The sequence below is a fragment of the Paramormyrops kingsleyae genome, unplaced genomic scaffold (genome assembly GCF_048594095.1).
Source record: "Paramormyrops kingsleyae isolate MSU_618 unplaced genomic scaffold, PKINGS_0.4 ups26, whole genome shotgun sequence".
NCBI classification, from domain to species: domain Eukaryota; kingdom Metazoa; phylum Chordata; class Actinopteri; order Osteoglossiformes; family Mormyridae; genus Paramormyrops; species Paramormyrops kingsleyae.
In genome coordinates, this window is record NW_027325964.1 from 3,013,568 (window position 1) to 3,157,746 (window position 144,179).

Genomic DNA, 144,179 nt, shown 5'->3' on the forward strand with positions numbered 1-144,179 from the left:
CATGTAGCAATCCAGCAAAATGTCAGAGCAGGTCAAAGAGGCCAAGCTGCCAGATCAAAGAGATTCTCAGACACCGTGGCTCCGAGGTGACATGAGTGATTGGCAATCTAGCAAAAGGTCAGAGCAGGTCAAAGAGGCCAAGCTGCCAGGTGTCAGATCAAAGGGACTTTATCAGACACTGGGGCTCCGAGGTGACATGAGTGATTGACAATCTAGCAAAAGGTCAGAGCAGGTCAAAGAGGCCAAGCTGCCAGGTGTCAGATCAAAGGGACTTTATCAGACACTGTGGCTCCGAGGCGACATGAGTGATTGACCTGCTCTGACCTTTTGCTAGATTGCCAAAGTGGCCAAGCAGCCTCACGTCAGATCAAACAGACACCGGGGCTCAGAGATGTTCGCATCCCAATGCATAACAGATAGAGAAATGCTTACCTGTACGGTGCGCAGGGTCCAGCTGCCCCAAGATGTCCTGTGACCAGCCTGCCACCTTCTTACACAGACGGCATTCGAGGTACTCAGTGGCCATGAAGTACCAGCCGTCTATGTCCAGCACCCTCCTAACTTGTCTTGTACAGGCCGCAGGACGTCAGGCGCTGCCCGACCCGGTAGCAGTCGGGCTGCCTGCACACGAGCTTAAACGCCCAAATGCGGTAGGGCATCCACAGGAAGAAGGGGCGGGTGAAGAAAGGGGCGGGTGAAGCTGGCGGCTGACTGAAGACGGGGCGTGGTGCGGGCGGGTGCCACCACAACTGCAAGGAGTCAATAAGGACAGGCCTCCCATCCTTATTCCTCCTGAACAGGGCGCGGCTGATCCACTTGTGCTGCTCCTTTGGCAGCTGGGGCTTCCAGGCTTCTGGAAGAGGGACGTCCTACAAAAAAAACAACAATAATAATGTCAATATCTGATTTGGAACTCGTTCTACTCCTCACTCTTAGTATAAAATAAATGAAGCAGGATGCAGTTTTGGCTACATCTCACCTCAGAAGCAGCACGAGAGACGTCTGCCTTTGCGGAGGCTTTCCGGGGAGAGGAGCGTGAAGCGACCGCTTTGGGGGTGGGGGGCAGGGGCACAGACAGACTGACAGTTACATGGCCAGTGTTGTTGGAAACATGACATACAGCATTTTTTTTAGTTTACTGCAAGCAGTGTTACAAAGCAACTAGCAGAAGCCATACTGTTATTTGATTTCTACTAAATGATTAAAAAATTAATAGAGAATAAATGACAGGATGAGCAAGACAATGAATGAATTAATTAATTAATTAATGAAAGGCAAGCTTAAGCACATAGTCATAGGCATGTAAAGAAAAGTTGTGGTTAAGTATTAAGTTCTCTATGTAATTATCCTACTATGGCAGACAAGCAGACAGGACATGCAGGCCAGTGCAGCGTAGACCACCAGCACCAAGGACAGTGAGGCTAACATTCAGCTTAGCTGCTTACCTTATCCCACTTCAGCATTTACGGCTAACAAAGATGAATAATAACAACAACAACAACAGTAAATATACAGTTCATATGTTTGTATAATTTAGCAAATTTTGTATGTACAACGCATCATTTTATTTATTCAAAAATATATTTAGTGTAAATGGCCCAATTTCTATTTTTTGTTGGACAAGGGAATATTGTATTATTTAATATGCCTAAGGTATTATTTTTATATAATTTTGTGAATTTATATTGCCTAGGTTTTACTTTGTTTTGTGGGACTTTTATTTTGAAATCACGTGCTTAGCCCTGGTAAGCACTCACGTAAAGGGAAATAGGGGGAGGACATACTGATTTGCGCCCTCCGAAGCGGCACAAGCCCTTACGTTGGTACATTAGTGTATTGTTTAATTAATGCAAGGTTCGCAATAAAAAGGTAAAACCATCAGTTAAGGCTGGACCATTTTTCGGAGGAGACGCTACAGTAAGGGCTTCACCTGCACCGGCTTCACTGAGCTGCCTTTGCAATTCTTGGACGGCACGGCGCAAATAGCAGCGAGTGGTGGCAAGTGTAATGGTCAACGGAGACGGTAAGGGCACAATTACATGCAAAATGGATGGTGTTAAGGAACAAATAGAGAAGCTACAAACGGAAATAAAAGAAAGTAGAGACTTACTTCAACAAGGGCAAGGCGAAGAAGTATCTAGGCAGAAATTAAAGGAGTTAATCGAAAGTAAGGAAAAACGACTAGCCGAACTTAGAGGCGAAATAGAAGGTGAAGAGGACGAGCTAGTTTTACCGCGGCACACAGAACGGCTTCCGAAGTACACTGAGAGAATGCAGGAATATCAAACGGGGGAATTAACTAAAAAGGAAAAACATTTGCTCAGTTTATATGAACAATGGAAAATTAAAATTAGGGCTTCCAGGGAAAATTTGAAGAAAGATATAGCAGAGTCCGAACTAGCCAATATGGCGGATGATGTTGAAAAGGGAGCGAATGAAATAATGAAACTTTATGATGAAATAAGAAGACGAATTACGCCACCTACTGAACTTAGAAGGAGAGTTGATGCATGTGAGGCTGTGACGAAGGACATGAAAATAGTTTTTGAGCGTTTATCAGCAGTAAGTGGGGATTTCAATGAAGAGAATGAAAGGCGTAATCTCCATCAGCTGCTAACCCATGAATATGCTTACTCTATATATGGAACTGCCTCACAGTCACGATCTAGTCGCGATTCTGAATCCATGAGCGTAGCTGCAAAAAGAGCAGAGGCAGCCGCTGAGCTTGCTGCAAAGGAAGCTCAATTCAAAGTGATAAAGGAAAAAATAAGGTTGAGGGAAGAGCAGCATAAAAGGGAATTGGAGATACAGCAAGCTCACTTAGAATGCCTACAAGCAGAAAGGGACATTGACGCAGCTCGTGCTAGACTTGAGATCTATGATCAGGAAATGAAACAGGGAAGTTTGTGTCAATCTACACAATCGGACAACAGACAGCTTACTTTCCATGCACGCATAGATCCTCAGTGTCCTTATACTGATAAACCTACAACACCTACTGATGTGGCCTGTCTGGCCCAAGCAATTCAAGAGAGCATAGCCACAAATAGACTCCCAATTACAACACCTACAGTGTTTAATGGTGACCCAATCCAGTACATTGAATGGAGAGCCTCGTTCCAGTCTCTCATAGACAAAAAGAATGTTTCCTCTGCTGATAAACTTTTTTACTTGAAGAAATTTGTCAATGGCACAGCACAAAAATGCCTTGAAGGCACCTTTTATAGAAATGACATAGAGGCGTATAGAGACGCATGGAATAAGCTTAACCAACGATACGGGCAGCCGTTTGTAATACAACGAGCCTTTAGAGACAAGCTGTCAAAATGGCCAAAAATACAGAGTAAAGATGCAGAGGGGCTAAGAACATTCTCTGATTTTCTGAACGCCTGCTCACAAGCAATGCCACATGTAAGAGGCTTAGAAGTATTAAACGATTGTGAAGAGAATCGTAAGCTGATGCTTAAAATGCCTGACTGGCTAGCAACCCGTTGGAGCCGCCAGGTCACAATTGCCCTCAGAGACGGTAGAGAGTTTCCTACCTTCAAGGATTTCGCTGACTTTGTGTCTCTAGAGGCAGAGATAGTATGCAACCCTGTCACCTCACTTCATGCTCTTTACTAATTTAATGCATCCCATGAAAGGAAGGGTGGTAAAGAAAACAAAGCTAATGTCTTCAGCGCCCAAACAGCTACATATGATAATACATCCTCAAGCAAAGGAAAATTTAAACACCCTTGCACATGGTGCAGAAATGACAAACATCAACTACTCAAATGCCCAGACTTTGTAGGACAGTGTTTGAAAGAGAAACGGAGACATGTGATGGAAAATAGGTTATGTTTCGGGTGTCTCAAGCCAGGTCATAACGCCAGAGAATGCCGTTATCGCCTCACCTGTGATGGGTGCAAAGGAAGACACCCCACCTGTCTCCATGATGAGAACTACAAGCCGCGTGAAGGGCAAGTAGTCCAAGCAAGGATGGTGAACACCGTTCCAGACTCTCAAGATGAAATAACAGAAGCCAAGGCTCTCAGTGTCACCGGAGGGGGTCAATCATGCAACACCTCCATGATTGTTCCTGTCTGGGTGTCCTTGGTCTCGGATCCATCTAAAGAACAGCTTGTTTACGCTTTATTGGACACTCAAAGTGACAGTACATTCATCGACAATGAGATAAGCGATGAGCTGCAGGCAAGTACACAACCTGTCAGGCTGAAACTTACCACAATGCTAGGAGAGAACATGATCGTGAAGTGTGAAAGAGTTACTGGACTAAGAGTGAGAGCTTACAACGCAGACGAACACATTAATCTTCCTCCCGCATATACCAAGGACTGCATTCCAGGGAACCGCAATCACATACCCACCCAAGACACTGCAAGAAGATGGCCTCACTTGAGATCTATCGCTGATAAGGTGCCCCCTCTCCTTGACTGTGATGTTGGGCTTTTGATTGGGTATAACTGCCCCAGAGCTTTAACACCTAGACAGGTATTAACTGGAAAAGGCAACGAGCCCTATGCCATTCGCACTGATTTAGGGTGGAGCGTTGTAGGCAACTCAAAGCCAAGCTTAAATGAAATGGACAGCAGCCTATGTCACAAAGTCTCTGTAAAGGAACTTCCTCCACTTACCCCCCTGGATGTGATTGGTGCCCTAGAGTCAGACTTTAAAGATATTAAAGAAGGTGACAAGACAGTATCACAAGAGGATCTAATTTTCCTGGACAAACTAAAAAGGGGTATAAGACAAAATGAGCAGGGTCATTATGAGACGCCGTTACCCTTTAGACAACGACCACACTTACCTGACAACAGGAGACTTGCTGAAATCAGACTAAGTCATCTACAAAAGAAGTTTTACCGAGACGAGAAGTATAAGAAAGACTACACAACGTACATGAAGGAAATCATAGAGAGAGGTGATGTGGAGGAGGTGCGAGAAGATGGAATCCCAGGTAAGCGATGGTACCTTCCCCATCATGGCATATATCACCCCAAAAAACCTGATAAGCTGCGCATCGTATTCGACTGTTCCGCGAAGTGCGGTGGCACCAGCCTCAATGACCACCTCCTTCCCGGGCCGGATATGATAAACAACCTTACCGGTGTCCTCCTAAGGTTCAGACTGCACTCAATAGCGCTCATGTGCGATATTGAGAAAATGTTTCATCAGTTTCATGTGCCTGAACAGGATCGTAACTATTTACGTTTCCTGTGGTGGAAAGACGGGGACGCTAATACACAACCTCGGGATTATAGAATGAAGGTCCATCTTTTCGGTGCTGTGTCGTCCCCTGGCTGTGCTAATTATGGGTTGAAATACCTCGCCTATGAAAACAAACTCCTGCATCCGGTAGGATCACAGTTTGTAGCAAGGGACTTTTATGTGGATGACGGCGTTACAAGCACAGACACTGTGGAAAAGGCCATTCGATTGGCACAGGAGGCTAGAGAAATATGCGGCAAAGGGGGCCTCCGTCTCCACAAATTCATCTCAAACAATATAGCTGTTCTGCAGAGCATACCCTCATCAGAACGAGCTATGGACGCAAAGACAAAGGACTTGGCTTTCTCAGTCACCCAGTTGGAGCGAGCTCTGGGAATACACTGGAGCTTAGAAGGGGATAGTTTCAGATTCAGCAACACTGTAGCAGATCAACCTGCAACACGTAGAGGCATATTGGCTACAGTTGCCTCCATATATGACCCTCTTGGTTTCCTAGCACCCTATGTCCTTACTGGAAAGAAGATCTTGCAAGAGATGTGCCGGCAGGGTGTGGGCTGGGACAACCCCCTTCCTGAAATGCTGAAGCCACGGTGGGAGAGCTGGCGACGTGATTTTGCGAGCCTAGTAAAGGTAAATATAGCTCGATGCTATGTACCTGTCAATTTTGGAGAGATCACTGAAAGAGAATTGCACCACTTCTCGGATGCGAGCACCAGTGGATATGGGCAATGCTCTTACCTGAGAGTCAAGAATCACAGAGGAGAGATTCACTGCGCTCTAGTAATAGGAAAAGCCAGAGTCTCTCCGACAAAGTTAACGACAATACCAAGACTCGAATTGACAGCTGCAGTAGTCTCAGTGGCTGTCAGCAACATGCTTCGAGAAGAGCTTGGCTGTGCTAATACAAATGAATACTTCTGGACAGATTACAAAATAGTGTTATGTTATATTAACAATGATTCAAAGCGCTTTCATACATTTGTGGCAAACAGGGTAAAGAAGATCCGCAGTAGCACAACCCCGCAGCAATGGCATTATGTGCCAACAGATAGGAATCCAGCGGATGGAGCATCCCGGGGAAGAACAGTGGATGTGCTGCTCAGGTCTGACTGGTTCTGTGGTCCCACCTTCCTGTGGGAAAGTGAACTACCCATACCAGAGAATGTCATACCAGACCTGGAGATAGGAGATCCAGAGATCAGAAAGGCTCAAACACTGCCTTCCGTTTGTAATGCAACATCTGCATTTCTGACATCAAAACCAAGCAGTATCGCAGACTGTCTGTCTAAATTCTCTTCATGGTCTCGAGCCGTCAAAGCAGTGGCTTCAAATCAAATCAAATCCAATGCGCCCTGCACAGTGAGCGAACAGAAGGGCTCAGAATGTGTCATAATCAGAGATCTGCAAAGACAAGCATATGAGAAAGAAATTGAACAGTTAAAGAAAGGAAATCAATAAACAAAAGGCAACAAACTCTATCAACTTGATATTTTCATCGATACAGATGGTCTTGTGAAGGTGGGAGGAAGACTTAGCCGCTCGTCTTTCTCTGATTCATTCAAACATCCTATTGTCATTCCTAAAGACCATCATATCACTAAATTGATAATAGAACACAGCCATGATAGGGTCAAGCATCAAGGCAAGGGCTTTACTGCAAATGACATCAGATCCAGTGGGTATTGGATACCAGGTATGAGCAGAGCAGTGTCTTCATTCATTCGCCAGTGTGTCATCTGTCGCAGACTTAGGAGACCACCAGAGGGCCAGCGAATGAGTGATTTACCGGAAGAGCGCATGGAGCCTTCCTCTCCATTCACTTATTGTGGAATGGACTGTTTTGGTCCCTTCATCACGACAGAAGGCAGAAAACAACACAAATGGTATGGCCTGTTCTTTACCTGCTTTTGTTCACGGGCTATCCACTTGGAAATGCTGGAAGACATGTCCACTGATGCCTTCATTAACAGCTTGCGATGTTTCATCGCCATCAGAGGTGCTGTCCGTCAAATCCAGTGCAATCAGGGCACCAATTTTGTTGGAGCCAAGAATGAACTCAAGGCAGCCTTACAAGAGCTCAACACCAGCAGATTAAGTGCATTTCTGTCACAAAGGCAGTGCGACTTTGTGATGAACGCGCCCCACTCTAGCCATGCTGGTGGAGTATGGGAGCGCCAAATCAGAACAGTCAGAAGTGTCCTCAACTCTACGTTAACACTTTCTCACTGTAGACTGAATGACTCTGCGCTACGAACACTGCTGTATGAAGTTATGGCCATAGTCAATAGTAGACCCCTCACTGTGGACACCTTGCTTAGTCCAGACAGCCTAGAGCCTTTGACCCCCAATCACCTTGTCCAAATGAAGACCAGCCCAGCACTGCCTCCACCAGGCACATTTCCAAGAGAGGACTTGTATGGAGCAAAGAGATGGCGACGGGTGCAACATCTGGCAGAGCAGTTCTGGAGCCGCTGAAAGCAAGAATATCTGCACAGCATTATGGCGAGACAGAAATGGCATGTATCGAAAAGAAACCTACGTGTAGGTGATGTTGTGATGGACATTGATGAACTGTCACCCAGAGGTGAGTGGAAACTTGCAAGGGTTATAGAGACTGTCAAAAGTAAAGATGGACTTGTGCGAAGAGTGAAAATCTCAGCAAGCGATAGAAGACTGAACAAAATGGGTGAGCGCTTGAGTAAGCCCTCCATTCTGGAGCGCCCAGCTCAGAAGTTGGTACTGTTATTAGAGGCTATCTAAACCTATGTCATGTTTAAGCTAAAAATAAGTTAAAGTTCTTATCAAAAGAAGATCACTTCAAATGTGAAAATTATTTGCTGTTCATTTTGTGTAATGACATGCACATAATTTTGGTGGGAGTGTAAATGGCCCAATTTCTATTTTTTGTTGGACAAGGTAATATTGTATTATTTTATATGCCTAAGGTATTATTTTTATATAATTTTGTGAATTTATATTGCCTAGGTTTTACTTTGTTTTGTGGGACTTTTATTTTGAAATCACGTGCTTAGCCCTGGTAAGCGCTCACGTAAAGGGAAATAGGGGGAGGACATACTGATTTGCGCCCTCCGAAGCGGCACAAGCCCTTACGTTGGTACATTAGTGTATTGTTTAATTAATGCAAGGTTCGCAATAAAAAGGTAAAACCATCAGTTAAGGCTGGACCATTTTTCGGAGGAGACGCTACATTTAGACTCACCTGACGTCTCAAGCTCCACTGCACAGGCCAGGAGGTCTGCATCTGAGGGCTCTGACAAACACGAATGGAAAATATCTTAGTATATAAGTCTGAACAAAAGAACACTGCAGTTGTTAGTTCTGCATAAACTGTATTTAAAGCTTACCAGGAGCTGTGCTGGTCATCGCCTTAGAGGAGCCCGGAACGGCAAGGGGGACCTCGAAGGGCACAGAGCTGGGCGGTGCCCGCTGTGCATCCCTCATCTGGATGTACTTCTTCAGTGCATCCATTTTGGTCCCTGGCTTGCTGGGCTGCTCCCTAACCCACTGGACATAGCTGGATGACGGGCAGGGTACCGGGGGGCGGGGGGGGACATAAATCATCAGTCATTATTACAAAAATTACAATCATTACTATTACAAGCACATTTAGCAGGCTACTACTAAGAGTGAGTGCTCACGTCCTATGCATGAACTTTAAATAACTTTGCAAAAACTACAATATGTAAAGCAAAAACAGAGACTTTACCTCCTCCTCTCCCTGCCCTTGCACTCATACAGCTCCTTGTAGGTGCAATGCCGGTGTGCACCAAATCCCACAAGTGACTTGTGTGATGGAGCCTCCACCCGCCGCCGCTGCCTGATGGCCTCACTCATCTTGGGGAAGGAGCTGGCATACCTATGTGCAGAAATGGAATGAGGGATTGGTTAACACTGGACTTTTCTATCAATGTTGTTGGGATGTAGTGATTTTGTGCCTTGTGGTTTAATGGCTTACCTGAAGAACACATCCTTATTTCTCATAACACTGCTCGCTGCTGTAGTGTCGCTCAGGTTGCCGGACTCCTTCTCCGCCTGATGCCCAGCCAGGACCATGGCAGCATAGCCAGCGTCATTGGACAGAAGCCACTTGAAGGTTTTCCCCCGGTACTGGCCAAACTGGATAGCACACTCGCTTGCTACCAGCCGGTGGTCCCGGGCGTCTCCAGTCTGGCCCACATGGGCTCTCTGGGTGGCCAGTGCCTTGGGTGAGGGGCACAGAGTGAGCTCCGCACTGGGCTCAAAGCGGAAAACTGGTGCAGAATCCATTCTGATAGGAAAGAAATATTGAACAGCTCAATAAATGCAAACATAACCAAGACATACTGAAATGAAAATATATATTGATATATTATCTCCGTGGAGAATTTTTAGATCTTTAAGTAAACAGAGCTGTGTCCATGTTATACTTGCATTCTCAGCAAAAAATACTGAACAGCTCAATAAATGTAAACATCTCTTGGACATAATGCAAGACATAATGAAATGAAAATATATATATTGATTTAATGTTCCCTGGAGAATTTTTCATCTTTTTAAGTAAACAGGGCTGTGGAATTTATTGATATATTAATATAATGTTTCCTAGAGAATTTTGCAAATTTATTGATGTATTGATTTAATGTTCCCTGGATAATTTTGCATCTTTTTAAGTAAACAGGGCTGTGAAATTTATTGATATATTGATTTAATATTCCCAGGATAATTTTGCATCTTTTGAAGTAAACAGGGCTGTGAAATTTATTGATATATTAATATAATGTTTCCTGGAGAATTTGGCAAATTTATTGATGTATTGATTTAATGTTTCCTGGAGAATTTTTGCATCTTTTTAACTCTTTCATTGTCGCCGCCTAGTGGTTCGGACGCATACGTCAGAATTTTCAATAACAGAAAAAAATGACGTTCAATAAAAGAAACAAATGTATCAAATCAACCAAAAACGGCTTGTTACACTACAAAAAACCTTTCAGATAATATCTGTAGAAAGTTGCACAATTTTTGTGCCATGGTTTTTTGTAACAAGTAAAAATAAAATGACCATGGTAGCCATCTTTAAACTGGTCTACTGTCAGGAAGTAAAATATAAGTGTTAATAAAATGAAAACTAAGCACTTCAAACTATTTCTTTCATGGCCAATAATTCATAAACCGTCACAGTATTAAGACAAAACACGCATTTTTCCATAAATATGACTGTAATGCTCTCAAATAGCTTGCTCACTCATCGCGGAAAAATGTCAGTCGGCATTCTGTACATTCGTGTACAGAATTCGTGTTCGTAGTTTTAGAAGAAAACCAGTGAATAAAATGACAAAGTTACCCTCGTTTGAAAGCTTGATCTCTTATGTACATAAATCAATCACTGTAATCCTTCATTGTCAAGTATTTTTTCAGATATATGCTCTGCTTCCCTGCTAGCACATTATTTTTTACGCACTGAACCTTTGCCCATGGTTATGTTTCACCATAATAAACTTTTTACATGAACATCAAATTACATTGTCATTTGCTTCATCCAATAGAGGTGTGTCTAAGGTTTGCAAAATGGTATGGGATGTGCTGATAGGGCATTGTTTTTCACGCTGGGGACATGAATGCGCAAATTATTCTCTGCAGGTGCAGTATTTGTGGGAGTGTCTCGAGTACGCATTGCGCACGTAGTCTCCATGAGTTTACCCAGTTATTTTCGGACAACAACTTTTTTGACTGAAGAAAAATGGCTCGGATGACTTTCACTGTTGAGAAAGCACAGAAGATGATTTTGAAGAGTGGTTCGGGGGAAGAAAGTGTCGCTTTTATCCATTGATTCGATGGAGGACGCTTTTTTGCGCGGAGAGGGTGCAACGCTCGACATAAGTACATTTATTTACAGTTTACATTTTACTCTTTTATTCTATAGATTTTTATAATTACGTGATTCAGCAAATTACAATTAACATTTGCTTTGGTAACACTTGTATTGTGGTACATTGGGAAAAGTTCCGCATCGCCTTTGTCAAGCTTTGAAGTGTGCAAAGTAATGCAGCGCTTTTGGCATTCACTTTGGCAAAGTTACGCGGGGCTTTGTTTGGGCAAAGTTATGCGGGGCACTTGTCGGCCTTGTTTGAGCAAAGTTATGTACAGTACTTGTCGGCTTTGTTTGGGCAACATTATGTACGGTACTTGTCGGCTTTGTTTGGGAAAAGTTATGCAGGGCACTTGTCGGCTTTGTTTGGGCAAAGTTATGCGGGGCACTTGTCGGGCTTTGTTTGGGCACAATTATGCGGGGCACTTGTCGGGCTTTGTTTGGGCACAGTTATGCGGGGCACTTGTCGGGCTTTGTTTGGGCACAGTTATGCAGGGTTATGGTTAGAAACAAAATGTTTCTTATGACCAATAAGTGGTAATGCATTTAGAAAGAAAGACTCTATCCCAAAACACTGCTAGTTACACTGCGGCCATTTTGGATAGGTTTGGCACAAGTCGTGTGAATAAAATATAGATTTTCCTACAAATGTGTGGTGATTTTGTGTGACAAAATGTTACTTATGACCCATAAGTGGTAATGCATTTAGAAAGAAAGTTGCTACCCCAAAAAACACTGCTAGTTACACTGTGGCCAGTTTGGATAGGTTTTGGATGTTTGGCACAAGTCATGTGAATAAAACATAGATTTTCCTACAAATGTGTGGTGATGATGTGTGACAAATTGTTACTTATGACCTATAAGTGGTAATGCATTTAGAAAGAAAGTTGCTACCGCAAAAAACACTGCTAGTTACACTATTGCCATTTTGGATAAGTTTCAGATTAGTTTAGGTTAGGTTTTGGATAGGAAAGGCTCCCAGTTGCACCATTTGCTCTTTCCTCCGTAAAACCTGTTGGGCTGCATCAAATGATATGAAATTGGGCACACATGTAGAAAACAAGTTTGGGAACCAGATTTTTAAATTTGGACCTATTCCATTAGGTAGTTTTTAAATATTTACAAGAATCTAAGACACAAAGACAGGTTTTTGTATTTTTCCAGCTGTTTTTGTTATATTCGCATGTCCATAAATTATACACAGGTTATTCATTTCGTTATTGAACTTCCTACAATCAATTGTAAAGTGGTCAACTTTGCTTTTAGGTATCAGGCATGTGTCTGTGACTTTTATATCTGAAGTTATAAGGTAATTATTGCAAAGAGGGAAGAAATGCCCCCCCCATGCAAGGGGCCCCTGGTTCACTGCATAAGGTTAAGTAAACAGGGCTATGTTTATGTTAAATTACTGGCAAGAAGTATTATTAATGACAAAGACTACATAACTTTTCTATACAAAATATTTTTAAAATTACATTGTGAGCATCGGCATTATTATGCAATATGACATATCGGATCGACATCATCAAACTAACGATCTGCAAAACAAGAAATCAATCGGTTAAAGGACCGAAAAAAAAGAATAAGCAGCATCTCGGGCTTACTTGTTAGAGCTGTGTAGGGCGCCGGAGACGAAGCAAAAGGAGTGACAGATGCGACGATAATGTCCCCGCAACCGTGGTCTTCATTTATATAAGCGCGCGGGCGGGCGGAGCTAGTCTTGCGGCTCGGCCAATCGCGCAGGGTCATTTCGGCGAAACAGTTCTTTCAGCGGGGGAGGCGGGCTGAAACAATTCTTTCCCCGGGTGGGCAGTTCTGCATTTTTCAAATAGGCACGCCCACTTCCACGTTGACCTTGTTTCATCGTTCAGTAGACTAAAATAATCTGAGGCAGATGATTTTGGACACCTACAAAGCTACAGGAAGTGTGTATTTTAGTCCTTCAATCAAAAGCCTTTGGTTCAGTAAAGAGTATGTGGGACACGTATAATTCAGTCTCCAAGAGAATATGCTTGAAATTTAATCTATACTATTTTTTAAAATGGCTACGCCCACTTCCACTTTGACATTTTATCGTTAAGTAGACTAAAGTAATCTGAGGCAGATCATTTTTGACACCTACAAGCTACAGGAAGTGTGAAATTTAGTCTTTTAATCAACAGCCTTTAGTTTCGAAAAGAGTACCTGCGATAATTATAACTTAGTCTCCAAGAAAATGCTTGAAATTTAATCTAATCTGCATTTTTAAATAGGCACGCCCACTTGCACTTTCACCTCGTTTGATCGTTAAGTTGACAAAAATATTATGAGGCAGATTTTTGACATCTACATGCAAAGGGAAGTGTGAAAGAAACATTTCCCAATACTTTAGCTTCTTTATACTCATGTTCTGGCAAAATATAGGGCCAGGGCATAGCCATTGCTGTGCCACCGACATGAGGAATGCTCATACCACTTCCTCACCTATATAATCTTTCATCAGGCACCAACTATGTGCTTGCTATGGCAGCACATATACTAAAATTGGAACGATACAGAGAAGATTAGCATGGCCCCTGCGCAAGGATGACACGCAAATTCGTGAAGCGTTCCATATTTTGCTTGGCTTTCCTGGTCCTCAACTTAATCAAACTGCATGCTGTGAAAAAGACATGTTCCTAAATGAAACTATTGTAATATTTCTCTTGCAATGGACCTTAACAGGAAACCTGCTCATAATAGATGATTGTAATAATCAGAGAAATATAAACCAGCGAGAAAATCTTTCATTGGCAAAGATTTAGCCCAGTCCAAAGCATATCATGCTTATGCGTGAAAATGAGAGAAGTGTCAGATGACTATGCTGACTGGAATGTGATTGACTTTTGTCTGAAAATAACCCAGCTGCAATTCTTGGGGAACGTTTTTGATGCCATTAAAAAGCAAGTTTGATGTCAATAATGAGTGCAATAACAAAAATTGTGATTTGGTAGAAGTGTGTCTCAGAAAGCAATACAAACCAATTGACTGAAGGTTTCAGGAAGAGATGGAAGCCAGATTTTACCACACTTTTAAATTTTGGTCTTTTAATCAAAAGCATCTTATACAGAAAAGAGGACCTGGGACCTGTAGAATTCGGACTGCAATGAAAATACTTGCACTTTCACCTTGATTCATTGTTGAAACATGCTAAAACACATAATTTAGTCTATAAGAGAATATGCTTGAAATTTAATCTAATCTGCATTTTAAAATAGGCATGCCCACTAGCACTTTGACCTTGTTTGATCATTAAGTTGATTAATACGTTTTGAGGCAGATTATTTTTGAGAACTACATGTTAAGGTCAGCGTAAAATTTAGTCTTTTAATCAAAAGGCTTTGGTTCAGAAAAGATGACCGCGGACCTTTAAAATTTACTTTCCAGGACATAATGCTTAAATTTTAACCTAATCTGCATTTTTCAAATGAGCACGCCCACTTCCCCCACTTCCACTTTGACCTTGTTTCATGGTTCAGTAGACTAAAATAATCTGAGGCAGATGTTATTTGACATCTACAAGCTACAGGAAGTGTGTATTTTAGTCCTTCAATCAAAATCCATTGGTTCAGAAAAGATGACCTATAAAATTTACTCTTCAGGAAAAAATGCTTGAAATTGAACCTAATCTGCATTTTTCAAATGGCCACGCCCACTTCCACTTTGACCTTGTTTCATCGTTCAGTAGACTAAAATTATCTGAGGCAGATGATTTTGGACACCTACAAAGCTACAGGAAGTGTGTATTTTAGTCCTTCAATCAAAAGCCTTTGGTTCAGTAAAGAGTATGTGGGACACGTATAATTCAGTCTCCAAGAGAATATGCTTGAAATTTAATCTATAATATTTTTTAAAATGGCTACGCCCACTTCCACTTTGACATTTTATCGTTAAGTAGACTAAAGTAATCTGAGGCAGATCATTTTTGACACCTACAAGCTACAGGAAGTGTGAAATTTAGTCTTTTAATCAACAGCCTTTAGTTTCGAAAAGAGTACCTGCGATAATTATAACTTAGTCTCCAAGAAAATGCTTGAAATTTAATCTAATCTGCATTTTTAAATAGGCACGCCCACTTGCACTTTCACCTCGTTTGATCGTTAAGTTGACAAAAATATTATGAGGCAGATTTTTGACATCTACATGCAAAGGGAAGTGTGAAAGAAACATTTCCCAATACTTTAGCTTCTTTATACTCATGTTCTGGCAAAATATAGGGCCAGGGCATAGCCATTGCTGTGCCACCGACATGAGGAATGCTCATACCACTTCCTCACCTATATAATCTTTCATCAGGCACCAACTATGTGCTTGCTATGGCAGCACATATACTAAAATTGGAACGATACAGAGAAGATTAGCATGGCCCCTGCGCAAGGATGACACGCAAATTCGTGAAGCGTTCCATATTTTGCTTGGCTTTCCTGGTCCTCAACTTAATCAAACTGCATGCTGTGAAAAAGACATGTTCCTAAATGAAACTATTGTAATATTTCTCTTGCAATGGACCTTAACAGGAAACCTGCTCATAATAGATGATTGTAATAATCAGAGAAATATAAACCAGCGAGAAAATCTTTCATTGGCAAAGATTTAGCCCAGTCCAAAGCATATCATGCTTATGCGTGAAAATGAGAGAAGTGTCAGATGACTATGCTGACTGGAATGTGATTGACTTTTGTCTGAAAATAACCCAGCTGCAATTCTTGGGGAACGTTTTTGATGCCATTAAAAAGCAAGTTTGATGTCAATAATGAGTGCAATAACAAAAATTGTGATTTGGTAGAAGTGTGTCTCAGAAAGCAATACAAACCAATTGACTGAAGGTTTCAGGAAGAGATGGAAGCCAGATTTTACCACACTTTTAAATTTTGGTCTTTTAATCAAAAGCATCTTATACAGAAAAGAGGACCTGGGACCTGTAGAATTCGGACTGCAATGAAAATACTTGCACTTTCACCTTGATTCATTGTTGAAACATGCTAAAACACATAATTTAGTCTATAAGAGAATATGCTTGAAATTTAATCTAATCTGCATTTTAAAATAGGCATGCCCACTAGCACTTTGACCTTGTTTGATCATTAAGTTGATTAATACGTTTTGAGGCAGATTATTTTTGAGAACTACATGTTAAGGTCAGCGTAAAATTTAGTCTTTTAATCAAAAGGCTTTGGTTCAGAAAAGATGACCGCGGACCTTTAAAATTTACTTTCCAGGACATAATGCTTAAATTTTAACCTAATCTGCATTTTTCAAATGAGCACGCCCACTTCCCCCACTTCCACTTTGACCTTGTTTCATGGTTCAGTAGACTAAAATAATCTGAGGCAGATGTTATTTGACATCTACAAGCTACAGGAAGTGTGTATTTCAGTCCTTCAATCAAAATCCATTGGTTCAGAAAAGATGACCTATAAAATTTACTCTTCAGGAAAAAATGCTTGAAATTGAACCTAATCTGCATTTTTCAAATGGCCACGCCCACTTCCACTTTGACCTTGTTTCATCGTTCAGTAGACTAAAATTATCTGAGGCAGATGATTTTTGACACCTACAAGCTACAGCAAGTGTGAAATTTAGTCCTTGAATGAAAAGCCATTGGTTCAGAAAAGAGAACTGCGGACTTACTCGTCGGGAGAGAATTTACTCGTCGGGAGAAAATGCTTGAAATTTAATCAGTTCTGCATTTTTCAAATAGGCACGCCCACTTCCACGTTGACCTTGTTTCATCGTTCAGTAGACTAAAATAATCTGAGGCAGATGATTTTGGACACCTACAAAGCTACAGGAAGTGTGTATTTTAGTCCTTCAATCAAAAGCCTTTGGTTCAGTAAAGAGTATGTGGGACACGTATAATTCAGTCTCCAAGAGAATATGCTTGAAATTTAATCTATACTATTTTTTAAAATGGCTACGCCCACTTCCACTTTGACATTTTATCGTTAAGTAGACTAAAGTAATCTGAGGCAGATCATTTTTGACACCTACAAGCTACAGGAAGTGTGAAATTTAGTCTTTTAATCAACAGCCTTTAGTTTCAAAAAGAGTACCTGCGATAATTATAACTTAGTCTCCAAGAAAATGCTTGAAATTTAATCTAATCTGCATTTTTAAATAGGCACGCCCACTTGCACTTTCACCTCGTTTGATCGTTAAGTTGACAAAAATATTATGAGGCAGATTTTTGACATCTACATGCAAAGGGAAGTGTGAAAGAAACATTTCCCAATACTTTAGCTTCTTTATACTCATGTTCTGGCAAAATATAGGGCCAGGGCATAGCCATTGCTGTGCCACCGACATGAGGAATGCTCATACCACTTCCTCACCTATATAATCTTTCATCAGGCACCAACTATGTGCTTGCTATGGCAGCACATATACTAAAATTGGAACGATACAGAGAAGATTAGCATGGCCCCTGCGCAAGGATGACACGCAAATTCGTGAAGCGTTCCATATTTTGCTTGGCTTTCCTGGTCCTCAACTTAATCAAACTGCATGCTGTGAAAAAGACATGTTCCTAAATGAAACTATTGTAATATTTCTCTTGCAATGGACCTTAACAGGAAACCTGCTCATAATAGATGATTGTAATAATCAGAGAAATATAAACCAGCGAGAAAATCTTTCATTGGCAAAGATTTAGCCCAGTCCAAAGCATATCATGCTTATGCGTGAAAATGAGAGAAGTGTCAGATGACTATGCTGACTGGAATGTGATTGACTTTTGTCTGAAAATAACCCAGCTGCAATTCTTGGGGAACGTTTTTGATGCCATTAAAAAGCAAGTTTGATGTCAATAATGAGTGCAATAACAAAAATTGTGATTTGGTAGAAGTGTGTCTCAGAAAGCAATACAAACCAATTGACTGAAGGTTTCAGGAAGAGATGGAAGCCAGATTTTACCACACTTTTAAATTTTGGTCTTTTAATCAAAAGCATCTTATACAGAAAAGAGGACCTGGGACCTGTAGAATTCGGACTGCAATGAAAATACTTGCACTTTCACCTTGATTCATTGTTGAAACATGCTAAAACACATAATTTAGTCTATAAGAGAATATGCTTAAAATTTAATCTAATCTGCATTTTAAAATAGGCATGCCCACTAGCACTTTGACCTTGTTTGATCATTAAGTTGATTAATACGTTTTGAGGCAGATTATTTTTGAGAACTACATGTTAAGGTCAGCGTAAAATTTAGTCTTTTAATCAAAAGGCTTTGGTTCAGAAAAGATGACCGCGGACCTTTAAAATTTACTTTCCAGGACATAATGCTTAAATTTTAACCTAATCTGCATTTTTCAAATGAGCACGCCCACTTCCCCCACTTCCACTTTGACCTTGTTTCATGGTTCAGTAGACTAAAATAATCTGAGGCAGATGTTATTTGACATCTACAAGCTACAGGAAGTGTGTATTTTAGTCCTTCAATCAAAATCCATTGGTTCAGAAAAGATGATCTATAAAATTTACTCTTCAGGAAAAAATGCTTGAAATTGAACCTAATCTGCATTTTTCAAATGGCCACGCCCACTTCCACTTTGACCTTGTTTCATCGTTCAGTAGACTAAAATTATCTGAGGCAGATGATTTTGGACACCTACAAAGCTACAGGAAGTGTGTATTTTAGTCCTTCAATCAAAAGCCTTTGGTTCAGTAAAGATTATGTGGGACACGTATAATTCAGTCTCCAAGAGAATATGCTTGAAATTTAATCTATAATATTTTTTAAAATGGCTACGCCCACTTCCACTTTGACATTTTATCGTTAAGTAGACTAAAGTAATCTGAGGCAGATCATTTTTGACACCTACAAGCTACAGGAAGTGTGAAATTTAGTCTTTTAATCAACAGCCTTTAGTTTCGAAAAGAGTACCTGCGATAATTATAACTTAGTCTCCAAGAAAATGCTTGAAATTTAATCTAATCTGCATTTTTAAATAGGCACGCCCACTTGCACTTTCACCTCGTTTGATCGTTAAGTTGACAAAAATATTATGAGGCAGATTTTTGACATCTACATGCAAAGGGAAGTGTGAAAGAAACATTTCCCAATACTTTAGCTTCTTTATACTCATGTTCTGGCAAAATATAGGGCCAGGGCATAGCCATTGCTGTGCCACCGACATGAGGAATGCTCATACCACTTCCTCACCTATATAATCTTTCATCAGGCACCAACTATGTGCTTGCTATGGCAGCACATATACTAAAATTGGAACGATACAGAGAAGATTAGCATGGCCCCTGCGCAAGGATGACACGCAAATTCGTGAAGCGTTCCATATTTTGCTTGGCTTTCCTGGTCCTCAACTTAATCAAACTGCATGCTGTGAAAAAGACATGTTCCTAAATGAAACTATTGTAATATTTCTCTTGCAATGGACCTTAACAGGAAACCTGCTCATAATAGATGATTGTAATAATCAGAGAAATATAAACCAGCGAGAAAATCTTTCATTGGCAAAGATTTAGCCCAGTCCAAAGCATATCATGCTTATGCGTGAAAATGAGAGAAGTGTCAGATGACTATGCTGACTGGAATGTGATTGACTTTTGTCTGAAAATAACCCAGCTGCAATTCTTGGGGAACGTTTTTGATGCCATTAAAAAGCAAGTTTGATGTCAATAATGAGTGCAATAACAAAAATTGTGATTTGGTAGAAGTGTGTCTCAGAAAGCAATACAAACCAATTGACTGAAGGTTTCAGGAAGAGATGGAAGCCAGATTTTACCACACTTTTAAATTTTGGTCTTTTAATCAAAAGCATCTTATACAGAAAAGAGGACCTGGGACCTGTAGAATTCGGACTGCAATGAAAATACTTGCACTTTCACCTTGATTCATTGTTGAAACATGCTAAAACACATAATTTAGTCTATAAGAGAATATGCTTGAAATTTAATCTAATCTGCATTTTAAAATAGGCATGCCCACTAGCACTTTGACCTTGTTTGATCATTAAGTTGATTAATACGTTTTGAGGCAGATTATTTTTGAGAACTACATGTTAAGGTCAGCGTAAAATTTAGTCTTTTAATCAAAAGGCTTTGGTTCAGAAAAGATGACCGCGGACCTTTAAAATTTACTTTCCAGGACATAATGCTTAAATTTTAACCTAATCTGCATTTTTCAAATGAGCACGCCCACTTCCCCCACTTCCACTTTGACCTTGTTTCATGGTTCAGTAGACTAAAATAATCTGAGGCAGATGTTATTTGACATCTACAAGCTACAGGAAGTGTGTATTTTAGTCCTTCAATCAAAATCCATTGGTTCAGAAAAGATGACCTATAAAATTTACTCTTCAGGAAAAAATGCTTGAAATTGAACCTAATCTGCATTTTTCAAATGGCCACGCCCACTTCCACTTTGACCTTGTTTCATGGTTCAGTAGACTAAAATTATCTGAGGCAGATGATTTTGGACACCTACAAAGCTACAGGAAGTGTGTATTTTAGTCCTTCAATCAAAAGCCTTTGGTTCAGTAAAGAGTATGTGGGACACGTATAATTCAGTCTCCAAGAGAATATGCTTGAAATTTAATCTATACTATTTTTTAAAATGGCTACGCCCACTTCCACTTTGACATTTTATCGTTAAGTAGACTAAAGTAATCTGAGGCAGATCATTTTTGACACCTACAAGCTACAGGAAGTGTGAAATTTAGTCTTTTAATCAACAGCCTTTAGTTTCGAAAAGAGTACCTGCGATAATTATAACTTAGTCTCCAAGAAAATGCTTGAAATTTAATCTAATCTGCATTTTTAAATAGGCACGCCCACTTGCACTTTCACCTCGTTTGATCGTTAAGTTGACAAAAATATTATGAGGCAGATTTTTGACATCTACATGCAAAGGGAAGTGTGAAAGAAACATTTCCCAATACTTTAGCTTCTTTATACTCATGTTCTGGCAAAATATAGGGCCAGGGCATAGCCATTGCTGTGCCACCGACATGAGGAATGCTCATACCACTTCCTCACCTATATAATCTTTCATCAGGCACCAACTATGTGCTTGCTATGGCAGCACATATACTAAAATTGGAACGATACAGAGAAGATTAGCATGGCCCCTGCGCAAGGATGACACGCAAATTCGTGAAGCGTTCCATATTTTGCTTGGCTTTCCTGGTCCTCAACTTAATCAAACTGCATGCTGTGAAAAAGACATGTTCCTAAATGAAACTATTGTAATATTTCTCTTGCAATGGACCTTAACAGGAAACCTGCTCATAATAGATGATTGTAATAATCAGAGAAATATAAACCAGCGAGAAAATCTTTCATTGGCAAAGATTTAGCCCAGTCCAAAGCATATCATGCTTATGCGTGAAAATGAGAGAAGTGTCAGATGACTATGCTGACTGGAATGTGATTGACTTTTGTCTGAAAATAACCCAGCTGCAATTCTTGGGGAACGTTTTTGATGCCATTAAAAAGCAAGTTTGATGTCAATAATGAGTGCAATAACAAAAATTGTGATTTGGTAGAAGTGTGTCTCAGAAAGCAATACAAACCAATTGACTGAAGGTTTCAGGAAGAGATGGAAGCCAGATTTTACCACACTTTTAAATTTTGGTCTTTTAATCAAAAGCATCTTATACAGAAAAGAGGACCTGGGACCTGTAGAATTCGGACTGCAATGAAAATACTTGCACTTTCACCTTGATTCATTGTTGAAACATGCTAAAACACATAATTTAGTCTATAAGAGAATATGCTTGAAATTTAATCTAATCTGCATTTTAAAATAGGCATGCCCACTAGCACTTTGACCTTGTTTGATCATTAAGTTGATTAATACGTTTTGAGGCAGATTATTTTTGAGAACTACATGTTAAGGTCAGCGTAAAATTTAGTCTTTTAATCAAAAGGCTTTGGTTCAGAAAAGATGACCGCGGACCTTTAAAATTTACTTTCCAGGACATAATGCTTAAATTTTAACCTAATCTGCATTTTTCAAATGAGCACGCCCACTTCCCCCACTTCCACTTTGACCTTGTTTCATGGTTCAGTAGACTAAAATAATCTGAGGCAGATGTTATTTGACATCTACAAGCTACAGGAAGTGTGTATTTTAGTCCTTCAATCAAAATCCATTGGTTCAGAAAAGATGACCTATAAAATTTACTCTTCAGGAAAAAATGCTTGAAATTGAACCTAATCTGCATTTTTCAAATGGCCACGCCCACTTCCACTTTGACCTTGTTTCATCGTTCAGTAGACTAAAATTATCTGAGGCAGATGATTTTTGACACCTACAAGCTACAGCAAGTGTGAAATTTAGTCCTTGAATGAAAAGCCATTGGTTCAGAAAAGAGAACTGCGGACTTACTCGTCGGGAGAGAATTTACTCGTCGGGAGAAAATGCTTGAAATTTAATCAGTTCTGCATTTTTCAAATAGGCATGCCCACTTCCACGTTGACCTTGTTTCATCGTTCAGTAGACTAAAATAATCTGAGGCAGATGATTTTGGACACCTACATAGCTACAGGAAGTGTGTATTTTAGTCCTTCAATCAAAAGCCTTTGGTTCAGTAAAGAGTATGTGGGACACGTATAATTCAGTCTCCAAGAGAATATGCTTGAAATTTAATCTATACTATTTTTTAAAATGGCTACGCCCACTTCCACTTTGACATTTTATCGTTAAGTAGACTAAAGTAATCTGAGGCAGATCATTTTTGACACCTACAAGCTACAGGAAGTGTGAAATTTAGTCTTTTAATCAACAGCCTTTAGTTTCGAAAAGAGTACCTGCGATAATTATAACTTAGTCTCCAAGAAAATGCTTGAAATTTAATCTAATCTGCATTTTTAAATAGGCACGCCCACTTGCACTTTCACCTCGTTTGATCGTTAAGTTGACAAAAATATTATGAGGCAGATTTTTGACATCTACATGCAAAGGGAAGTGTGAAAGAAACATTTCCCAATACTTTAGCTTCTTTATACTCATGTTCTGGCAAAATATAGGGCCAGGGCATAGCCATTGCTGTGCCACCGACATGAGGAATGCTCATACCACTTCCTCACCTATATAATCTTTCATCAGGCACCAACTATGTGCTTGCTATGGCAGCACATATACTAAAATTGGAACGATACAGAGAAGATTAGCATGGCCCCTGCGCAAGGATGACACGCAAATTCGTGAAGCGTTCCATATTTTGCTTGGCTTTCCTGGTCCTCAACTTAATCAAACTGCATGCTGTGAAAAAGACATGTTCCTAAATGAAACTATTGTAATATTTCTCTTGCAATGGACCTTAACAGGAAACCTGCTCATAATAGATGATTGTAATAATCAGAGAAATATAAACCAGCGAGAAAATCTTTCATTGGCAAAGATTTAGCCCAGTCCAAAGCATATCATGCTTATGCGTGAAAATGAGAGAAGTGTCAGATGACTATGCTGACTGGAATGTGATTGACTTTTGTCTGAAAATAACCCAGCTGCAATTCTTGGGGAACGTTTTTGATGCCATTAAAAAGCAAGTTTGATGTCAATAATGAGTGCAATAACAAAAATTGTGATTTGGTAGAAGTGTGTCTCAGAAAGCAATACAAACCAATTGACTGAAGGTTTCAGGAAGAGATGGAAGCCAGATTTTACCACACTTTTAAATTTTGGTCTTTTAATCAAAAGCATCTTATACAGAAAAGAGGACCTGGGACCTGTAGAATTCGGACTGCAATGAAAATACTTGCACTTTCACCTTGATTCATTGTTGAAACATGCTAAAACACATAATTTAGTCTATAAGAGAATATGCTTGAAATTTAATCTAATCTGCATTTTAAAATAGGCATGCCCACTAGCACTTTGACCTTGTTTGATCATTAAGTTGATTAATACGTTTTGAGGCAGATTATTTTTGAGAACTACATGTTAAGGTCAGCGTAAAATTTAGTCTTTTAATCAAAAGGCTTTGGTTCAGAAAAGATGACCGCGGACCTTTAAAATTTACTTTCCAGGACATAATGCTTAAATTTTAACCTAATCTGCATTTTTCAAATGAGCACGCCCACTTCCCCCACTTCCACTTTGACCTTGTTTCATGGTTCAGTAGACTAAAATAATCTGAGGCAGATGTTATTTGACATCTACAAGCTACAGGAAGTGTGTATTTTAGTCCTTCAATCAAAATCCATTGGTTCAGAAAAGATGACCTATAAAATTTACTCTTCAGGAAAAAATGCTTGAAATTGAACCTAATCTGCATTTTTCAAATGGCCACGCCCACTTCCACTTTGACCTTGTTTCATCATTCAGTAGACTAAAATTATCTGAGGCAGATGATTTTGGACACCTACAAAGCTACAGGAAGTGTGTATTTTAGTCCTTCAATCAAAAGCCTTTGGTTCAGTAAAGAGTATGTGGGACACGTATAATTCAGTCTCCAAGAGAATATGCTTGAAATTTAATCTATAATATTTTTTAAAATGGCTACGCCCACTTCCACTTTGACATTTTATCGTTAAGTAGACTAAAGTAATCTGAGGCAGATCATTTTTGACACCTACAAGCTACAGGAAGTGTGAAATTTAGTCTTTTAATCAACAGCCTTTAGTTTCGAAAAGAGTACCTGCGATAATTATAACTTAGTCTCCAAGAAAATGCTTGAAATTTAATCTAATCTGCATTTTTAAATAGGCACGCCCACTTGCACTTTCACCTCGTTTGATCGTTAAGTTGACAAAAATATTATGAGGCAGATTTTTGACATCTACATGCAAAGGGAAGTGTGAAAGAAACATTTCCCAATACTTTAGCTTCTTTATACTCATGTTCTGGCAAAATATAGGGCCAGGGCATAGCCATTGCTGTGCCACCGACATGAGGAATGCTCATACCACTTCCTCACCTATATAATCTTTCATCAGGCACCAACTATGTGCTTGCTATGGCAGCACATATACTAAAATTGGAACGATACAGAGAAGATTAGCATGGCCCCTGCGCAAGGATGACACGCAAATTCGTGAAGCGTTCCATATTTTGCTTGGCTTTCCTGGTCCTCAACTTAATCAAACTGCATGCTGTGAAAAAGACATGTTCCTAAATGAAACTATTGTAATATTTCTCTTGCAATGGACCTTAACAGGAAACCTGCTCATAATAGATGATTGTAATAATCAGAGAAATATAAACCAGCGAGAAAATCTTTCATTGGCAAAGATTTAGCCCAGTCCAAAGCATATCATGCTTATGCGTGAAAATGAGAGAAGTGTCAGATGACTATGCTGACTGGAATGTGATTGACTTTTGTCTGAAAATAACCCAGCTGCAATTCTTGGGGAACGTTTTTGATGCCATTAAAAAGCAAGTTTGATGTCAATAATGAGTGCAATAACAAAAATTGTGATTTGGTAGAAGTGTGTCTCAGAAAGCAATACAAACCAATTGACTGAAGGTTTCAGGAAGAGATGGAAGCCAGATTTTACCACACTTTTAAATTTTGGTCTTTTAATCAAAAGCATCTTATACAGAAAAGAGGACCTGGGACCTGTAGAATTCGGACTGCAATGAAAATACTTGCACTTTCACCTTGATTCATTGTTGAAACATGCTAAAACACATAATTTAGTCTATAAGAGAATATGCTTAAAATTTAATCTAATCTGCATTTTAAAATAGGCATGCCCACTAGCACTTTGACCTTGTTTGATCATTAAGTTGATTAATACGTTTTGAGGCAGATTATTTTTGAGAACTACATGTTAAGGTCAGCGTAAAATTTAGTCTTTTAATCAAAAGGCTTTGGTTCAGAAAAGATGACCGCGGACCTTTAAAATTTACTTTCCAGGACATAATGCTTAAATTTTAACCTAATCTGCATTTTTCAAATGAGCACGCCCACTTCCCCCACTTCCACTTTGACCTTGTTTCATGGTTCAGTAGACTAAAATAATCTGAGGCAGATGTTATTTGACATCTACAAGCTACAGGAAGTGTGTATTTCAGTCCTTCAATCAAAATCCATTGGTTCAGAAAAGACCTATAAAATTTACTCTTCAGGAAAAAATGCTTGAAATTGAACCTAATCTGCATTTTTCAAATGGCCACGCCCACTTCCACTTTGACCTTGTTTCATCGTTCAGTAGACTAAAATTATCTGAGGCAGATGATTTTTGACACCTACAAGCTACAGCAAGTGTGAAATTTAGTCCTTGAATGAAAAGCCATTGGTTCAGAAAAGAGAACTGCGGACTTACTCGTCGGGAGAGAATTTACTCGTCGGGAGAAAATGCTTGAAATTTAATCAGTTCTGCATTTTTCAAATAGGCACGCCCACTTCCACGTTGACCTTGTTTCATCGTTCAGTAGACTAAAATAATCTGAGGCAGATGATTTTGGACACCTACAAAGCTACAGGAAGTGTGTATTTTAGTCCTTCAATCAAAGCCTTTGGTTCAGTAAAGAGTATGTGGGACACGTATAATTCAGTCTCCAAGAGAATATGCTTGAAATTTAATCTATACTATTTTTTAAAATGGCTACGCCCACTTCCACTTTGACATTTTATCGTTAAGTAGACTAAAGTAATCTGAGGCAGATCATTTTTGACACCTACAAGCTACAGGAAGTGTGAAATTTAGTCTTTTAATCAACAGCCTTTAGTTTCAAAAAGAGTACCTGCGATAATTATAACTTAGTCTCCAAGAAAATGCTTGAAATTTAATCTAATCTGCATTTTTAAATAGGCACGCCCACTTGCACTTTCACCTCGTTTGATCGTTAAGTTGACAAAAATATTATGAGGCAGATTTTTGACATCTACATGCAAAGGGAAGTGTGAAAGAAACATTTCCCAATACTTTAGCTTCTTTATACTCATGTTCTGGCAAAATATAGGGCCAGGGCATAGCCATTGCTGTGCCACCGACATGAGGAATGCTCATACCACTTCCTCACCTATATAATCTTTCATCAGGCACCAACTATGTGCTTGCTATGGCAGCACATATACTAAAATTGGAACGATACAGAGAAGATTAGCATGGCCCCTGCGCAAGGATGACACGCAAATTCGTGAAGCGTTCCATATTTTGCTTGGCTTTCCTGGTCCTCAACTTAATCAAACTGCATGCTGTGAAAAAGACATGTTCCTAAATGAAACTATTGTAATATTTCTCTTGCAATGGACCTTAACAGGAAACCTGCTCATAATAGATGATTGTAATAATCAGAGAAATATAAACCAGCGAGAAAATCTTTCATTGGCAAAGATTTAGCCCAGTCCAAAGCATATCATGCTTATGCGTGAAAATGAGAGAAGTGTCAGATGACTATGCTGACTGGAATGTGATTGACTTTTGTCTGAAAATAACCCAGCTGCAATTCTTGGGGAACGTTTTTGATGCCATTAAAAAGCAAGTTTGATGTCAATAATGAGTGCAATAACAAAAATTGTGATTTGGTAGAAGTGTGTCTCAGAAAGCAATACAAACCAATTGACTGAAGGTTTCAGGAAGAGATGGAAGCCAGATTTTACCACACTTTTAAATTTTGGTCTTTTAATCAAAAGCATCTTATACAGAAAAGAGGACCTGGGACCTGTAGAATTCGGACTGCAATGAAAATACTTGCACTTTCACCTTGATTCATTGTTGAAACATGCTAAAACACATAATTTAGTCTATAAGAGAATATGCTTGAAATTTAATCTAATCTGCATTTTAAAATAGGCATGCCCACTAGCACTTTGACCTTGTTTGATCATTAAGTTGATTAATACGTTTTGAGGCAGATTATTTTTGAGAACTACATGTTAAGGTCAGCGTAAAATTTAGTCTTTTAATCAAAAGGCTTTGGTTCAGAAAAGATGACCGCGGACCTTTAAAATTTACTTTCCAGGACATAATGCTTAAATTTTAACCTAATCTGCATTTTTCAAATGAGCACGCCCACTTCCCCCACTTCCACTTTGACCTTGTTTCATGGTTCAGTAGACTAAAATAATCTGAGGCAGATGTTATTTGACATCTACAAGCTACAGGAAGTGTGTATTTTAGTCCTTCAATCAAAATCCATTGGTTCAGAAAAGATGACCTATAAAATTTACTCTTCAGGAAAAAATGCTTGAAATTGAACCTAATCTGCATTTTTCAAATGGCCACGCCCACTTCCACTTTGACCTTGTTTCATCGTTCAGTAGACTAAAATTATCTGAGGCAGATGATTTTGGACACCTACAAAGCTACAGGAAGTGTGTATTTTAGTCCTTCAATCAAAAGCCTTTGGTTCAGTAAAGAGTATGTGGGACACGTATAATTCAGTCTCCAAGAGAATATGCTTGAAATTTAATCTATAATATTTTTTAAAATGGCTACGCCCACTTCCACTTTGACATTTTATCGTTAAGTAGACTAAAGTAATCTGAGGCAGATCATTTTTGACACCTACAAGCTACAGGAAGTGTGAAATTTAGTCTTTTAATCAACAGCCTTTAGTTTCGAAAAGAGTACCTGCGATAATTATAACTTAGTCTCCAAGAAAATGCTTGAAATTTAATCTAATCTGCATTTTTAAATAGGCACGCCCACTTGCACTTTCACCTCGTTTGATCGTTAAGTTGACAAAAATATTATGAGGCAGATTTTTGACATCTACATGCAAAGGGAAGTGTGAAAGAAACATTTCCCAATACTTTAGCTTCTTTATACTCATGTTCTGGCAAAATATAGGGCCAGGGCATAGCCATTGCTGTGCCACCGACATGAGGAATGCTCATACCACTTCCTCACCTATATAATCTTTCATCAGGCACCAACTATGTGCTTGCTATGGCAGCACATGTACTAAAATTGGAACGATACAGAGAAGATTAGCATGGCCCCTGCGCAAGGATGACACGCAAATTCGTGAAGCGTTCCATATTTTGCTTGGCTTTCCTGGTCCTCAACTTAATCAAACTGCATGCTGTGAAAAAGACATGTTCCTAAATGAAACTATTGTAATATTTCTCTTGCAATGGACCTTAACAGGAAACCTGCTCATAATAGATGATTGTAATAATCAGAGAAATATAAACCAGCGAGAAAATCTTTCATTGGCAAAGATTTAGCCCAGTCCAAAGCATATCATGCTTATGCGTGAAAATGAGAGAAGTGTCAGATGACTATGCTGACTGGAATGTGATTGACTTTTGTCTGAAAATAACCCAGCTGCAATTCTTGGGGAACGTTTTTGATGCCATTAAAAAGCAAGTTTGATGTCAATAATGAGTGCAATAACAAAAATTGTGATTTGGTAGAAGTGTGTCTCAGAAAGCAATACAAACCAATTGACTGAAGGTTTCAGGAAGAGATGGAAGCCAGATTTTACCACACTTTTAAATTTTGGTCTTTTAATCAAAAGCATCTTATACAGAAAAGAGGACCTGGGACCTGTAGAATTCGGACTGCAATGAAAATACTTGCACTTTCACCTTGATTCATTGTTGAAACATGCTAAAACACATAATTTAGTCTATAAGAGAATATGCTTGAAATTTAATCTAATCTGCATTTTAAAATAGGCATGCCCACTAGCACTTTGACCTTGTTTGATCATTAAGTTGATTAATACGTTTTGAGGCAGATTATTTTTGAGAACTACATGTTAAGGTCAGCGTAAAATTTAGTCTTTTAATCAAAAGGCTTTGGTTCAGAAAAGATGACCGCGGACCTTTAAAATTTACTTTCCAGGACATAATGCTTAAATTTTAACCTAATCTGCATTTTTCAAATGAGCACGCCCACTTCCCCCACTTCCACTTTGACCTTGTTTCATGGTTCAGTAGACTAAAATAATCTGAGGCAGATGTTATTTGACATCTACAAGCTACCGGAAGTGTGTATTTTAGTCCTTCAATCAAAAGCCTTTGGTTCAGTAAAGAGTATGTGGGACACGTATAATTCAGTCTCCAAGAGAATATGCTTGAAATTTAATCTATACTATTTTTTAAAATGGCTACGCCCACTTCCACTTTGACATTTTATCGTTAAGTAGACTAAAGTAATCTGAGGCAGATCATTTTTGACACCTACAAGCTACAGGAAGTGTGAAATTTAGTCTTTTAATCAACAGCCTTTAGTTTCGAAAAGAGTACCTGCGATAATTATAACTTAGTCTCCAAGAAAATGCTTGAAATTTAATCTAATCTGCATTTTTAAATAGGCACGCCCACTTGCACTTTCACCTCGTTTGATCGTTAAGTTGACAAAAATATTATGAGGCAGATTTTTGACATCTACATGCAAAGGGAAGTGTGAAAGAAACATTTCCCAATACTTTAGCTTCTTTATACTCATGTTCTGGCAAAATATAGGGCCAGGGCATAGCCATTGCTGTGCCACCGACATGAGGAATGCTCATACCACTTCCTCACCTATATAATCTTTCATCAGGCACCAACTATGTGCTTGCTATGGCAGCACATATACTAAAATTGGAACGATACAGAGAAGATTAGCATGGCCCCTGCGCAAGGATGACACGCAAATTCGTGAAGCGTTCCATATTTTGCTTGGCTTTCCTGGTCCTCAACTTAATCAAACTGCATGCTGTGAAAAAGACATGTTCCTAAATGAAACTATTGTAATATTTCTCTTGCAATGGACCTTAACAGGAAACCTGCTCATAATAGATGATTGTAATAATCAGAGAAATATAAACCAGCGAGAAAATCTTTCATTGGCAAAGATTTAGCCCAGTCCAAAGCATATCATGCTTATGCGTGAAAATGAGAGAAGTGTCAGATGACTATGCTGACTGGAATGTGATTGACTTTTGTCTGAAAATAACCCAGCTGCAATTCTTGGGGAACGTTTTTGATGCCATTAAAAAGCAAGTTTGATGTCAATAATGAGTGCAATAACAAAAATTGTGATTTGGTAGAAGTGTGTCTCAGAAAGCAATACAAACCAATTGACTGAAGGTTTCAGGAAGAGATGGAAGCCAGATTTTACCACACTTTTAAATTTTGGTCTTTTAATCAAAAGCATCTTATACAGAAAAGAGGACCTGGGACCTGTAGAATTCGGACTGCAATGAAAATACTTGCACTTTCACCTTGATTCATTGTTGAAACATGCTAAAACACATAATTTAGTCTATAAGAGAATATGCTTGAAATTTAATCTAATCTGCATTTTAAAATAGGCATGCCCACTAGCACTTTGACCTTGTTTGATCATTAAGTTGATTAATACGTTTTGAGGCAGATTATTTTTGAGAACTACATGTTAAGGTCAGCGTAAAATTTAGTCTTTTAATCAAAAGGCTTTGGTTCAGAAAAGATGACCGCGGACCTTTAAAATTTACTTTCCAGGACATAATGCTTAAATTTTAACCTAATCTGCATTTTTCAAATGAGCACGCCCACTTCCCCCACTTCCACTTTGACCTTGTTTCATGGTTCAGTAGACTAAAATAATCTGAGGCAGATGTTATTTGACATCTACAAGCTACAGGAAGTGTGTATTTTAGTCCTTCAATCAAAATCCATTGGTTCAGAAAAGATGACCTATAAAATTTACTCTTCAGGAAAAAATGCTTGAAATTGAACCTAATCTGCATTTTTCAAATGGCCACGCCCACTTCCACTTTGACCTTGTTTCATGGTTCAGTAGACTAAAATTATCTGAGGCAGATGATTTTGGACACCTACAAAGCTACAGGAAGTGTGTATTTTAGTCCTTCAATCAAAAGCCTTTGGTTCAGTAAAGAGTATGTGGGACACGTATAATTCAGTCTCCAAGAGAATATGCTTGAAATTTAATCTATACTATTTTTTAAAATGGCTACGCCCACTTCCACTTTGACATTTTATCGTTAAGTAGACTAAAGTAATCTGAGGCAGATCATTTTTGACACCTACAAGCTACAGGAAGTGTGAAATTTAGTCTTTTAATCAACAGCCTTTAGTTTCGAAAAGAGTACCTGCGATAATTATAACTTAGTCTCCAAGAAAATGCTTGAAATTTAATCTAATCTGCATTTTTAAATAGGCACGCCCACTTGCACTTTCACCTCGTTTGATCGTTAAGTTGACAAAAATATTATGAGGCAGATTTTTGACATCTACATGCAAAGGGAAGTGTGAAAGAAACATTTCCCAATACTTTAGCTTCTTTATACTCATGTTCTGGCAAAATATAGGGCCAGGGCATAGCCATTGCTGTGCCACCGACATGAGGAATGCTCATACCACTTCCTCACCTATATAATCTTTCATCAGGCACCAACTATGTGCTTGCTATGGCAGCACATATACTAAAATTGGAACGATACAGAGAAGATTAGCATGGCCCCTGCGCAAGGATGACACGCAAATTCGTGAAGCGTTCCATATTTTGCTTGGCTTTCCTGGTCCTCAACTTAATCAAACTGCATGCTGTGAAAAAGACATGTTCCTAAATGAAACTATTGTAATATTTCTCTTGCAATGGACCTTAACAGGAAACCTGCTCATAATAGATGATTGTAATAATCAGAGAAATATAAACCAGCGAGAAAATCTTTCATTGGCAAAGATTTAGCCCAGTCCAAAGCATATCATGCTTATGCGTGAAAATGAGAGAAGTGTCAGATGACTATGCTGACTGGAATGTGATTGACTTTTGTCTGAAAATAACCCAGCTGCAATTCTTGGGGAACGTTTTTGATGCCATTAAAAAGCAAGTTTGATGTCAATAATGAGTGCAATAACAAAAATTGTGATTTGGTAGAAGTGTGTCTCAGAAAGCAATACAAACCAATTGACTGAAGGTTTCAGGAAGAGATGGAAGCCAGATTTTACCACACTTTTAAATTTTGGTCTTTTAATCAAAAGCATCTTATACAGAAAAGAGGACCTGGGACCTGTAGAATTCGGACTGCAATGAAAATACTTGCACTTTCACCTTGATTCATTGTTGAAACATGCTAAAACACATAATTTAGTCTATAAGAGAATATGCTTGAAATTTAATCTAATCTGCATTTTAAAATAGGCATGCCCACTAGCACTTTGACCTTGTTTGATCATTAAGTTGATTAATACGTTTTGAGGCAGATTATTTTTGAGAACTACATGTTAAGGTCAGCGTAAAATTTAGTCTTTTAATCAAAAGGCTTTGGTTCAGAAAAGATGACCGCGGACCTTTAAAATTTACTTTCCAGGACATAATGCTTAAATTTTAACCTAATCTGCATTTTTCAAATGAGCACGCCCACTTCCCCCACTTCCACTTTGACCTTGTTTCATGGTTCAGTAGACTAAAATAATCTGAGGCAGATGTTATTTGACATCTACAAGCTACAGGAAGTGTGTATTTTAGTCCTTCAATCAAAATCCATTGGTTCAGAAAAGATGACCTATAAAATTTACTCTTCAGGAAAAAATGCTTGAAATTGAACCTAATCTGCATTTTTCAAATGGCCACGCCCACTTCCACTTTGACCTTGTTTCATCGTTCAGTAGACTAAAATTATCTGAGGCAGATGATTTTTGACACCTACAAGCTACAGCAAGTGTGAAATTTAGTCCTTGAATGAAAAGCCATTGGTTCAGAAAAGAGAACTGCGGACTTACTCGTCGGGAGAGAATTTACTCGTCGGGAGAAAATGCTTGAAATTTAATCAGTTCTGCATTTTTCAAATAGGCATGCCCACTTCCACGTTGACCTTGTTTCATCGTTCAGTAGACTAAAATAATCTGAGGCAGATGATTTTGGACACCTACATAGCTACAGGAAGTGTGTATTTTAGTCCTTCAATCAAAAGCCTTTGGTTCAGTAAAGAGTATGTGGGACACGTATAATTCAGTCTCCAAGAGAATATGCTTGAAATTTAATCTATACTATTTTTTAAAATGGCTACGCCCACTTCCACTTTGACATTTTATCGTTAAGTAGACTAAAGTAATCTGAGGCAGATCATTTTTGACACCTACAAGCTACAGGAAGTGTGAAATTTAGTCTTTTAATCAACAGCCTTTAGTTTCGAAAAGAGTACCTGCGATAATTATAACTTAGTCTCCAAGAAAATGCTTGAAATTTAATCTAATCTGCATTTTTAAATAGGCACGCCCACTTGCACTTTCACCTCGTTTGATCGTTAAGTTGACAAAAATATTATGAGGCAGATTTTTGACATCTACATGCAAAGGGAAGTGTGAAAGAAACATTTCCCAATACTTTAGCTTCTTTATACTCATGTTCTGGCAAAATATAGGGCCAGGGCATAGCCATTGCTGTGCCACCGACATGAGGAATGCTCATACCACTTCCTCACCTATATAATCTTTCATCAGGCACCAACTATGTGCTTGCTATGGCAGCACATATACTAAAATTGGAACGATACAGAGAAGATTAGCATGGCCCCTGCGCAAGGATGACACGCAAATTCGTGAAGCGTTCCATATTTTGCTTGGCTTTCCTGGTCCTCAACTTAATCAAACTGCATGCTGTGAAAAAGACATGTTCCTAAATGAAACTATTGTAATATTTCTCTTGCAATGGACCTTAACAGGAAACCTGCTCATAATAGATGATTGTAATAATCAGAGAAATATAAACCAGCGAGAAAATCTTTCATTGGCAAAGATTTAGCCCAGTCCAAAGCATATCATGCTTATGCGTGAAAATGAGAGAAGTGTCAGATGACTATGCTGACTGGAATGTGATTGACTTTTGTCTGAAAATAACCCAGCTGCAATTCTTGGGGAACGTTTTTGATGCCATTAAAAAGCAAGTTTGATGTCAATAATGAGTGCAATAACAAAAATTGTGATTTGGTAGAAGTGTGTCTCAGAAAGCAATACAAACCAATTGACTGAAGGTTTCAGGAAGAGATGGAAGCCAGATTTTACCACACTTTTAAATTTTGGTCTTTTAATCAAAAGCATCTTATACAGAAAAGAGGACCTGGGACCTGTAGAATTCGGACTGCAATGAAAATACTTGCACTTTCACCTTGATTCATTGTTGAAACATGCTAAAACACATAATTTAGTCTATAAGAGAATATGCTTGAAATTTAATCTAATCTGCATTTTAAAATAGGCATGCCCACTAGCACTTTGACCTTGTTTGATCATTAAGTTGATTAATACGTTTTGAGGCAGATTATTTTTGAGAACTACATGTTAAGGTCAGCGTAAAATTTAGTCTTTTAATCAAAAGGCTTTGGTTCAGAAAAGATGACCGCGGACCTTTAAAATTTACTTTCCAGGACATAATGCTTAAATTTTAACCTAATCTGCATTTTTCAAATGAGCACGCCCACTTCCCCCACTTCCACTTTGACCTTGTTTCATGGTTCAGTAGACTAAAATAATCTGAGGCAGATGTTATTTGACATCTACAAGCTACAGGAAGTGTGTATTTTAGTCCTTCAATCAAAATCCATTGGTTCAGAAAAGATGACCTATAAAATTTACTCTTCAGGAAAAAATGCTTGAAATTGAACCTAATCTGCATTTTTCAAATGGCCACGCCCACTTCCACTTTGACCTTGTTTCATCATTCAGTAGACTAAAATTATCTGAGGCAGATGATTTTGGACACCTACAAAGCTACAGGAAGTGTGTATTTTAGTCCTTCAATCAAAAGCCTTTGGTTCAGTAAAGAGTATGTGGGACACGTATAATTCAGTCTCCAAGAGAATATGCTTGAAATTTAATCTATAATATTTTTTAAAATGGCTACGCCCACTTCCACTTTGACATTTTATCGTTAAGTAGACTAAAGTAATCTGAGGCAGATCATTTTTGACACCTACAAGCTACAGGAAGTGTGAAATTTAGTCTTTTAATCAACAGCCTTTAGTTTCGAAAAGAGTACCTGCGATAATTATAACTTAGTCTCCAAGAAAATGCTTGAAATTTAATCTAATCTGCATTTTTAAATAGGCACGCCCACTTGCACTTTCACCTCGTTTGATCGTTAAGTTGACAAAAATATTATGAGGCAGATTTTTGACATCTACATGCAAAGGGAAGTGTGAAAGAAACATTTCCCAATACTTTAGCTTCTTTATACTCATGTTCTGGCAAAATATAGGGCCAGGGCATAGCCATTGCTGTGCCACCGACATGAGGAATGCTCATACCACTTCCTCACCTATATAATCTTTCATCAGGCACCAACTATGTGCTTGCTATGGCAGCACATATACTAAAATTGGAACGATACAGAGAAGATTAGCATGGCCCCTGCGCAAGGATGACACGCAAATTCGTGAAGCGTTCCATATTTTGCTTGGCTTTCCTGGTCCTCAACTTAATCAAACTGCATGCTGTGAAAAAGACATGTTCCTAAATGAAACTATTGTAATATTTCTCTTGCAATGGACCTTAACAGGAAACCTGCTCATAATAGATGATTGTAATAATCAGAGAAATATAAACCAGCGAGAAAATCTTTCATTGGCAAAGATTTAGCCCAGTCCAAAGCATATCATGCTTATGCGTGAAAATGAGAGAAGTGTCAGATGACTATGCTGACTGGAATGTGATTGACTTTTGTCTGAAAATAACCCAGCTGCAATTCTTGGGGAACGTTTTTGATGCCATTAAAAAGCAAGTTTGATGTCAATAATGAGTGCAATAACAAAAATTGTGATTTGGTAGAAGTGTGTCTCAGAAAGCAATACAAACCAATTGACTGAAGGTTTCAGGAAGAGATGGAAGCCAGATTTTACCACACTTTTAAATTTTGGTCTTTTAATCAAAAGCATCTTATACAGAAAAGAGGACCTGGGACCTGTAGAATTCGGACTGCAATGAAAATACTTGCACTTTCACCTTGATTCATTGTTGAAACATGCTAAAACACATAATTTAGTCTATAAGAGAATATGCTTAAAATTTAATCTAATCTGCATTTTAAAATAGGCATGCCCACTAGCACTTTGACCTTGTTTGATCATTAAGTTGATTAATACGTTTTGAGGCAGATTATTTTTGAGAACTACATGTTAAGGTCAGCGTAAAATTTAGTCTTTTAATCAAAAGGCTTTGGTTCAGAAAAGATGACCGCGGACCTTTAAAATTTACTTTCCAGGACATAATGCTTAAATTTTAACCTAATCTGCATTTTTCAAATGAGCACGCCCACTTCCCCCACTTCCACTTTGACCTTGTTTCATGGTTCAGTAGACTAAAATAATCTGAGGCAGATGTTATTTGACATCTACAAGCTACAGGAAGTGTGTATTTCAGTCCTTCAATCAAAATCCATTGGTTCAGAAAAGACCTATAAAATTTACTCTTCAGGAAAAAATGCTTGAAATTGAACCTAATCTGCATTTTTCAAATGGCCACGCCCACTTCCACTTTGACCTTGTTTCATCGTTCAGTAGACTAAAATTATCTGAGGCAGATGATTTTTGACACCTACAAGCTACAGCAAGTGTGAAATTTAGTCCTTGAATGAAAAGCCATTGGTTCAGAAAAGAGAACTGCGGACTTACTCGTCGGGAGAGAATTTACTCGTCGGGAGAAAATGCTTGAAATTTAATCAGTTCTGCATTTTTCAAATAGGCACGCCCACTTCCACGTTGACCTTGTTTCATCGTTCAGTAGACTAAAATAATCTGAGGCAGATGATTTTGGACACCTACAAAGCTACAGGAAGTGTGTATTTTAGTCCTTCAATCAAAGCCTTTGGTTCAGTAAAGAGTATGTGGGACACGTATAATTCAGTCTCCAAGAGAATATGCTTGAAATTTAATCTATACTATTTTTTAAAATGGCTACGCCCACTTCCACTTTGACATTTTATCGTTAAGTAGACTAAAGTAATCTGAGGCAGATCATTTTTGACACCTACAAGCTACAGGAAGTGTGAAATTTAGTCTTTTAATCAACAGCCTTTAGTTTCAAAAAGAGTACCTGCGATAATTATAACTTAGTCTCCAAGAAAATGCTTGAAATTTAATCTAATCTGCATTTTTAAATAGGCACGCCCACTTGCACTTTCACCTCGTTTGATCGTTAAGTTGACAAAAATATTATGAGGCAGATTTTTGACATCTACATGCAAAGGGAAGTGTGAAAGAAACATTTCCCAATACTTTAGCTTCTTTATACTCATGTTCTGGCAAAATATAGGGCCAGGGCATAGCCATTGCTGTGCCACCGACATGAGGAATGCTCATACCACTTCCTCACCTATATAATCTTTCATCAGGCACCAACTATGTGCTTGCTATGGCAGCACATATACTAAAATTGGAACGATACAGAGAAGATTAGCATGGCCCCTGCGCAAGGATGACACGCAAATTCGTGAAGCGTTCCATATTTTGCTTGGCTTTCCTGGTCCTCAACTTAATCAAACTGCATGCTGTGAAAAAGACATGTTCCTAAATGAAACTATTGTAATATTTCTCTTGCAATGGACCTTAACAGGAAACCTGCTCATAATAGATGATTGTAATAATCAGAGAAATATAAACCAGCGAGAAAATCTTTCATTGGCAAAGATTTAGCCCAGTCCAAAGCATATCATGCTTATGCGTGAAAATGAGAGAAGTGTCAGATGACTATGCTGACTGGAATGTGATTGACTTTTGTCTGAAAATAACCCAGCTGCAATTCTTGGGGAACGTTTTTGATGCCATTAAAAAGCAAGTTTGATGTCAATAATGAGTGCAATAACAAAAATTGTGATTTGGTAGAAGTGTGTCTCAGAAAGCAATACAAACCAATTGACTGAAGGTTTCAGGAAGAGATGGAAGCCAGATTTTACCACACTTTTAAATTTTGGTCTTTTAATCAAAAGCATCTTATACAGAAAAGAGGACCTGGGACCTGTAGAATTCGGACTGCAATGAAAATACTTGCACTTTCACCTTGATTCATTGTTGAAACATGCTAAAACACATAATTTAGTCTATAAGAGAATATGCTTGAAATTTAATCTAATCTGCATTTTAAAATAGGCATGCCCACTAGCACTTTGACCTTGTTTGATCATTAAGTTGATTAATACGTTTTGAGGCAGATTATTTTTGAGAACTACATGTTAAGGTCAGCGTAAAATTTAGTCTTTTAATCAAAAGGCTTTGGTTCAGAAAAGATGACCGCGGACCTTTAAAATTTACTTTCCAGGACATAATGCTTAAATTTTAACCTAATCTGCATTTTTCAAATGAGCACGCCCACTTCCCCCACTTCCACTTTGACCTTGTTTCATGGTTCAGTAGACTAAAATAATCTGAGGCAGATGTTATTTGACATCTACAAGCTACAGGAAGTGTGTATTTTAGTCCTTCAATCAAAATCCATTGGTTCAGAAAAGATGACCTATAAAATTTACTCTTCAGGAAAAAATGCTTGAAATTGAACCTAATCTGCATTTTTCAAATGGCCACGCCCACTTCCACTTTGACCTTGTTTCATCGTTCAGTAGACTAAAATTATCTGAGGCAGATGATTTTGGACACCTACAAAGCTACAGGAAGTGTGTATTTTAGTCCTTCAATCAAAAGCCTTTGGTTCAGTAAAGAGTATGTGGGACACGTATAATTCAGTCTCCAAGAGAATATGCTTGAAATTTAATCTATAATATTTTTTAAAATGGCTACGCCCACTTCCACTTTGACATTTTATCGTTAAGTAGACTAAAGTAATCTGAGGCAGATCATTTTTGACACCTACAAGCTACAGGAAGTGTGAAATTTAGTCTTTTAATCAACAGCCTTTAGTTTCGAAAAGAGTACCTGCGATAATTATAACTTAGTCTCCAAGAAAATGCTTGAAATTTAATCTAATCTGCATTTTTAAATAGGCACGCCCACTTGCACTTTCACCTCGTTTGATCGTTAAGTTGACAAAAATATTATGAGGCAGATTTTTGACATCTACATGCAAAGGGAAGTGTGAAAGAAACATTTCCCAATACTTTAGCTTCTTTATACTCATGTTCTGGCAAAATATAGGGCCAGGGCATAGCCATTGCTGTGCCACCGACATGAGGAATGCTCATACCACTTCCTCACCTATATAATCTTTCATCAGGCACCAACTATGTGCTTGCTATGGCAGCACATATACTAAAATTGGAACGATACAGAGAAGATTAGCATGGCCCCTGCGCAAGGATGACACGCAAATTCGTGAAGCGTTCCATATTTTGCTTGGCTTTCCTGGTCCTCAACTTAATCAAACTGCATGCTGTGAAAAAGACATGTTCCTAAATGAAACTATTGTAATATTTCTCTTGCAATGGACCTTAACAGGAAACCTGCTCATAATAGATGATTGTAATAATCAGAGAAATATAAACCAGCGAGAAAATCTTTCATTGGCAAAGATTTAGCCCAGTCCAAAGCATATCATGCTTATGCGTGAAAATGAGAGAAGTGTCAGATGACTATGCTGACTGGAATGTGATTGACTTTTGTCTGAAAATAACCCAGCTGCAATTCTTGGGGAACGTTTTTGATGCCATTAAAAAGCAAGTTTGATGTCAATAATGAGTGCAATAACAAAAATTGTGATTTGGTAGAAGTGTGTCTCAGAAAGCAATACAAACCAATTGACTGAAGGTTTCAGGAAGAGATGGAAGCCAGATTTTACCACACTTTTAAATTTTGGTCTTTTAATCAAAAGCATCTTATACAGAAAAGAGGACCTGGGACCTGTAGAATTCGGACTGCAATGAAAATACTTGCACTTTCACCTTGATTCATTGTTGAAACATGCTAAAACACATAATTTAGTCTATAAGAGAATATGCTTGAAATTTAATCTAATCTGCATTTTAAAATAGGCATGCCCACTAGCACTTTGACCTTGTTTGATCATTAAGTTGATTAATACGTTTTGAGGCAGATTATTTTTGAGAACTACATGTTAAGGTCAGCGTAAAATTTAGTCTTTTAATCAAAAGGCTTTGGTTCAGAAAAGATGACCGCGGACCTTTAAAATTTACTTTCCAGGACATAATGCTTAAATTTTAACCTAATCTGCATTTTTCAAATGAGCACGCCCACTTCCCCCACTTCCACTTTGACCTTGTTTCATGGTTCAGTAGACTAAAATAATCTGAGGCAGATGTTATTTGACATCTACAAGCTACCGGAAGTGTGTATTTTAGTCCTTCAATCAAAAGCCTTTGGTTCAGTAAAGAGTATGTGGGACACGTATAATTCAGTCTCCAAGAGAATATGCTTGAAATTTAATCTATACTATTTTTTAAAATGGCTACGCCCACTTCCACTTTGACATTTTATCGTTAAGTAGACTAAAGTAATCTGAGGCAGATCATTTTTGACACCTACAAGCTACAGGAAGTGTGAAATTTAGTCTTTTAATCAACAGCCTTTAGTTTCGAAAAGAGTACCTGCGATAATTATAACTTAGTCTCCAAGAAAATGCTTGAAATTTAATCTAATCTGCATTTTTAAATAGGCACGCCCACTTGCACTTTCACCTCGTTTGATCGTTAAGTTGACAAAAATATTATGAGGCAGATTTTTGACATCTACATGCAAAGGGAAGTGTGAAAGAAACATTTCCCAATACTTTAGCTTCTTTATACTCATGTTCTGGCAAAATATAGGGCCAGGGCATAGCCATTGCTGTGCCACCGACATGAGGAATGCTCATACCACTTCCTCACCTATATAATCTTTCATCAGGCACCAACTATGTGCTTGCTATGGCAGCACATATACTAAAATTGGAACGATACAGAGAAGATTAGCATGGCCCCTGCGCAAGGATGACACGCAAATTCGTGAAGCGTTCCATATTTTGCTTGGCTTTCCTGGTCCTCAACTTAATCAAACTGCATGCTGTGAAAAAGACATGTTCCTAAATGAAACTATTGTAATATTTCTCTTGCAATGGACCTTAACAGGAAACCTGCTCATAATAGATGATTGTAATAATCAGAGAAATATAAACCAGCGAGAAAATCTTTCATTGGCAAAGATTTAGCCCAGTCCAAAGCATATCATGCTTATGCGTGAAAATGAGAGAAGTGTCAGATGACTATGCTGACTGGAATGTGATTGACTTTTGTCTGAAAATAACCCAGCTGCAATTCTTGGGGAACGTTTTTGATGCCATTAAAAAGCAAGTTTGATGTCAATAATGAGTGCAATAACAAAAATTGTGATTTGGTAGAAGTGTGTCTCAGAAAGCAATACAAACCAATTGACTGAAGGTTTCAGGAAGAGATGGAAGCCAGATTTTACCACACTTTTAAATTTTGGTCTTTTAATCAAAAGCATCTTATACAGAAAAGAGGACCTGGGACCTGTAGAATTCGGACTGCAATGAAAATACTTGCACTTTCACCTTGATTCATTGTTGAAACATGCTAAAACACATAATTTAGTCTATAAGAGAATATGCTTGAAATTTAATCTAATCTGCATTTTAAAATAGGCATGCCCACTAGCACTTTGACCTTGTTTGATCATTAAGTTGATTAATACGTTTTGAGGCAGATTATTTTTGAGAACTACATGTTAAGGTCAGCGTAAAATTTAGTCTTTTAATCAAAAGGCTTTGGTTCAGAAAAGATGACCGCGGACCTTTAAAATTTACTTTCCAGGACATAATGCTTAAATTTTAACCTAATCTGCATTTTTCAAATGAGCACGCCCACTTCCCCCACTTCCACTTTGACCTTGTTTCATGGTTCAGTAGACTAAAATAATCTGAGGCAGATGTTATTTGACATCTACAAGCTACAGGAAGTGTGTATTTTAGTCCTTCAATCAAAATCCATTGGTTCAGAAAAGATGACCTATAAAATTTACTCTTCAGGAAAAAATGCTTGAAATTGAACCTAATCTGCATTTTTCAAATGGCCACGCCCACTTCCACTTTGACCTTGTTTCATGGTTCAGTAGACTAAAATTATCTGAGGCAGATGATTTTGGACACCTACAAAGCTACAGGAAGTGTGTATTTTAGTCCTTCAATCAAAAGCCTTTGGTTCAGTAAAGAGTATGTGGGACACGTATAATTCAGTCTCCAAGAGAATATGCTTGAAATTTAATCTATACTATTTTTTAAAATGGCTACGCCCACTTCCACTTTGACATTTTATCGTTAAGTAGACTAAAGTAATCTGAGGCAGATCATTTTTGACACCTACAAGCTACAGGAAGTGTGAAATTTAGTCTTTTAATCAACAGCCTTTAGTTTCGAAAAGAGTACCTGCGATAATTATAACTTAGTCTCCAAGAAAATGCTTGAAATTTAATCTAATCTGCATTTTTAAATAGGCACGCCCACTTGCACTTTCACCTCGTTTGATCGTTAAGTTGACAAAAATATTATGAGGCAGATTTTTGACATCTACATGCAAAGGGAAGTGTGAAAGAAACATTTCCCAATACTTTAGCTTCTTTATACTCATGTTCTGGCAAAATATAGGGCCAGGGCATAGCCATTGCTGTGCCACCGACATGAGGAATGCTCATACCACTTCCTCACCTATATAATCTTTCATCAGGCACCAACTATGTGCTTGCTATGGCAGCACATATACTAAAATTGGAACGATACAGAGAAGATTAGCATGGCCCCTGCGCAAGGATGACACGCAAATTCGTGAAGCGTTCCATATTTTGCTTGGCTTTCCTGGTCCTCAACTTAATCAAACTGCATGCTGTGAAAAAGACATGTTCCTAAATGAAACTATTGTAATATTTCTCTTGCAATGGACCTTAACAGGAAACCTGCTCATAATAGATGATTGTAATAATCAGAGAAATATAAACCAGCGAGAAAATCTTTCATTGGCAAAGATTTAGCCCAGTCCAAAGCATATCATGCTTATGCGTGAAAATGAGAGAAGTGTCAGATGACTATGCTGACTGGAATGTGATTGACTTTTGTCTGAAAATAACCCAGCTGCAATTCTTGGGGAACGTTTTTGATGCCATTAAAAAGCAAGTTTGATGTCAATAATGAGTGCAATAACAAAAATTGTGATTTGGTAGAAGTGTGTCTCAGAAAGCAATACAAACCAATTGACTGAAGGTTTCAGGAAGAGATGGAAGCCAGATTTTACCACACTTTTAAATTTTGGTCTTTTAATCAAAAGCATCTTATACAGAAAAGAGGACCTGGGACCTGTAGAATTCGGACTGCAATGAAAATACTTGCACTTTCACCTTGATTCATTGTTGAAACATGCTAAAACACATAATTTAGTCTATAAGAGAATATGCTTGAAATTTAATCTAATCTGCATTTTAAAATAGGCATGCCCACTAGCACTTTGACCTTGTTTGATCATTAAGTTGATTAATACGTTTTGAGGCAGATTATTTTTGAGAACTACATGTTAAGGTCAGCGTAAAATTTAGTCTTTTAATCAAAAGGCTTTGGTTCAGAAAAGATGACCGCGGACCTTTAAAATTTACTTTCCAGGACATAATGCTTAAATTTTAACCTAATCTGCATTTTTCAAATGAGCACGCCCACTTCCCCCACTTCCACTTTGACCTTGTTTCATGGTTCAGTAGACTAAAATAATCTGAGGCAGATGTTATTTGACATCTACAAGCTACAGGAAGTGTGTATTTTAGTCCTTCAATCAAAATCCATTGGTTCAGAAAAGATGACCTATAAAATTTACTCTTCAGGAAAAAATGCTTGAAATTGAACCTAATCTGCATTTTTCAAATGGCCACGCCCACTTCCACTTTGACCTTGTTTCATCGTTCAGTAGACTAAAATTATCTGAGGCAGATGATTTTTGACACCTACAAGCTACAGCAAGTGTGAAATTTAGTCCTTGAATGAAAAGCCATTGGTTCAGAAAAGAGAACTGCGGACTTACTCGTCGGGAGAGAATTTACTCGTCGGGAGAAAATGCTTGAAATTTAATCAGTTCTGCATTTTTCAAATAGGCATGCCCACTTCCACGTTGACCTTGTTTCATCGTTCAGTAGACTAAAATAATCTGAGGCAGATGATTTTGGACACCTACATAGCTACAGGAAGTGTGTATTTTAGTCCTTCAATCAAAAGCCTTTGGTTCAGTAAAGAGTATGTGGGACACGTATAATTCAGTCTCCAAGAGAATATGCTTGAAATTTAATCTATACTATTTTTTAAAATGGCTACGCCCACTTCCACTTTGACATTTTATCGTTAAGTAGACTAAAGTAATCTGAGGCAGATCATTTTTGACACCTACAAGCTACAGGAAGTGTGAAATTTAGTCTTTTAATCAACAGCCTTTAGTTTCGAAAAGAGTACCTGCGATAATTATAACTTAGTCTCCAAGAAAATGCTTGAAATTTAATCTAATCTGCATTTTTAAATAGGCACGCCCACTTGCACTTTCACCTCGTTTGATCGTTAAGTTGACAAAAATATTATGAGGCAGATTTTTGACATCTACATGCAAAGGGAAGTGTGAAAGAAACATTTCCCAATACTTTAGCTTCTTTATACTCATGTTCTGGCAAAATATAGGGCCAGGGCATAGCCATTGCTGTGCCACCGACATGAGGAATGCTCATACCACTTCCTCACCTATATAATCTTTCATCAGGCACCAACTATGTGCTTGCTATGGCAGCACATATACTAAAATTGGAACGATACAGAGAAGATTAGCATGGCCCCTGCGCAAGGATGACACGCAAATTCGTGAAGCGTTCCATATTTTGCTTGGCTTTCCTGGTCCTCAACTTAATCAAACTGCATGCTGTGAAAAAGACATGTTCCTAAATGAAACTATTGTAATATTTCTCTTGCAATGGACCTTAACAGGAAACCTGCTCATAATAGATGATTGTAATAATCAGAGAAATATAAACCAGCGAGAAAATCTTTCATTGGCAAAGATTTAGCCCAGTCCAAAGCATATCATGCTTATGCGTGAAAATGAGAGAAGTGTCAGATGACTATGCTGACTGGAATGTGATTGACTTTTGTCTGAAAATAACCCAGCTGCAATTCTTGGGGAACGTTTTTGATGCCATTAAAAAGCAAGTTTGATGTCAATAATGAGTGCAATAACAAAAATTGTGATTTGGTAGAAGTGTGTCTCAGAAAGCAATACAAACCAATTGACTGAAGGTTTCAGGAAGAGATGGAAGCCAGATTTTACCACACTTTTAAATTTTGGTCTTTTAATCAAAAGCATCTTATACAGAAAAGAGGACCTGGGACCTGTAGAATTCGGACTGCAATGAAAATACTTGCACTTTCACCTTGATTCATTGTTGAAACATGCTAAAACACATAATTTAGTCTATAAGAGAATATGCTTGAAATTTAATCTAATCTGCATTTTAAAATAGGCATGCCCACTAGCACTTTGACCTTGTTTGATCATTAAGTTGATTAATACGTTTTGAGGCAGATTATTTTTGAGAACTACATGTTAAGGTCAGCGTAAAATTTAGTCTTTTAATCAAAAGGCTTTGGTTCAGAAAAGATGACCGCGGACCTTTAAAATTTACTTTCCAGGACATAATGCTTAAATTTTAACCTAATCTGCATTTTTCAAATGAGCACGCCCACTTCCCCCACTTCCACTTTGACCTTGTTTCATGGTTCAGTAGACTAAAATAATCTGAGGCAGATGTTATTTGACATCTACAAGCTACAGGAAGTGTGTATTTTAGTCCTTCAATCAAAATCCATTGGTTCAGAAAAGATGACCTATAAAATTTACTCTTCAGGAAAAAATGCTTGAAATTGAACCTAATCTGCATTTTTCAAATGGCCACGCCCACTTCCACTTTGACCTTGTTTCATCATTCAGTAGACTAAAATTATCTGAGGCAGATGATTTTGGACACCTACAAAGCTACAGGAAGTGTGTATTTTAGTCCTTCAATCAAAAGCCTTTGGTTCAGTAAAGAGTATGTGGGACACGTATAATTCAGTCTCCAAGAGAATATGCTTGAAATTTAATCTATAATATTTTTTAAAATGGCTACGCCCACTTCCACTTTGACATTTTATCGTTAAGTAGACTAAAGTAATCTGAGGCAGATCATTTTTGACACCTACAAGCTACAGGAAGTGTGAAATTTAGTCTTTTAATCAACAGCCTTTAGTTTCGAAAAGAGTACCTGCGATAATTATAACTTAGTCTCCAAGAAAATGCTTGAAATTTAATCTAATCTGCATTTTTAAATAGGCACGCCCACTTGCACTTTCACCTCGTTTGATCGTTAAGTTGACAAAAATATTATGAGGCAGATTTTTGACATCTACATGCAAAGGGAAGTGTGAAAGAAACATTTCCCAATACTTTAGCTTCTTTATACTCATGTTCTGGCAAAATATAGGGCCAGGGCATAGCCATTGCTGTGCCACCGACATGAGGAATGCTCATACCACTTCCTCACCTATATAATCTTTCATCAGGCACCAACTATGTGCTTGCTATGGCAGCACATATACTAAAATTGGAACGATACAGAGAAGATTAGCATGGCCCCTGCGCAAGGATGACACGCAAATTCGTGAAGCGTTCCATATTTTGCTTGGCTTTCCTGGTCCTCAACTTAATCAAACTGCATGCTGTGAAAAAGACATGTTCCTAAATGAAACTATTGTAATATTTCTCTTGCAATGGACCTTAACAGGAAACCTGCTCATAATAGATGATTGTAATAATCAGAGAAATATAAACCAGCGAGAAAATCTTTCATTGGCAAAGATTTAGCCCAGTCCAAAGCATATCATGCTTATGCGTGAAAATGAGAGAAGTGTCAGATGACTATGCTGACTGGAATGTGATTGACTTTTGTCTGAAAATAACCCAGCTGCAATTCTTGGGGAACGTTTTTGATGCCATTAAAAAGCAAGTTTGATGTCAATAATGAGTGCAATAACAAAAATTGTGATTTGGTAGAAGTGTGTCTCAGAAAGCAATACAAACCAATTGACTGAAGGTTTCAGGAAGAGATGGAAGCCAGATTTTACCACACTTTTAAATTTTGGTCTTTTAATCAAAAGCATCTTATACAGAAAAGAGGACCTGGGACCTGTAGAATTCGGACTGCAATGAAAATACTTGCACTTTCACCTTGATTCATTGTTGAAACATGCTAAAACACATAATTTAGTCTATAAGAGAATATGCTTGAAATTTAATCTAATCTGCATTTTAAAATAGGCATGCCCACTAGCACTTTGACCTTGTTTGATCATTAAGTTGATTAATACGTTTTGAGGCAGATTATTTTTGAGAACTACATGTTAAGGTCAGCGTAAAATTTAGTCTTTTAATCAAAAGGCTTTGGTTCAGAAAAGATGACCGCGGACCTTTAAAATTTACTTTCCAGGACATAATGCTTAAATTTTAACCTAATCTGCATTTTTCAAATGAGCACGCCCACTTCCCCCACTTCCACTTTGACCTTGTTTCATGGTTCAGTAGACTAAAATAATCTGAGGCAGATGTTATTTGACATCTACAAGCTACAGGAAGTGTGTATTTTAGTCCTTCAATCAAAATCCATTGGTTCAGAAAAGATGACCTATAAAATTTACTCTTCAGGAAAAAATGCTTGAAATTGAACCTAATCTGCATTTTTCAAATGGCCACGCCCACTTCCACTTTGACCTTGTTTCATGGTTCAGTAGACTAAAATTATCTGAGGCAGATGATTTTGGACACCTACAAAGCTACAGGAAGTGTGTATTTTAGTCCTTCAATCAAAAGCCTTTGGTTCAGTAAAGAGTATGTGGGACACGTATAATTCAGTCTCCAAGAGAATATGCTTGAAATTTAATCTATACTATTTTTTAAAATGGCTACGCCCACTTCCACTTTGACATTTTATCGTTAAGTAGACTAAAGTAATCTGAGGCAGATCATTTTTGACACCTACAAGCTACAGGAAGTGTGAAATTTAGTCTTTTAATCAACAGCCTTTAGTTTCGAAAAGAGTACCTGCGATAATTATAACTTAGTCTCCAAGAAAATGCTTGAAATTTAATCTAATCTGCATTTTTAAATAGGCACGCCCACTTGCACTTTCACCTCGTTTGATCGTTAAGTTGACAAAAATATTATGAGGCAGATTTTTGACATCTACATGCAAAGGGAAGTGTGAAAGAAACATTTCCCAATACTTTAGCTTCTTTATACTCATGTTCTGGCAAAATATAGGGCCAGGGCATAGCCATTGCTGTGCCACCGACATGAGGAATGCTCATACCACTTCCTCACCTATATAATCTTTCATCAGGCACCAACTATGTGCTTGCTATGGCAGCACATATACTAAAATTGGAACGATACAGAGAAGATTAGCATGGCCCCTGCGCAAGGATGACACGCAAATTCGTGAAGCGTTCCATATTTTGCTTGGCTTTCCTGGTCCTCAACTTAATCAAACTGCATGCTGTGAAAAAGACATGTTCCTAAATGAAACTATTGTAATATTTCTCTTGCAATGGACCTTAACAGGAAACCTGCTCATAATAGATGATTGTAATAATCAGAGAAATATAAACCAGCGAGAAAATCTTTCATTGGCAAAGATTTAGCCCAGTCCAAAGCATATCATGCTTATGCGTGAAAATGAGAGAAGTGTCAGATGACTATGCTGACTGGAATGTGATTGACTTTTGTCTGAAAATAACCCAGCTGCAATTCTTGGGGAACGTTTTTGATGCCATTAAAAAGCAAGTTTGATGTCAATAATGAGTGCAATAACAAAAATTGTGATTTGGTAGAAGTGTGTCTCAGAAAGCAATACAAACCAATTGACTGAAGGTTTCAGGAAGAGATGGAAGCCAGATTTTACCACACTTTTAAATTTTGGTCTTTTAATCAAAAGCATCTTATACAGAAAAGAGGACCTGGGACCTGTAGAATTCGGACTGCAATGAAAATACTTGCACTTTCACCTTGATTCATTGTTGAAACATGCTAAAACACATAATTTAGTCTATAAGAGAATATGCTTGAAATTTAATCTAATCTGCATTTTAAAATAGGCATGCCCACTAGCACTTTGACCTTGTTTGATCATTAAGTTGATTAATACGTTTTGAGGCAGATTATTTTTGAGAACTACATGTTAAGGTCAGCGTAAAATTTAGTCTTTTAATCAAAAGGCTTTGGTTCAGAAAAGATGACCGCGGACCTTTAAAATTTACTTTCCAGGACATAATGCTTAAATTTTAACCTAATCTGCATTTTTCAAATGAGCACGCCCACTTCCCCCACTTCCACTTTGACCTTGTTTCATGGTTCAGTAGACTAAAATAATCTGAGGCAGATGTTATTTGACATCTACAAGCTACAGGAAGTGTGTATTTTAGTCCTTCAATCAAAATCCATTGGTTCAGAAAAGATGACCTATAAAATTTACTCTTCAGGAAAAAATGCTTGAAATTGAACCTAATCTGCATTTTTCAAATGGCCACGCCCACTTCCACTTTGACCTTGTTTCATCGTTCAGTAGACTAAAATTATCTGAGGCAGATGATTTTGGACACCTACAAAGCTACAGGAAGTGTGTATTTTAGTCCTTCAATCAAAAGCCTTTGGTTCAGTAAAGATTATGTGGGACACGTATAATTCAGTCTCCAAGAGAATATGCTTGAAATTTAATCTATAATATTTTTTAAAATGGCTACGCCCACTTCCACTTTGACATTTTATCGTTAAGTAGACTAAAGTAATCTGAGGCAGATCATTTTTGACACCTACAAGCTACAGGAAGTGTGAAATTTAGTCTTTTAATCAACAGCCTTTAGTTTCGAAAAGAGTACCTGCGATAATTATAACTTAGTCTCCAAGAAAATGCTTGAAATTTAATCTAATCTGCATTTTTAAATAGGCACGCCCACTTGCACTTTCACCTCGTTTGATCGTTAAGTTGACAAAAATATTATGAGGCAGATTTTTGACATCTACATGCAAAGGGAAGTGTGAAAGAAACATTTCCCAATACTTTAGCTTCTTTATACTCATGTTCTGGCAAAATATAGGGCCAGGGCATAGCCATTGCTGTGCCACCGACATGAGGAATGCTCATACCACTTCCTCACCTATATAATCTTTCATCAGGCACCAACTATGTGCTTGCTATGGCAGCACATATACTAAAATTGGAACGATACAGAGAAGATTAGCATGGCCCCTGCGCAAGGATGACACGCAAATTCGTGAAGCGTTCCATATTTTGCTTGGCTTTCCTGGTCCTCAACTTAATCAAACTGCATGCTGTGAAAAAGACATGTTCCTAAATGAAACTATTGTAATATTTCTCTTGCAATGGACCTTAACAGGAAACCTGCTCATAATAGATGATTGTAATAATCAGAGAAATATAAACCAGCGAGAAAATCTTTCATTGGCAAAGATTTAGCCCAGTCCAAAGCATATCATGCTTATGCGTGAAAATGAGAGAAGTGTCAGATGACTATGCTGACTGGAATGTGATTGACTTTTGTCTGAAAATAACCCAGCTGCAATTCTTGGGGAACGTTTTTGATGCCATTAAAAAGCAAGTTTGATGTCAATAATGAGTGCAATAACAAAAATTGTGATTTGGTAGAAGTGTGTCTCAGAAAGCAATACAAACCAATTGACTGAAGGTTTCAGGAAGAGATGGAAGCCAGATTTTACCACACTTTTAAATTTTGGTCTTTTAATCAAAAGCATCTTATACAGAAAAGAGGACCTGGGACCTGTAGAATTCGGACTGCAATGAAAATACTTGCACTTTCACCTTGATTCATTGTTGAAACATGCTAAAACACATAATTTAGTCTATAAGAGAATATGCTTGAAATTTAATCTAATCTGCATTTTAAAATAGGCATGCCCACTAGCACTTTGACCTTGTTTGATCATTAAGTTGATTAATACGTTTTGAGGCAGATTATTTTTGAGAACTACATGTTAAGGTCAGCGTAAAATTTAGTCTTTTAATCAAAAGGCTTTGGTTCAGAAAAGATGACCGCGGACCTTTAAAATTTACTTTCCAGGACATAATGCTTAAATTTTAACCTAATCTGCATTTTTCAAATGAGCACGCCCACTTCCCCCACTTCCACTTTGACCTTGTTTCATGGTTCAGTAGACTAAAATAATCTGAGGCAGATGTTATTTGACATCTACAAGCTACAGGAAGTGTGTATTTTAGTCCTTCAATCAAAATCCATTGGTTCAGAAAAGATGACCTATAAAATTTACTCTTCAGGAAAAAATGCTTGAAATTGAACCTAATCTGCATTTTTCAAATGGCCACGCCCACTTCCACTTTGACCTTGTTTCATCGTTCAGTAGACTAAAATTATCTGAGGCAGATGATTTTGGACACCTACAAAGCTACAGGAAGTGTGTATTTTAGTCCTTCAATCAAAAGCCTTTGGTTCAGTAAAGAGTATGTGGGACACGTATAATTCAGTCTCCAAGAGAATATGCTTGAAATTTAATCTATAATATTTTTTAAAATGGCTACGCCCACTTCCACTTTGACATTTTATCGTTAAGTAGACTAAAGTAATCTGAGGCAGATCATTTTTGACACCTACAAGCTACAGGAAGTGTGAAATTTAGTCTTTTAATCAACAGCCTTTAGTTTCGAAAAGAGTACCTGCGATAATTATAACTTAGTCTCCAAGAAAATGCTTGAAATTTAATCTAATCTGCATTTTTAAATAGGCACGCCCACTTGCACTTTCACCTCGTTTGATCGTTAAGTTGACAAAAATATTATGAGGCAGATTTTTGACATCTACATGCAAAGGGAAGTGTGAAAGAAACATTTCCCAATACTTTAGCTTCTTTATACTCATGTTCTGGCAAAATATAGGGCCAGGGCATAGCCATTGCTGTGCCACCGACATGAGGAATGCTCATACCACTTCCTCACCTATATAATCTTTCATCAGGCACCAACTATGTGCTTGCTATGGCAGCACATATACTAAAATTGGAACGATACAGAGAAGATTAGCATGGCCCCTGCGCAAGGATGACACGCAAATTCGTGAAGCGTTCCATATTTTGCTTGGCTTTCCTGGTCCTCAACTTAATCAAACTGCATGCTGTGAAAAAGACATGTTCCTAAATGAAACTATTGTAATATTTCTCTTGCAATGGACCTTAACAGGAAACCTGCTCATAATAGATGATTGTAATAATCAGAGAAATATAAACCAGCGAGAAAATCTTTCATTGGCAAAGATTTAGCCCAGTCCAAAGCATATCATGCTTATGCGTGAAAATGAGAGAAGTGTCAGATGACTATGCTGACTGGAATGTGATTGACTTTTGTCTGAAAATAACCCAGCTGCAATTCTTGGGGAACGTTTTTGATGCCATTAAAAAGCAAGTTTGATGTCAATAATGAGTGCAATAACAAAAATTGTGATTTGGTAGAAGTGTGTCTCAGAAAGCAATACAAACCAATTGACTGAAGGTTTCAGGAAGAGATGGAAGCCAGATTTTACCACACTTTTAAATTTTGGTCTTTTAATCAAAAGCATCTTATACAGAAAAGAGGACCTGGGACCTGTAGAATTCGGACTGCAATGAAAATACTTGCACTTTCACCTTGATTCATTGTTGAAACATGCTAAAACACATAATTTAGTCTATAAGAGAATATGCTTAAAATTTAATCTAATCTGCATTTTAAAATAGGCATGCCCACTAGCACTTTGACCTTGTTTGATCATTAAGTTGATTAATACGTTTTGAGGCAGATTATTTTTGAGAACTACATGTTAAGGTCAGCGTAAAATTTAGTCTTTTAATCAAAAGGCTTTGGTTCAGAAAAGATGACCGCGGACCTTTAAAATTTACTTTCCAGGACATAATGCTTAAATTTTAACCTAATCTGCATTTTTCAAATGAGCACGCCCACTTCCCCCACTTCCACTTTGACCTTGTTTCATGGTTCAGTAGACTAAAATAATCTGAGGCAGATGTTATTTGACATCTACAAGCTACAGGAAGTGTGTATTTCAGTCCTTCAATCAAAATCCATTGGTTCAGAAAAGACCTATAAAATTTACTCTTCAGGAAAAAATGCTTGAAATTGAACCTAATCTGCATTTTTCAAATGGCCACGCCCACTTCCACTTTGACCTTGTTTCATCGTTCAGTAGACTAAAATTATCTGAGGCAGATGATTTTTGACACCTACAAGCTACAGCAAGTGTGAAATTTAGTCCTTGAATGAAAAGCCATTGGTTCAGAAAAGAGAACTGCGGACTTACTCGTCGGGAGAGAATTTACTCGTCGGGAGAAAATGCTTGAAATTTAATCAGTTCTGCATTTTTCAAATAGGCACGCCCACTTCCACGTTGACCTTGTTTCATCGTTCAGTAGACTAAAATAATCTGAGGCAGATGATTTTGGACACCTACAAAGCTACAGGAAGTGTGTATTTTAGTCCTTCAATCAAAAGCCTTTGGTTCAGTAAAGAGTATGTGGGACACGTATAATTCAGTCTCCAAGAGAATATGCTTGAAATTTAATCTATACTATTTTTTAAAATGGCTACGCCCACTTCCACTTTGACATTTTATCGTTAAGTAGACTAAAGTAATCTGAGGCAGATCATTTTTGACACCTACAAGCTACAGGAAGTGTGAAATTTAGTCTTTTAATCAACAGCCTTTAGTTTCGAAAAGAGTACCTGCGATAATTATAACTTAGTCTCCAAGAAAATGCTTGAAATTTAATCTAATCTGCATTTTTAAATAGGCACGCCCACTTGCACTTTCACCTCGTTTGATCGTTAAGTTGACAAAAATATTATGAGGCAGATTTTTGACATCTACATGCAAAGGGAAGTGTGAAAGAAACATTTCCCAATACTTTAGCTTCTTTATACTCATGTTCTGGCAAAATATAGGGCCAGGGCATAGCCATTGCTGTGCCACCGACATGAGGAATGCTCATACCACTTCCTCACCTATATAATCTTTCATCAGGCACCAACTATGTGCTTGCTATGGCAGCACATATACTAAAATTGGAACGATACAGAGAAGATTAGCATGGCCCCTGCGCAAGGATGACACGCAAATTCGTGAAGCGTTCCATATTTTGCTTGGCTTTCCTGGTCCTCAACTTAATCAAACTGCATGCTGTGAAAAAGACATGTTCCTAAATGAAACTATTGTAATATTTCTCTTGCAATGGACCTTAACAGGAAACCTGCTCATAATAGATGATTGTAATAATCAGAGAAATATAAACCAGCGAGAAAATCTTTCATTGGCAAAGATTTAGCCCAGTCCAAAGCATATCATGCTTATGCGTGAAAATGAGAGAAGTGTCAGATGACTATGCTGACTGGAATGTGATTGACTTTTGTCTGAAAATAACCCAGCTGCAATTCTTGGGGAACGTTTTTGATGCCATTAAAAAGCAAGTTTGATGTCAATAATGAGTGCAATAACAAAAATTGTGATTTGGTAGAAGTGTGTCTCAGAAAGCAATACAAACCAATTGACTGAAGGTTTCAGGAAGAGATGGAAGCCAGATTTTACCACACTTTTAAATTTTGGTCTTTTAATCAAAAGCATCTTATACAGAAAAGAGGACCTGGGACCTGTAGAATTCGGACTGCAATGAAAATACTTGCACTTTCACCTTGATTCATTGTTGAAACATGCTAAAACACATAATTTAGTCTATAAGAGAATATGCTTGAAATTTAATCTAATCTGCATTTTAAAATAGGCATGCCCACTAGCACTTTGACCTTGTTTGATCATTAAGTTGATTAATACGTTTTGAGGCAGATTATTTTTGAGAACTACATGTTAAGGTCAGCGTAAAATTTAGTCTTTTAATCAAAAGGCTTTGGTTCAGAAAAGATGACCGCGGACCTTTAAAATTTACTTTCCAGGACATAATGCTTAAATTTTAACCTAATCTGCATTTTTCAAATGAGCACGCCCACTTCCCCCACTTCCACTTTGACCTTGTTTCATGGTTCAGTAGACTAAAATAATCTGAGGCAGATGTTATTTGACATCTACAAGCTACCGGAAGTGTGTATTTTAGTCCTTCAATCAAAAGCCTTTGGTTCAGTAAAGAGTATGTGGGACACGTATAATTCAGTCTCCAAGAGAATATGCTTGAAATTTAATCTATACTATTTTTTAAAATGGCTACGCCCACTTCCACTTTGACATTTTATCGTTAAGTAGACTAAAGTAATCTGAGGCAGATCATTTTTGACACCTACAAGCTACAGGAAGTGTGAAATTTAGTCTTTTAATCAACAGCCTTTAGTTTCGAAAAGAGTACCTGCGATAATTATAACTTAGTCTCCAAGAAAATGCTTGAAATTTAATCTAATCTGCATTTTTAAATAGGCACGCCCACTTGCACTTTCACCTCGTTTGATCGTTAAGTTGACAAAAATATTATGAGGCAGATTTTTGACATCTACATGCAAAGGGAAGTGTGAAAGAAACATTTCCCAATACTTTAGCTTCTTTATACTCATGTTCTGGCAAAATATAGGGCCAGGGCATAGCCATTGCTGTGCCACCGACATGAGGAATGCTCATACCACTTCCTCACCTATATAATCTTTCATCAGGCACCAACTATGTGCTTGCTATGGCAGCACATATACTAAAATTGGAACGATACAGAGAAGATTAGCATGGCCCCTGCGCAAGGATGACACGCAAATTCGTGAAGCGTTCCATATTTTGCTTGGCTTTCCTGGTCCTCAACTTAATCAAACTGCATGCTGTGAAAAAGACATGTTCCTAAATGAAACTATTGTAATATTTCTCTTGCAATGGACCTTAACAGGAAACCTGCTCATAATAGATGATTGTAATAATCAGAGAAATATAAACCAGCGAGAAAATCTTTCATTGGCAAAGATTTAGCCCAGTCCAAAGCATATCATGCTTATGCGTGAAAATGAGAGAAGTGTCAGATGACTATGCTGACTGGAATGTGATTGACTTTTGTCTGAAAATAACCCAGCTGCAATTCTTGGGGAACGTTTTTGATGCCATTAAAAAGCAAGTTTGATGTCAATAATGAGTGCAATAACAAAAATTGTGATTTGGTAGAAGTGTGTCTCAGAAAGCAATACAAACCAATTGACTGAAGGTTTCAGGAAGAGATGGAAGCCAGATTTTACCACACTTTTAAATTTTGGTCTTTTAATCAAAAGCATCTTATACAGAAAAGAGGACCTGGGACCTGTAGAATTCGGACTGCAATGAAAATACTTGCACTTTCACCTTGATTCATTGTTGAAACATGCTAAAACACATAATTTAGTCTATAAGAGAATATGCTTGAAATTTAATCTAATCTGCATTTTAAAATAGGCATGCCCACTAGCACTTTGACCTTGTTTGATCATTAAGTTGATTAATACGTTTTGAGGCAGATTATTTTTGAGAACTACATGTTAAGGTCAGCGTAAAATTTAGTCTTTTAATCAAAAGGCTTTGGTTCAGAAAAGATGACCGCGGACCTTTAAAATTTACTTTCCAGGACATAATGCTTAAATTTTAACCTAATCTGCATTTTTCAAATGAGCACGCCCACTTCCCCCACTTCCACTTTGACCTTGTTTCATGGTTCAGTAGACTAAAATAATCTGAGGCAGATGTTATTTGACATCTACAAGCTACAGGAAGTGTGTATTTTAGTCCTTCAATCAAAATCCATTGGTTCAGAAAAGATGACCTATAAAATTTACTCTTCAGGAAAAAATGCTTGAAATTGAACCTAATCTGCATTTTTCAAATGGCCACGCCCACTTCCACTTTGACCTTGTTTCATGGTTCAGTAGACTAAAATTATCTGAGGCAGATGATTTTGGACACCTACAAAGCTACAGGAAGTGTGTATTTTAGTCCTTCAATCAAAAGCCTTTGGTTCAGTAAAGAGTATGTGGGACACGTATAATTCAGTCTCCAAGAGAATATGCTTGAAATTTAATCTATACTATTTTTTAAAATGGCTACGCCCACTTCCACTTTGACATTTTATCGTTAAGTAGACTAAAGTAATCTGAGGCAGATCATTTTTGACACCTACAAGCTACAGGAAGTGTGAAATTTAGTCTTTTAATCAACAGCCTTTAGTTTCGAAAAGAGTACCTGCGATAATTATAACTTAGTCTCCAAGAAAATGCTTGAAATTTAATCTAATCTGCATTTTTAAATAGGCACGCCCACTTGCACTTTCACCTCGTTTGATCGTTAAGTTGACAAAAATATTATGAGGCAGATTTTTGACATCTACATGCAAAGGGAAGTGTGAAAGAAACATTTCCCAATACTTTAGCTTCTTTATACTCATGTTCTGGCAAAATATAGGGCCAGGGCATAGCCATTGCTGTGCCACCGACATGAGGAATGCTCATACCACTTCCTCACCTATATAATCTTTCATCAGGCACCAACTATGTGCTTGCTATGGCAGCACATATACTAAAATTGGAACGATACAGAGAAGATTAGCATGGCCCCTGCGCAAGGATGACACGCAAATTCGTGAAGCGTTCCATATTTTGCTTGGCTTTCCTGGTCCTCAACTTAATCAAACTGCATGCTGTGAAAAAGACATGTTCCTAAATGAAACTATTGTAATATTTCTCTTGCAATGGACCTTAACAGGAAACCTGCTCATAATAGATGATTGTAATAATCAGAGAAATATAAACCAGCGAGAAAATCTTTCATTGGCAAAGATTTAGCCCAGTCCAAAGCATATCATGCTTATGCGTGAAAATGAGAGAAGTGTCAGATGACTATGCTGACTGGAATGTGATTGACTTTTGTCTGAAAATAACCCAGCTGCAATTCTTGGGGAACGTTTTTGATGCCATTAAAAAGCAAGTTTGATGTCAATAATGAGTGCAATAACAAAAATTGTGATTTGGTAGAAGTGTGTCTCAGAAAGCAATACAAACCAATTGACTGAAGGTTTCAGGAAGAGATGGAAGCCAGATTTTACCACACTTTTAAATTTTGGTCTTTTAATCAAAAGCATCTTATACAGAAAAGAGGACCTGGGACCTGTAGAATTCGGACTGCAATGAAAATACTTGCACTTTCACCTTGATTCATTGTTGAAACATGCTAAAACACATAATTTAGTCTATAAGAGAATATGCTTGAAATTTAATCTAATCTGCATTTTAAAATAGGCATGCCCACTAGCACTTTGACCTTGTTTGATCATTAAGTTGATTAATACGTTTTGAGGCAGATTATTTTTGAGAACTACATGTTAAGGTCAGCGTAAAATTTAGTCTTTTAATCAAAAGGCTTTGGTTCAGAAAAGATGACCGCGGACCTTTAAAATTTACTTTCCAGGACATAATGCTTAAATTTTAACCTAATCTGCATTTTTCAAATGAGCACGCCCACTTCCCCCACTTCCACTTTGACCTTGTTTCATGGTTCAGTAGACTAAAATAATCTGAGGCAGATGTTATTTGACATCTACAAGCTACCGGAAGTGTGTATTTTAGTCCTTCAATCAAAAGCCTTTGGTTCAGTAAAGAGTATGTGGGACACGTATAATTCAGTCTCCAAGAGAATATGCTTGAAATTTAATCTATACTATTTTTTAAAATGGCTACGCCCACTTCCACTTTGACATTTTATCGTTAAGTAGACTAAAGTAATCTGAGGCAGATCATTTTTGACACCTACAAGCTACAGGAAGTGTGAAATTTAGTCTTTTAATCAACAGCCTTTAGTTTCGAAAAGAGTACCTGCGATAATTATAACTTAGTCTCCAAGAAAATGCTTGAAATTTAATCTAATCTGCATTTTTAAATAGGCACGCCCACTTGCACTTTCACCTCGTTTGATCGTTAAGTTGACAAAAATATTATGAGGCAGATTTTTGACATCTACATGCAAAGGGAAGTGTGAAAGAAACATTTCCCAATACTTTAGCTTCTTTATACTCATGTTCTGGCAAAATATAGGGCCAGGGCATAGCCATTGCTGTGCCACCGACATGAGGAATGCTCATACCACTTCCTCACCTATATAATCTTTCATCAGGCACCAACTATGTGCTTGCTATGGCAGCACATATACTAAAATTGGAACGATACAGAGAAGATTAGCATGGCCCCTGCGCAAGGATGACACGCAAATTCGTGAAGCGTTCCATATTTTGCTTGGCTTTCCTGGTCCTCAACTTAATCAAACTGCATGCTGTGAAAAAGACATGTTCCTAAATGAAACTATTGTAATATTTCTCTTGCAATGGACCTTAACAGGAAACCTGCTCATAATAGATGATTGTAATAATCAGAGAAATATAAACCAGCGAGAAAATCTTTCATTGGCAAAGATTTAGCCCAGTCCAAAGCATATCATGCTTATGCGTGAAAATGAGAGAAGTGTCAGATGACTATGCTGACTGGAATGTGATTGACTTTTGTCTGAAAATAACCCAGCTGCAATTCTTGGGGAACGTTTTTGATGCCATTAAAAAGCAAGTTTGATGTCAATAATGAGTGCAATAACAAAAATTGTGATTTGGTAGAAGTGTGTCTCAGAAAGCAATACAAACCAATTGACTGAAGGTTTCAGGAAGAGATGGAAGCCAGATTTTACCACACTTTTAAATTTTGGTCTTTTAATCAAAAGCATCTTATACAGAAAAGAGGACCTGGGACCTGTAGAATTCGGACTGCAATGAAAATACTTGCACTTTCACCTTGATTCATTGTTGAAACATGCTAAAACACATAATTTAGTCTATAAGAGAATATGCTTGAAATTTAATCTAATCTGCATTTTAAAATAGGCATGCCCACTAGCACTTTGACCTTGTTTGATCATTAAGTTGATTAATACGTTTTGAGGCAGATTATTTTTGAGAACTACATGTTAAGGTCAGCGTAAAATTTAGTCTTTTAATCAAAAGGCTTTGGTTCAGAAAAGATGACCGCGGACCTTTAAAATTTACTTTCCAGGACATAATGCTTAAATTTTAACCTAATCTGCATTTTTCAAATGAGCACGCCCACTTCCCCCACTTCCACTTTGACCTTGTTTCATGGTTCAGTAGACTAAAATAATCTGAGGCAGATGTTATTTGACATCTACAAGCTACAGGAAGTGTGTATTTTAGTCCTTCAATCAAAATCCATTGGTTCAGAAAAGATGACCTATAAAATTTACTCTTCAGGAAAAAATGCTTGAAATTGAACCTAATCTGCATTTTTCAAATGGCCACGCCCACTTCCACTTTGACCTTGTTTCATGGTTCAGTAGACTAAAATTATCTGAGGCAGATGATTTTGGACACCTACAAAGCTACAGGAAGTGTGTATTTTAGTCCTTCAATCAAAAGCCTTTGGTTCAGTAAAGAGTATGTGGGACACGTATAATTCAGTCTCCAAGAGAATATGCTTGAAATTTAATCTATACTATTTTTTAAAATGGCTACGCCCACTTCCACTTTGACATTTTATCGTTAAGTAGACTAAAGTAATCTGAGGCAGATCATTTTTGACACCTACAAGCTACAGGAAGTGTGAAATTTAGTCTTTTAATCAACAGCCTTTAGTTTCGAAAAGAGTACCTGCGATAATTATAACTTAGTCTCCAAGAAAATGCTTGAAATTTAATCTAATCTGCATTTTTAAATAGGCACGCCCACTTGCACTTTCACCTCGTTTGATCGTTAAGTTGACAAAAATATTATGAGGCAGATTTTTGACATCTACATGCAAAGGGAAGTGTGAAAGAAACATTTCCCAATACTTTAGCTTCTTTATACTCATGTTCTGGCAAAATATAGGGCCAGGGCATAGCCATTGCTGTGCCACCGACATGAGGAATGCTCATACCACTTCCTCACCTATATAATCTTTCATCAGGCACCAACTATGTGCTTGCTATGGCAGCACATATACTAAAATTGGAACGATACAGAGAAGATTAGCATGGCCCCTGCGCAAGGATGACACGCAAATTCGTGAAGCGTTCCATATTTTGCTTGGCTTTCCTGGTCCTCAACTTAATCAAACTGCATGCTGTGAAAAAGACATGTTCCTAAATGAAACTATTGTAATATTTCTCTTGCAATGGACCTTAACAGGAAACCTGCTCATAATAGATGATTGTAATAATCAGAGAAATATAAACCAGCGAGAAAATCTTTCATTGGCAAAGATTTAGCCCAGTCCAAAGCATATCATGCTTATGCGTGAAAATGAGAGAAGTGTCAGATGACTATGCTGACTGGAATGTGATTGACTTTTGTCTGAAAATAACCCAGCTGCAATTCTTGGGGAACGTTTTTGATGCCATTAAAAAGCAAGTTTGATGTCAATAATGAGTGCAATAACAAAAATTGTGATTTGGTAGAAGTGTGTCTCAGAAAGCAATACAAACCAATTGACTGAAGGTTTCAGGAAGAGATGGAAGCCAGATTTTACCACACTTTTAAATTTTGGTCTTTTAATCAAAAGCATCTTATACAGAAAAGAGGACCTGGGACCTGTAGAATTCGGACTGCAATGAAAATACTTGCACTTTCACCTTGATTCATTGTTGAAACATGCTAAAACACATAATTTAGTCTATAAGAGAATATGCTTGAAATTTAATCTAATCTGCATTTTAAAATAGGCATGCCCACTAGCACTTTGACCTTGTTTGATCATTAAGTTGATTAATACGTTTTGAGGCAGATTATTTTTGAGAACTACATGTTAAGGTCAGCGTAAAATTTAGTCTTTTAATCAAAAGGCTTTGGTTCAGAAAAGATGACCGCGGACCTTTAAAATTTACTTTCCAGGACATAATGCTTAAATTTTAACCTAATCTGCATTTTTCAAATGAGCACGCCCACTTCCCCCACTTCCACTTTGACCTTGTTTCATGGTTCAGTAGACTAAAATAATCTGAGGCAGATGTTATTTGACATCTACAAGCTACAGGAAGTGTGTATTTTAGTCCTTCAATCAAAATCCATTGGTTCAGAAAAGATGACCTATAAAATTTACTCTTCAGGAAAAAATGCTTGAAATTGAACCTAATCTGCATTTTTCAAATGGCCACGCCCACTTCCACTTTGACCTTGTTTCATCATTCAGTAGACTAAAATTATCTGAGGCAGATGATTTTGGACACCTACAAAGCTACAGGAAGTGTGTATTTTAGTCCTTCAATCAAAAGCCTTTGGTTCAGTAAAGAGTATGTGGGACACGTATAATTCAGTCTCCAAGAGAATATGCTTGAAATTTAATCTATAATATTTTTTAAAATGGCTACGCCCACTTCCACTTTGACATTTTATCGTTAAGTAGACTAAAGTAATCTGAGGCAGATCATTTTTGACACCTACAAGCTACAGGAAGTGTGAAATTTAGTCTTTTAATCAACAGCCTTTAGTTTCGAAAAGAGTACCTGCGATAATTATAACTTAGTCTCCAAGAAAATGCTTGAAATTTAATCTAATCTGCATTTTTAAATAGGCACGCCCACTTGCACTTTCACCTCGTTTGATCGTTAAGTTGACAAAAATATTATGAGGCAGATTTTTGACATCTACATGCAAAGGGAAGTGTGAAAGAAACATTTCCCAATACTTTAGCTTCTTTATACTCATGTTCTGGCAAAATATAGGGCCAGGGCATAGCCATTGCTGTGCCACCGACATGAGGAATGCTCATACCACTTCCTCACCTATATAATCTTTCATCAGGCACCAACTATGTGCTTGCTATGGCAGCACATATACTAAAATTGGAACGATACAGAGAAGATTAGCATGGCCCCTGCGCAAGGATGACACGCAAATTCGTGAAGCGTTCCATATTTTGCTTGGCTTTCCTGGTCCTCAACTTAATCAAACTGCATGCTGTGAAAAAGACATGTTCCTAAATGAAACTATTGTAATATTTCTCTTGCAATGGACCTTAACAGGAAACCTGCTCATAATAGATGATTGTAATAATCAGAGAAATATAAACCAGCGAGAAAATCTTTCATTGGCAAAGATTTAGCCCAGTCCAAAGCATATCATGCTTATGCGTGAAAATGAGAGAAGTGTCAGATGACTATGCTGACTGGAATGTGATTGACTTTTGTCTGAAAATAACCCAGCTGCAATTCTTGGGGAACGTTTTTGATGCCATTAAAAAGCAAGTTTGATGTCAATAATGAGTGCAATAACAAAAATTGTGATTTGGTAGAAGTGTGTCTCAGAAAGCAATACAAACCAATTGACTGAAGGTTTCAGGAAGAGATGGAAGCCAGATTTTACCACACTTTTAAATTTTGGTCTTTTAATCAAAAGCATCTTATACAGAAAAGAGGACCTGGGACCTGTAGAATTCGGACTGCAATGAAAATACTTGCACTTTCACCTTGATTCATTGTTGAAACATGCTAAAACACATAATTTAGTCTATAAGAGAATATGCTTAAAATTTAATCTAATCTGCATTTTAAAATAGGCATGCCCACTAGCACTTTGACCTTGTTTGATCATTAAGTTGATTAATACGTTTTGAGGCAGATTATTTTTGAGAACTACATGTTAAGGTCAGCGTAAAATTTAGTCTTTTAATCAAAAGGCTTTGGTTCAGAAAAGATGACCGCGGACCTTTAAAATTTACTTTCCAGGACATAATGCTTAAATTTTAACCTAATCTGCATTTTTCAAATGAGCACGCCCACTTCCCCCACTTCCACTTTGACCTTGTTTCATGGTTCAGTAGACTAAAATAATCTGAGGCAGATGTTATTTGACATCTACAAGCTACAGGAAGTGTGTATTTCAGTCCTTCAATCAAAATCCATTGGTTCAGAAAAGACCTATAAAATTTACTCTTCAGGAAAAAATGCTTGAAATTGAACCTAATCTGCATTTTTCAAATGGCCACGCCCACTTCCACTTTGACCTTGTTTCATCGTTCAGTAGACTAAAATTATCTGAGGCAGATGATTTTTGACACCTACAAGCTACAGCAAGTGTGAAATTTAGTCCTTGAATGAAAAGCCATTGGTTCAGAAAAGAGAACTGCGGACTTACTCGTCGGGAGAGAATTTACTCGTCGGGAGAAAATGCTTGAAATTTAATCAGTTCTGCATTTTTCAAATAGGCACGCCCACTTCCACGTTGACCTTGTTTCATCGTTCAGTAGACTAAAATAATCTGAGGCAGATGATTTTGGACACCTACAAAGCTACAGGAAGTGTGTATTTTAGTCCTTCAATCAAAAGCCTTTGGTTCAGTAAAGAGTATGTGGGACACGTATAATTCAGTCTCCAAGAGAATATGCTTGAAATTTAATCTATACTATTTTTTAAAATGGCTACGCCCACTTCCACTTTGACATTTTATCGTTAAGTAGACTAAAGTAATCTGAGGCAGATCATTTTTGACACCTACAAGCTACAGGAAGTGTGAAATTTAGTCTTTTAATCAACAGCCTTTAGTTTCAAAAAGAGTACCTGCGATAATTATAACTTAGTCTCCAAGAAAATGCTTGAAATTTAATCTAATCTGCATTTTTAAATAGGCACGCCCACTTGCACTTTCACCTCGTTTGATCGTTAAGTTGACAAAAATATTATGAGGCAGATTTTTGACATCTACATGCAAAGGGAAGTGTGAAAGAAACATTTCCCAATACTTTAGCTTCTTTATACTCATGTTCTGGCAAAATATAGGGCCAGGGCATAGCCATTGCTGTGCCACCGACATGAGGAATGCTCATACCACTTCCTCACCTATATAATCTTTCATCAGGCACCAACTATGTGCTTGCTATGGCAGCACATATACTAAAATTGGAACGATACAGAGAAGATTAGCATGGCCCCTGCGCAAGGATGACACGCAAATTCGTGAAGCGTTCCATATTTTGCTTGGCTTTCCTGGTCCTCAACTTAATCAAACTGCATGCTGTGAAAAAGACATGTTCCTAAATGAAACTATTGTAATATTTCTCTTGCAATGGACCTTAACAGGAAACCTGCTCATAATAGATGATTGTAATAATCAGAGAAATATAAACCAGCGAGAAAATCTTTCATTGGCAAAGATTTAGCCCAGTCCAAAGCATATCATGCTTATGCGTGAAAATGAGAGAAGTGTCAGATGACTATGCTGACTGGAATGTGATTGACTTTTGTCTGAAAATAACCCAGCTGCAATTCTTGGGGAACGTTTTTGATGCCATTAAAAAGCAAGTTTGATGTCAATAATGAGTGCAATAACAAAAATTGTGATTTGGTAGAAGTGTGTCTCAGAAAGCAATACAAACCAATTGACTGAAGGTTTCAGGAAGAGATGGAAGCCAGATTTTACCACACTTTTAAATTTTGGTCTTTTAATCAAAAGCATCTTATACAGAAAAGAGGACCTGGGACCTGTAGAATTCGGACTGCAATGAAAATACTTGCACTTTCACCTTGATTCATTGTTGAAACATGCTAAAACACATAATTTAGTCTATAAGAGAATATGCTTGAAATTTAATCTAATCTGCATTTTAAAATAGGCATGCCCACTAGCACTTTGACCTTGTTTGATCATTAAGTTGATTAATACGTTTTGAGGCAGATTATTTTTGAGAACTACATGTTAAGGTCAGCGTAAAATTTAGTCTTTTAATCAAAAGGCTTTGGTTCAGAAAAGATGACCGCGGACCTTTAAAATTTACTTTCCAGGACATAATGCTTAAATTTTAACCTAATCTGCATTTTTCAAATGAGCACGCCCACTTCCCCCACTTCCACTTTGACCTTGTTTCATGGTTCAGTAGACTAAAATAATCTGAGGCAGATGTTATTTGACATCTACAAGCTACAGGAAGTGTGTATTTTAGTCCTTCAATCAAAATCCATTGGTTCAGAAAAGATGACCTATAAAATTTACTCTTCAGGAAAAAATGCTTGAAATTGAACCTAATCTGCATTTTTCAAATGGCCACGCCCACTTCCACTTTGACCTTGTTTCATGGTTCAGTAGACTAAAATTATCTGAGGCAGATGATTTTGGACACCTACAAAGCTACAGGAAGTGTGTATTTTAGTCCTTCAATCAAAAGCCTTTGGTTCAGTAAAGAGTATGTGGGACACGTATAATTCAGTCTCCAAGAGAATATGCTTGAAATTTAATCTATACTATTTTTTAAAATGGCTACGCCCACTTCCACTTTGACATTTTATCGTTAAGTAGACTAAAGTAATCTGAGGCAGATCATTTTTGACACCTACAAGCTACAGGAAGTGTGAAATTTAGTCTTTTAATCAACAGCCTTTAGTTTCGAAAAGAGTACCTGCGATAATTATAACTTAGTCTCCAAGAAAATGCTTGAAATTTAATCTAATCTGCATTTTTAAATAGGCACGCCCACTTGCACTTTCACCTCGTTTGATCGTTAAGTTGACAAAAATATTATGAGGCAGATTTTTGACATCTACATGCAAAGGGAAGTGTGAAAGAAACATTTCCCAATACTTTAGCTTCTTTATACTCATGTTCTGGCAAAATATAGGGCCAGGGCATAGCCATTGCTGTGCCACCGACATGAGGAATGCTCATACCACTTCCTCACCTATATAATCTTTCATCAGGCACCAACTATGTGCTTGCTATGGCAGCACATATACTAAAATTGGAACGATACAGAGAAGATTAGCATGGCCCCTGCGCAAGGATGACACGCAAATTCGTGAAGCGTTCCATATTTTGCTTGGCTTTCCTGGTCCTCAACTTAATCAAACTGCATGCTGTGAAAAAGACATGTTCCTAAATGAAACTATTGTAATATTTCTCTTGCAATGGACCTTAACAGGAAACCTGCTCATAATAGATGATTGTAATAATCAGAGAAATATAAACCAGCGAGAAAATCTTTCATTGGCAAAGATTTAGCCCAGTCCAAAGCATATCATGCTTATGCGTGAAAATGAGAGAAGTGTCAGATGACTATGCTGACTGGAATGTGATTGACTTTTGTCTGAAAATAACCCAGCTGCAATTCTTGGGGAACGTTTTTGATGCCATTAAAAAGCAAGTTTGATGTCAATAATGAGTGCAATAACAAAAATTGTGATTTGGTAGAAGTGTGTCTCAGAAAGCAATACAAACCAATTGACTGAAGGTTTCAGGAAGAGATGGAAGCCAGATTTTACCACACTTTTAAATTTTGGTCTTTTAATCAAAAGCATCTTATACAGAAAAGAGGACCTGGGACCTGTAGAATTCGGACTGCAATGAAAATACTTGCACTTTCACCTTGATTCATTGTTGAAACATGCTAAAACACATAATTTAGTCTATAAGAGAATATGCTTGAAATTTAATCTAATCTGCATTTTAAAATAGGCATGCCCACTAGCACTTTGACCTTGTTTGATCATTAAGTTGATTAATACGTTTTGAGGCAGATTATTTTTGAGAACTACATGTTAAGGTCAGCGTAAAATTTAGTCTTTTAATCAAAAGGCTTTGGTTCAGAAAAGATGACCGCGGACCTTTAAAATTTACTTTCCAGGACATAATGCTTAAATTTTAACCTAATCTGCATTTTTCAAATGAGCACGCCCACTTCCCCCACTTCCACTTTGACCTTGTTTCATGGTTCAGTAGACTAAAATAATCTGAGGCAGATGTTATTTGACATCTACAAGCTACAGGAAGTGTGTATTTTAGTCCTTCAATCAAAATCCATTGGTTCAGAAAAGATGACCTATAAAATTTACTCTTCAGGAAAAAATGCTTGAAATTGAACCTAATCTGCATTTTTCAAATGGCCACGCCCACTTCCACTTTGACCTTGTTTCATCGTTCAGTAGACTAAAATTATCTGAGGCAGATGATTTTTGACACCTACAAGCTACAGCAAGTGTGAAATTTAGTCCTTGAATGAAAAGCCATTGGTTCAGAAAAGAGAACTGCGGACTTACTCGTCGGGAGAGAATTTACTCGTCGGGAGAAAATGCTTGAAATTTAATCAGTTCTGCATTTTTCAAATAGGCATGCCCACTTCCACGTTGACCTTGTTTCATCGTTCAGTAGACTAAAATAATCTGAGGCAGATGATTTTGGACACCTACATAGCTACAGGAAGTGTGTATTTTAGTCCTTCAATCAAAAGCCTTTGGTTCAGTAAAGAGTATGTGGGACACGTATAATTCAGTCTCCAAGAGAATATGCTTGAAATTTAATCTATACTATTTTTTAAAATGGCTACGCCCACTTCCACTTTGACATTTTATCGTTAAGTAGACTAAAGTAATCTGAGGCAGATCATTTTTGACACCTACAAGCTACAGGAAGTGTGAAATTTAGTCTTTTAATCAACAGCCTTTAGTTTCGAAAAGAGTACCTGCGATAATTATAACTTAGTCTCCAAGAAAATGCTTGAAATTTAATCTAATCTGCATTTTTAAATAGGCACGCCCACTTGCACTTTCACCTCGTTTGATCGTTAAGTTGACAAAAATATTATGAGGCAGATTTTTGACATCTACATGCAAAGGGAAGTGTGAAAGAAACATTTCCCAATACTTTAGCTTCTTTATACTCATGTTCTGGCAAAATATAGGGCCAGGGCATAGCCATTGCTGTGCCACCGACATGAGGAATGCTCATACCACTTCCTCACCTATATAATCTTTCATCAGGCACCAACTATGTGCTTGCTATGGCAGCACATATACTAAAATTGGAACGATACAGAGAAGATTAGCATGGCCCCTGCGCAAGGATGACACGCAAATTCGTGAAGCGTTCCATATTTTGCTTGGCTTTCCTGGTCCTCAACTTAATCAAACTGCATGCTGTGAAAAAGACATGTTCCTAAATGAAACTATTGTAATATTTCTCTTGCAATGGACCTTAACAGGAAACCTGCTCATAATAGATGATTGTAATAATCAGAGAAATATAAACCAGCGAGAAAATCTTTCATTGGCAAAGATTTAGCCCAGTCCAAAGCATATCATGCTTATGCGTGAAAATGAGAGAAGTGTCAGATGACTATGCTGACTGGAATGTGATTGACTTTTGTCTGAAAATAACCCAGCTGCAATTCTTGGGGAACGTTTTTGATGCCATTAAAAAGCAAGTTTGATGTCAATAATGAGTGCAATAACAAAAATTGTGATTTGGTAGAAGTGTGTCTCAGAAAGCAATACAAACCAATTGACTGAAGGTTTCAGGAAGAGATGGAAGCCAGATTTTACCACACTTTTAAATTTTGGTCTTTTAATCAAAAGCATCTTATACAGAAAAGAGGACCTGGGACCTGTAGAATTCGGACTGCAATGAAAATACTTGCACTTTCACCTTGATTCATTGTTGAAACATGCTAAAACACATAATTTAGTCTATAAGAGAATATGCTTGAAATTTAATCTAATCTGCATTTTAAAATAGGCATGCCCACTAGCACTTTGACCTTGTTTGATCATTAAGTTGATTAATACGTTTTGAGGCAGATTATTTTTGAGAACTACATGTTAAGGTCAGCGTAAAATTTAGTCTTTTAATCAAAAGGCTTTGGTTCAGAAAAGATGACCGCGGACCTTTAAAATTTACTTTCCAGGACATAATGCTTAAATTTTAACCTAATCTGCATTTTTCAAATGAGCACGCCCACTTCCCCCACTTCCACTTTGACCTTGTTTCATGGTTCAGTAGACTAAAATAATCTGAGGCAGATGTTATTTGACATCTACAAGCTACAGGAAGTGTGTATTTTAGTCCTTCAATCAAAATCCATTGGTTCAGAAAAGATGACCTATAAAATTTACTCTTCAGGAAAAAATGCTTGAAATTGAACCTAATCTGCATTTTTCAAATGGCCACGCCCACTTCCACTTTGACCTTGTTTCATCATTCAGTAGACTAAAATTATCTGAGGCAGATGATTTTGGACACCTACAAAGCTACAGGAAGTGTGTATTTTAGTCCTTCAATCAAAAGCCTTTGGTTCAGTAAAGAGTATGTGGGACACGTATAATTCAGTCTCCAAGAGAATATGCTTGAAATTTAATCTATAATATTTTTTAAAATGGCTACGCCCACTTCCACTTTGACATTTTATCGTTAAGTAGACTAAAGTAATCTGAGGCAGATCATTTTTGACACCTACAAGCTACAGGAAGTGTGAAATTTAGTCTTTTAATCAACAGCCTTTAGTTTCGAAAAGAGTACCTGCGATAATTATAACTTAGTCTCCAAGAAAATGCTTGAAATTTAATCTAATCTGCATTTTTAAATAGGCACGCCCACTTGCACTTTCACCTCGTTTGATCGTTAAGTTGACAAAAATATTATGAGGCAGATTTTTGACATCTACATGCAAAGGGAAGTGTGAAAGAAACATTTCCCAATACTTTAGCTTCTTTATACTCATGTTCTGGCAAAATATAGGGCCAGGGCATAGCCATTGCTGTGCCACCGACATGAGGAATGCTCATACCACTTCCTCACCTATATAATCTTTCATCAGGCACCAACTATGTGCTTGCTATGGCAGCACATATACTAAAATTGGAACGATACAGAGAAGATTAGCATGGCCCCTGCGCAAGGATGACACGCAAATTCGTGAAGCGTTCCATATTTTGCTTGGCTTTCCTGGTCCTCAACTTAATCAAACTGCATGCTGTGAAAAAGACATGTTCCTAAATGAAACTATTGTAATATTTCTCTTGCAATGGACCTTAACAGGAAACCTGCTCATAATAGATGATTGTAATAATCAGAGAAATATAAACCAGCGAGAAAATCTTTCATTGGCAAAGATTTAGCCCAGTCCAAAGCATATCATGCTTATGCGTGAAAATGAGAGAAGTGTCAGATGACTATGCTGACTGGAATGTGATTGACTTTTGTCTGAAAATAACCCAGCTGCAATTCTTGGGGAACGTTTTTGATGCCATTAAAAAGCAAGTTTGATGTCAATAATGAGTGCAATAACAAAAATTGTGATTTGGTAGAAGTGTGTCTCAGAAAGCAATACAAACCAATTGACTGAAGGTTTCAGGAAGAGATGGAAGCCAGATTTTACCACACTTTTAAATTTTGGTCTTTTAATCAAAAGCATCTTATACAGAAAAGAGGACCTGGGACCTGTAGAATTCGGACTGCAATGAAAATACTTGCACTTTCACCTTGATTCATTGTTGAAACATGCTAAAACACATAATTTAGTCTATAAGAGAATATGCTTAAAATTTAATCTAATCTGCATTTTAAAATAGGCATGCCCACTAGCACTTTGACCTTGTTTGATCATTAAGTTGATTAATACGTTTTGAGGCAGATTATTTTTGAGAACTACATGTTAAGGTCAGCGTAAAATTTAGTCTTTTAATCAAAAGGCTTTGGTTCAGAAAAGATGACCGCGGACCTTTAAAATTTACTTTCCAGGACATAATGCTTAAATTTTAACCTAATCTGCATTTTTCAAATGAGCACGCCCACTTCCCCCACTTCCACTTTGACCTTGTTTCATGGTTCAGTAGAATAAAATAATCTGAGGCAGATGTTATTTGACATCTACAAGCTACAGGAAGTGTGTATTTTAGTCCTTCAATCAAAATCCATTGGTTCAGAAAAGATGACCTATAAAATTTACTCTTCAGGAAAAAATGCTTGAAATTGAACCTAATCTGCATTTTTCAAATGGCCACGCCCACTTCCACTTTGACCTTGTTTCATCGTTCAGTAGACTAAAATTATCTGAGGCAGATGATTTTGGACACCTACAAAGCTACAGGAAGTGTGTATTTTAGTCCTTCAATCAAAAGCCTTTGGTTCAGTAAGGAGTATGTGGGACACGTATAATTCAGTCTCCAAGAGAATATGCTTGAAATTTAATCTATACTATTTTTTAAAATGGCTACGCCCACTTCCACTTTGACATTTTATCGTTAAGTAGACTAAAGTAATCTGAGGCAGATCATTTTTGACACCTACAAGCTACAGGAAGTGTGAAATTTAGTCTTTTAATCAACAGCCTTTAGTTTCGAAAAGAGTACCTGCGATAATTATAACTTAGTCTCCAAGAAAATGCTTGAAATTTAATCTAATCTGCATTTTTAAATAGGCACGCCCACTTGCACTTTCACCTCGTTTGATCGTTAAGTTGACAAAAATATTATGAGGCAGATTTTTGACATCTACATGCAAAGGGAAGTGTGAAAGAAACATTTCCCAATACTTTAGCTTCTTTATACTCATGTTCTGGCAAAATATAGGGCCAGGGCATAGCCATTGCTGTGCCACCGACATGAGGAATGCTCATACCACTTCCTCACCTATATAATCTTTCATCAGGCACCAACTATGTGCTTGCTATGGCAGCACATATACTAAAATTGGAACGATACAGAGAAGATTAGCATGGCCCCTGCGCAAGGATGACACGCAAATTCGTGAAGCGTTCCATATTTTGCTTGGCTTTCCTGGTCCTCAACTTAATCAAACTGCATGCTGTGAAAAAGACATGTTCCTAAATGAAACTATTGTAATATTTCTCTTGCAATGGACCTTAACAGGAAACCTGCTCATAATAGATGATTGTAATAATCAGAGAAATATAAACCAGCGAGAAAATCTTTCATTGGCAAAGATTTAGCCCAGTCCAAAGCATATCATGCTTATGCGTGAAAATGAGAGAAGTGTCAGATGACTATGCTGACTGGAATGTGATTGACTTTTGTCTGAAAATAACCCAGCTGCAATTCTTGGGGAACGTTTTTGATGCCATTAAAAAGCAAGTTTGATGTCAATAATGAGTGCAATAACAAAAATTGTGATTTGGTAGAAGTGTGTCTCAGAAAGCAATACAAACCAATTGACTGAAGGTTTCAGGAAGAGATGGAAGCCAGATTTTACCACACTTTTAAATTTTGGTCTTTTAATCAAAAGCATCTTATACAGAAAAGAGGACCTGGGACCTGTAGAATTCAGACTGCAATGAAAATACTTGCACTTTCACCTTGATTCATTGTTGAAACATGCTAAAACACATAATTTAGTCTATAAGAGAATATGCTTGAAATTTAATCTAATCTGCATTTTAAAATAGGCATGCCCACTAGCACTTTGACCTTGTTTGATCATTAAGTTGATTAATACGTTTTGAGGCAGATTATTTTTGAGAACTACATGTTAAGGTCAGCGTAAAATTTAGTCTTTTAATCAAAAGGCTTTGGTTCAGAAAAGATGACCGCGGACCTTTAAAATTTACTTTCCAGGACATAATGCTTAAATTTTAACCTAATCTGCATTTTTCAAATGAGCACGCCCACTTCCCCCACTTCCACTTTGACCTTGTTTCATGGTTCAGTAGACTAAAATAATCTGAGGCAGATGTTATTTGACATCTACAAGCTACAGGAAGTGTGTATTTTAGTCCATCAATCAAAATCCATTGGTTCAGAAAAGATGACCTATAAAATTTACTCTTCAGGAAAAAATGCTTGAAATTGAACCTAATCTGCATTTTTCAAATGGCCACGCCCACTTCCACTTTGACCTTGTTTCATGGTTCAGTAGACTAAAATTATCTGAGGCAGATGATTTTGGACACCTACAAAGCTACAGGAAGTGTGTATTTTAGTCCTTCAATCAAAAGCCTTTGGTTCAGTAAAGAGTATGTGGGACACGTATAATTCAGTCTCCAAGAGAATATGCTTGAAATTTAATCTATACTATTTTTTAAAATGGCTACGCCCACTTCCACTTTGACATTTTATCGTTAAGTAGACTAAAGTAATCTGAGGCAGATCATTTTTGACACCTACAAGCTACAGGAAGTGTGAAATTTAGTCTTTTAATCAACAGCCTTTAGTTTCGAAAAGAGTACCTGCGATAATTATAACTTAGTCTCCAAGAAAATGCTTGAAATTTAATCTAATCTGCATTTTTAAATAGGCACGCCCACTTGCACTTTCACCTCGTTTGATCGTTAAGTTGACAAAAATATTATGAGGCAGATTTTTGACATCTACATGCAAAGGGAAGTGTGAAAGAAACATTTCCCAATACTTTAGCTTCTTTATACTCATGTTCTGGCAAAATATAGGGCCAGGGCATAGCCATTGCTGTGCCACCGACATGAGGAATGCTCATACCACTTCCTCACCTATATAATCTTTCATCAGGCACCAACTATGTGCTTGCTATGGCAGCACATATACTAAAATTGGAACGATACAGAGAAGATTAGCATGGCCCCTGCGCAAGGATGACACGCAAATTCGTGAAGCGTTCCATATTTTGCTTGGCTTTCCTGGTCCTCAACTTAATCAAACTGCATGCTGTGAAAAAGACATGTTCCTAAATGAAACTATTGTAATATTTCTCTTGCAATGGACCTTAACAGGAAACCTGCTCATAATAGATGATTGTAATAATCAGAGAAATATAAACCAGCGAGAAAATCTTTCATTGGCAAAGATTTAGCCCAGTCCAAAGCATATCATGCTTATGCGTGAAAATGAGAGAAGTGTCAGATGACTATGCTGACTGGAATGTGATTGACTTTTGTCTGAAAATAACCCAGCTGCAATTCTTGGGGAACGTTTTTGATGCCATTAAAAAGCAAGTTTGATGTCAATAATGAGTGCAATAACAAAAATTGTGATTTGGTAGAAGTGTGTCTCAGAAAGCAATACAAACCAATTGACTGAAGGTTTCAGGAAGAGATGGAAGCCAGATTTTACCACACTTTTAAATTTTGGTCTTTTAATCAAAAGCATCTTATACAGAAAAGAGGACCTGGGACCTGTAGAATTCGGACTGCAATGAAAATACTTGCACTTTCACCTTGATTCATTGTTGAAACATGCTAAAACACATAATTTAGTCTATAAGAGAATATGCTTGAAATTTAATCTAATCTGCATTTTAAAATAGGCATGCCCACTAGCACTTTGACCTTGTTTGATCATTAAGTTGATTAATACGTTTTGAGGCAGATTATTTTTGAGAACTACATGTTAAGGTCAGCGTAAAATTTAGTCTTTTAATCAAAAGGCTTTGGTTCAGAAAAGATGACCGCGGACCTTTAAAATTTACTTTCCAGGACATAATGCTTAAATTTTAACCTAATCTGCATTTTTCAAATGAGCACGCCCACTTCCCCCACTTCCACTTTGACCTTGTTTCATGGTTCAGTAGACTAAAATAATCTGAGGCAGATGTTATTTGACATCTACAAGCTACAGGAAGTGTGTATTTTAGTCCTTCAATCAAAATCCATTGGTTCAGAAAAGATGACCTATAAAATTTACTCTTCAGGAAAAAATGCTTGAAATTGAACCTAATCTGCATTTTTCAAATGGCCACGCCCACTTCCACTTTGACCTTGTTTCATCATTCAGTAGACTAAAATTATCTGAGGCAGATGATTTTGGACACCTACAAAGCTACAGGAAGTGTGTATTTTAGTCCTTCAATCAAAAGCCTTTGGTTCAGTAAAGAGTATGTGGGACACGTATAATTCAGTCTCCAAGAGAATATGCTTGAAATTTAATCTATAATATTTTTTAAAATGGCTACGCCCACTTCCACTTTGACATTTTATCGTTAAGTAGACTAAAGTAATCTGAGGCAGATCATTTTTGACACCTACAAGCTACAGGAAGTGTGAAATTTAGTCTTTTAATCAACAGCCTTTAGTTTCGAAAAGAGTACCTGCGATAATTATAACTTAGTCTCCAAGAAAATGCTTGAAATTTAATCTAATCTGCATTTTTAAATAGGCACGCCCACTTGCACTTTCACCTCGTTTGATCGTTAAGTTGACAAAAATATTATGAGGCAGATTTTTGACATCTACATGCAAAGGGAAGTGTGAAAGAAACATTTCCCAATACTTTAGCTTCTTTATACTCATGTTCTGGCAAAATATAGGGCCAGGGCATAGCCATTGCTGTGCCACCGACATGAGGAATGCTCATACCACTTCCTCACCTATATAATCTTTCATCAGGCACCAACTATGTGCTTGCTATGGCAGCACATATACTAAAATTGGAACGATACAGAGAAGATTAGCATGGCCCCTGCGCAAGGATGACACGCAAATTCGTGAAGCGTTCCATATTTTGCTTGGCTTTCCTGGTCCTCAACTTAATCAAACTGCATGCTGTGAAAAAGACATGTTCCTAAATGAAACTATTGTAATATTTCTCTTGCAATGGACCTTAACAGGAAACCTGCTCATAATAGATGATTGTAATAATCAGAGAAATATAAACCAGCGAGAAAATCTTTCATTGGCAAAGATTTAGCCCAGTCCAAAGCATATCATGCTTATGCGTGAAAATGAGAGAAGTGTCAGATGACTATGCTGACTGGAATGTGATTGACTTTTGTCTGAAAATAACCCAGCTGCAATTCTTGGGGAACGTTTTTGATGCCATTAAAAAGCAAGTTTGATGTCAATAATGAGTGCAATAACAAAAATTGTGATTTGGTAGAAGTGTGTCTCAGAAAGCAATACAAACCAATTGACTGAAGGTTTCAGGAAGAGATGGAAGCCAGATTTTACCACACTTTTAAATTTTGGTCTTTTAATCAAAAGCATCTTATACAGAAAAGAGGACCTGGGACCTGTAGAATTCGGACTGCAATGAAAATACTTGCACTTTCACCTTGATTCATTGTTGAAACATGCTAAAACACATAATTTAGTCTATAAGAGAATATGCTTAAAATTTAATCTAATCTGCATTTTAAAATAGGCATGCCCACTAGCACTTTGACCTTGTTTGATCATTAAGTTGATTAATACGTTTTGAGGCAGATTATTTTTGAGAACTACATGTTAAGGTCAGCGTAAAATTTAGTCTTTTAATCAAAAGGCTTTGGTTCAGAAAAGATGACCGCGGACCTTTAAAATTTACTTTCCAGGACATAATGCTTAAATTTTAACCTAATCTGCATTTTTCAAATGAGCACGCCCACTTCCCCCACTTCCACTTTGACCTTGTTTCATGGTTCAGTAGAATAAAATAATCTGAGGCAGATGTTATTTGACATCTACAAGCTACAGGAAGTGTGTATTTTAGTCCTTCAATCAAAATCCATTGGTTCAGAAAAGATGACCTATAAAATTTACTCTTCAGGAAAAAATGCTTGAAATTGAACCTAATCTGCATTTTTCAAATGGCCACGCCCACTTCCACTTTGACCTTGTTTCATCGTTCAGTAGACTAAAATTATCTGAGGCAGATGATTTTGGACACCTACAAAGCTACAGGAAGTGTGTATTTTAGTCCTTCAATCAAAAGCCTTTGGTTCAGTAAGGAGTATGTGGGACACGTATAATTCAGTCTCCAAGAGAATATGCTTGAAATTTAATCTATACTATTTTTTAAAATGGCTACGCCCACTTCCACTTTGACATTTTATCGTTAAGTAGACTAAAGTAATCTGAGGCAGATCATTTTTGACACCTACAAGCTACAGGAAGTGTGAAATTTAGTCTTTTAATCAACAGCCTTTAGTTTCGAAAAGAGTACCTGCGATAATTATAACTTAGTCTCCAAGAAAATGCTTGAAATTTAATCTAATCTGCATTTTTAAATAGGCACGCCCACTTGCACTTTCACCTCGTTTGATCGTTAAGTTGACAAAAATATTATGAGGCAGATTTTTGACATCTACATGCAAAGGGAAGTGTGAAAGAAACATTTCCCAATACTTTAGCTTCTTTATACTCATGTTCTGGCAAAATATAGGGCCAGGGCATAGCCATTGCTGTGCCACCGACATGAGGAATGCTCATACCACTTCCTCACCTATATAATCTTTCATCAGGCACCAACTATGTGCTTGCTATGGCAGCACATATACTAAAATTGGAACGATACAGAGAAGATTAGCATGGCCCCTGCGCAAGGATGACACGCAAATTCGTGAAGCGTTCCATATTTTGCTTGGCTTTCCTGGTCCTCAACTTAATCAAACTGCATGCTGTGAAAAAGACATGTTCCTAAATGAAACTATTGTAATATTTCTCTTGCAATGGACCTTAACAGGAAACCTGCTCATAATAGATGATTGTAATAATCAGAGAAATATAAACCAGCGAGAAAATCTTTCATTGGCAAAGATTTAGCCCAGTCCAAAGCATATCATGCTTATGCGTGAAAATGAGAGAAGTGTCAGATGACTATGCTGACTGGAATGTGATTGACTTTTGTCTGAAAATAACCCAGCTGCAATTCTTGGGGAACGTTTTTGATGCCATTAAAAAGCAAGTTTGATGTCAATAATGAGTGCAATAACAAAAATTGTGATTTGGTAGAAGTGTGTCTCAGAAAGCAATACAAACCAATTGACTGAAGGTTTCAGGAAGAGATGGAAGCCAGATTTTACCACACTTTTAAATTTTGGTCTTTTAATCAAAAGCATCTTATACAGAAAAGAGGACCTGGGACCTGTAGAATTCGGACTGCAATGAAAATACTTGCACTTTCACCTTGATTCATTGTTGAAACATGCTAAAACACATAATTTAGTCTATAAGAGAATATGCTTGAAATTTAATCTAATCTGCATTTTAAAATAGGCATGCCCACTAGCACTTTGACCTTGTTTGATCATTAAGTTGATTAATACGTTTTGAGGCAGATTATTTTTGAGAACTACATGTTAAGGTCAGCGTAAAATTTAGTCTTTTAATCAAAAGGCTTTGGTTCAGAAAAGATGACCGCGGACCTTTAAAATTTACTTTCCAGGACATAATGCTTAAATTTTAACCTAATCTGCATTTTTCAAATGAGCACGCCCACTTCCCCCACTTCCACTTTGACCTTGTTTCATGGTTCAGTAGACTAAAATAATCTGAGGCAGATGTTATTTGACATCTACAAGCTACCGGAAGTGTGTATTTTAGTCCTTCAATCAAAAGCCTTTGGTTCAGTAAAGAGTATGTGGGACACGTATAATTCAGTCTCCAAGAGAATATGCTTGAAATTTAATCTATACTATTTTTTAAAATGGCTACGCCCACTTCCACTTTGACATTTTATCGTTAAGTAGACTAAAGTAATCTGAGGCAGATCATTTTTGACACCTACAAGCTACAGGAAGTGTGAAATTTAGTCTTTTAATCAACAGCCTTTAGTTTCGAAAAGAGTACCTGCGATAATTATAACTTAGTCTCCAAGAAAATGCTTGAAATTTAATCTAATCTGCATTTTTAAATAGGCACGCCCACTTGCACTTTCACCTCGTTTGATCGTTAAGTTGACAAAAATATTATGAGGCAGATTTTTGACATCTACATGCAAAGGGAAGTGTGAAAGAAACATTTCCCAATACTTTAGCTTCTTTATACTCATGTTCTGGCAAAATATAGGGCCAGGGCATAGCCATTGCTGTGCCACCGACATGAGGAATGCTCATACCACTTCCTCACCTATATAATCTTTCATCAGGCACCAACTATGTGCTTGCTATGGCAGCACATATACTAAAATTGGAACGATACAGAGAAGATTAGCATGGCCCCTGCGCAAGGATGACACGCAAATTCGTGAAGCGTTCCATATTTTGCTTGGCTTTCCTGGTCCTCAACTTAATCAAACTGCATGCTGTGAAAAAGACATGTTCCTAAATGAAACTATTGTAATATTTCTCTTGCAATGGACCTTAACAGGAAACCTGCTCATAATAGATGATTGTAATAATCAGAGAAATATAAACCAGCGAGAAAATCTTTCATTGGCAAAGATTTAGCCCAGTCCAAAGCATATCATGCTTATGCGTGAAAATGAGAGAAGTGTCAGATGACTATGCTGACTGGAATGTGATTGACTTTTGTCTGAAAATAACCCAGCTGCAATTCTTGGGGAACGTTTTTGATGCCATTAAAAAGCAAGTTTGATGTCAATAATGAGTGCAATAACAAAAATTGTGATTTGGTAGAAGTGTGTCTCAGAAAGCAATACAAACCAATTGACTGAAGGTTTCAGGAAGAGATGGAAGCCAGATTTTACCACACTTTTAAATTTTGGTCTTTTAATCAAAAGCATCTTATACAGAAAAGAGGACCTGGGACCTGTAGAATTCGGACTGCAATGAAAATACTTGCACTTTCACCTTGATTCATTGTTGAAACATGCTAAAACACATAATTTAGTCTATAAGAGAATATGCTTGAAATTTAATCTAATCTGCATTTTAAAATAGGCATGCCCACTAGCACTTTGACCTTGTTTGATCATTAAGTTGATTAATACGTTTTGAGGCAGATTATTTTTGAGAACTACATGTTAAGGTCAGCGTAAAATTTAGTCTTTTAATCAAAAGGCTTTGGTTCAGAAAAGATGACCGCGGACCTTTAAAATTTACTTTCCAGGACATAATGCTTAAATTTTAACCTAATCTGCATTTTTCAAATGAGCACGCCCACTTCCCCCACTTCCACTTTGACCTTGTTTCATGGTTCAGTAGACTAAAATAATCTGAGGCAGATGTTATTTGACATCTACAAGCTACAGGAAGTGTGTATTTTAGTCCTTCAATCAAAATCCATTGGTTCAGAAAAGATGACCTATAAAATTTACTCTTCAGGAAAAAATGCTTGAAATTGAACCTAATCTGCATTTTTCAAATGGCCACGCCCACTTCCACTTTGACCTTGTTTCATCGTTCAGTAGACTAAAATTATCTGAGGCAGATGATTTTGGACACCTACAAAGCTACAGGAAGTGTGTATTTTAGTCCTTCAATCAAAAGCCTTTGGTTCAGTAAAGAGTATGTGGGACACGTATAATTCAGTCTCCAAGAGAATATGCTTGAAATTTAATCTATACTATTTTTTAAAATGGCTACGCCCACTTCCACTTTGACATTTTATCGTTAAGTAGACTAAAGTAATCTGAGGCAGATCATTTTTGACACCTACAAGCTACAGGAAGTGTGAAATTTAGTCTTTTAATCAACAGCCTTTAGTTTCGAAAAGAGTACCTGCGATAATTATAACTTAGTCTCCAAGAAAATGCTTGAAATTTAATCTAATCTGCATTTTTAAATAGGCACGCCCACTTGCACTTTCACCTCGTTTGATCGTTAAGTTGACAAAAATATTATGAGGCAGATTTTTGACATCTACATGCAAAGGGAAGTGTGAAAGAAACATTTCCCAATACTTTAGCTTCTTTATACTCATGTTCTGGCAAAATATAGGGCCAGGGCATAGCCATTGCTGTGCCACCGACATGAGGAATGCTCATACCACTTCCTCACCTATATAATCTTTCATCAGGCACCAACTATGTGCTTGCTATGGCAGCACATATACTAAAATTGGAACGATACAGAGAAGATTAGCATGGCCCCTGCGCAAGGATGACACGCAAATTCGTGAAGCGTTCCATATTTTGCTTGGCTTTCCTGGTCCTCAACTTAATCAAACTGCATGCTGTGAAAAAGACATGTTCCTAAATGAAACTATTGTAATATTTCTCTTGCAATGGACCTTAACAGGAAACCTGCTCATAATAGATGATTGTAATAATCAGAGAAATATAAACCAGCGAGAAAATCTTTCATTGGCAAAGATTTAGCCCAGTCCAAAGCATATCATGCTTATGCGTGAAAATGAGAGAAGTGTCAGATGACTATGCTGACTGGAATGTGATTGACTTTTGTCTGAAAATAACCCAGCTGCAATTCTTGGGGAACGTTTTTGATGCCATTAAAAAGCAAGTTTGATGTCAATAATGAGTGCAATAACAAAAATTGTGATTTGGTAGAAGTGTGTCTCAGAAAGCAATACAAACCAATTGACTGAAGGTTTCAGGAAGAGATGGAAGCCAGATTTTACCACACTTTTAAATTTTGGTCTTTTAATCAAAAGCATCTTATACAGAAAAGAGGACCTGGGACCTGTAGAATTCGGACTGCAATGAAAATACTTGCACTTTCACCTTGATTCATTGTTGAAACATGCTAAAACACATAATTTAGTCTATAAGAGAATATGCTTGAAATTTAATCTAATCTGCATTTTAAAATAGGCATGCCCACTAGCACTTTGACCTTGTTTGATCATTAAGTTGATTAATACGTTTTGAGGCAGATTATTTTTGAGAACTACATGTTAAGGTCAGCGTAAAATTTAGTCTTTTAATCAAAAGGCTTTGGTTCAGAAAAGATGACCGCGGACCTTTAAAATTTACTTTCCAGGACATAATGCTTAAATTTTAACCTAATCTGCATTTTTCAAATGAGCACGCCCACTTCCCCCACTTCCACTTTGACCTTGTTTCATGGTTCAGTAGACTAAAATAATCTGAGGCAGATGTTATTTGACATCTACAAGCTACAGGAAGTGTGTATTTTAGTCCTTCAATCAAAATCCATTGGTTCAGAAAAGATGACCTATAAAATTTACTCTTCAGGAAAAAATGCTTGAAATTGAACCTAATCTGCATTTTTCAAATGGCCACGCCCACTTCCACTTTGACCTTGTTTCATCGTTCAGTAGACTAAAATTATCTGAGGCAGATGATTTTTGACACCTACAAGCTACAGCAAGTGTGAAATTTAGTCCTTGAATGAAAAGCCATTGGTTCAGAAAAGAGAACTGCGGACTTACTCGTCGGGAGAGAATTTACTCGTCGGGAGAAAATGCTTGAAATTTAATCAGTTCTGCATTTTTCAAATAGGCATGCCCACTTCCACGTTGACCTTGTTTCATCGTTCAGTAGACTAAAATAATCTGAGGCAGATGATTTTGGACACCTACATAGCTACAGGAAGTGTGTATTTTAGTCCTTCAATCAAAAGCCTTTGGTTCAGTAAAGAGTATGTGGGACACGTATAATTCAGTCTCCAAGAGAATATGCTTGAAATTTAATCTATACTATTTTTTAAAATGGCTACGCCCACTTCCACTTTGACATTTTATCGTTAAGTAGACTAAAGTAATCTGAGGCAGATCATTTTTGACACCTACAAGCTACAGGAAGTGTGAAATTTAGTCTTTTAATCAACAGCCTTTAGTTTCGAAAAGAGTACCTGCGATAATTATAACTTAGTCTCCAAGAAAATGCTTGAAATTTAATCTAATCTGCATTTTTAAATAGGCACGCCCACTTGCACTTTCACCTCGTTTGATCGTTAAGTTGACAAAAATATTATGAGGCAGATTTTTGACATCTACATGCAAAGGGAAGTGTGAAAGAAACATTTCCCAATACTTTAGCTTCTTTATACTCATGTTCTGGCAAAATATAGGGCCAGGGCATAGCCATTGCTGTGCCACCGACATGAGGAATGCTCATACCACTTCCTCACCTATATAATCTTTCATCAGGCACCAACTATGTGCTTGCTATGGCAGCACATATACTAAAATTGGAACGATACAGAGAAGATTAGCATGGCCCCTGCGCAAGGATGACACGCAAATTCGTGAAGCGTTCCATATTTTGCTTGGCTTTCCTGGTCCTCAACTTAATCAAACTGCATGCTGTGAAAAAGACATGTTCCTAAATGAAACTATTGTAATATTTCTCTTGCAATGGACCTTAACAGGAAACCTGCTCATAATAGATGATTGTAATAATCAGAGAAATATAAACCAGCGAGAAAATCTTTCATTGGCAAAGATTTAGCCCAGTCCAAAGCATATCATGCTTATGCGTGAAAATGAGAGAAGTGTCAGATGACTATGCTGACTGGAATGTGATTGACTTTTGTCTGAAAATAACCCAGCTGCAATTCTTGGGGAACGTTTTTGATGCCATTAAAAAGCAAGTTTGATGTCAATAATGAGTGCAATAACAAAAATTGTGATTTGGTAGAAGTGTGTCTCAGAAAGCAATACAAACCAATTGACTGAAGGTTTCAGGAAGAGATGGAAGCCAGATTTTACCACACTTTTAAATTTTGGTCTTTTAATCAAAAGCATCTTATACAGAAAAGAGGACCTGGGACCTGTAGAATTCGGACTGCAATGAAAATACTTGCACTTTCACCTTGATTCATTGTTGAAACATGCTAAAACACATAATTTAGTCTATAAGAGAATATGCTTGAAATTTAATCTAATCTGCATTTTAAAATAGGCATGCCCACTAGCACTTTGACCTTGTTTGATCATTAAGTTGATTAATACGTTTTGAGGCAGATTATTTTTGAGAACTACATGTTAAGGTCAGCGTAAAATTTAGTCTTTTAATCAAAAGGCTTTGGTTCAGAAAAGATGACCGCGGACCTTTAAAATTTACTTTCCAGGACATAATGCTTAAATTTTAACCTAATCTGCATTTTTCAAATGAGCACGCCCACTTCCCCCACTTCCACTTTGACCTTGTTTCATGGTTCAGTAGACTAAAATAATCTGAGGCAGATGTTATTTGACATCTACAAGCTACCGGAAGTGTGTATTTTAGTCCTTCAATCAAAAGCCTTTGGTTCAGTAAAGAGTATGTGGGACACGTATAATTCAGTCTCCAAGAGAATATGCTTGAAATTTAATCTATACTATTTTTTAAAATGGCTACGCCCACTTCCACTTTGACATTTTATCGTTAAGTAGACTAAAGTAATCTGAGGCAGATCATTTTTGACACCTACAAGCTACAGGAAGTGTGAAATTTAGTCTTTTAATCAACAGCCTTTAGTTTCGAAAAGAGTACCTGCGATAATTATAACTTAGTCTCCAAGAAAATGCTTGAAATTTAATCTAATCTGCATTTTTAAATAGGCACGCCCACTTGCACTTTCACCTCGTTTGATCGTTAAGTTGACAAAAATATTATGAGGCAGATTTTTGACATCTACATGCAAAGGGAAGTGTGAAAGAAACATTTCCCAATACTTTAGCTTCTTTATACTCATGTTCTGGCAAAATATAGGGCCAGGGCATAGCCATTGCTGTGCCACCGACATGAGGAATGCTCATACCACTTCCTCACCTATATAATCTTTCATCAGGCACCAACTATGTGCTTGCTATGGCAGCACATATACTAAAATTGGAACGATACAGAGAAGATTAGCATGGCCCCTGCGCAAGGATGACACGCAAATTCGTGAAGCGTTCCATATTTTGCTTGGCTTTCCTGGTCCTCAACTTAATCAAACTGCATGCTGTGAAAAAGACATGTTCCTAAATGAAACTATTGTAATATTTCTCTTGCAATGGACCTTAACAGGAAACCTGCTCATGCTCAATACTTTAGCTTCTTTATACTCATGTTCTGGCAAAATATAGGGCCAGGGCATAGCCATTGCTGTGCCACCGACATGAGGAATGCTCATACCACTTGGAGACTTCCAAAGTGGAAGTGGGGGAAGTGGGCGTGCTCATTTGAAAAATGCAGATTAGGTTAAAATTTAAGCATTATGTCCTGGAAAGTAAATTTTAAAGGTCCGCGGTCATCTTTTCTGAACCAAAGCCTTTTGATTAAAAGACTAAATTTTACGCTGACCTTAACATGTAGTTCTCAAAAATAATCTGCCTCAAAACGTATTAATCAACTTAATGATCAAACAAGGTCAAAGTGCTAGTGGGCATGCCTATTTTAAAATGCAGATTAGATTAAATTTCAAGCATATTCTCTTATAGACTAAATTATGTGTTTTAGCATGTTTCAACAATGAATCAAGGTGAAAGTGCAAGTATTTTCATTGCAGTCCGAATTCTACAGGTCCCAGGTCCTCTTTTCTGTATAAGATGCTTTTGATTAAAAGACCAAAATTTAAAAGTGTGGTAAAATCTGGCTTCCATCTCTTCCTGAAACCTTCAGTCAATTGGTTTGTATTGCTTTCTGAGACACACTTCTACCAAATCACAATTTTTGTTATTGCACTCATTATTGACATCAAACTTGCTTTTTAATGGCATCAAAAACGTTCCCCAAGAATTGCAGCTGGGTTATTTTCAGACAAAAGTCAATCACATTCCAGTCAGCATAGTCATCTGACACTTCTCTCATTTTCACGCATAAGCATGATATGCTTTGGACTGGGCTAAATCTTTGCCAATGAAAGATTTTCTCGCTGGTTTATATTTCTCTGATTATTACAATCATCTATTATGAGCAGGTTTCCTGTTAAGGTCCATTGCAAGAGAAATATTACAATAGTTTCATTTAGGAACATGTCTTTTTCACAGCATGCAGTTTGATTAAGTTGAGGACCAGGAAAGCCAAGCAAAATATGGAACGCTTCACGAATTTGCGTGTCATCCTTGCGCAGGGGCCATGCTAATCTTCTCTGTATCGTTCCAATTTTAGTATATGTGCTGCCATAGCAAGCACATAGTTGGTGCCTGATGAAAGATTATATAGGTGAGGAAGTGGTATGAGCATTCCTCATGTCGGTGGCACAGCAATGGCTATGCCCTGGCCCTATATTTTGCCAGAACATGAGTATAAAGAAGCTAAAGTATTGGGAAATGTTTCTTTCACACTTCCCTTTGCATGTAGATGTCAAAAATCTGCCTCATAATATTTTTGTCAACTTAACGATCAAACGAGGTGAAAGTGCAAGTGGGCGTGCCTATTTAAAAATGCAGATTAGATTAAATTTCAAGCATTTTCTTGGAGACTAAGTTATAATTATCGCAGGTACTCTTTTCGAAACTAAAGGCTGTTGATTAAAAGACTAAATTTCACACTTCCTGTAGCTTGTAGGTGTCAAAAATGATCTGCCTCAGATTACTTTAGTCTACTTAACGATAAAATGTCAAAGTGGAAGTGGGCGTAGCCATTTTAAAAAATAGTATAGATTAAATTTCAAGCATATTCTCTTGGAGACTGAATTATACGTGTCCCACATACTCTTTACTGAACCAAAGGCTTTTGATTGAAGGACTAAAATACACACTTCCTGTAGCTTTGTAGGTGTCCAAAATCATCTGCCTCAGATAATTTTAGTCTACTGAACGATGAAACAAGGTCAAAGTGGAAGTGGGCGTGGCCATTTGAAAAATGCAGATTAGGTTCAATTTCAAGCATTTTTTCCTGAAGAGTAAATTTTATAGGTCATCTTTTCTGAACCAATGGATTTTGATTGAAGGACTAAAATACACACTTCCTGTAGCTTGTAGATGTCAAATAACATCTGCCTCAGATTATTTTAGTCTACTGAACCATGAAACAAGGTCAAAGTGGAAGTGGGGGAAGTGGGCGTGCTCATTTGAAAAATGCAGATTAGGTTAAAATTTAAGCATTATGTCCTGGAAAGTAAATTTTAAAGGTCCGCGGTCATCTTTTCTGAACCAAAGCCTTTTGATTAAAAGACTAAATTTTACGCTGACCTTAACATGTAGTTCTCAAAAATAATCTGCCTCAAAACGTATTAATCAACTTAATGATCAAACAAGGTCAAAGTGCTAGTGGGCATGCCTATTTTAAAATGCAGATTAGATTAAATTTCAAGCATATTCTCTTATAGACTAAATTATGTGTTTTAGCATGTTTCAACAATGAATCAAGGTGAAAGTGCAAGTATTTTCATTGCAGTCCGAATTCTACAGGTCCCAGGTCCTCTTTTCTGTATAAGATGCTTTTGATTAAAAGACCAAAATTTAAAAGTGTGGTAAAATCTGGCTTCCATCTCTTCCTGAAACCTTCAGTCAATTGGTTTGTATTGCTTTCTGAGACACACTTCTACCAAATCACAATTTTTGTTATTGCACTCATTATTGACATCAAACTTGCTTTTTAATGGCATCAAAAACGTTCCCCAAGAATTGCAGCTGGGTTATTTTCAGACAAAAGTCAATCACATTCCAGTCAGCATAGTCATCTGACACTTCTCTCATTTTCACGCATAAGCATGATATGCTTTGGACTGGGCTAAATCTTTGCCAATGAAAGATTTTCTCACTGGTTTATATTTCTCTGATTATTACAATCATCTATTATGAGCAGGTTTCCTGTTAAGGTCCATTGCAAGAGAAATATTACAATAGTTTCATTTAGGAACATGTCTTTTTCACAGCATGCAGTTTGATTAAGTTGAGGACCAGGAAAGCCAAGCAAAATATGGAACGCTTCACGAATTTGCGTGTCATCCTTGCGCAGGGGCCATGCTAATCTTCTCTGTATCGTTCCAATTTTAGTATATGTGCTGCCATAGCAAGCACATAGTTGGTGCCTGATGAAAGATTATATAGGTGAGGAAGTGGTATGAGCATTCCTCATGTCGGTGGCACAGCAATGGCTATGCCCTGGCCCTATATTTTGCCAGAACATGAGTATAAAGAAGCTAAAGTATTGGGAAATGTTTCTTTCACACTTCCCTTTGCATGTAGATGTCAAAAATCTGCCTCATAATATTTTTGTCAACTTAACAATCAAACGAGGTGAAAGTGCAAGTGGGCGTGCCTATTTAAAAATGCAGATTAGATTAAATTTCAAGCATTTTCTTGGAGACTAAGTTATAATTATCGCAGGTACTCTTTTCGAAACTAAAGGCTGTTGATTAAAAGACTAAATTTCACACTTCCTGTAGCTTGTAGGTGTCAAAAATGACCTGCCTCAGATTACTTTAGTCTACTTAACGATAAAATGTCAAAGTGGAAGTGGGCGTAGCCATTTTAAAAAATAGTATAGATTAAATTTCAAGCATATTTTCTTGGAGACTGAATTATACGTGTCCCACATACTCTTTACTGAACCAAAGGCTTTTGATTGAAGGACTAAAATACACACTTCCTGTAGCTTTGTAGGTGTCCAAAATCATCTGCCTCAGATAATTTTAGTCTACTGAACGATGAAACAAGGTCAAAGTGGAAGTGGGCGTGGCCATTTGAAAAATGCAGATTAGGTTCAGTACAGAAAAGAGGACCTGGGACCTGTAGAATTCGGACTGCAATGAAAATACTTGCACTTTCACCTTGATTCATTGTTGAAACATGCTAAAACACATAATTTAGTCTATAAGAGAATATGCTTGAAATTTAATCTAATCTGCATTTTAAAATAGGCATGCCCACTAGCACTTTGACCTTGTTTGATCATTAAGTTGATTAATACGTTTTGAGGCAGATTATTTTTGAGAACTACATGTTAAGGTCAGCGTAAAATTTAGTCTTTTAATCAAAAGGCTTTGGTTCAGAAAAGATGACCGCGGACCTTTAAAATTTACTTTCCAGGACATAATGCTTAAATTTTAACCTAATCTGCATTTTTCAAATGAGCACGCCCACTTCCCCCACTTCCACTTTGACCTTGTTTCATGGTTCAGTAGACTAAAATAATCTGAGGCAGATGTTATTTGACATCTACAAGCTACAGGAAGTGTGTATTTTAGTCCTTCAATCAAAATCCATTGGTTCAGAAAAGATGACCTATAAAATTTACTCTTCAGGAAAAAATGCTTGAAATTGAACCTAATCTGCATTTTCCAAATGGCCACGCCCACTTCCACTTTGACCTTGTTTCATCGTTCAGTAGACTAAAATTATCTGAGGCAGATGATTTTGGACACCTACAAAGCTACAGGAAGTGTGTATTTTAGTCCTTCAATCAAAAGCCTTTGGTTCAGTAAAGAGTATGTGGGACACGTATAATTCAGTCTCCAAGAGAATATGCTTGAAATTTAATCTATACTATTTTTTAAAATGGCTACGCCCACTTCCACTTTGACATTTTATCGTTAAGTAGACTAAAGTAATCTGAGGCAGATCATTTTTGACACCTACAAGCTACAGGAAGTGTGAAATTTAGTCTTTTAATCAACAGCCTTTAGTTTCGAAAAGAGTACCTGCGATAATTATAACTTAGTCTCCAAGAAAATGCTTGAAATTTAATCTAATCTGCATTTTTAAATAGGCACGCCCACTTGCACTTTCACCTCGTTTGATCGTTAAGTTGACAAAAATATTATGAGGCAGATTTTTGACATCTACATGCAAAGGGAAGTGTGAAAGAAACATTTCCCAATACTTTAGCTTCTTTATACTCATGTTCTGGCAAAATATAGGGCCAGGGCATAGCCATTGCTGTGCCACCGACATGAGGAATGCTCATACCACTTCCTCACCTATATAATCTTTCATCAGGCACCAACTATGTGCTTGCTATGGCAGCACATATACTAAAATTGGAACGATACAGAGAAGATTAGCATGGCCCCTGCGCAAGGATGACACGCAAATTCGTGAAGCGTTCCATATTTTGCTTGGCTTTCCTGGTCCTCAACTTAATCAAACTGCATGCTGTGAAAAAGACATGTTCCTAAATTAAACTATTGTAATATTTCTCTTGCAATGGACCTTAACAGGAAACCTGCTCATAATAGATGATTGTAATAATCAGAGAAATATAAACCAGCGAGAAAATCTTTCATTGGCAAAGATTTAGCCCAGTCCAAAGCATATCATGCTTATGCGTGAAAATGAGAGAAGTGTCAGATGACTATGCTGACTGGAATGTGATTGACTTTTGTCTGAAAATAACCCAGCTGCAATTCTTGGGGAACGTTTTTGATGCCATTAAAAAGCAAGTTTGATGTCAATAATGAGTGCAATAACAAAAATTGTGATTTGGTAGAAGTGTGTCTCAGAAAGCAATACAAACCAATTGACTGAAGGTTTCAGGAAGAGATGGAAGCCAGATTTTACCACACTTTTAAATTTTGGTCTTTTAATCAAAAGCATCTTATACAGAAAAGAGGACCTGGGACCTGTAGAATTCGGACTGCAATGAAAATACTTGCACTTTCACCTTGATTCATTGTTGAAACATGCTAAAACACATAATTTAGTCTATAAGAGAATATGCTTAAAATTTAATCTAATCTGCATTTTAAAATAGGCATGCCCACTAGCACTTTGACCTTGTTTGATCATTAAGTTGATTAATACGTTTTGAGGCAGATTATTTTTGAGAACTACATGTTAAGGTCAGCGTAAAATTTAGTCTTTTAATCAAAAGGCTTTGGTTCAGAAAAGATGACCTATAAAATTTTCTCTTCAGGAAAAAATTCTTGAAATTGAACCTAATCTGCATTTTTCAAATGGCCACACCCACTTCCACTTTGACCTTGTTTCATCATTCAGTAGACTAAAATAATCTGAAGCGGATGGTTTTTGGCACCTACAAAGCTACAAGAAGTGTGAAATTTAGTCCTTTAATCAAATGCCTTTGGACCAGTATAGTATGTGCGACATGTAGAATTTAGTCTCCAAGAGAATGTGCTTGAAATTTAATCTAAACTATATTTTGAAATGGCCACGCCCACTTCCACTTTGACCTTGTTTCATCGTTCAGTAGACTAGAATTATCTGAAGCAGATGATTTTTGACACCTACAAGCTACAGGAAGTGTGAAATTTAGTCCTTAAATCAAAAGTCATTGGTTCAGAAAAGATGACCGCGGACCTATAAAATTTACTCTTCAGGAGAAAATGCTTGAAATTTTATCTAATCTGCATTTTTCAAATAGGCACACCTACTTCCACTTTGAACTTGTTTGATCGTTCAGTAGACTAAAATAATCTGAGGCAGATGATTTTTGACACCTACAAGCTACAGGAAGTGTGAAATTTAGTCCTTGAATCAAAAGGCTTTGGTTCAGAAAAGATGACCGCGGAACTTTAAAATTTACTTTCTAGGACAAAATGCTTAAATTTTTATCTAATCTGCATTTTTCGAATGGGCATGCCGACTTCCACTTTGACCTTGTTTCATTGTTCAGTAGACCAAAATAATCTGAGGCAGTTGTTATTTGACACCTACAAGCAACAGGAAGTGTGAATTTTAGTCTTTCAATCAAAAGCCTTTGTTTCAGAAAAGATGACCTATAAAATTTACTCTTCAGGAGAAAATGCTTGAAATTCAACATAATCTGCATTTTTCAAGTGGGCACGCCCACTTCCACTTTGACCTTGTTTCATCATTCAGTAGACTAAATTAATCTGAGGCAGATGTTATTTGACACCTACAAGCAACAGGAAGTGTGAATTTTAGTCCTTTAATCAAAAGCCATTGGTTCAGAAAAGATGACCTATAAAATCTACTCTTCACGGTTATGGTTATGGGTGAGGGTTACGGTTACGGTCAAGGTTAGTGGTTATGGTCACGGTTATGGTTACGGTTACGGGTTAGTGATATGAGATTGTGACCACAGCGTCCCAGGGCCATAGCAGTGCACTGTCCAATCCTAGTCCATCCATATATCAGCAACTGGGGCTTTGTTTAATTAAATTTAAATCGTTTTTGTGTAATTTTCCAGGGGCGACGGAGCAGAAGGATCCAGGAGAGCTGAAGACACCAGGTAAGTGATCCGGAGGAGCAGAAGGAGGAGCGACAGCACAAACAGGTAAGTACTACTTTTTAAATGTCCTCACTGAGGTTTATACACTAAATATTATATATTTAACTGCTATACTATAGCTTGGACTATGAGACCTACGCCGGCTCAGGAGGTAATTGTCCTATTTTCCCTGTCTCAGGTTATGTCCTTACTAAGGTTTCATGTGCCTCACTGAGGCTTGTTGTCCGTACTATGGTTATAGCGCCGCCCTGTGTACGGTGCCGGCTCAGCTCCCGGTGTCCCCCGGAGGCACATCCCAGTGCCGGTGACCCCCCAAGGTCAATCCACTGCCATCCTCATCTAATATAAATAAATAAACTATTTTAACACCTCAACTGGGATTGAGGCAAATGATGGTACACAGTGGGTAATGCATATATATAATAATTATGTTACTAATTTGCATAATTTTAAATCTCATCTATGGTTAGATTTCCCTTTCTTAAGGTTAATATAAAGTCAGGGTGATATACACTCCAGGCCCAGGCCTCACTAGGCCTTAAGGTTAAGGTTTAGGCCTCACTGGGCTTAGGATTAGGGCCTCACTGGGCTTTAGGTTTAGGCCTCACTGGGCTTTAGGGTTAGGGCCAGGTTGTCAGTTAAGGCTATACTAAAGTATTAGTGGTAACCGTGATCTTTAGATCAGGCTCCAACAGCTGTTTCGGACTGCCACATCCTCATCAGGGAACCGGCGAAAAAATTGTAGGCCCACTGGGCCTTGATGTAATGGACCTGAATGGTACGGGCTGGTTAGGGATATGAGACTGTGACCACAGCGTCCCAGGGCCACAGGAGTGCACTGTCCAATCTGAGTCCATCCATATATCCACAACTGTGGCTTTGTTTAATTAAATTTAAATTATTTTTGTGTAATTTTCCAGGTTAATGGTTACGGCATCGCGAGAGGCTGGTGCAATGGTTGTGGCTGCACCCCCCCTGGCCCGCCCCGCGGCCGTTGCAGGGGGCGTGGCCTGGCGCATAGGCGCCATGCGTGCGAAGGAAGGCCGTATCTTGCTCCGTTTGCGAGATATTGTGAAAAAACGTTGTAACTTTTTTTACATGTAGGCGGGCTTTGATTTGGTTGGTGCAGGTGGCCTCTACTGGTGGAGAGGGATCTGAGGAACTTTGTTGCTAATGTCTACGATGTTCCCAGGCGGAGACACGCCCACTTCCGGTTTGGATGTTAACAATGCTAACATGCTAACTTTTGCGATAAGAGCAGATTGCGCGCCTAGGACGCGCAGAACGTGTAGATCGAAAGTTCGGGCCCGATCCGGGCATGCTACGACATGCTAAATGCTAACATGATAACACGCTAACTCTCGAGACGACGGCGTATTGCGCACCTGCAGAAGGTGTATATCGAGATCTGAGCATGCCAAGACATTTGTGCATTTGTGTTTACATGAAGAAATCATGACAAACTAACACGAAATGAAGTTTTCATTATAACTTGATATTCTGACTTCATTTCATGAAACCTGCGCTTCCCCTATAAGAGTTCGACCTACCATTATAAGAAAATGTGTTTACATGAAGAAATCATGACAAACTAACACGAAATGAAGATTTCATTATAACTTGAAATTCTGACTTCATTTCATGAAACCTGCGCTTCCCCTATAAGAGTTCGACCTACCATTATAGGAAAATGTGTTTACATGAAGATATCATGACAAACTAACAAAAAATGAAGATTTCATTATAACTTGACATTCTGAGTTCACTTCATGAAACCTGCGCTTCCCCTATAAGAGTTCGACGTAACATTATAGGAAAACGTGTTTTCGTGAAGAAATCATGACAAACTAACACAAAATGAAGATTTCATTATAACTTGACATTCTGAGTTCATTTCATGAAACCTGCGCTTCCCCTATAAGAGTTCGACGTAACATTATAGGAAAACGTGTTTTCGTGAAGAAATCATGACAAACTAACACAAAATGAAGATTTCATTATAACTTGACATTCTGAGTTCATTTCATGAAACCTGCGCTTCCCCTATAAGAGTTCGACGTAACATTATAGGAAAACGTGTTTTCGTGAAGAAATCATGACAAACTAACACAAAATGAAGATTTCATTATAACTTGACATTCTGAGTTCATTTCATGAAACCTGCGCTTCCCCTATTATAGTTCGACCTACCATTATAGGAAAACGTGTTTTCGTGAAGAAATCATGACAAACTAACACAAAATGAAGATTTCATTATAACTTGACATTCTGAGTTCATTTCATGAAACCTGCGCTTCCCCTATAAGAGTTCGACGTAACGTTATAGGAAAACGTGTTTTCGTGAAGAAATCATGACAAACTAACACAAAATGAAGATTTCATTATAACTTGACATTATGAGTTCATTTCATGAAACCTGAACTTCCCCTATAAGAATTCGACGTAACATTATAGGAAAACGTGTTTTCGTGAAGAAATCATGACAAACTAACACAAAATGAAGATTTCATTATAACTTGACATTCTGAGTTCATTTCATGAAACCTGCGCTTCCCCTATAAGAGTTCGACCTACCATTATAGGAAAACGTGTTTTCGTGAAGAAATCATGACAAACTAACACAAAATGAAGATTTCATTATAACTTGACATTCTGAGTTGTTTTCATGAAACCTGCGCTTCCCCTACAAGAGTTCGACCTACCATTATAGGAAAACATGTTTTCGTGAAGAAATCATGACAAACTAACACAAAATGAAGATTTCATTATAACTTGACATTCTGAGTTGTTTTCATGAAACCTGCGCTTCCCCTACAAGAGTTCAACCTACCATTATAGGAAAACGTGTTTTCGTGAAGAAATCATGACAAACTAACACAAAATGAAGATTTCATTATAACTTGACATTCTGAGTTGTTTTCATGAAACCTGCGCTTCCCCTATAAGAGTTCGACCTACCATTATAGGAAAACGTGTTTTCGTGAAGAAATCATGACAAACTAACACAAAATGAAGATTTCATTATAACTTGACATTCTGAGTTGTTTTCATGAAACCTGCGCTTCCCCTATAAGAGTTCAACCAACCATTATAGGAAAACGTGTTTTCGTGAAGAAATCATGACAAACTAACACAAAATGAAGATTTCATTATAACTTGACATTCTGAGTTGTTTTCATGAAACCTGCGCTTCCCCTACAAGAGTTCGACCTACCATTATAGGAAAACGTGTTTTCGTGAAGAAATCATGACAAACTAACACAAAATGAAGATTTCATTATAACTTGACATTCTGAGTTGTTTTCATGAATCCTGCGCTTCCCCTACAAGAGTTCAACCTACCATTATAGGAAAACGTGTTTTCGTGAAGAAATCATGACAAACTAACACAAAATGAAGATTTCATTATAACTTGACATTCTGAGTTGTTTTCATGAAACCTGCGCTTCCCCTACAAGAGTTCGACCTACCATTATAGGAAAACGTGTTTTCGTGAAGAAATCATGACAAACTAACACAAAATGAAGATTTCATTATAACTTGACATTCTGAGTTGGTTTCATGAATCCTGCGCTTCCCCTACAAGAGTTCAACCTACCATTATAGGAAAACGTGTTTTCGTGAAGAAATCATGACAAACTAACACAAAATGAAGATTTCATTATAACTTGACATTCTGAGTTGTTTTCATGAAACCTGCGCTTCCCCTACAAGAGTTCGACCTACCATTATAGGAAAACGTGTTTTCGTGAAGAAATCATGACAAACTAACACAAAATGAAGATTTCATTATAACTTGACATTCTGAGTTGTTTTCATGAAACCTGCGCTTCCCCTACAAGAGTTCAACCTACCATTATAGGAAAACGTGTTTTCGTGAAGAAATCATGACAAACTAACACAAAATGAAGATTTCATTATAACTTGACATTCTGAGTTGTTTTCATGAATCCTGCGCTTCCCCTACAAGAGTTCGACCTACCATTATAGGAAAACGTGTTTTCGTGAAGAAATCATGACAAACTAACACAAAATGAAGATTTCATTATAACTTGACATTCTGAGTTGTTTTCATGAAACCTGCGCTTCCCCTACAAGAGTTCAACCTACCATTATAGGAAAACGTGTTTTCGTGAAGAAATCATGACAAACTAACACAAAATGAAGATTTCATTATAACTTGACATTCTGAGTTGTTTTCATGAAACCTGCGCTTCCCCTACAAGAGTTCGACCTACCATTATAGGAAAACGTGTTTTCGTGAAGAAATCATGACAAACTAACACAAAATGAAGATTTCATTATAACTTGACATTCTGAGTTGTTTTCATGAAACCTGCGCTTCCCCTACAAGAGTTCGACCTACCATTATAGGAAAACGTGTTTTCGTGAAGAAATCATGACAAACTAACACAAAATGAAGATTTCATTATAACTTGACATTCTGAGTTGTTTTCATGAAACCTGCGCTTCCCCTACAAGAGTTCGACCTACCATTATAGGAAAACGTGTTTTCGTGAAGAAATCATGACAAACTAACACAAAATGAAGATTTCATTATAACTTGACATTCTGAGTGGTTCTCATGAAACCTGCGCTTCCCCTACAAGAGTTCAACCTACCATTATAGGAAAACGTGTTTTCGTGAAGAAATCATGACAAACTAACACAAAATGAAGATTTCATTATAACTTGACATTCTGAGTTGTTTTCATGAATCCTGCGCTTCCCCTACAAGAGTTCAACCTACCATTATAGGAAAACGTGTTTTCGTGAAGAAATCATGACAAACTAACACAAAATGAAGATTTCATTATAACTTGACATTCTGAGTTGTTTTCATGAAACCTGCGCTTCCCCTACAAGAGTTCAACCTACCATTATAGGAAAACGTGTTTTCGTGAAGAAATCATGACAAACTAACACAAAATGAAGATTTCATTATAACTTGACATTCTGAGTTGTTTTCATGAAACCTGCGCTTCCCCTACACGAGTTCAACCTACCATTATAGGAAAACGTGTTTTCGTGAAGAAATCATGACAAACTAACACAAAATGAAGATTTCATTATAACTTGACATTCTGAGTTGTTTTCATGAAACCTGCGCTTCCCCTATAAGAGTTCAACGTAACATTATAGGAAAACGTGTTTTCGTGAAGAAATCATGACAAACTAACACAAAATGAAGATTTCATTATAACTTGACATTCTGAGTTGTTTTCATGAATCCTGCGCTTCCCCTACAAGAGTTCAACCTACCATTATAGGAAAACGTGTTTTCTTGAAGAAATCATGACAAACTAACACAAAATGAAGATTTCATTATAACTTGACAGTCTGAGTTGGTTTCATGAATCCTGCGCTTCCCCTACAAGAGTTCAACCTACCATTATAGGAAAACGTGTTTTCGTGAAGAAATCATGACAAACTAACACAAAATGAAGATTTCATTATAACTTGACATTCTGAGTGGTTCTCATGAAACCTGCGCTTCCCCTACAAGAGTTCAACCTACCATTATAGGAAAACGAGTTTTCGTGAAGAAATCATGACAAACTAACACAAAATGAAGATTTCATTATAACTTGACATTCTGAGTGGTTCTCATGAAACCTGCGCTTCCCCTACAAGAGTTCAACCTACCATTATAGGAAAACTTGTTTTCGTGAAGAAATCATGACAAACTAACACAAAATGAAGATTTCATTATAACTTGACATTCTGAGTTGTTTTCATGAAACCTGCGCTTCCCCTATAAAAGTTCAACCTACCATTATAGGAAAACGTGTTTTCGTGAAGAAATCATGACAAACTAACACAAAATGAAGATTTCATTATAACTTGACATTCTGAGTGGTTCTCATGAAACCTGCGCTTCCCCTACAAGAGTTCAACCTACCATTATAGGAAAACGTGTTTTCGTGAAGAAATCATGACAAACTAACACAAAATGAAGATTTCATTATAACTTGACATTCTGAGTTGTTTTCATGAATCCTGCGCTTCCCCTACAAGAGTTCAACCTACCATTATAGGAAAACGTGTTTTCGTGAAGAAATCATGACAAACTAACACAAAATGAAGATTTCATTATAACTTGACATTCTGAGTGGTTCTCATGAAACCTGCGCTTCCCCTACAAGAGTTCAACCTACCATTATAGGAAAACGTGTTTTCGTGAAGAAATCATGACAAACTAACACAAAATGAAAATTTCATTATAACTTGACATTCTGAGTTGTTTTCATGAATCCTGCGCTTCCCCTACAAGAGTTCAACCTACCATTATAGGAAAACGTGTTTTCGTGAAGAAATCATGACAAACTAACACAAAATGAAGATTTCATTATAACTTGACATTCTGAGTTGTTTTCATGAAACCTGCGCTTCCCCAACAAGAGTTCAACCTACCATTATAGGAAAACGTGTTTTCGTGAAGAAATCATGACAAACTAACACAAAATGAAGATTTCATTATAACTTGACATTCTGAGTTGTTTTCATGAAACCTGCGCTTCCCCTACAAGAGTTCAACCTACCATTATAGGAAAACGTGTTTTCGTGAAGAAATCATGACAAACTAACACAAAATGAAGATTTCATTATAACTTGACATTCTGAGTTGTTTTCATGAAACCTGCGCTTCCCCTATAAGAGTTCAACCTACCATTATAGGAAAACGTGTTTTCGTGAAGAAATCATGACAAACTAACACAAAATGAAGATTTCATTATAACTTGACATTCTGAGTTGTTTTCATGAATCCTGCGCTTCCCCTACAAGAGTTCAACCTACCATTATAGGAAAACGTGTTGTCTTGAAGAAATCATGACAAACTAACACAAAATGAAGATTTCATTATAACTTGACATTCTGAGTTGTTTTCATGAAACCTGCGCTTCCCCTATAAGAGTTCAACCTACCATTATAGGAAACCGTGTTTTCGTGAAGAAATCATGACAAACTAACACAAAATGAAGATTTCATTATAACTTGACATTCTGAGTTGTTTTCATGAATCCTGCGCTTCCCCTACAAGAGTTCAACCTACCATTATAGGAAAACGTGTTTTCTTGAAGAAATCATGACAAACTAACACAAAATGAAGATTTCATTATAACTTGACATTCTGAGTTGTTTTCATGAAACCTGCGCTTCCCCTACAAGTGTTCGACCTACCATTATAGGAAAACATGTTTTCGTGAAGAAATCATGACAAACTAACACAAAATGAAGATTTCATTATAACTTGACATTCTGAGTTGTTTTCATGAAACCTGCGCTTCCCCTACAAGAGTTCAACCTACCATTATAGGAAAACGTGTTTTCGTGAAGAAATCATGACAAACTAACACAAAATGAAGATTTCATTATAACTTGACATTCTGAGTTGTTTTCATGAAACCTGCGCTTCCCCTACAAGAGTTCAACCTACCATTATAGGAAAACGTGTTTTCGTGAAGAAATCATGACAAACTAACACAAAATGAAGATTTCATTATAACTTGACATTCTGAGTTGTTTTCATGAAACCTGCGCTTCCCCTACAAGAGTTCAACCTACCATTATAGGAAAACGTGTTTTCGTGAAGAAATCATGACAAACTAACACAAAATGAAGATTTCATTATAACTTGACAGTCTGAGTTGGTTTCATGAATCCTGCGCTTCCCCTACAAGAGTTCGACCTACCATTATAGGAAAACGTGTTTTCGTGAAGAAATCATGACAAACTAACACAAAATGAAGATTTCATTATAACTTGACATTCTGAGTTGTTTTCATGAAACCTGCGCTTCCCCTACAAGAGTTCAACCTACCATTATTGGAAAACGTGTTTTCGTGAAGAAATCATGACAAACTAACACAAAATGAAGATTTCATTATAACTTGACATTCTGAGTTGTTTTCATGAAACCTGCGCTTCCCCTACAAGAGTTCAACCTAGCATTATAGGAAAACGTGTTTTCGTGAAGAAATCATGACAAACTAACACAAAATGAAGATTTCATTATAACTTGACATTCTGAGTTGTTTTCATGAAACCTGCGCTTCCCCTACAAGAGTTCAACCTACCATTATAGGAAAACGTGTTTTCGTGAAGAAATCATGACAAACTAACACAAAATGAAGATTTCATTATAACTTGACATTCTGAGTTGTTTTCATGAAACCTGCGCTTCCCCTATAAGAGTTCAACCTACCATTATAGGAAAACGTGTTTTCGTGAAGAAATCATGACAAACTAACACAAAATGAAGATTTCATTATAACTTGACATTCTGAGTTGTTTTCATGAATCCTGCGCTTCCCCTACAAGAGTTCAACCTACCATTATAGGAAAACGTGTTGTCTTGAAGAAATCATGACAAACTAACACAAAATGAAGATTTCATTATAACTTGACATTCTGAGTTGTTTTCATGAAACCTGCGCTTCCCCTACAAGAGTTCGACCTACCATTATAGGAAAACATGTTTTCGTGAAGAAATCATGACAAACTAACACAAAATGAGGATTTCATTATAACTTGACATTCTGAGTTGTTTTCATGAAACCTGCGCTTCCCCTACAAGAGTTCAACCTACCATTATAGGAAAACGTGTTTTCGTGAAGAAATCATGACAAACTAACACAAAATGAAGATTTCATTATAACTTGACATTCTGAGTTGTTTTCATGAAACCTGCGCTTCCCCTACAAGAGTTCAACCTAGCATTATAGGAAAACGTGTTTTCGTGAAGAAATCATGACAAACTAACACAAAATGAAGATTTCATTATAACTTGACATTCTGAGTTGTTTTCATGAAACCTGCGCTTCCCCTACAAGAGTTCGACCTACCATTATAGGAAAACGTGTTTTCGTGAAGAAATCATGACAAACTAACACAAAATGAAGATTTCATTATAACTTGACATTCTGAGTTGTTTTCATGAAACCTGCGCTTCCCCTACAAGAGTTCGACCTACCATTATAGGAAAACGTGTTTTCGTGAAGAAATCATGACAAACTAACACAAAATGAAGATTTCATTATAACTTGACATTCTGAGTTGTTTTCATGAAACCTGCGCTTCCCCTACAAGAGTTCAACCTACCATTATAGGAAAACGTGTTTTCGTGAAGAAATCATGACAAACTAACACAAAATGAAGATTTCATTATAACTTGACATTCTGAGTTGTTTTCATGAATCCTGCGCTTCCCCTACAAGAGTTCGACCTACCATTATAGGAAAACGTGTTTTCGTGAAGAAATCATGACAAACTAACACAAAATGAAGATTTCATTATAACTTGACATTCTGAGTTGTTTTCATGAAACCTGCGCTTCCCCTATAAGAGTTCAACCTACCATTATAGGAAAACGTGTTTTCGTGAAGAAATCATGACAAACTAACACAAAATGAAGATTTCATTATAACTTGACAGTCTGAGTTGGTTTCATGAATCCTGCGCTTCCCCTACAAGAGTTCGACCTACCATTATAGGAAAACGTGTTTTCGTGAAGAAATCATGACAAACTAACACAAAATGAAGATTTCATTATAACTTGACATTCTGAGTTGTTTTCATGAAACCTGCGCTTCCCCTACAAGAGTTCAACCTACCATTATAGGAAAACGTGTTTTCGTGAAGAAATCATGACAAACTAACACAAAATGAAGATTTCATTATAACTTGACATTCTGAGTTGTTTTCATGAAACCTGCGCTTCCCCTACAAGAGTTCAACCTAGCATTATAGGAAAACGTGTTTTCGTGAAGAAATCATGACAAACTAACACAAAATGAAGATTTCATTATAACTTGACATTCTGAGTTGTTTTCATGAAACCTGCGCTTCCCCTACAAGAGTTCAACCTAGCATTATAGGAAAACGTGTTTTCGTGAAGAAATCATGACAAACTAACACAAAATGAAGATTTCATTATAACTTGACATTCTGAGTTGTTTTCATGAAACCTGCGCTTCCCCTACAAGAGTTCCACCTACCATTATAGGAAAACGTGTTTTCGTGAAGAAATCATGACAAACTAACACAAAATGAAGATTTCATTATAACTTGACATTCTGAGTTGTTTTCATGAAACCTGCGCTTCCCCTATAAGAGTTCGACCTACCATTATAGGAAAACGTGTTTTCGTGAAGAAATCATGACAAACTAACACAAAATGAAGATTTCATTATAACTTGACATTCTGAGTTGTTTTCATGAAACCTGCGCTTCCCCTACAAGAGTTCGACCTACCATTATAGGAAAACGTGTTTTCGTGAAGAAATCATGACAAACTAACACAAAATGAAGATTTCATTATAACTTGACATTCTGAGTTGTTTTCATGAAACCTGCGCTTCCCCTACAAGAGTTCGACCTACCATTATAGGAAAACGTGTTTTCGTGAAGAAATCATGACAAACTAACACAAAATGAAGATTTCATTATAACTTGACATTCTGAGTTGTTTTCATGAAACCTGCGCTTCCCCTACAAGAGTTCGACCTACCATTATAGGAAAACGTGTTTTCGTGAAGAAATCATGACAAACTAACACAAAATGAAGATTTCATTATAACTTGACATTCTGAGTTGTTTTCATGAATCCTGCGCTTCCCCTACAAGAGTTCGACCTACCATTATAGGAAAACGTGTTTTCGTGAAGAAATCATGACAAACTAACACAAAATGAAGATTTCATTATAACTTGACATTCTGAGTTGTTTTCATGAAACCTGCGCTTCCCCTATAAGAGTTCAACCTACCATTATAGGAAAACGTGTTTTCGTGAAGAAATCATGACAAACTAACACAAAATGAAGATTTCATTATAACTTGACAGTCTGAGGTGGTTTCATGAATCCTGCGCTTCCCCTACAAGAGTTCGACCTACCATTATAGGAAAACGTGTTTTCGTGAAGAAATCATGACAAACTAACACAAAATGAAGATTTCATTATAACTTGACATTCTGAGTTGTTTTCATGAAACCTGCGCTTCCCCTACAAGAGTTCAACCTACCATTATAGGAAAACGTGTTTTCGTGAAGAAATCATGACAAACTAACACAAAATGAAGATTTCATTATAACTTGACATTCTGAGTTGTTTTCATGAAACCTGCGCTTCCCCTACAAGAGTTCAACCTAGCATTATAGGAAAACGTGTTTTCGTGAAGAAATCATGACAAACTAACACAAAATGAAGATTTCATTATAACTTGACATTCTGAGTTGTTTTCATGAAACCTGCGCTTCCCCTACAAGAGTTCAACCTACCATTATAGGAAAACGTGTTTTCATGAAGAAATCATGACAAACTAACACAAAATGAAGATTTCATTATAACTTGACATTCTGAGTTGTTTTCATGAAACCTGCGCTTCCCCTATAAGAGTTCGACCTACCATTATAGGAAAACGTGTTTTCGTGAAGAAATCATGACAAACTAACACAAAATGAAGATTTCATTATAACTTGACATTCTGAGTTGTTTTCATGAAACCTGCGCTTCCCCTACAAGAGTTCGACCTACCATTATAGGAAAACGTGTTTTCGTGAAGAAATCATGACAAACTAACACAAAATGAAGATTTCATTATAACTTGACATTCTGAGTTGTTTTCATGAATCCTGCGCTTCCCCTACAAGAGTTCGACCTACCATTATAGGAAAACGTGTTTTCGTGAAGAAATCATGACAAACTAACACAAAATGAAGATTTCATTATAACTTGACATTCTGAGTTGTTTTCATGAAACCTGCGCTTCCCCTATAAGAGTTCAACCTACCATTATAGGAAAACGTGTTTTCGTGAAGAAATCATGACAAACTAACACAAAATGAAGATTTCATTATAACTTGACAGTCTGAGGTGGTTTCATGAATCCTGCGCTTCCCCTACAAGAGTTCGACCTACCATTATAGGAAAACGTGTTTTCGTGAAGAAATCATGACAAACTAACACAAAATGAAGATTTCATTATAACTTGACATTCTGAGTTGTTTTCATGAAACCTGCGCTTCCCCTACAAGAGTTCAACCTACCATTATAGGAAAACGTGTTTTCGTGAAGAAATCATGACAAACTAACACAAAATGAAGATTTCATTATAACTTGACATTCTGAGTTGTTTTCATGAAACCTGCGCTTCCCCTACAAGAGTTCAACCTAGCATTATAGGAAAACGTGTTTTCGTGAAGAAATCATGACAAACTAACACAAAATGAAGATTTCATTATAACTTGACATTCTGAGTTGTTTTCATGAAACCTGCGCTTCCCCTACAAGAGTTCAACCTACCATTATAGGAAAACGTGTTTTCATGAAGAAATCATGACAAACTAACACAAAATGAAGATTTCATTATAACTTGACATTCTGAGTTGTTTTCATGAAACCTGCGCTTCCCCTATAAGAGTTCGACCTACCATTATAGGAAAACGTGTTTTCGTGAAGAAATCATGACAAACTAACACAAAATGAAGATTTCATTATAACTTGACATTCTGAGTTGTTTTCATGAAACCTGCGCTTCCCCTACAAGAGTTCGACCTACCATTATAGGAAAACGTGTTTTCGTGAAGAAATCATGACAAACTAACACAAAATGAAGATTTCATTATAACTTGACAGTCTGAGTTGGTTTCATGAATCCTGCGCTTCCCCTACAAGAGTTCGACCTACCATTATAGGAAAACGTGTTTTCGTGAAGAAATCATGACAAACTAACACAAAATGAAGATTTCATTATAACTTGACATTCTGAGTTGTTTTCATGAAACCTGCGCTTCCCCTACAAGAGTTCAACCTACCATTATAGGAAAACGTGTTTTCGTGAAGAAATCATGACAAACTAACACAAAATGAAGATTTCATTATAACTTGACATTCTGAGTTGTTTTCATGAAACCTGCGCTTCCCCTACAAGAGTTCAACCTAGCATTATAGGAAAACGTGTTTTCGTGAAGAAATCATGACAAACTAACACAAAATGAAGATTTCATTATAACTTGACATTCTGAGTTGTTTTCATGAAACCTGCGCTTCCCCTACAAGAGTTCAACCTAGCATTATAGGAAAACGTGTTTTCGTGAAGAAATCATGACAAACTAACACAAAATGAAGATTTCATTATAACTTGACATTCTGAGTTGTTTTCATGAAACCTGCGCTTCCCCTACAAGAGTTCAACCTACCATTATAGGAAAACGTGTTTTCGTGAAGAAATCATGACAAACTAACACAAAATGAAGATTTCATTATAACTTGACATTCTGAGTTGTTTTCATGAAACCTGCGCTTCCCCTATAAGAGTTCGACCTACCATTATAGGAAAACGTGTTTTCGTGAAGAAATCATGACAAACTAACACAAAATGAAGATTTCATTATAACTTGACATTCTGAGTTGTTTTCATGAAACCTGCGCTTCCCCTACAAGAGTTCGACCTACCATTATAGGAAAACGTGTTTTCGTGAAGAAATCATGACAAACTAACACAAAATGAAGATTTCATTATAACTTGACATTCTGAGTTGTTTTCATGAAACCTGCGCTTCCCCTACAAGAGTTCGACCTACCATTATAGGAAAACGTGTTTTCGTGAAGAAATCATGACAAACTAACACAAAATGAAGATTTCATTATAACTTGACATTCTGAGTTGTTTTCATGAAACCTGCGCTTCCCCTACAAGAGTTCGACCTACCATTATAGGAAAACGTGTTTTCGTGAAGAAATCATGACAAACTAACACAAAATGAAGATTTCATTATAACTTGACATTCTGAGTTGTTTTCATGAATTCTGCGCTTCCCCTACAAGAGTTCGACCTACCATTATAGGAAAACGTGTTTTCGTGAAGAAATCATGACAAACTAACACAAAATGAAGATTTCATTATAACTTGACAGTCTGAGGTGGTTTCATGAATCCTGCGCTTCCCCTACAAGAGTTCGACCTACCATTATAGGAAAACGTGTTTTCGTGAAGAAATCATGACAAACTAACACAAAATGAAGATTTCATTATAACTTGACATTCTGAGTTGTTTTCATGAAACCTGCGCTTCCCCTACAAGAGTTCAACCTACCATTATAGGAAAACGTGTTTTCGTGAAGAAATCATGACAAACTAACACAAAATGAAGATTTCATTATAACTTGACATTCTGAGTTGTTTTCATGAAACCTGCGCTTCCCCTACAAGAGTTCAACCTAGCATTATAGGAAAACGTGTTTTCGTGAAGAAATCATGACAAACTAACACAAAATGAAGATTTCATTATAACTTGACATTCTGAGTTGTTTTCATGAAACCTGCGCTTCCCCTACAAGAGTTCAACCTACCATTATAGGAAAACGTGTTTTCGTGAAGAAATCATGACAAACTAACACAAAATGAAGATTTCATTATAACTTGACATTCTGAGTTGTTTTCATGAAACCTGCGCTTCCCCTATAAGAGTTCGACCTACCATTATAGGAAAACGTGTTTTCGTGAAGAAATCATGACAAACTAACACAAAATGAAGATTTCATTATAACTTGACATTCTGAGTTGTTTTCATGAAACCTGCGCTTCCCCTACAAGAGTTCGACCTACCATTATAGGAAAACGTGTTTTCGTGAAGAAATCATGACAAACTAACACAAAATGAAGATTTCATTATAACTTGACATTCTGAGTTGTTTTCATGAAACCTGCGCTTCCCCTACAAGAGTTCGACCTACCATTATAGGAAAACGTGTTTTCGTGAAGAAATCATGACAAACTAACACAAAATGAAGATTTCATTATAACTTGACATTCTGAGTTGTTTTCATGAAACCTGCGCTTCCCCTATAAGAGTTCAACCTACCATTATAGGAAAACGTGTTTTCGTGAAGAAATCATGACAAACTAACACAAAATGAAGATTTCATTATAACTTGACAGTCTGAGTTGGTTTCATGAATCCTGCGCTTCCCCTACAAGAGTTCGACCTACCATTATAGGAAAACGTGTTTTCGTGAAGAAATCATGACAAACTAACACAAAATGAAGATTTCATTATAACTTGACATTCTGAGTTGTTTTCATGAAACCTGCACTTCCCCTATAAGAGTTCGACCTACCATTATAGGAAAACGTGTTTTCGTGAAGAAATCATGACAAACTAACACAAAATGAAGATTTCATTATAACTTGACATTCTGAGTTGTTTTCATGAAACCTGCGCTTCCCCTATAAGAGTTCAACCAACCATTATAGGAAAACGTGTTTTCGTGAAGAAATCATGACAAACTAACACAAAATGAAGATTTCATTATAACTTGACATTCTGAGTTGTTTTCATGAAACCTGCGCTTCCCCTACAAGAGTTCGACCTACCATTATAGGAAAACGTGTTTTCGTGAAGAAATCATGACAAACTAACACAAAATGAAGATTTCATTATAACTTGACAGTCTGAGTTGGTTTCATGAATCCTGCGCTTCCCCTACAAGAGTTCGACCTACCATTATAGGAAAACGTGTTTTCGTGAAGAAATCATGACAAACTAACACAAAATGAAGATTTCATTATAACTTGACATTCTGAGTTGTTTTCATGAAACCTGCGCTTCCCCTACAAGAGTTCAACCTACCATTATAGGAAAACGTGTTTTCGTGAAGAAATCATGACAAACTAACACAAAATGAAGATTTCATTATAACTTGACATTCTGAGTTGTTTTCATGAAACCTGCGCTTCCCCTACAAGAGTTCAACCTAGCATTATAGGAAAACGTGTTTTCGTGAAGAAATCATGACAAACTAACACAAAATGAAGATTTCATTATAACTTGACATTCTGAGTTGTTTTCATGAAACCTGCGCTTCCCCTACAAGAGTTCAACCTAGCATTATAGGAAAACGTGTTTTCGTGAAGAAATCATGACAAACTAACACAAAATGAAGATTTCATTATAACTTGACATTCTGAGTTGTTTTCATGAAACCTGCGCTTCCCCTACAAGAGTTCAACCTACCATTATAGGAAAACGTGTTTTCGTGAAGAAATCATGACAAACTAACACAAAATGAAGATTTCATTATAACTTGACATTCTGAGTTGTTTTCATGAAACCTGCGCTTCCCCTATAAGAGTTCGACCTACCATTATAGGAAAACGTGTTTTCGTGAAGAAATCATGACAAACTAACACAAAATGAAGATTTCATTATAACTTGACATTCTGAGTTGTTTTCATGAAACCTGCGCTTCCCCTACAAGAGTTCGACCTACCATTATAGGAAAACGTGTTTTCGTGAAGAAATCATGACAAACTAACACAAAATGAAGATTTCATTATAACTTGACATTCTGAGTTGTTTTCATGAAACCTGCGCTTCCCCTACAAGAGTTCGACCTACCATTATAGGAAAACGTGTTTTCGTGAAGAAATCATGACAAACTAACACAAAATGAAGATTTCATTATAACTTGACATTCTGAGTTGTTTTCATGAAACCTGCGCTTCCCCTACAAGAGTTCGACCTACCATTATAGGAAAACGTGTTTTCGTGAAGAAATCATGACAAACTAACACAAAATGAAGATTTCATTATAACTTGACATTCTGAGTTGTTTTCATGAATTCTGCGCTTCCCCTACAAGAGTTCGACCTACCATTATAGGAAAACGTGTTTTCGTGAAGAAATCATGACAAACTAACACAAAATGAAGATTTCATTATAACTTGACAGTCTGAGGTGGTTTCATGAATCCTGCGCTTCCCCTACAAGAGTTCGACCTACCATTATAGGAAAACGTGTTTTCGTGAAGAAATCATGACAAACTAACACAAAATGAAGATTTCATTATAACTTGACATTCTGAGTTGTTTTCATGAAACCTGCGCTTCCCTTACAAGAGTTCAACCTACCATTATAGGAAAACGTGTTTTCGTGAAGAAATCATGACAAACTAACACAAAATGAAGATTTCATTATAACTTGACATTCTGAGTTGTTTTCATGAAACCTGCGCTTCCCCTACAAGAGTTCAACCTAGCATTATAGGAAAACGTGTTTTCGTGAAGAAATCATGACAAACTAACACAAAATGAAGATTTCATTATAACTTGACATTCTGAGTTGTTTTCATGAAACCTGCGCTTCCCCTACAAGAGTTCAACCTACCATTATAGGAAAACGTGTTTTCGTGAAGAAATCATGACAAACTAACACAAAATGAAGATTTCATTATAACTTGACATTCTGAGTTGTTTTCATGAAACCTGCGCTTCCCCTATAAGAGTTCGACCTACCATTATAGGAAAACGTGTTTTCGTGAAGAAATCATGACAAACTAACACAAAATGAAGATTTCATTATAACTTGACATTCTGAGTTGTTTTCATGAAACCTGCGCTTCCCCTATAAGAGTTCAACCAACCATTATAGGAAAACGTGTTTTCGTGAAGAAATCATGACAAACTAACACAAAATGAAGATTTCATTATAACTTGACATTCTGAGTTGTTTTCATGAAACCTGCGCTTCCCCTACAAGAGTTCGACCTACCATTATAGGAAAACGTGTTTTCGTGAAGAAATCATGACAAACTAACACAAAATGAAGATTTCATTATAACTTGACATTCTGAGTTGTTTTCATGAATCCTGCGCTTCCCCTACAAGAGTTCGACCTACCATTATAGGAAAACGTGTTTTCGTGAATAAATCATGACAAACTAACACAAAATGAAGATTTCATTATAACTTGACATTCTGAGTTGTTTTCATGAAACCTGCGCTTCCCCTACAAGAGTTCGACCTACCATTATAGGAAAACGTGTTTTCGTGAATAAATCATGACAAACTAACACAAAATGAAGATTTCATTATAACTTGACATTCTGAGTTGTTTTCATGAATCCTGCGCTTCCCCTACAAGAGTTCAACCTACCATTATAGGAAAACGTGTTTTCGTGAAGAAATCATGACAAACTAACACAAAATGAAGATTTCATTATAACTTGACATTCTGAGTTGTTTTCATGAAACCTGCGCTTCCCCTATAAGAGTTCAACCTACCATTATAGGAAAACGTGTTTTCGTGAAGAAATCATGACAAACTAACACAAAATGAAGATTTCATTATAACTTGACATTCTGAGTTGTTTTCATGAATCCTGCGCTTCCCCTACAAGAGTTCAACCTACCATTATAGGAAAACGTGTTTTCGTGAAGAAATCATGACAAACTAACACAAAATGAAGATTTCATTATAACTTGACATTCTGAGTGGTTCTCATGAAACCTGCGCTTCCCCTACAAGAGTTCAACCTACCATTATAGGAAAACGTGTTTTCGTGAAGAAATCATGACAAACTAACACAAAATGAAGATTTCATTATAACTTGACATTCTGAGTTGTTTTCATGAATCCTGCGCTTCCCCTACAAGAGTTCAACCTACCATTATAGGAAAACGTGTTTTCGTGAAGAAATCATGACAAACTAACACAAAATGAAGATTTCATTATAACTTGACATTCTGAGTGGTTCTCATGAAACCTGCGCTTCCCCTACAAGAGTTCAACCTACCATTATAGGAAAACGTGTTTTCGTGAAGAAATCATGACAAACTAACACAAAATGAAGATTTCATTATAACTTGACATTCTGAGTTGTTTTCATGAATCCTGCGCTTCCCCTACAAGAGTTCAACCTACCATTATAGGAAAACGTGTTTTCGTGAAGAAATCATGACAAACTAACACAAAATGAAGATTTCATTATAACTTGACATTCTGAGTTGTTTTCATGAAACCTGCGCTTCCCCTACAAGAGTTCAACCTACCATTATAGGAAAACGTGTTTTCGTGAAGAAATCATGACAAACTAACACAAAATGAAGATTTCATTATAACTTGACATTCTGAGTTGTTTTCATGAAACCTGCGCTTCCTTTATAAGAGTTCAACCTACCATTATAGGAAAACGTGTTTTCGTGAAGAAATCATGACAAACTAACACAAAATGAAGATTTCATTATAACTTGACATTCTGAGTTGTTTTCATGAAACCTGCGCTTCCCCTACAAGAGTTCAACCTACCATTATAGGAAAACGTGTTTTCGTGAAGAAATCATGACAAACTAACACAAAATGAAGATTTCATTATAACTTGACATTCTGAGTTGTTTTCATGAAACCTGCGCTTCCTTTATAAGAGTTCAACCTACCATTATAGGAAAACGTGTTTTCGTGAAGAAATCATGACAAACTAACACAAAATGAAGATTTCATTATAACTTGACATTCTGAGTTGTTTTCATGAAACCTGCGCTTCCCCTACAAGAGTTCAACCTACCATTATAGGAAAACGTGTTTTCGTGAAGAAATCATGACAAACTAACACAAAATGAAGATTTCATTATAACTTCACATTCTGAGTGGTTCTCATGAAACCTGCGCTTCCCCTACAAGAGTTCAACCTACCATTATAGGAAAACGTGTTTTCGTGAAGAAATCATGACAAACTAACACAAAATGAAGATTTCATTATAACTTGACATTCTGAGTTGTTTTCATGAATCCTGCGCTTCCCCTACAAGAGTTCAACCTACCATTATAGGAAAACGTGTTTTCGTGAAGAAATCATGACAAACTAACACAAAATGAAGATTTCATTATAACTTGACATTCTGAGTGGTTCTCATGAAACCTGCGCTTCCCCTACAAGAGTTCAACCTACCATTATAGGAAAACGTGTTTTCGTGAAGAAATCATGACAAACTAACACAAAATGAAGATTTCATTATAACTTGACATTCTGAGTTGTTTTCATGAATCCTGCGCTTCCCCTACAAGAGTTCAACCTACCATTATAGGAAAACGTGTTTTCGTGAAGAAATCATGACAAACTAACACAAAATGAAGATTTCATTATAACTTGACATTCTGAGTTGTTTTCATGAAACCTGCGCTTCCCCTACAAGAGTTCAACCTACCATTATAGGAAAACGTGTTTTCGTGAAGAAATCATGACAAACTAACACAAAATTAAGATTTCATTATAACTTGACATTCTGAGTTGTTTTCATGAAACCTGCGCTTCCCCTATAAGAGTTCAACCTACCATTATAGGAAAACGTGTTTTCGTGAAGAAATCATGACAAACTAACACAAAATGAAGATTTCATTATAACTTGACATTCTGAGTTGTTTTCATGAATCCTGCGCTTCCCCTACAAGAGTTCAACCTACCATTATAGGAAAACGTGTTTTCTTGAAGAAATCATGACAAACTAACACAAAATGAAGATTTCATTATAACTTGACATTCTGAGTTGTTTTCATGAATCCTGCGCTTCCCCTACAAGAGTTCAACCTACCATTATAGGAAAACGTGTTTTCGTGAAGAAATCATGACAAACTAACACAAAATGAAGATTTCATTATAACTTGACATTCTGAGTTGTTTTCATGAAACCTGCGCTTCCCCTATAAGAGTTCAACCTACCATTATAGGAAAACGTGTTTTCGTGAAGAAATCATGACAAACTAACACAAAATGAAGATTTCATTATAACTTGACAGTCTGAGTTGGTTTCATGAATCCTGCGCTTCCCCTACAAGAGATCAACCTACCATTATAGGAAAACGTGTTTTCGTGAAGAAATCATGACAAATTAACACAAAATGAAGATTTCATTATAACTTGACATTCTGAGTGGTTCTCATGAAACCTGCGCTTCCCCTACAAGAGTTCAACCTACCATTATAGGAAAACGTGTTTTCGTGAAGAAATCATGACAAACTAACACAAAATGAAGATTTCATTATAACTTGACATTCTGAGTTGTTTTCATGAATCCTGCGCTTCCCCTACAAGAGTTCAACCTACCATTATAGGAAAACGTGTTTTCGTGAAGAAATCATGACAAACTAACACAAAATGAAGATTTCATTATAACTTGACATTCTGAGTTGTTTTCATGAAACCTGCGCTTCCCCTACAAGAGTTCAACCTACCATTATAGGAAAACGTGTTTTCGTGAAGAAATCATGACAAACTAACACAAAATGAAGATTTCATTATAACTTGACATTCTGAGTTGTTTTCATGAAACCTGCGCTTCCCCTACAAGAGTTCAACCTACCATTATAGGAAAACGTGTTTTCGTGAAGAAATCATGACAAACTAACACAAAATGAAGATTTCATTATAACTTGACATTCTGAGTTGTTTTCATGAATCCTGCGCTTCCCCTACAAGAGTTCAACCTACCATTATAGGAAAACGTGTTTTCGTGAAGAAATCATGACAAACTAACACAAAATGAAGATTTCATTATAACTTGACATTCTGAGTTGTTTTCATGAAACCTGCGCTTCCCCTATAAGAGTTCAACCTACCATTATAGGAAAACGTGTTTTCGTGAAGAAATCATGACAAACTAACACAAAATGAAGATTTCATTATAACTTGACAGTCTGAGTTGGTTTCATGAATCCTGCGCTTCCCCTACAAGAGTTCAACCTACCATTATAGGAAAACGTGTTTTCGTGAAGAAATCATGACAAACTAACACAAAATGAAGATTTCATTATAACTTGACATTCTGAGTGGTTCTCATGAAACCTGCGCTTCCCCTACAAGAGTTCAACCTACCATTATAGGAAAACGTGTTTTCGTGAAGAAATCATGACAAACTAACACAAAATGAAGATTTCATTATAACTTGACATTCTGAGTTGTTTTCATGAATCCTGCGCTTCCCCTACAAGAGTTCAACCTACCATTATAGGAAAACGTGTTTTCGTGAAGAAATCATGACAAACTAACACAAAATGAAGATTTCATTATAACTTGACATTCTGAGTGGTTCTCATGAAACCTGCGCTTCCCCTACAAGAGTTCAACCTACCATTATAGGAAAACGTGTTTTCGTGAAGAAATCATGACAAACTAACACAAAATGAAGATTTCATTATAACTTGACATTCTGAGTTGTTTTCATGAATCCTGCGCTTCCCCTACAAGAGTTCAACCTACCATTATAGGAAAACGTGTTTTCGTGAAGAAATCATGACAAACTAACACAAAATGAAGATTTCATTATAACTTGACATTCTGAGTTGTTTTCATGAAACCTGCGCTTCCCCTACAAGAGTTCAACCTACCATTATAGGAAAACGTGTTTTCGTGAAGAAATCATGACAAACTAACACAAAATGAAGATTTCATTATAACTTGACATTCTGAGTTGTTTTCATGAAACCTGCGCTTCCCCTATAAGAGTTCAACCTACCATTATAGGAAAACGTGTTTTCGTGAAGAAATCATGACAAACTAACACAAAATGAAGATTTCATTATAACTTGACATTCTGAGTTGTTTTCATGAATCCTGCGCTTCCCCTACAAGAGTTCAACCTACCATTATAGGAAAACGTGTTTTCTTGAAGAAATCATGACAAACTAACACAAAATGAAGATTTCATTATAACTTGACATTCTGAGTTGTTTTCATGAATCCTGCGCTTCCCCTACAAGAGTTCAACCTACCATTATAGGAAAACGTGTTTTCGTGAAGAAATCATGACAAACTAACACAAAATGAAGATTTCATTATAACTTGACATTCTGAGTTGTTTTCATGAAACCTGCGCTTCCCCTATAAGAGTTCAACCTACCATTATAGGAAAACGTGTTTTCGTGAAGAAATCATGACAAACTAACACAAAATGAAGATTTCATTTTAACTTGACAGTCTGAGTTGGTTTCATGAATCCTGCGCTTCCCCTACAAGAGTTCAACCTACCATTATAGGAAAACGTGTTTTCGTGAAGAAATCATGACAAACTAACACAAAATGAAGATTTCATTATAACTTGACATTCTGAGTGGTTCTCATGAAACCTGCGCTTCCCCTACAAGAGTTCAACCTACCATTATAGGAAAACGTGTTTTCGTGAAGAAATCATGACAAACTAACACAAAATGAAGATTTCATTATAACTTGACATTCTGAGTTGTTTTCATGAATCCTGCGCTTCCCCTACAAGAGTTCAACCTACCATTATAGGAAAACGTGTTTTCGTGAAGAAATCATGACAAACTAACACAAAATGAAGATTTCATTATAACTTGACATTCTGAGTGGTTCTCATGAAACCTGCGCTTCCCCTACAAGAGTTCAACCTACCATTATAGGAAAACGTGTTTTCGTGAAGAAATCATGACAAACTAACACAAAATGAAGATTTCATTATAACTTGACATTCTGAGTTGTTTTCATGAATCCTGCGCTTCCCCTACAAGAGTTCAACCTACCATTATAGGAAAACGTGTTTTCGTGAAGAAATCATGACAAACTAACACAAAATGAAGATTTCATTATAACTTGACATTCTGAGTTGTTTTCATGAAACCTGCGCTTCCCCTACAAGAGTTCAACCTACCATTATAGGAAAACGTGTTTTCGTGAAGAAATCATGACAAACTAACACAAAATGAAGATTTCATTATAACTTGACATTCTGAGTTGTTTTCATGAAACCTGCGCTTCCCCTACAAGAGTTCAACCTACCATTATAGGAAAACGTGTTTTCGTGAAGAAATCATGACAAACTAACACAAAATGAAGATTTCATTATAACTTGACATTCTGAGTTGTTTTCATGAAACCTGCGCTTCCCCTATAAGAGTTCAACCTACCATTATAGGAAAACGTGTTTTCGTGAAGAAATCATGACAAACTAACACAAAATGAAGATTTCATTATAACTTGACATTCTGAGTTGTTTTCATGAATCCTGCGCTTCCCCTACAAGAGTTCAACCTACCATTATAGGAAAACGTGTTTTCTTGAAGAAATCATGACAAACTAACACAAAATGAAGATTTCATTATAACTTGACATTCTGAGTTGTTTTCATGAAACCTGCGCTTCCCCTATAAGAGTTCAACCTACCATTATAGGAAACCGTGTTTTCGTGAAGAAATCATGACAAACTAACACAAAATGAAGATTTCATTATAACTTGACATTCTGAGTTGTTTTCATGAATCCTGCGCTTCCCCTACAAGAGTTCAACCTACCATTATAGGAAAACGTGTTTTCTTGAAGAAATCATGACAAACTAACACAAAATGAAGATTTCATTATAACTTGACATTCTGAGTTGTTTTCATGAAACCTGCGCTTCCCCTACAAGAGTTCGACCTACCATTATAGGAAAACGTGTTTTCGTGAAGAAATCATGACAAACTAACACAAAATGAAGATTTCATTATAACTTGACATTCTGAGTTGTTTTCATGAAACCTGCGCTTCCCCTATAAGAGTTCAACCTACCATTATAGGAAAACGTGTTTTCGTGAAGAAATCATGACAAACTAACACAAAATGAAGATTTCATTATAACTTGACAGTCTGAGTTGGTTTCATGAATCCTGCGCTTCCCCTACAAGAGTTCAACCTACCATTATAGGAAAACGTGTTTTCGTGAAGAAATCATGACAAACTAACACAAAATGAAGATTTCATTATAACTTGACATTCTGAGTTGTTTTCATGAATCCTGCGCTTCCCCTACAAGAGTTCAACCTACCATTATAGGAAAACGTGTTTTCGTGAAGAAATCATGACAAACTAACACAAAATGAAGATTTCATTATAACTTGACATTCTGAGTTGTTTTCATGAATCCTGCGCTTCCCCTACAAGAGTTCAACCTACCATTATAGGAAAACGTGTTTTCGTGAAGAAATCATGACAAACTAACACAAAATGAAGATTTCATTATAACTTGACATTCTGAGTTGTTTTCATGAAACCTGCGCTTCCCCTACAAGAGTTCAACCTACCATTATAGGAAAACGTGTTTTCGTGAAGAAATCATGACAAACTAACACAAAATTAAGATTTCATTATAACTTGACATTCTGAGTTGTTTTCATGAAACCTGCGCTTCCCCTATAAGAGTTCAACCTACCATTATAGGAAAACGTGTTTTCGTGAAGAAATCATGACAAACTAACACAAAATGAAGATTTCATTATAACTTGACATTCTGAGTTGTTTTCATGAATCCTGCGCTTCCCCTACAAGAGTTCAACCTACCATTATAGGAAAACGTGTTTTCTTGAAGAAATCATGACAAACTAACACAAAATGAAGATTTCATTATAACTTGACATTCTGAGTTGTTTTCATGAATCCTGCGCTTCCCCTACAAGAGTTCAACCTACCATTATAGGAAAACGTGTTTTCGTGAAGAAATCATGACAAACTAACACAAAATGAAGATTTCATTATAACTTGACATTCTGAGTTGTTTTCATGAAACCTGCGCTTCCCCTATAAGAGTTCAACCTACCATTATAGGAAAACGTGTTTTCGTGAAGAAATCATGACAAACTAACACAAAATGAAGATTTCATTATAACTTGACAGTCTGAGTTGGTTTCATGAATCCTGCGCTTCCCCTACAAGAGATCAACCTACCATTATAGGAAAACGTGTTTTCGTGAAGAAATCATGACAAATTAACACAAAATGAAGATTTCATTATAACTTGACATTCTGAGTGGTTCTCATGAAACCTGCGCTTCCCCTACAAGAGTTCAACCTACCATTATAGGAAAACGTGTTTTCGTGAAGAAATCATGACAAACTAACACAAAATGAAGATTTCATTATAACTTGACATTCTGAGTTGTTTTCATGAATCCTGCGCTTCCCCTACAAGAGTTCAACCTACCATTATAGGAAAACGTGTTTTCGTGAAGAAATCATGACAAACTAACACAAAATGAAGATTTCATTATAACTTGACATTCTGAGTTGTTTTCATGAAACCTGCGCTTCCCCTACAAGAGTTCAACCTACCATTATAGGAAAACGTGTTTTCGTGAAGAAATCATGACAAACTAACACAAAATGAAGATTTCATTATAACTTGACATTCTGAGTTGTTTTCATGAAACCTGCGCTTCCCCTACAAGAGTTCAACCTACCATTATAGGAAAACGTGTTTTCGTGAAGAAATCATGACAAACTAACACAAAATGAAGATTTCATTATAACTTGACATTCTGAGTTGTTTTCATGAATCCTGCGCTTCCCCTACAAGAGTTCAACCTACCATTATAGGAAAACGTGTTTTCGTGAAGAAATCATGACAAACTAACACAAAATGAAGATTTCATTATAACTTGACATTCTGAGTTGTTTTCATGAAACCTGCGCTTCCCCTATAAGAGTTCAACCTACCATTATAGGAAAACGTGTTTTCGTGAAGAAATCATGACAAACTAACACAAAATGAAGATTTCATTATAACTTGACAGTCTGAGTTGGTTTCATGAATCCTGCGCTTCCCCTACAAGAGTTCAACCTACCATTATAGGAAAACGTGTTTTCGTGAAGAAATCATGACAAACTAACACAAAATGAAGATTTCATTATAACTTGACATTCTGAGTGGTTCTCATGAAACCTGCGCTTCCCCTACAAGAGTTCAACCTACCATTATAGGAAAACGTGTTTTCGTGAAGAAATCATGACAAACTAACACAAAATGAAGATTTCATTATAACTTGACATTCTGAGTTGTTTTCATGAATCCTGCGCTTCCCCTACAAGAGTTCAACCTACCATTATAGGAAAACGTGTTTTCGTGAAGAAATCATGACAAACTAACACAAAATGAAGATTTCATTATAACTTGACATTCTGAGTGGTTCTCATGAAACCTGCGCTTCCCCTACAAGAGTTCAACCTACCATTATAGGAAAACGTGTTTTCGTGAAGAAATCATGACAAACTAACACAAAATGAAGATTTCATTATAACTTGACATTCTGAGTTGTTTTCATGAATCCTGCGCTTCCCCTACAAGAGTTCAACCTACCATTATAGGAAAACGTGTTTTCGTGAAGAAATCATGACAAACTAACACAAAATGAAGATTTCATTATAACTTGACATTCTGAGTTGTTTTCATGAAACCTGCGCTTCCCCTACAAGAGTTCAACCTACCATTATAGGAAAACGTGTTTTCGTGAAGAAATCATGACAAACTAACACAAAATGAAGATTTCATTATAACTTGACATTCTGAGTTGTTTTCATGAAACCTGCGCTTCCCCTATAAGAGTTCAACCTACCATTATAGGAAAACGTGTTTTCGTGAAGAAATCATGACAAACTAACACAAAATGAAGATTTCATTATAACTTGACATTCTGAGTTGTTTTCATGAATCCTGCGCTTCCCCTACAAGAGTTCAACCTACCATTATAGGAAAACGTGTTTTCTTGAAGAAATCATGACAAACTAACACAAAATGAAGATTTCATTATAACTTGACATTCTGAGTTGTTTTCATGAATCCTGCGCTTCCCCTACAAGAGTTCAACCTACCATTATAGGAAAACGTGTTTTCGTGAAGAAATCATGACAAACTAACACAAAATGAAGATTTCATTATAACTTGACATTCTGAGTTGTTTTCATGAAACCTGCGCTTCCCCTATAAGAGTTCAACCTACCATTATAGGAAAACGTGTTTTCGTGAAGAAATCATGACAAACTAACACAAAATGAAGATTTCATTTTAACTTGACAGTCTGAGTTGGTTTCATGAATCCTGCGCTTCCCCTACAAGAGTTCAACCTACCATTATAGGAAAACGTGTTTTCGTGAAGAAATCATGACAAACTAACACAAAATGAAGATTTCATTATAACTTGACATTCTGAGTGGTTCTCATGAAACCTGCGCTTCCCCTACAAGAGTTCAACCTACCATTATAGGAAAACGTGTTTTCGTGAAGAAATCATGACAAACTAACACAAAATGAAGATTTCATTATAACTTGACATTCTGAGTTGTTTTCATGAATCCTGCGCTTCCCCTACAAGAGTTCAACCTACCATTATAGGAAAACGTGTTTTCGTGAAGAAATCATGACAAACTAACACAAAATGAAGATTTCATTATAACTTGACATTCTGAGTGGTTCTCATGAAACCTGCGCTTCCCCTACAAGAGTTCAACCTACCATTATAGGAAAACGTGTTTTCGTGAAGAAATCATGACAAACTAACACAAAATGAAGATTTCATTATAACTTGACATTCTGAGTTGTTTTCATGAATCCTGCGCTTCCCCTACAAGAGTTCAACCTACCATTATAGGAAAACGTGTTTTCGTGAAGAAATCATGACAAACTAACACAAAATGAAGATTTCATTATAACTTGACATTCTGAGTTGTTTTCATGAAACCTGCGCTTCCCCTACAAGAGTTCAACCTACCATTATAGGAAAACGTGTTTTCGTGAAGAAATCATGACAAACTAACACAAAATGAAGATTTCATTATAACTTGACATTCTGAGTTGTTTTCATGAAACCTGCGCTTCCCCTACAAGAGTTCAACCTACCATTATAGGAAAACGTGTTTTCGTGAAGAAATCATGACAAACTAACACAAAATGAAGATTTCATTATAACTTGACATTCTGAGTTGTTTTCATGAAACCTGCGCTTCCCCTATAAGAGTTCAACCTACCATTATAGGAAAACGTGTTTTCGTGAAGAAATCATGACAAACTAACACAAAATGAAGATTTCATTATAACTTGACATTCTGAGTTGTTTTCATGAATCCTGCGCTTCCCCTACAAGAGTTCAACCTACCATTATAGGAAAACGTGTTTTCTTGAAGAAATCATGACAAACTAACACAAAATGAAGATTTCATTATAACTTGACATTCTGAGTTGTTTTCATGAAACCTGCGCTTCCCCTATAAGAGTTCAACCTACCATTATAGGAAACCGTGTTTTCGTGAAGAAATCATGACAAACTAACACAAAATGAAGATTTCATTATAACTTGACATTCTGAGTTGTTTTCATGAATCCTGCGCTTCCCCTACAAGAGTTCAACCTACCATTATAGGAAAACGTGTTTTCTTGAAGAAATCATGACAAACTAACACAAAATGAAGATTTCATTATAACTTGACATTCTGAGTTGTTTTCATGAAACCTGCGCTTCCCCTACAAGAGTTCGACCTACCATTATAGGAAAACGTGTTTTCGTGAAGAAATCATGACAAACTAACACAAAATGAAGATTTCATTATAACTTGACATTCTGAGTTGTTTTCATGAAACCTGCGCTTCCCCTATAAGAGTTCAACCTACCATTATAGGAAAACGTGTTTTCGTGAAGAAATCATGACAAACTAACACAAAATGAAGATTTCATTATAACTTGACAGTCTGAGTTGGTTTCATGAATCCTGCGCTTCCCCTACAAGAGTTCAACCTACCATTATAGGAAAACGTGTTTTCGTGAAGAAATCATGACAAACTAACACAAAATGAAGATTTCATTATAACTTGACATTCTGAGTGGTTCTCATGAAACCTGCGCTTCCCCTACAAGAGTTCAACCTACCATTATAGGAAAACGTGTTTTCGTGAAGAAATCATGACAAACTAACACAAAATGAAGATTTCATTATAACTTGACATTCTGAGTTGTTTTCATGAAACCTGCGCTTCCCCTACAAGAGTTCGACCTACCATTATAGGAAAACGTGTTTTCGTGAAGAAATCATGACAAACTAACACAAAATGAAGATTTCATTATAACTTGACATTCTGAGTTGTTTTCATGAAACCTGCGCTTCCCCTATAAGAGTTCGACCTACCATTGTAGGAAAACGTGTTTTCGTGAAGAAATCATGACAAACTAACACAAAATGAAGATTTCATTATAACTTGACATTCTGAGTTGTTTTCATGAAACCTGCGCTTCCCCTATAAGAGTTCAACCAACCATTATAGGAAAACGTGTTTTCGTGAAGAAATCATGACAAACTAACACAAAATGAAGATTTCATTATAACTTGACATTCTGAGTTGTTTTCATGAAACCTGCGCTTCCCCTACAAGAGTTCGACCTACCATTATAGGAAAACGTGTTTTCGTGAAGAAATCATGACAAACTAACACAAAATGAAGATTTCATTATAACTTGATATTCTGAGTTGTTTTCATGAAACCTGCGCTTCCCCTACAAGAGTTCGACCTACCATTATAGGAAAACGTGTTTTCGTGAAGAAATCATGACAAACTAACACAAAATGAAGATTTCATTATAACTTGACATTCTGAGTTGTTTTCATGAATCCTGCGCTTCCCCTACAAGAGTTCAACCTACCATTATAGGAAAACGTGTTTTCGTGAAGAAATCATGACAAACTAACACAAAATGAAGATTTCATTATAACTTGACATTCTGAGTTGTTTTCATGAAACCTGCGCTTCCCCTATAAGAGTTCGACGTACCATTATAGGAAAACGTGTTTTCGTGAAGAAATCATGACAAACTAACACAAAATGAAGATTTCATTATAACTTGACATTCTGAGTTGTTTTCATGAAACCTGCGCTTCCCCTACAAGAGTTCAACCTACCATTATAGGAAAACGTGTTTTCGTGAAGAAATCATGACAAACTAACACAAAATGAAGATTTCATTATAACTTGACATTCTGAGTTGTTTTCATGAAACCTGCGCTTCCCCTACAAGAGTTCAACCTACCATTATAGGAAAACGTGTTTTCGTGAAGAAATCATGACAAACTAACACAAAATGAAGATTTCATTATAACTTGACATTCTGAGTGGTTTTCATGAAACCTGCGCTTCCCCTACAAGAGTTCAACCTACCATTATAGGAAAACGTGTTTTCGTGAAGAAATCATGACAAACTAACACAAAATGAAGATTTCATTATAACTTGACATTCTGAGTTGTTTTCATGAAACCTGCGCTTCCCCTACAAGAGTTCGACCTACCATTATAGGAAAACGTGTTTTCGTGAAGAAATCATGACAAACTAACACAAAATGAAGATTTCATTATAACTTGACATTCTGAGTTGTTTTCATGAAACCTGCGCTTCCCCTATAAGAGTTCGACCTACCATTATAGGAAAACGTGTTTTCGTGAAGAAATCATGACAAACTAACACAAAATGAAGATTTCATTATAACTTGACATTCTGAGTTGTTTTCATGAAACCTGCGCTTCCCCTACAAGAGTTCGACCTACCATTATAGGAAAACGTGTTTTCGTGAAGAAATCATGACAAACTAACACAAAATGAAGATTTCATTATAACTTGACATTCTGAGTTGTTTTCATGAAACCTGCGCTTCCCCTATAAGAGTTCGACCTACCATTATAGGAAAACGTGTTTTCGTGAAGAAATCATGACAAACTAACACAAAATGAAGATTTCATTATAACTTGACATTCTGAGTTGTTTTCATGAATCCTGCGCTTCCCCTACAAGAGTTCGACCTACCATTATAGGAAAACGTGTTTTCGTGAAGAAATCATGACAAACTAACACAAAATGAAGATTTCATTATAACTTGACATTCTGAGTTGTTTTCATGAATCCTGCGCTTCCCCTACAAGAGTTTAACCTACCATTATAGGAAAACGTGTTTTCGTGAAGAAATCATGACAAACTAACACAAAATGAAGATTTCATTATAACATGACATTCTGAGTGGTTCTCATGAAACCTGCGCTTCCCCTACAAGAGTTCAACCTACCATTATAGGAAAACGTGTTTTCGTGAAGAAATCATGACAAACTAACACAAAATGAAGATTTCATTATAACATGACATTCTGAGTTGTTTTCATGAAACCTGCGCTTCCCCTACAAGAGTTCGACCTACCATTATAGGAAAACGTGTTTTCGTGAAGAGATCATGACAAACTAACACAAAATGAAGATTTCATTATAACTTGACATTCTGAGTTGTTTTCATGAAACCTGCGCTTCCCCTATAAGAGTTCGACCTACCATTATAGGAAAACGTGTTTTCGTGAAGAAATCATGACAAAGTAACACAAAATGAAGATTTCATTATAACTTGACATTCTGAGTTGTTTTCATGAAACCTGCGCTTCCCCTATAAGAGTTCAACCAACCATTATAGGAAAACGTGTTTTCGTGAAGAAATCATGACAAACTAACACAAAATGAAGATTTCATTATAACTTGACATTCTGAGTTGTTTTCATGAAACCTGCGCTTCCCCTACAAGAGTTCGACCTACCATTATAGGAAAACGTGTTTTCGTGAAGAAATCATGACAAACTAACACAAAATGAAGATTTCATTATAACTTGACATTCTGAGTTGTTTTCATGAAACCTGCGCTTCCCCTACAAGAGTTCGACCTACCATTATAGGAAAACGTGTTTTCGTGAAGAAATCATGACAAACTAACACAAAATGAAGATTTCATTATAACTTGACATTCTGAGTTGTTTTCATGAAACCTGCGCTTCCCCTACAAGAGTTCGACCTACCATTATAGGAAAACGTGTTTTCGTGAAGAAATCATGACAAACTAACACAAAATGAAGATTTCATTATAACTTGACATTCTGAGTTGTTTTCATGAAACCTGCGCTTCCCCTACAAGAGTTCAACCTACCATTATAGGAAAACGTGTTTTCGTGAAGAAATCATGACAAACTAACACAAAATGAAGATTTCATTATAACTTGACATTCTGAGTGGTTTTCATGAAACCTGCGCTTCCCCTACAAGAGTTCAACCTACCATTATAGGAAAACGTGTTTTCGTGAAGAAATCATGACAAACTAACACAAAATGAAGATTTCATTATAACTTGACATTCTGAGTTGTTTTCATGAAACCTGCGCTTCCCCTACAAGAGTTCGACCTACCATTATAGGAAAACGTGTTTTCGTGAAGAAATCATGACAAACTAACACAAAATGAAGATTTCATTATAACTTGACATTCTGAGTTGTTTTCATGAAACCTGCGCTTCCCCTATAAGAGTTCGACCTACCATTATAGGAAAACGTGTTTTCGTGAAGAAATCATGACAAACTAACACAAAATGAAGATTTCATTATAACTTGACATTCTGAGTTGTTTTCATGAAACCTGCGCTTCCCCTACAAGAGTTCGACCTACCATTATAGGAAAACGTGTTTTCGTGAAGAAATCATGACAAACTAACACAAAATGAAGATTTCATTATAACTTGACATTCTGAGTTGTTTTCATGAAACCTGCGCTTCCCCTATAAGAGTTCAACCAACCATTATAGGAAAACGTGTTTTCGTGAAGAAATCATGACAAACTAACACAAAATGAAGATTTCATTATAACTTGACATTCTGAGTTGTTTTCATGAAACCTGCGCTTCCCCTACAAGAGTTCGACCTACCATTATAGGAAAACGTGTTTTCGTGAAGAAATCATGACAAACTAACACAAAATGAAGATTTCATTATAACTTGACATTCTGAGTTGTTTTCATGAATCCTGCGCTTCCCCTACAAGAGTTCAACCTACCATTATAGGAAAACGTGTTTTCGTGAAGAAATCATGACAAACTAACACAAAATGAAGATTTCATTATAACTTGACATTCTGAGTTGTTTTCATGAATCCTGCGCTTCCCCTACAAGAGTTCGACCTACCATTATAGGAAAACGTGTTTTCGTGAAGAAATCATGACAAACTAACACAAAATGAAGATTTCATTATAACTTGACATTCTGAGTTGTTTTCATGAATCCTGCGCTTCCCCTACAAGAGTTCAACCTACCATTATAGGAAAACGTGTTTTCGTGAAGAAATCATGACAAACTAACACAAAATGAAGATTTCATTATAACTTGACATTCTGAGTTGTTTTCATGAAACCTGCGCTTCCCCTATAAGAGTTCAACCTACCATTATAGGAAAACGTGTTTTCGTGAAGAAATCATGACAAACTAACACAAAATGAAGATTTCATTATAACTTGACATTCTGAGTTGTTTTCATGAAACCTGCGCTTCCCCTATAAGAGTTCAACCTACCATTATAGGAAAACGTGTTTTCGTGAAGAAATCATGACAAACTAACACAAAATGAAGATTTCATTATAACTTGACAGTCTGAGTTGGTTTCATGAATCCTGCGCTTCCCCTACAAGAGTTCAACCTACCATTATAGGAAAACGTGTTTTCGTGAAGAAATCATGACAAACTAACACAAAATGAAGATTTCATTATAACTTGACATTCTGAGTCGTTTTCATGAAACCTGCGCTTCCCCTACAAGAGTTCAACCTACCATTATAGGAAAACGTGTTTTCGTGAAGAAATCATGACAAACTAACACAAAATGAAGATTTCATTATAACTTGACATTCTGAGTTGTTTTCATGAATCCTGCGCTTCCCCTACAAGAGTTCAACCTACCATTATAGGAAAACGTGTTTTCTTGAAGAAATCATGACAAACTAACACAAAATGAAGATTTCATTATAACTTGACATTCTGAGTTGTTTTCATGAAACCTGCGCTTCCCCTACAAGAGTTCGACCTACCATTATAGGAAAACGTGTTTTCGTGAAGAAATCATGACAAACTAACACAAAATGAAGATTTCATTATAACTTGACATTCTGAGTTGTTTTCATGAAACCTGCGCTTCCCCTACAAGAGTTCAACCTAGCATTATAGGAAAACGTGTTTTCGTGAAGAAATCATGACAAACTAACACAAAATGAAGATTTCATTATAACTTGACATTCTGAGTTGTTTTCATGAAACCTGCGCTTCCCCTACAAGAGTTCAACCTAGCATTATAGGAAAACGTGTTTTCGTGAAGAAATCATGACAAACTAACACAAAATGAAGATTTCATTATAACTTGACATTCTGAGTTGTTTTCATGAAACCTGCGCTTCCCCTACAAGAGTTCAACCTAGCATTATAGGAAAACGTGTTTTCGTGAAGAAATCATGACAAACTAACACAAAATGAAGATTTCATTATAACTTGACATTCTGAGTGGTTTTCATGAAACCTGCGCTTCCCCTACAAGAGTTCAACCTACCATTATAGGAAAACGTGTTTTCGTGAAGAAATCATGACAAACTAACACAAAATGAAGATTTCATTATAACTTGACATTCTGAGTTATTTTCATGAAACCTGCGCTTCCCCTACAAGAGTTCGACCTACCATTATAGGAAAACGTGTTTTCGTGAAGAAATCATGACAAACTAACACAAAATGAAGATTTCATTATAACTTGACATTCTGAGTTGGTTTCATGAATCCTGCGCTTCCCCTCCAAGAGTTCAACCTACCATTATAGGAAAACGTGTTTTCGTGAAGAAATCATGACAAACTAACACAAAATGAAGATTTCATTATAACTTGACATTCTGAGTTGTTTTCATGAAACCTGCGCTTCCCCTACAAGAGTTCGACCTACCATTATAGGAAAACGTGTTTTCGTGAAGAAATCATGACAAACTAACACAAAATGAAGATTTCATTATAACTTGACATTCTGAGTTGTTTTCATGAAACCTGCGCTTCCCCTACAAGAGTTCAACCTAGCATTATAGGAAAACGTGTTTTCGTGAAGAAATCATGACAAACTAACACAAAATGAAGATTTCATTATAACTTGACATTCTGAGTGGTTTTCATGAAACCTGCGCTTCCCCTACAAGAGTTCAACCTACCATTATAGGAAAACGTGTTTTCGTGAAGAAATCATGACAAACTAACACAAAATGAAGATTTCATTATAACTTGACATTCTGAGTTATTTTCATGAAACCTGCGCTTCCCCTACAAGAGTTCGACCTACCATTATAGGAAAACGTGTTTTCGTGAAGAAATCATGACAAACTAACACAAAATGAAGATTTCATTATAACTTGACATTCTGAGTTGGTTTCATGAATCCTGCGCTTCCCCTCCAAGAGTTCAACCTACCATTATAGGAAAACGTGTTTTCGTGAAGAAATCATGACAAACTAACACAAAATGAAGATTTCATTATAACTTGACATTCTGAGTTGGTTTCATGAATCCTGCGCTTCCCCTCCAAGAGTTCAACCTACCATTATAGGAAAACGTGTTTTCGTGAAGAAATCATGACAAACTAACACAAAATGAAGATTTCATTATAACTTGACATTCTGAGTTGTTTTCATGAAACCTGCGCTTCCCCTACAAGAGTTCGACCTACCATTATAGGAAAACGTGTTTTCGTGAAGAAATCATGACAAACTAACACAAAATGAAGATTTCATTATAACTTGACATTCTGAGTTGTTTTCATGAAACCTGCGCTTCCCCTATAAGAGTTCAACCAACCATTATAGGAAAACGTGTTTTCGTGAAGAAATCATGACAAACTAACACAAAATGAAGATTTCATTATAACTTGACATTCTGAGTTGTTTTCATGAAACCTGCGCTTCCCCTACAAGAGTTCAACCTACCATTATAGGAAAACGTGTTTTCGTGAAGAAATCATGACAAACTTACACAAAATGAAGATTTCATTATAACTTGACATTCTGAGTTGTTTTCATGAATCCTGCGCTTCCCCTACAAGAGTTCAACCTACCATTATAGGAAAACGTGTTTTCGTGAAGAAATCATGACAAACTAACACAAAATGAAGATTTCATTATAACTTGACATTCTGAGTTGTTTTCATGAAACCTGCGCTTCCCCTACAAGAGTTCAACCAACCATTATAGGAAAACGTGTTTTCGTGAAGAAATCATGACAAACTAACACAAAATGAAGATTTCATTATAACTTGACATTCTGAGTTGTTTTCATGAAACCTGCGCTTCCCCTACAAGAGTTCGACCTACCATTATAGGAAAACGTGTTTTCGTGAAGAAATCATTACAAACTAACACAAAATGAAGATTTCATTATAACTTGACATTCTGAGTTGTTTTCATGAATCCTGCGCTTCCCCTACAAGAGTTCGACCTACCATTATAGGAAAACGTGTTTTCGTGAAGAAATCATGACAAACTAACACAAAATGAAGATTTCATTATAACTTGACATTCTGAGTTGGTTTCATGAATCCTGCGCTTCCCCTACAAGAGTTCAACCTACCATTATAGGAAAACGTGTTTTCGTGAAGAAATCATGACAAACTAACACAAAATGAAGATTTCATTATAACTTGACATTCTGAGTTGTTTTCATGAAACCTGCGCTTCCCCTACAAGAGTTCGACCTACCATTATAGGAAAACGTGTTTTCGTGAAGAAATCATGACAAACTAACACAAAATGAAGATTTCATTAGAACTTGACATTCTGAGTTGTTTTCATGAAACCTGCGCTTCCCCTACAAGAGTTCAACCTAGCATTATAGGAAAACGTGTTTTCGTGAAGAAATCATGACAAACTAACACAAAATGAAGATTTCATTATAACTTGACATTCTGAGTGGTTTTCATGAAACCTGCGCTTCCCCTACAAGAGTTCAACCTACCATTATAGGAAAACGTGTTTTCGTGAAGAAATCATGACAAACTAACACAAAATGAAGATTTCATTATAACTTGACATTCTGAGTTATTTTCATGAAACCTGCGCTTCCCCTACAAGAGTTCGACCTACCATTATAGGAAAACGTGTTTTCGTGAAGAAATCATGACAAACTAACACAAAATGAAGATTTCATTATAACTTGACATTCTGAGTTGGTTTCATGAATCCTGCGCTTCCCCTCCAAGAGTTCAACCTACCATTATAGGAAAACGTGTTTTCGTGAAGAAATCATGACAAACTAACACAAAATGAAGATTTCATTATAACTTGACATTCTGAGTTGTTTTCATGAAACCTGCGCTTCCCCTACAAGAGTTCGACCTACCATTATAGGAAAACGTGTTTTCGTGAAGAAATCATGACAAACTAACACAAAATGAAGATTTCATTATAACTTGACATTCTGAGTTGTTTTCATGAAACCTGCGCTTCCCCTATAAGAGTTCGACCTACCATTATAGGAAAACGTGTTTTCGTGAAGAAATCATGACAAACTAACACAAAATGAAGATTTCATTATAACTTGACATTCTGAGTTGTTTTCATGAAACCTGCGCTTCCCCTATAAGAGTTCAACCAACCATTATAGGAAAACGTGTTTTCGTGAAGAAATCATGACAAACTAACACAAAATGAAGATTTCATTATAACTTGACATTCTGAGTTGTTTTCATGAAACCTGCGCTTCCCCTACAAGAGTTCAACCTACCATTATAGGAAAACGTGTTTTCGTGAAGAAATCATGACAAACTTACACAAAATGAAGATTTCATTATAACTTGACATTCTGAGTTGTTTTCATGAATCCTGCGCTTCCCCTACAAGAGTTCAACCTACCATTATAGGAAAACGTGTTTTCGTGAAGAAATCATGACAAACTAACACAAAATGAAGATTTCATTATAACTTGACATTCTGAGTTGTTTTCATGAAACCTGCGCTTCCCCTACAAGAGTTCAACCAACCATTATAGGAAAACGTGTTTTCGTGAAGAAATCATGACAAACTAACACAAAATGAAGATTTCATTATAACTTGACATTCTGAGTTGTTTTCATGAAACCTGCGCTTCCCCTACAAGAGTTCGACCTACCATTATAGGAAAACGTGTTTTCGTGAAGAAATCATTACAAACTAACACAAAATGAAGATTTCATTATAACTTGACATTCTGAGTTGTTTTCATGAATCCTGCGCTTCCCCTACAAGAGTTCGACCTACCATTATAGGAAAACGTGTTTTCGTGAAGAAATCATGACAAACTAACACAAAATGAAGATTTCATTATAACTTGACATTCTGAGTTGGTTTCATGAATCCTGCGCTTCCCCTACAAGAGTTCAACCTACCATTATAGGAAAACGTGTTTTCGTGAAGAAATCATGACAAACTAACACAAAATGAAGATTTCATTATAACTTGACATTCTGAGTTGTTTTCATGAAACCTGCGCTTCCCCTATAAGAGTTCAACCTACCATTATAGGAAAACGTGTTTTCGTGAAGAAATCATGACAAACTAACACAAAATGAAGATTTCATAATAACTTGACATTCTGAGTTGTTTTCATGAATCCTGCGCTTCCTCTACAAGAGTTCAACCTACCATTATAGGAAAACGTGTTTTCGTGAAGAAATCATGACAAACTAACACAAAATGAAGATTTCATTATAACTTGACATTCTGAGTTGTTTTCATGAAACCTGCGCTTCCCCTATAAGAGTTCAACCTACCATTATAGGAAAACGTGTTTTCGTGAAGAAATCATGACAAACTAACACAAAATGAAGATTTCATTATAACTTGACAGTCTGAGTTGGTTTCATGAATCCTGCGCTTCCCCTACAAGAGTTCAACCTACCATTATAGGAAAACGTGTTTTCGTGAAGAAATCATGACAAACTAACACAAAATGAAGATTTCATTATAACTTGACATTCTGAGTTGTTTTCATGAAACCTGCGCTTCCCCTATAAGAGTTCAACCAACCATTATAGGAAAACGTGTTTTCGTGAAGAAATCATGACAAACTAACACAAAATGAAGATTTCATTATAACTTGACATTCTGAGTTGTTTTCATGAAACCTGCGCTTCCCCTACAAGAGTTCGACCTACCATTATAGGAAAACGTGTTTTCGTGAAGAAATCATGACAAACTAACACAAAATGAAGATTTCATTATAACTTGATATTCTGAGTTGTTTTCATGAAACCTGCGCTTCCCCTACAAGAGTTCGACCTACCATTATAGGAAAACGTGTTTTCGTGAAGAAATCATGACAAACTAACACAAAATGAAGATTTCATTATAACTTGACATTCTGAGTTGTTTTCATGAATCCTGCGCTTCCCCTACAAGAGTTCAACCTACCATTATAGGAAAACGTGTTTTCGTGAAGAAATCATGACAAACTAACACAAAATGAAGATTTCATTATAACTTGACATTCTGAGTTGTTTTCATGAAACCTGCGCTTCCCCTACAAGAGTTCGACGTACCATTATAGGAAAACGTGTTTTCGTGAAGAAATCATGACAAACTAACACAAAATGAAGATTTCATTATAACTTGACATTCTGAGTTGTTTTCATGAAACCTGCGCTTCCCCTACAAGAGTTCAACCTACCATTATAGGAAAACGTGTTTTCGTGAAGAAATCATGACAAACTAACACAAAATGAAGATTTCATTATAACTTGACATTCTGAGTTGTTTTCATGAAACCTGCGCTTCCCCTACAAGAGTTCAACCTACCATTATAGGAAAACGTGTTTTCGTGAAGAAATCATGACAAACTAACACAAAATGAAGATTTCATTATAACTTGACATTCTGAGTGGTTTTCATGAAACCTGCGCTTCCCCTACAAGAGTTCAACCTACCATTATAGGAAAACGTGTTTTCGTGAAGAAATCATGACAAACTAACACAAAATGAAGATTTCATTATAACTTGACATTCTGAGTTGTTTTCATGAAACCTGCGCTTCCCCTACAAGAGTTCGACCTACCATTATAGGAAAACGTGTTTTCGTGAAGAAATCATGACAAACTAACACAAAATGAAGATTTCATTATAACTTGACATTCTGAGTTGTTTTCATGAAACCTGCGCTTCCCCTATAAGAGTTCGACCTACCATTATAGGAAAACGTGTTTTCGTGAAGAAATCATGACAAACTAACACAAAATGAAGATTTCATTATAACTTGACATTCTGAGTTGTTTTCATGAAACCTGCGCTTCCCCTACAAGAGTTCGACCTACCATTATAGGAAAACGTGTTTTCGTGAAGAAATCATGACAAACTAACACAAAATGAAGATTTCATTATAACTTGACATTCTGAGTTGTTTTCATGAAACCTGCGCTTCCCCTATAAGAGTTCGACCTACCATTATAGGAAAACGTGTTTTCGTGAAGAAATCATGACAAACTAACACAAAATGAAGATTTCATTATAACTTGACATTCTGAGTTGTTTTCATGAAACCTGCGCTTCCCCTACAAGAGTTCGACCTACCATTATAGGAAAACGTGTTTTCGTGAAGAAATCATGACAAACTAACACAAAATGAAGATTTCATTATAACTTGACATTCTGAGTTGTTTTCATGAAACCTGCGCTTCCCCTATAAGAGTTCAACCAACCATTATAGGAAAACGTGTTTTCGTGAAGAAATCATGACAAACTAACACAAAATGAAGATTTCATTATAACTTGACATTCTGAGTTGTTTTCATGAAACCTGCGCTTCCCCTACAAGAGTTCGACCTACCATTATAGGAAAACGTGTTTTCGTGAAGAAATCATGACAAACTAACACAAAATGAAGATTTCATTATAACTTGACATTCTGAGTTGTTTTCATGAATCCTGCGCTTCCCCTACAAGAGTTCAACCTACCATTATAGGAAAACGTGTTTTCGTGAAGAAATCATGACAAACTAACACAAAATGAAGATTTCATTATAACTTGACATTCTGAGTTGTTTTCATGAATCCTGCGCTTCCCCTACAAGAGTTCGACCTACCATTATAGGAAAACGTGTTTTCGTGAAGAAATCATGACAAACTAACACAAAATGAAGATTTCATTATAACTTGACATTCTGAGTTGTTTTCATGAATCCTGCGCTTCCCCTACAAGAGTTCAACCTACCATTATAGGAAAACGTGTTTTCGTGAAGAAATCATGACAAACTAACACAAAATGAAGATTTCATTATAACTTGACATTCTGAGTTGTTTTCATGAAACCTGCGCTTCCCCTATAAGAGTTCAACCTACCATTATAGGAAAACGTGTTTTCGTGAAGAAATCATGACAAACTAACACAAAATGAAGATTTCATTATAACTTGACATTCTGAGTTGTTTTCATGAAACCTGCGCTTCCCCTATAAGAGTTCAACCTACCATTATAGGAAAACGTGTTTTCGTGAAGAAATCATGACAAACTAACACAAAATGAAGATTTCATTATAACTTGACAGTCTGAGTTGGTTTCATGAATCCTGCGCTTCCCCTACAAGAGTTCAACCTACCATTATAGGAAAACGTGTTTTCGTGAAGAAATCATGACAAACTAACACAAAATGAAGATTTCATTATAACTTGACATTCTGAGTCGTTTTCATGAAACCTGCGCTTCCCCTACAAGAGTTCAACCTACCATTATAGGAAAACGTGTTTTCGTGAAGAAATCATGACAAACTAACACAAAATGAAGATTTCATTATAACTTGACATTCTGAGTTGTTTTCATGAATCCTGCGCTTCCCCTACAAGAGTTCAACCTACCATTATAGGAAAACGTGTTTTCTTGAAGAAATCATGACAAACTAACACAAAATGAAGATTTCATTATAACTTGACATTCTGAGTTGTTTTCATGAAACCTGCGCTTCCCCTACAAGAGTTCGACCTACCATTATAGGAAAACGTGTTTTCGTGAAGAAATCATGACAAACTAACACAAAATGAAGATTTCATTATAACTTGACATTCTGAGTTGTTTTCATGAAACCTGCGCTTCCCCTACAAGAGTTCAACCTAGCATTATAGGAAAACGTGTTTTCGTGAAGAAATCATGACAAACTAACACAAAATGAAGATTTCATTATAACTTGACATTCTGAGTGGTTTTCATGAAACCTGCGCTTCCCCTACAAGAGTTCAACCTACCATTATAGGAAAACGTGTTTTCGTGAAGAAATCATGACAAACTAACACAAAATGAAGATTTCATTATAACTTGACATTCTGAGTTATTTTCATGAAACCTGCGCTTCCCCTACAAGAGTTCGACCTACCATTATAGGAAAACGTGTTTTCGTGAAGAAATCATGACAAACTAACACAAAATGAAGATTTCATTATAACTTGACATTCTGAGTTGGTTTCATGAATCCTGCGCTTCCCCTCCAAGAGTTCAACCTACCATTATAGGAAAACGTGTTTTCGTGAAGAAATCATGACAAACTAACACAAAATGAAGATTTCATTATAACTTGACATTCTGAGTTGTTTTCATGAAACCTGCGCTTCCCCTACAAGAGTTCGACCTACCATTATAGGAAAACGTGTTTTCGTGAAGAAATCATGACAAACTAACACAAAATGAAGATTTCATTATAACTTGACATTCTGAGTTGTTTTCATGAAACCTGCGCTTCCCCTATAAGAGTTCGACCTACCATTATAGGAAAACGTGTTTTCGTGAAGAAATCATGACAAACTAACACAAAATGAAGATTTCATTATAACTTGACATTCTGAGTTGTTTTCATGAAACCTGCGCTTCCCCTATAAGAGTTCAACCAACCATTATAGGAAAACGTGTTTTCGTGAAGAAATCATGACAAACTAACACAAAATGAAGATTTCATTATAACTTGACATTCTGAGTTGTTTTCATGAAACCTGCGCTTCCCCTACAAGAGTTCAACCTACCATTATAGGAAAACGTGTTTTCGTGAAGAAATCATGACAAACTAACACAAAATGAAGATTTCATTATAACTTGACATTCTGAGTTGTTTTCATGAATCCTGCGCTTCCCCTACAAGAGTTCAACCTACCATTATAGGAAAACGTGTTTTCGTGAAGAAATCATGACAAACTAACACAAAATGAAGATTTCATTATAACTTGACATTCTGAGTTGTTTTCATGAAACCTGCGCTTCCCCTACAAGAGTTCAACCAACCATTATAGGAAAACGTGTTTTCGTGAAGAAATCATGACAAACTAACACAAAATGAAGATTTCATTATAACTTGACATTCTGAGTTGTTTTCATGAAACCTGCGCTTCCCCTACAAGAGTTCGACCTACCATTATAGGAAAACGTGTTTTCGTGAAGAAATCATTACAAACTAACACAAAATGAAGATTTCATTATAACTTGACATTCTGAGTTGTTTTCATGAATCCTGCGCTTCCCCTACAAGAGTTCGACCTACCATTATAGGAAAACGTGTTTTCGTGAAGAAATCATGACAAACTAACACAAAATGAAGATTTCATTATAACTTGACATTCTGAGTTGGTTTCATGAATCCTGCGCTTCCCCTACAAGAGTTCAACCTACCATTATAGGAAAACGTGTTTTCGTGAAGAAATCATGACAAACTAACACAAAATGAAGATTTCATTATAACTTGACATTCTGAGTTGTTTTCATGAAACCTGCGCTTCCCCTACAAGAGTTCGACCTACCATTATAGGAAAACGTGTTTTCGTGAAGAAATCATGACAAACTAACACAAAATGAAGATTTCATTAGAACTTGACATTCTGAGTTGTTTTCATGAAACCTGCGCTTCCCCTACAAGAGTTCAACCTAGCATTATAGGAAAACGTGTTTTCGTGAAGAAATCATGACAAACTAACACAAAATGAAGATTTCATTATAACTTGACATTCTGAGTGGTTTTCATGAAACCTGCGCTTCCCCTACAAGAGTTCAACCTACCATTATAGGAAAACGTGTTTTCGTGAAGAAATCATGACAAACTAACACAAAATGAAGATTTCATTATAACTTGACATTCTGAGTTATTTTCATGAAACCTGCGCTTCCCCTACAAGAGTTCGACCTACCATTATAGGAAAACGTGTTTTCGTGAAGAAATCATGACAAACTAACACAAAATGAAGATTTCATTATAACTTGACATTCTGAGTTGGTTTCATGAATCCTGCGCTTCCCCTCCAAGAGTTCAACCTACCATTATAGGAAAACGTGTTTTCGTGAAGAAATCATGACAAACTAACACAAAATGAAGATTTCATTATAACTTGACATTCTGAGTTGTTTTCATGAAACCTGCGCTTCCCCTACAAGAGTTCGACCTACCATTATAGGAAAACGTGTTTTCGTGAAGAAATCATGACAAACTAACACAAAATGAAGATTTCATTATAACTTGACATTCTGAGTTGTTTTCATGAAACCTGCGCTTCCCCTATAAGAGTTCGACCTACCATTATAGGAAAACGTGTTTTCGTGAAGAAATCATGACAAACTAACACAAAATGAAGATTTCATTATAACTTGACATTCTGAGTTGTTTTCATGAAACCTGCGCTTCCCCTATAAGAGTTCGACCAACCATTATAGGAAAACGTGTTTTCGTGAAGAAATCATGACAAACTAACACAAAATGAAGATTTCATTATAACTTGACATTCTGAGTTGTTTTCATGAAACCTGCGCTTCCCCTACAAGAGTTCAACCTACCATTATAGGAAAACGTGTTTTCGTGAAGAAATCATGACAAACTTACACAAAATGAAGATTTCATTATAACTTGACATTCTGAGTTGTTTTCATGAATCCTGCGCTTCCCCTACAAGAGTTCAACCTACCATTATAGGAAAACGTGTTTTCGTGAAGAAATCATGACAAACTAACACAAAATGAAGATTTCATTATAACTTGACATTCTGAGTTGTTTTCATGAAACCTGCGCTTCCCCTACAACAGTTCAACCAACCATTATAGGAAAACGTGTTTTCGTGAAGAAATCATGACAAACTAACACAAAATGAAGATTTCATTATAACTTGACATTCTGAGTTGTTTTCATGAAACCTGCGCTTCCCCTACAAGAGTTCGACCTACCATTATAGGAAAACGTGTTTTCGTGAAGAAATCATTACAAACTAACACAAAATGAAGATTTCATTATAACTTGACATTCTGAGTTGTTTTCATGAATCCTGCGCTTCCCCTACAAGAGTTCGACCTACCATTATAGGAAAACGTGTTTTCGTGAAGAAATCATGACAAACTAACACAAAATGAAGATTTCATTATAACTTGACATTCTGAGTTGGTTTCATGAATCCTGCGCTTCCCCTACAAGAGTTCAACCTACCATTATAGGAAAACGTGTTTTCGTGAAGAAATCATGACAAACTAACACAAAATGAAGATTTCATTATAACTTGACATTCTGAGTTGTTTTCATGAAACCTGCGCTTCCCCTATAAGAGTTCAACCTACCATTATAGGAAAACGTGTTTTCGTGAAGAAATCATGACAAACTAACACAAAATGAAGATTTCATAATAACTTGACATTCTGAGTTGTTTTCATGAATCCTGCGCTTCCTCTACAAGAGTTCAACCTACCATTATAGGAAAACGTGTTTTCGTGAAGAAATCATGACAAACTAACACAAAATGAAGATTTCATTATAACTTGACATTCTGAGTTGTTTTCATGAAACCTGCGCTTCCCCTATAAGAGTTCAACCTACCATTATAGGAAAACGTGTTTTCGTGAAGAAATCATGACAAACTAACACAAAATGAAGATTTCATTATAACTTGACAGTCTGAGTTGGTTTCATGAATCCTGCGCTTCCCCTACAAGAGTTCAACCTACCATTATAGGAAAACGTGTTTTCGTGAAGAAATCATGACAAACTAACACAAAATGAAGATTTCATTATAACTTGACATTCTGAGTTGTTTTCATGAAACCTGCGCTTCCCCTACAAGAGTTCGACCTACCATTATAGGAAAACGTGTTTTCGTGAAGAAATCATGACAAACTAACACAAAATGAAGATTTCATTATAACTTGACATTCTGAGTTGTTTTCATGAAACCTGCGCTTCCCCTATAAGAGTTCGACCTACCATTATAGGAAAACGTGTTTTCGTGAAGAAATCATGACAAACAAACACAAAATGAAGATTTCATTATAACTTGACATTCTGAGTTGTTTTCATGAATCCTGCGCTTCCCCTACAAGAGTTCAACCTACCATTATAGGAAAACGTGTTTTCGTGAAGAAATCATGACAAACTAACACAAAATGAAGATTTCATTATAACTTGACATTCTGAGTTGTTTTCATGAATCCTGCGCTTCCCCTACAAGAGTTCAACCTACCATTATAGGAAAACGTGTTTTCGTGAAGAAATCATGACAAACTAACACAAAATGAAGATTTCATTATAACTTGACATTCTGAGTTGTTTTCATGAAACCTGCGCTTCCCCTATAAGAGTTCAACCTACCATTATAGGAAAACGTGTTTTCGTGAAGAAATCATGACAAACTAACACAAAATGAAGATTTCATTATAACTTGACATTCTGAGTTGTTTTCATGAAACCTGCGCTTCCCCTATAAGAGTTCAACCTACCATTATAGGAAAACGTGTTTTCGTGAAGAAATCATGACAAACTAACACAAAATGAAGATTTCATTATAACTTGACAGTCTGAGTTGGTTTCATGAATCCTGCGCTTCCCCTACAAGAGTTCAACCTACCATTATAGGAAAACGTGTTTTCGTGAAGAAATCATGACAAACTAACACAAAATGAAGATTTCATTATAACTTGACATTCTGAGTCGTTTTCATGAAACCTGCGCTTCCCCTACAAGAGTTCAACCTACCATTATAGGAAAACGTGTTTTCGTGAAGAAATCATGACAAACTAACACAAAATGAAGATTTCATTATAACTTGACATTCTGAGTTGTTTTCATGAATCCTGCGCTTCCCCTACAAGAGTTCAACCTACCATTATAGGAAAACGTGTTTTCTTGAAGAAATCATGACAAACTAACACAAAATGAAGATTTCATTATAACTTGACATTCTGAGTTGTTTTCATGAAACCTGCGCTTCCCCTACAAGAGTTCGACCTACCATTATAGGAAAACGTGTTTTCGTGAAGAAATCATGACAAACTAACACAAAATGAAGATTTCATTATAACTTGACATTCTGAGTTGTTTTCATGAAACCTGCGCTTCCCCTACAAGAGTTCAACCTAGCATTATAGGAAAACGTGTTTTCGTGAAGAAATCATGACAAACTAACACAAAATGAAGATTTCATTATAACTTGACATTCTGAGTGGTTTTCATGAAACCTGCGCTTCCCCTACAAGAGTTCAACCTACCATTATAGGAAAACGTGTTTTCGTGAAGAAATCATGACAAACTAACACAAAATGAAGATTTCATTATAACTTGACATTCTGAGTTATTTTCATGAAACCTGCGCTTCCCCTACAAGAGTTCGACCTACCATTATAGGAAAACGTGTTTTCGTGAAGAAATCATGACAAACTAACACAAAATGAAGATTTCATTATAACTTGACATTCTGAGTTGGTTTCATGAATCCTGCGCTTCCCCTCCAAGAGTTCAACCTACCATTATAGGAAAACGTGTTTTCGTGAAGAAATCATGACAAACTAACACAAAATGAAGATTTCATTATAACTTGACATTCTGAGTTGTTTTCATGAAACCTGCGCTTCCCCTACAAGAGTTCGACCTACCATTATAGGAAAACGTGTTTTCGTGAAGAAATCATGACAAACTAACACAAAATGAAGATTTCATTATAACTTGACATTCTGAGTTGTTTTCATGAAACCTGCGCTTCCCCTATAAGAGTTCGACCTACCATTATAGGAAAACGTGTTTTCGTGAAGAAATCATGACAAACTAACACAAAATGAAGATTTCATTATAACTTGACATTCTGAGTTGTTTTCATGAAACCTGCGCTTCCCCTATAAGAGTTCAACCAACCATTATAGGAAAACGTGTTTTCGTGAAGAAATCATGACAAACTAACACAAAATGAAGATTTCATTATAACTTGACATTCTGAGTTGTTTTCATGAAACCTGCGCTTCCCCTACAAGAGTTCAACCTACCATTATAGGAAAACGTGTTTTCGTGAAGAAATCATGACAAACTAACACAAAATGAAGATTTCATTATAACTTGACATTCTGAGTTGTTTTCATGAATCCTGCGCTTCCCCTACAAGAGTTCAACCTACCATTATAGGAAAACGTGTTTTCGTGAAGAAATCATGACAAACTAACACAAAATGAAGATTTCATTATAACTTGACATTCTGAGTTGTTTTCATGAAACCTGCGCTTCCCCTACAAGAGTTCAACCAACCATTATAGGAAAACGTGTTTTCGTGAAGAAATCATGACAAACTAACACAAAATGAAGATTTCATTATAACTTGACATTCTGAGTTGTTTTCATGAAACCTGCGCTTCCCCTACAAGAGTTCGACCTACCATTATAGGAAAACGTGTTTTCGTGAAGAAATCATTACAAACTAACACAAAATGAAGATTTCATTATAACTTGACATTCTGAGTTGTTTTCATGAATCCTGCGCTTCCCCTACAAGAGTTCGACCTACCATTATAGGAAAACGTGTTTTCGTGAAGAAATCATGACAAACTAACACAAAATGAAGATTTCATTATAACTTGACATTCTGAGTTGGTTTCATGAATCCTGCGCTTCCCCTACAAGAGTTCAACCTACCATTATAGGAAAACGTGTTTTCGTGAAGAAATCATGACAAACTAACACAAAATGAAGATTTCATTATAACTTGACATTCTGAGTTGTTTTCATGAAACCTGCGCTTCCCCTACAAGAGTTCGACCTACCATTATAGGAAAACGTGTTTTCGTGAAGAAATCATGACAAACTAACACAAAATGAAGATTTCATTAGAACTTGACATTCTGAGTTGTTTTCATGAAACCTGCGCTTCCCCTACAAGAGTTCAACCTAGCATTATAGGAAAACGTGTTTTCGTGAAGAAATCATGACAAACTAACACAAAATGAAGATTTCATTATAACTTGACATTCTGAGTGGTTTTCATGAAACCTGCGCTTCCCCTACAAGAGTTCAACCTACCATTATAGGAAAACGTGTTTTCGTGAAGAAATCATGACAAACTAACACAAAATGAAGATTTCATTATAACTTGACATTCTGAGTTATTTTCATGAAACCTGCGCTTCCCCTACAAGAGTTCGACCTACCATTATAGGAAAACGTGTTTTCGTGAAGAAATCATGACAAACTAACACAAAATGAAGATTTCATTATAACTTGACATTCTGAGTTGGTTTCATGAATCCTGCGCTTCCCCTCCAAGAGTTCAACCTACCATTATAGGAAAACGTGTTTTCGTGAAGAAATCATGACAAACTAACACAAAATGAAGATTTCATTATAACTTGACATTCTGAGTTGTTTTCATGAAACCTGCGCTTCCCCTACAAGAGTTCGACCTACCATTATAGGAAAACGTGTTTTCGTGAAGAAATCATGACAAACTAACACAAAATGAAGATTTCATTATAACTTGACATTCTGAGTTGTTTTCATGAAACCTGCGCTTCCCCTATAAGAGTTCGACCTACCATTATAGGAAAACGTGTTTTCGTGAAGAAATCATGACAAACTAACACAAAATGAAGATTTCATTATAACTTGACATTCTGAGTTGTTTTCATGAAACCTGCGCTTCCCCTATAAGAGTTCGACCAACCATTATAGGAAAACGTGTTTTCGTGAAGAAATCATGACAAACTAACACAAAATGAAGATTTCATTATAACTTGACATTCTGAGTTGTTTTCATGAAACCTGCGCTTCCCCTACAAGAGTTCAACCTACCATTATAGGAAAACGTGTTTTCGTGAAGAAATCATGACAAACTTACACAAAATGAAGATTTCATTATAACTTGACATTCTGAGTTGTTTTCATGAATCCTGCGCTTCCCCTACAAGAGTTCAACCTACCATTATAGGAAAACGTGTTTTCGTGAAGAAATCATGACAAACTAACACAAAATGAAGATTTCATTATAACTTGACATTCTGAGTTGTTTTCATGAAACCTGCGCTTCCCCTACAAGAGTTCAACCAACCATTATAGGAAAACGTGTTTTCGTGAAGAAATCATGACAAACTAACACAAAATGAAGATTTCATTATAACTTGACATTCTGAGTTGTTTTCATGAAACCTGCGCTTCCCCTACAAGAGTTCGACCTACCATTATAGGAAAACGTGTTTTCGTGAAGAAATCATTACAAACTAACACAAAA

General features: G+C 36.9%; 43 non-coding genes across 43 annotated transcripts; 41 read left to right on the forward strand and 2 right to left on the reverse strand.

The window, feature by feature from the left end:
• The first annotated feature begins 13,591 nt into the window (after nucleotides 1-13,591).
• On the forward strand, nucleotides 13,592-13,698 carry LOC140583924 (U6 spliceosomal RNA). Its single transcript, XR_011985994.1, has one exon. It is a non-coding gene; the product is annotated as a U6 spliceosomal RNA (small nuclear RNA).
• A 1,725-nt stretch (nucleotides 13,699-15,423) lies between these two features.
• On the forward strand, nucleotides 15,424-15,530 carry LOC140583935 (U6 spliceosomal RNA). Its single transcript, XR_011986005.1, has one exon. It is a non-coding gene; the product is annotated as a U6 spliceosomal RNA (small nuclear RNA).
• A 1,948-nt stretch (nucleotides 15,531-17,478) lies between these two features.
• On the forward strand, nucleotides 17,479-17,585 carry LOC140583946 (U6 spliceosomal RNA). Its single transcript, XR_011986016.1, has one exon. It is a non-coding gene; the product is annotated as a U6 spliceosomal RNA (small nuclear RNA).
• A 1,725-nt stretch (nucleotides 17,586-19,310) lies between these two features.
• On the forward strand, nucleotides 19,311-19,417 carry LOC140583956 (U6 spliceosomal RNA). The gene has a single exon (XR_011986026.1). It is a non-coding gene; the product is annotated as a U6 spliceosomal RNA (small nuclear RNA).
• A 1,725-nt stretch (nucleotides 19,418-21,142) lies between these two features.
• Nucleotides 21,143-21,249, forward strand: LOC140583914 (U6 spliceosomal RNA). The gene has a single exon (XR_011985984.1). It is a non-coding gene; the product is annotated as a U6 spliceosomal RNA (small nuclear RNA).
• A 1,948-nt stretch (nucleotides 21,250-23,197) lies between these two features.
• LOC140583915 (U6 spliceosomal RNA) lies at nucleotides 23,198-23,304 on the forward strand. The gene has a single exon (XR_011985985.1). It is a non-coding gene; the product is annotated as a U6 spliceosomal RNA (small nuclear RNA).
• A 1,725-nt stretch (nucleotides 23,305-25,029) lies between these two features.
• On the forward strand, nucleotides 25,030-25,136 carry LOC140583916 (U6 spliceosomal RNA). Its single transcript, XR_011985986.1, has one exon. It is a non-coding gene; the product is annotated as a U6 spliceosomal RNA (small nuclear RNA).
• A 1,944-nt stretch (nucleotides 25,137-27,080) lies between these two features.
• LOC140583917 (U6 spliceosomal RNA) lies at nucleotides 27,081-27,187 on the forward strand. The gene has a single exon (XR_011985987.1). It is a non-coding gene; the product is annotated as a U6 spliceosomal RNA (small nuclear RNA).
• A 1,725-nt stretch (nucleotides 27,188-28,912) lies between these two features.
• On the forward strand, nucleotides 28,913-29,019 carry LOC140583955 (U6 spliceosomal RNA). Its single transcript, XR_011986025.1, has one exon. It is a non-coding gene; the product is annotated as a U6 spliceosomal RNA (small nuclear RNA).
• A 1,518-nt stretch (nucleotides 29,020-30,537) lies between these two features.
• LOC140583918 (U6 spliceosomal RNA) lies at nucleotides 30,538-30,644 on the forward strand. The gene has a single exon (XR_011985988.1). It is a non-coding gene; the product is annotated as a U6 spliceosomal RNA (small nuclear RNA).
• A 1,725-nt stretch (nucleotides 30,645-32,369) lies between these two features.
• On the forward strand, nucleotides 32,370-32,476 carry LOC140583919 (U6 spliceosomal RNA). The gene has a single exon (XR_011985989.1). It is a non-coding gene; the product is annotated as a U6 spliceosomal RNA (small nuclear RNA).
• A 1,948-nt stretch (nucleotides 32,477-34,424) lies between these two features.
• On the forward strand, nucleotides 34,425-34,531 carry LOC140583920 (U6 spliceosomal RNA). The gene has a single exon (XR_011985990.1). It is a non-coding gene; the product is annotated as a U6 spliceosomal RNA (small nuclear RNA).
• Nucleotides 34,532-36,256: 1,725 nt separating this feature from the next.
• Nucleotides 36,257-36,363, forward strand: LOC140583921 (U6 spliceosomal RNA). The gene has a single exon (XR_011985991.1). It is a non-coding gene; the product is annotated as a U6 spliceosomal RNA (small nuclear RNA).
• Nucleotides 36,364-38,307: 1,944 nt separating this feature from the next.
• Nucleotides 38,308-38,414, forward strand: LOC140583922 (U6 spliceosomal RNA). The gene has a single exon (XR_011985992.1). It is a non-coding gene; the product is annotated as a U6 spliceosomal RNA (small nuclear RNA).
• A 1,725-nt stretch (nucleotides 38,415-40,139) lies between these two features.
• Nucleotides 40,140-40,246, forward strand: LOC140583923 (U6 spliceosomal RNA). The gene has a single exon (XR_011985993.1). It is a non-coding gene; the product is annotated as a U6 spliceosomal RNA (small nuclear RNA).
• A 1,518-nt stretch (nucleotides 40,247-41,764) lies between these two features.
• On the forward strand, nucleotides 41,765-41,871 carry LOC140583925 (U6 spliceosomal RNA). Its single transcript, XR_011985995.1, has one exon. It is a non-coding gene; the product is annotated as a U6 spliceosomal RNA (small nuclear RNA).
• Nucleotides 41,872-43,596: 1,725 nt separating this feature from the next.
• LOC140583926 (U6 spliceosomal RNA) lies at nucleotides 43,597-43,703 on the forward strand. The gene has a single exon (XR_011985996.1). It is a non-coding gene; the product is annotated as a U6 spliceosomal RNA (small nuclear RNA).
• A 1,948-nt stretch (nucleotides 43,704-45,651) lies between these two features.
• LOC140583927 (U6 spliceosomal RNA) lies at nucleotides 45,652-45,758 on the forward strand. Its single transcript, XR_011985997.1, has one exon. It is a non-coding gene; the product is annotated as a U6 spliceosomal RNA (small nuclear RNA).
• Nucleotides 45,759-47,483: 1,725 nt separating this feature from the next.
• Nucleotides 47,484-47,590, forward strand: LOC140583928 (U6 spliceosomal RNA). The gene has a single exon (XR_011985998.1). It is a non-coding gene; the product is annotated as a U6 spliceosomal RNA (small nuclear RNA).
• A 1,725-nt stretch (nucleotides 47,591-49,315) lies between these two features.
• LOC140583929 (U6 spliceosomal RNA) lies at nucleotides 49,316-49,422 on the forward strand. Its single transcript, XR_011985999.1, has one exon. It is a non-coding gene; the product is annotated as a U6 spliceosomal RNA (small nuclear RNA).
• A 1,725-nt stretch (nucleotides 49,423-51,147) lies between these two features.
• LOC140583930 (U6 spliceosomal RNA) lies at nucleotides 51,148-51,254 on the forward strand. The gene has a single exon (XR_011986000.1). It is a non-coding gene; the product is annotated as a U6 spliceosomal RNA (small nuclear RNA).
• Nucleotides 51,255-52,979: 1,725 nt separating this feature from the next.
• Nucleotides 52,980-53,086, forward strand: LOC140583931 (U6 spliceosomal RNA). The gene has a single exon (XR_011986001.1). It is a non-coding gene; the product is annotated as a U6 spliceosomal RNA (small nuclear RNA).
• A 1,945-nt stretch (nucleotides 53,087-55,031) lies between these two features.
• Nucleotides 55,032-55,138, forward strand: LOC140583932 (U6 spliceosomal RNA). The gene has a single exon (XR_011986002.1). It is a non-coding gene; the product is annotated as a U6 spliceosomal RNA (small nuclear RNA).
• A 1,518-nt stretch (nucleotides 55,139-56,656) lies between these two features.
• On the forward strand, nucleotides 56,657-56,763 carry LOC140583933 (U6 spliceosomal RNA). Its single transcript, XR_011986003.1, has one exon. It is a non-coding gene; the product is annotated as a U6 spliceosomal RNA (small nuclear RNA).
• A 1,725-nt stretch (nucleotides 56,764-58,488) lies between these two features.
• Nucleotides 58,489-58,595, forward strand: LOC140583934 (U6 spliceosomal RNA). The gene has a single exon (XR_011986004.1). It is a non-coding gene; the product is annotated as a U6 spliceosomal RNA (small nuclear RNA).
• Nucleotides 58,596-60,113: 1,518 nt separating this feature from the next.
• On the forward strand, nucleotides 60,114-60,220 carry LOC140583936 (U6 spliceosomal RNA). The gene has a single exon (XR_011986006.1). It is a non-coding gene; the product is annotated as a U6 spliceosomal RNA (small nuclear RNA).
• Nucleotides 60,221-61,945: 1,725 nt separating this feature from the next.
• On the forward strand, nucleotides 61,946-62,052 carry LOC140583937 (U6 spliceosomal RNA). Its single transcript, XR_011986007.1, has one exon. It is a non-coding gene; the product is annotated as a U6 spliceosomal RNA (small nuclear RNA).
• Nucleotides 62,053-63,777: 1,725 nt separating this feature from the next.
• LOC140583938 (U6 spliceosomal RNA) lies at nucleotides 63,778-63,884 on the forward strand. The gene has a single exon (XR_011986008.1). It is a non-coding gene; the product is annotated as a U6 spliceosomal RNA (small nuclear RNA).
• Nucleotides 63,885-65,829: 1,945 nt separating this feature from the next.
• LOC140583939 (U6 spliceosomal RNA) lies at nucleotides 65,830-65,936 on the forward strand. Its single transcript, XR_011986009.1, has one exon. It is a non-coding gene; the product is annotated as a U6 spliceosomal RNA (small nuclear RNA).
• A 1,725-nt stretch (nucleotides 65,937-67,661) lies between these two features.
• Nucleotides 67,662-67,768, forward strand: LOC140583940 (U6 spliceosomal RNA). The gene has a single exon (XR_011986010.1). It is a non-coding gene; the product is annotated as a U6 spliceosomal RNA (small nuclear RNA).
• A 1,948-nt stretch (nucleotides 67,769-69,716) lies between these two features.
• LOC140583941 (U6 spliceosomal RNA) lies at nucleotides 69,717-69,823 on the forward strand. Its single transcript, XR_011986011.1, has one exon. It is a non-coding gene; the product is annotated as a U6 spliceosomal RNA (small nuclear RNA).
• Nucleotides 69,824-71,548: 1,725 nt separating this feature from the next.
• Nucleotides 71,549-71,655, forward strand: LOC140583942 (U6 spliceosomal RNA). Its single transcript, XR_011986012.1, has one exon. It is a non-coding gene; the product is annotated as a U6 spliceosomal RNA (small nuclear RNA).
• A 1,725-nt stretch (nucleotides 71,656-73,380) lies between these two features.
• LOC140583943 (U6 spliceosomal RNA) lies at nucleotides 73,381-73,487 on the forward strand. Its single transcript, XR_011986013.1, has one exon. It is a non-coding gene; the product is annotated as a U6 spliceosomal RNA (small nuclear RNA).
• Nucleotides 73,488-75,212: 1,725 nt separating this feature from the next.
• On the forward strand, nucleotides 75,213-75,319 carry LOC140583944 (U6 spliceosomal RNA). The gene has a single exon (XR_011986014.1). It is a non-coding gene; the product is annotated as a U6 spliceosomal RNA (small nuclear RNA).
• A 1,725-nt stretch (nucleotides 75,320-77,044) lies between these two features.
• On the forward strand, nucleotides 77,045-77,151 carry LOC140583945 (U6 spliceosomal RNA). Its single transcript, XR_011986015.1, has one exon. It is a non-coding gene; the product is annotated as a U6 spliceosomal RNA (small nuclear RNA).
• Nucleotides 77,152-78,876: 1,725 nt separating this feature from the next.
• LOC140583947 (U6 spliceosomal RNA) lies at nucleotides 78,877-78,983 on the forward strand. Its single transcript, XR_011986017.1, has one exon. It is a non-coding gene; the product is annotated as a U6 spliceosomal RNA (small nuclear RNA).
• A 1,518-nt stretch (nucleotides 78,984-80,501) lies between these two features.
• Nucleotides 80,502-80,608, forward strand: LOC140583948 (U6 spliceosomal RNA). Its single transcript, XR_011986018.1, has one exon. It is a non-coding gene; the product is annotated as a U6 spliceosomal RNA (small nuclear RNA).
• Nucleotides 80,609-82,333: 1,725 nt separating this feature from the next.
• On the forward strand, nucleotides 82,334-82,440 carry LOC140583949 (U6 spliceosomal RNA). Its single transcript, XR_011986019.1, has one exon. It is a non-coding gene; the product is annotated as a U6 spliceosomal RNA (small nuclear RNA).
• A 1,948-nt stretch (nucleotides 82,441-84,388) lies between these two features.
• Nucleotides 84,389-84,495, forward strand: LOC140583950 (U6 spliceosomal RNA). The gene has a single exon (XR_011986020.1). It is a non-coding gene; the product is annotated as a U6 spliceosomal RNA (small nuclear RNA).
• A 1,518-nt stretch (nucleotides 84,496-86,013) lies between these two features.
• On the forward strand, nucleotides 86,014-86,120 carry LOC140583951 (U6 spliceosomal RNA). The gene has a single exon (XR_011986021.1). It is a non-coding gene; the product is annotated as a U6 spliceosomal RNA (small nuclear RNA).
• A 1,103-nt stretch (nucleotides 86,121-87,223) lies between these two features.
• Nucleotides 87,224-87,330, reverse strand: LOC140583952 (U6 spliceosomal RNA). Its single transcript, XR_011986022.1, has one exon. It is a non-coding gene; the product is annotated as a U6 spliceosomal RNA (small nuclear RNA).
• Nucleotides 87,331-89,055: 1,725 nt separating this feature from the next.
• LOC140583953 (U6 spliceosomal RNA) lies at nucleotides 89,056-89,162 on the reverse strand. The gene has a single exon (XR_011986023.1). It is a non-coding gene; the product is annotated as a U6 spliceosomal RNA (small nuclear RNA).
• A 1,931-nt stretch (nucleotides 89,163-91,093) lies between these two features.
• LOC140583954 (U6 spliceosomal RNA) lies at nucleotides 91,094-91,200 on the forward strand. The gene has a single exon (XR_011986024.1). It is a non-coding gene; the product is annotated as a U6 spliceosomal RNA (small nuclear RNA).
• Nucleotides 91,201-144,179: the final 52,979 nt, after the last annotated feature.